Source organism: Phyllobates terribilis, unplaced genomic scaffold (assembly GCF_046119375.1).
Source record: "Phyllobates terribilis strain yellow unplaced genomic scaffold, ASM4611937v1 Scaffold_12__6_contigs__length_324123572, whole genome shotgun sequence".
Lineage (NCBI taxonomy): Eukaryota > Metazoa > Chordata > Amphibia > Anura > Dendrobatidae > Phyllobates > Phyllobates terribilis.
Window position 1 is genome coordinate 31,474,843 of NW_027362772.1, and position 144,179 is coordinate 31,619,021.

The 144,179-nt window shown below is 46.8% G+C and overlaps 1 protein-coding gene across 1 annotated transcript; it reads right to left on the bottom strand.

Annotated features, from left to right (window-relative positions):
* Positions 1–24,192: 24,192 nt before the first annotated feature.
* LOC141171647 (B-cell receptor CD22-like) lies at positions 24,193–84,987 on the bottom strand. The gene is made up of 5 exons (XM_073655311.1): positions 84,944–84,987; positions 76,297–76,655; positions 48,530–48,892; positions 47,222–47,515; positions 24,193–24,461 (listed from the first exon to the last, which is right to left on the bottom strand). Exons 1-5 carry the CDS (start codon positions 84,985–84,987, stop codon positions 24,193–24,195), a joined length of 1,329 nt encoding a protein of 442 aa, XP_073511412.1.
* Between the last annotated feature and the right edge of the window lie 59,192 nt (positions 84,988–144,179).

The window sequence follows — 144,179 nt, forward strand, 5'->3', positions numbered from 1 at the left end:
CAGGTAACGGCTGCCCACGTCGTACTGTGCTCACCAGGTGAGGGGCTCAGACAACTCCCAGATAACTTTGGAGCACTTCACAGGACCCCCTTTGTGTGTCCTTTGTCTGGCCTTTCTTACCAACACTTCTGTCCGGCTGCCTCGGGCCTCCTCTTGGTAAACTTGGCGCCAGTTTCCCTGACCCTATGTGGTGCCTTCCTAGCGGGTGTAGCGAGGGGCTGCGCCACATAAAATGTCAGAGCCTCCGGTTTCTAGCTGAGGGTCATTTCCTGCCTCCACTAGTTCGGGGACCGGTCTCCCCCTTTGGCCTGACCCCTCCACGCAGGTGGATTCGGGCGTGCGGTGGCGACTCGCCCGTCCGCACCCCTGGGATCCTTTCATTCCTCGTTCCTGGAGCCTTCTCCGCTCCTCTTCCTTCCTTCTCCCTCTTCCAGGCCTGGGCCTCTGTTACTAGGCCTGCCTCCGGAGCAGAGCTCATGCAGAGCCCCTGCTCCCTGCCACTTCTGCTCAGACTTCTCTGCACTGAACTAAGATGGTGCCCACCTTTTATACTCCCTTCTCAATGCACCCAGGAACTGCTTCCTCCCTGCTCCTGCACTACAGGGTTCCCCTTCCTCAGTGTTCCCTCCCCCCACTCCAGCCAGGGACAGGGACTGTCGTGCCCATCTCAGGGGCATATTGGTCGCCCTGCCCCACGGCAATGTGGTGTAATGCATGCAGGTGTCGGGTCCTGATCCACACTCCATCCTTACCTGAGAGTGAGATATCACACCTCTGGGTGAGGTGCAATACGTCTGTAGCAACCGAGCCCTCAGGGTGCTACAGTTCCATTTATCTTCAGCCTAGGTGACGTATTGCGATACAGGGCCGTGATTTTGGCTATAAAAGGGTCCCCTAGACCCCTACCCCAAGCTTTTTAAGAGAATCATATATGGCGTGCCAGGAGACTCTATGGAATGCTTTCTCAGCATCCAACGAGAGTATCTAATTACAAATTTTTAACTGCATCTAGCCCAGGAAATACTTTGTGCCTAGTAGCAGTGTCTGCTAGTCAGCGGATTATCCCGGCTGTTAAGCAAGCTACACCACCTGTAGTTTAGACACTTAATTTTTTCAAAGGAAATGCTTCGGGACCATGGGATACTCAGTGAAGAGCATCAGGAGGCACCCCAAGGCATAGGGGCTGGGACTGGCAGTAGGATGCCTTGCGGTGGACAGCCGAGCTCGATCCTTATAAAAGCTTTTTAACTGCAGCAGCTTTAGTGGACGCTACTGGAGCTGGAATTACGCGGCTGCTGGCATGAGACTTGCCCTCCAATAGATTCTTGTAAATGGATTTAAAGTGTATTCATTCAAATTAGAGAGACAATTTAAATTAAAAAGCTTAGAGCTGCCTCCACCACAGGGGGGCTCGCTCGACCCACCAGCGGACAGGCACCAGTATTGGGAGAGGGGGGCTGGCCATCAGGGTTCACCGCGGCTCTGGCACAAACCCAGCGACACGGAGGTGGCACGGGCAGGAGCGGACTGGCCGTGTCGGCTTCTCACTTTTTGGATTTTAGAAGGGCATGACATGCCTATATCTGTGTCTCCCCCTCCTTTTACTCCTCCACCTCTTTTATTTTCGCATGACTATATGTACTTGTCACTTTTCCATGTGTTAGTTGTGTCTTCTGAGCAGTTTGTCAGCTTTTGGACACCTTTGAAGGTGTTTTCTATGTGTTTCTATGTGTTTTTGTTTGCCTGCCATTGGTTTTAACGGTGTTCGAAGGTGTTCGACGAACAGTTTGACGAACAGTTCGGCGAACAAACGGGTGTTCGACGAACCGAACCGAACTCGAACACTACGGGGGTGGCTCAACACTAGTAATAATAGTCTTGAATTTCCTCATTTCTACACAAGTATTCTAATTTACTGAGATAATGACTTCTGTGTTTTCATTGGCTGTAAGCCATAATCATCAACAGGAACAGAAATAAACACTTGAAATAGATCACTCTGTGTGTAATGACTCTATATAATATAGGAGTTTCACTTTTTGTATTGAAGAACTGAAATAAATTAACTTTTTGATGATATTCTAATTTAGTGAGAAGCACTTGTAAGTTGTGATAAAGGGGTCCAGAGAACTATATAACGCCTAGGGCACCATGATGTGTCTCCAAATTATTGTATACAATCTGCTGAACACTTTGTCCCAATAGACGGACATTCTACACATTCCAGTGTCATAAGATGACTTCCCTTTCCTACATATCAATACATAATCATTCATCTGCCAGTTGACAAGATGAAGTTCAAGAGCTGAAGGCTCTGATGTTCCACCAAGAGAACTTGTCCTATAATTGTTGATGGGCCATCTACAGTCAGCAGAATCATGGACCAATAATATGACACATGGCCTGCAGGTATCCTTGATTAGTTAGCATATCTTGAGTGTCAATAAAAAATATAGCTTCCAATTATTTGGATACCTGCTCTATCAGGAAGAAACATATGAAAGGTGTAGCGCCGGCGTCCCTGCCCTCTGCTAGGCAGGGACGCTGTTCCCCTCACCTCTCTGCTCCGTGCCCGGCGTCCTCCTCCCGCTCTGCTGGCAGCGAGCGCTCCTTCCCGGCCACTGTGCTTAGGGCGCGCGCGCGCGCTCTCCCTCCCTCTTAAAGGGGCCGCGCGCGCCGTCCTAAGGAGTCCCCGGCCAATGGCCGGAGGACTTCACCATATATAAGGCACCTCCTCCAAAATGGAGGTGCCCGAGCAATTTTGTTGCACTGTTCACTACTCTGCTTCAGCCCTCAGGTCCCGTTGCCAGTTACCTGCCAGATACCTGCCAGATTCCTGCCAGCTTGCTGTCTTATTCCTGCCTGATTATCTGTTACCTGCCTGCTAGTCTGAGGTCCGACGGTCTGCCTTACTACTCCTGTCAGTCTGTCTAAGGACCAGCCTGTCCGCTCACCTGGGAGCGCACTTCAGCCACCTGCCTGCTTGCCTGAGGTCCGACGGTCTGCCTTCCAACTCCTGTCAGTCTGTCTATGGACCAGCTTGCCTGCTCACCTGGGAGCACACATCTGCTACCTGCCTGCTAGCCTACCTGGAGGCTCCGCCGTCACGTGCTGTGACCACCTGCCTGTCCAGTGACTCCTGCCCGCTCACCTGGGAGCGCTCATCTGCTGCCTGTCTGCTAGCCTACCTGGAGGCTCTGCCGTCACATGCTGTGACCACCCGCCTGTCCAGAGACTTCTGCCCGCTCACCTGGGAGCGCTCATCTGCCGCCTGTCTGTTGGTCTTCCTGGAGGCTCCGCCGTCACATGCTGTGACCACCCGTTCATCCAGAGACTCTCGCCTGCTCACCTGGGAGCTCACGTCTATCATCAGCCGCCACAGGTCGTACCAACCCTTTACCCAGAGACTGCCCCGGTCACTTGCCGTGACCATCTGCCCGTTCATTCAGAGACTGCCCCGGTCACTTGCCGTGACCATCTGCCAGTTCATTCAGAGACTGCCCCGGTCACTTGCCGTGACCATCTGCCCGTTCATCCAGAGACTGCCCCGGTCACTTGCCGTGACCTCCAGCCCGTTCACTCAGAGACTGTCCCAGTCACCTGCTGTGACTTCCTGCCCGTCTTCCCTGGTCGCCAACCGCTCCCTTACAAGGACCGCCCCCTTGTATAGTAGCTCAGAGGTTCCGCCTCCCAGACCCGTTACAGTTTGCTCGGGCCATGGAACCCGGTGGCACCCACACTCCCTCGCTCTCGGACCTGTGTCATGAACTGTCCCGTCAAAGGTCCCAACAGGAGTCCATCCTGGGTCACCTGCGGAATGTCAATACTCGCCTGGACACTCTGACTGCTCCACCAGCAACCTCCGCCAGTGCCACGTCTCGCAATCCGGCAGCTCCGCTGCCCACTAATACCATGGTATCCTACCCCGGACCCCGGCTTTCTGCACCTCCTCGCTTCGGAGGCGACTCCGCCCAGGCTCGGGGCTTCATAAATTAGTGCACCCTGCACTTTGAACTATTGTCCCACCAGTTTAACTCCGACCGAGCCAAAATTGCATTCATCATGTCCCATCTCACCGGGGAGGCCCTGGCCTGGCTAAATCCTCTATGGGAGAGAGGAGACCCCCTGGTGTCCAACTTGCCTGCTTTTCTCACGGCTTTCCGGAAAGTCTTCGACGAACCCGGACGGAAGACCTCATCCGCATCATCACTGCTACGCCTCCGTCAGGGAAGTCTCACCGTGGGCCAATATGCCATACGGTTCCGTACCCTTGCCTCGGAGCTGGCCTGGGATAACGATGCTCTGGTATCCGTCTTCTGGGAGGGTCTGTCCGGCCGTATTAAAGATGAACTTGCCGGTCGGGACATCCCTACCACTCTCGATGACCTAATAACTCTTGCCACCCGGATTGACCTACGGTTCCAGGAGCGTGCCAAAGAGGTCACCCGTGAGAGGAGGTTACCACGTCTAGCTCCTACTTTTCAGAAACCCGTCACTCCCTCCGTCTCTACCCAGGTACACTCTCCTGAGCCTATGCAGGTCGACCAGACCAAGATGGTCAAAACCCGTCAGGACTTACGCCGTGCCGAGGGGAGCTGCTTCTACTGTGGCAGTAAGGAGCACCGGATCCGTACCTGCCCGGAGAGGTCGGGAAACGCCTGTGTCTAGGTTCGCTCAGAGAGGTCGACCTAGACAAGAATAAATCCTCTCCATCTCTGCTGTTGTCAGTCTCAATCGTCAGCGGGGAGAACCGTTATTTCGAACTAGCCCAACTTGACTCTGGAGCAGCCGGGAATCTTATTTCACAGTCCCTGGTAGAGAAATACCGCATCCCCACCAAACCTCTGGCTGTACCCTTGTCTGTTGCTGCCGTGGATGGGGGCCTCTTACCACGCCCCATCCAACTCATCACCGAATCCATTACTCTGCAGGTGGGAATGCTGCATTCTGAGAGTATCTCCTTTCATGTTCTGCCTGGTCTCTCCCACACCCTCTTGCTTGGCCTACCTTGGCTCCAGAGACATGCACCCGTGCTTGACTGGCAGACCGGAGAGGTCCTTCGCTGGGGACAGGACTGCCATAAGACCTGTCTGGTTGCCGTCCATCCCGTCCGTCCTTCTCCTACCCCAGCTAATCTACCTGGACTTCCGATTCCTTATTGGTCTTATGCTGATGTCTTTAATAAAAAGGAAGCAGAGACACTACCCCCTCATAGACCATACGACTGCCCTATCGACCTGTTACCTGGTACTACTCCTCCCCGTAGGCGTATTTATCCATTATCCGCTGCTGAGACCCGGTCGATGTCTGAATATATTGAGGAGAATCTGGCCAGGGGATTCATCTGGAAATCTACCTCCCCGGCGGGAGCAGGCTTCTTTTTCGTCAAAAAGAAGGACGGCTCTCTCCGTCCCTGTATAGACTATAGAGGCCTTAACCAGATCACGGTGAAGAATAAGTACCCCCTTCCGCTCATTCCGGAGTTATTTGATCGTCTGAGGGGGGCTAGAATCTTCACCAAACTGGACCTCCGTGGGGCGTACAACCTGGTTCGTATCCGTCAGGGGGATGAATGGAAGACGGCATTCAACACCCGGGACGGCCACTATGAATATCTGGTAATGCCCTTTGGTCTCTGTAACGCTCCTGCCGTCTTTCAAGAGTTGGTCAATGACATCTTCCGGGACCTTCTCTACTCCTGCGTAGTGGTGTACTTGGACGACATCTTGGTCTTCTCTCCGGATCTCCAGACTCACCGGAGGGACGTTCGTCAGGTCCTGCTCAGGCTCAGGCAGAATCACCTCTTCGCTAAATATGAGAAGTGCCTCTTTGAGCAGACCTCGCTTCCGTTTTTGGGCTACATTATTTCTCAGACCGGCCTACGAATGGATCCAGAGAAACTGTCTGCCATCGAGAAATGGCCTCGACCGGAGGGGTTGAAGGCCATTCAGCGATTCCTGGGCTTCGCTAACTACTATCGCCTCTTCATACCACACTTCTCTTCCCGGACTGCCCCAATTTCCGCGCTCACCCGTAAGGGTACTAATCCCAAAGAGTGGCCGCCCGAAGCAGAGGAGGCCTTTCTTTCCCTAAAACAGGCCTTCTCTTCCGCCCCGGTGCTGCATCGCCCGGACGGCAACAAGCAGTTCTTCCTGGAAGTTGACGCCTCCTCCTCTGGAGCCGGAGCGGTACTTACTCAAAAATCATCTTCCGGGAGAATGGTAACTTGTGGCTTCTTCTCCAAACTCTTCTCCTCTTCTGAGCGCAACTATTCCATAGGAGACCGAGAGTTATTGGCCATCAAGCTGGCGTTGGAGGAGTGGCGTTACCTACTCGAGGGGGCTCTTCACCCGGTAATAATTTACACTGACCACAAGAACTTGGCTTACCTCCAGCATGCCCAGAGACTTAACCCGCGCCAAGCCCGGTGGTCCTTGTTGTTTGCTCGCTTTGATTTTGTTCTTCATTTTCGCCCGGCTGACAAAAACGTCAAAGCAGACGCCTTGTTCCGATCCTTTCTGGTGTCCGATCTCGAGGAAGAACCTAAACATATCATCGATCCCGCCAGAGTAATGCAGGTGGCTCCCGTGAGTCTAAATCGTCTCCCTCCCGGTAAGACGTTTGTTTCAGTACCTGATCGGAAGAAGATCCTACACTGGGGCCATTCGTCTAAACTAGCTGGCCACGCCGGTCAGAAAAAGACCCTCCAGCTTATTGCCCGGCACTACTTGTGGCCTACCCTGCACAAGGACGTAATAGACTTTGTTTCTGCCTGTGTGTCCTGCGCCCGCAACAAAGTCCCGAGACACCTGCCAGCCGGTCGCCTCCTTCCGCTTCCTGTGCCTGCTGCCCCCTGGCAACATATTGCTATGGACTTCATAACTGATCTCCCCGTCTCCGCCGGTTGTACGGTCATTTGGGTGGTCGCTGTTCGCTTTTCCAAGATGGCTCACTTTATTCCCCTGCCAGTCCTCCCGTCTGCACCCGAGCTGGCTAAAGACTTTATCCGCCACATCTTCCGTCTTCATGGCCTGCCCCTCCACATCGTGTCGGATCGTGGGGTACAGTTCACCTCACGTTTCTGGAGAGCCACTTGTAAACTGCTAGACGTCACCCTGGACTTCTCTTCCGCTTACCACCCACAGTCCAATGGTCAAGTGGAGCGGATCAATCAGAACCTGACCAGTTACCTCCGGCACTTCGTTAATGCCCATCATTCAGACTGGGTGGATCTCCTACCATGGGCCGAGTTCTCTTATAACAATCACGAGAGCGAATCCTCCTCCAAATCCCCGTTTTTTGTAGTCTTCGGTCAGCATCCTCGGATTCCTTTTCCTGTCTCCACCTCTGTGGACAACCCGGCTGCGGAATCTCTCGTTAGCAAATTTTCCTCCATTTGGGAGAGTACCCGATCCGCACTCCTTCAGTCGTCCGAACGGATGAAAAGACACGCTGACAAAAAACGCCTGGATCCTCCACAATTTCGTCCTGGAGATAAAGTCTGGCTCTCATCTAAATATGTCCGACTCAAGATACCTTCTTACAAGTTAGGGCCTCGGTTCATCGGTCCTCTGGAGGTGATCAGTCAGATCAACCCGGTGGCCTATAAATTGAAACTCCCGGCCAACTTACGGATCCCTAACTCCTTCCATGTATCTCTCCTCAAACCTGTGGTACTTAACTCTTTTTCCAAGTCTACAGGTACGCCTCCTGCTCCGGTTTCTGCTGAGGACGAGTTTGAGGTAGAGAACATTCTTGCCACCAAAAGGGTAAGAGGAAAGACCTTTTTTCTAGTAGATTGGAAGGGGTTTGGTCCTGAGGAGAGAACGTGGGAGCCCCGGGAGAACATCCATGCCCCTCTTATCCTAGCTAAATTTCTGTCTGGCCTAAAAAAGGGGGGGCCTAAAGGGGGGGGTACTGTAGCGCCGGCGTCCCTGCCCTCTGCTAGGCAGGGACGCTGTTCCCCTCACCTCTCTGCTCCGTGCCCGGCGTCCTCCTCCCGCTCTGCTGGCAGCGCGCGCTCCTTCCCGGCCACTGTGCTTAGGGCGCGCGCGCGCGCTCTCCCTCCCTCTTAAAGGGGCCGCGCGCGCCGTCCTAAGGAGTCCCCGGCCAATGGCCGGAGGACTTCACCATATATAAGGCACCTCCTCCAAAATGGAGGTGCCCGAGCAATGTTGTTGCACTGTTCACTACTCTGCTTCAGCCCTCAGGTCCCGTTGCCAGTTACCTGCCAGATACCTGCCAGATTCCTGCCAGCTTGCTGTCTTATTCCTGCCTGATTATCTGTTACCTGCCTGCTAGTCTGAGGTCCGACGGTCTGCCTTACTACTCCTGTCAGTCTGTCTAAGGACCAGCCTGTCGGCTCACCTGGGAGCGCACTTCAGCCACCTGCCTGCTTGCCTGAGGTCCGACGGTCTGCCTTCCAACTCCTGTCAGTCTGTCTATGGACCAGCTTGCCTGCTCACCTGGGAGCACACATCTGCTACCTGCCTGCTAGCCTACCTGGAGGCTCCGCCGTCACGTGCTGTGACCACCTGCCTGTCCAGTGACTTCTGCCCGCTCACCTGGGAGCGCTCATCTGCCGCCTGTCTGTTGGTCTTCCTGGAGGCTCCGCCGTCACATGCTGTGACCACCCGTTCATCCAGAGACTCTCGCCTGCTCACCTGGGAGCTCACGTCTATCATCAGCCGCCACAGTTCGTACCAACCCTTTACCCAGAGACTGCCCCGGTCACTTGCCGTGACCATCTGCCCGTTCATTCAGAGACTGCCCCGGTCACTTGCCGTGACCATCTGCCCGTTCATTCAGAGACTGCCCCGGTCACTTGCCGTGACCATCTGCCCGTTCATCCAGAGACTGTCCCAGTCACCTGCTGTGACTTCCTGCCTTTCTTCCCTGGTCGCCACCCGCTCCCTTACAAGGACCGCCCCCTTGTATAGTAGCTCAGAGGTTCCGCCTCCCAGACCCGTTACAAAAGGTAAAGTCTCAGAATTATTTATGTAATGTAGACTACTGGTATCTACTCTGATTTTCAGCACCACTTCTGTTCTCAAGTGACTGCTCTGAAAATTTGTCGGTTAACACAATGTCTACTCTCTGGAGTGGTAGCTGCTCTCCCAGTGAAAGTCCATAAGACTCAGAAGAAGAATTACATTGAAAAAGTGACTTCCGGTCCTCACATAAATGCCTATGCGAGCAAGTTAATTGTAGTTTGTTTTCAGGTCACGTGATCGAGAAGAGGACGAGAGGGATGCTGGAAACTAGGGAAGATGAAAATTGGTAAATATTTTAATATATTTTAATCTCATCACATGCACAATTAGGAGATATTAGAGAATCTTCATAATGCTTAATGTTGACAGAATAAGGTTATTTAATGTCAGAACTAGTGATGAGCGAGTATGTTCTATTAACCCTTTCGCCGAGTATGCTCGGGTGAGCACCGAGCATTTACAGCTGCTCGGTGTTATGTTTGAATCACTCCTGTGTGCATGATTTGCAACTGTTTGACAGCTTTAATACATGTGAGGAATTTATATTTCTTACACATTCCTCACTTGTATTAAAGCTGTCAAACAATCGCAAATCATGCTCACGGGAGTGATTCAAACATAACACTGAGCAGCTGTAAATACTCAGTGCTCGCCCGAGCATACTCGGCGAAAGGGTTAACAGAACATATTCGCTCATCATTAGTCAGAACCAAATATTCCCAATGTCAATTTTTTTTACATCCTATAAGAGTTGATTTACGCTTGTGTTTGCCAATTTTTTACAGAAAATTACACAAAAGCAGAGATAAATCAATTTAATAAAATGATGTGTAATGTACAGCGGTGACCCAAAATGTGCATTCTGAGCATGTATTGGTTTTCCAAATCCAGCAGTTCCCTGAGTAATTGCCTTCTACGACTCCTTTTTGGCCAAGTCTTGGTGGGTATTTTGTTTATCCATTCCTTAATTATTTAGGTCTATGTTTTTTTATCATCAATAATTATAATAGTTGGTTTAACAACCTAAAATAAAAAGATGAAGAAAAATAACATTTAGAAAAAAAATCTATACTATAAAGTTTTTTTTTTTTTTTATCCCTTTTATATTTTAGGAATTTGTCATAGAGAAAAAATAAAATTCATAAAGACATCTATGGAGGGGGGACACATCACCCTCACATTGTACATATGGGATTAATTATAACTGAAGAAGTGAGAGACCAATTGTGAAGACCCAGGGTCTTCTGCGGGCATAATACTACTCAGGCAACACAGGGTGAGAGTAAAAAAGTATGGCAATACTTTATTCAACCACAAAGCGGACATTAAACACATAGAACAGTCCCAGCAAATACCCAAGATGGTAAAACATTACACAGTCTCACCCGTCTGCTGGCCCGCCTGGTATAGAACAGCTGCAACTTTGGGACTTCCAGGGCCAACTACCTCAACAAGTGACCCCCGCTTTTGGCTGGCCCCCACAGAGAGAAGGTAGTGGCAAGCTTAGGAAGCTGACAGTCCATCGAGGTACAAGGTCAGGAGACCCGAGGGTCCCACCCTGGCCTTTCTGAGAGTTTTCTTGGGGCAAGATGACGGGCTGGTACCAATCTGGCTTCTCCGAATGTCTCCATGTGTTCCTGGCAAGCGGAGGTTCCCACCTGGCAACCTCAAGCAACATATCAATGGGGCCAGGTAACTTCATTGTCCCAACCTGGTCTCCCCAAATGTACCCCTCTGCTCTCTGATGGTCAATGGAGCAGATTCATATCTTTTCAGTCAGGGCCATATACCCTTAGGCTGAATCATGTAGAATCCAAATCTGAGTCTCTTTGGATAAAGCCATGCTACTAAGCTAATGGTCTGAAGAGAGTCTGATATTTGATTCTCCTTGTAAAGTATCTTTCAATTTTCTGTTTCAAATCTCTGCCTGATACAGAGGCATATGTTCCTTAAATAGTTCACATTTGTTCTTCCAAGTACACATCCACAGGGCAAGGGTTAGGGAGGGTATTATTCCACAGGGCTCAGGTCTCATTGTTTGAGCCTTTAATCAATTTCAATAGTTGGTATAGCAGGGGGCTCTTGTAAATAAACATCTATCTGGCTTTAGTACAATATGCAATTAGCATAGTACCAAACATCATTGTTTCAGAACCAAGAGAAGACAACATTCAGGATTCTACAAATATTAGTCTATCCTTCTTGACCCACCAAAGAAACACACTCAAGTTCTAAAGTAAACACAATCACAATAGTGCATTTCTCTTGGCTTAACAAATCTTGATGTCTGGCTGATTAAGTTCAGAAGCTGTTTTGTCACACGTATTATAACTGGGGAAGTAACAAACTAATTATAACATATCAACCTCCATTGAAGTAGGGCCTCACATTGAACATATGGGATTAATAATTACTGGGGAAGTGAGAAAGAGTTGACACTTCAACCTCCATTGAAATAGGGACCCCTGCAGTGACCAGGTATCTACAACAGGAGATCAGCTCTGAGAGCCAGACAATGTGGGATTCATGTATTCAGAGGTGGAGAAGTACACTTCCAAGGCAAGAGCTTTCTCAGTTTAAACCAATTGTCCCAGAATTTTTAGAGCCAGTGGACAGTCATGAATATTGGGGTTTGCATGAATCTCATATTTCTGGGAGACATATTCCGGCATCATAGTGAAGGGACGAACATAACAGATTTACTCACAACACCGTAAGGCCATTCTAACCTCTCAAACCTAATTTCGGACTGATGAATGATGCTATCCATGCCATGTTTCAAAGCTATAGAAAGGTAAAATTGCAATAAAAAACATAACAGCAATATCTACCGCCTGGGACCTCCAGAAGTGAAGATATCCAGAAAGTTGGGGATCTTATAAATATCTAAAAGACCTAGCACATCCCACAACCAGCCCCCATATGAGCTCATCAAGGGGAATCATGTAGGTGTAACCTTGATTTAATAAAAAACAGAGTTTGGGGTTCTGCCATTGTTCATTCTGGAAGACATGGCTCTCTGTGCGTGTTTCATTTTCTTAATCAGAGTGCTTCCCTCCATAAAGATAAGAGCCATTTCTGCAACATTGGGTTTAGTATTTCTGTTTTGTTATTCCATTTTATTACATGTAATTGTATATACCATATTGTTTTGTTCCCATTCTGTAATATCTTGTGTATATTTTTATAAACACTACCTACCTTTCTGGATTTAATGCATAAAATGTAATAGTTCTGTCTGTTCCTCTTGATCTGCAAACCGCACCCCTTAAGCCATGCGCTACCTTGTGACTGGAATAGCTGCAACTTTGGGACTTCCAGGGCCAACTACCTCACCCAGTGCCCCCCCCCCTCTTTTGGCAGGCCCCCACAAAGAGAAGGTAGCTACAAGCTTAGGAAGCTGCCAGTTCATCGAGGTACAAGATGCCAGGAGACCCAAAGATCACACCCTCAGGTGTCCTATTGGCCTGTATTAATGATTAGGGGTGGCAGCAAGTGGTTACTATTGTTATTGTGGAGTTGGTAGTGACCATACAGGGGGTATATACACTGCTCTAAAAAATAAAGGAACAATCAAATAACACATCATAGATCAGAATGAATGAAATATTCTCGTTGAATACTTTGTTCTGTGCAAAGTTGAATGTACTGACAACAAAATTACACAAAAATCATCAATGGAAATCAAATTTATTAACCAATGAAGGCCTGGATTTGGAGTCACCCCCAAAATTAAAGTGGAAAAACACACTACAGGCTGATCCAACTTTGATGTAATGTCCTTAAAACAAGTCAAAATGAGGCTCAGTATTGTATGTGGCCTCCACATGCCTGTATGACCTCCCTACAATGCCTGGGCATGCTCCTGATGAGGTTGCGGATGGTCTCCTGTGGGATCTCCTCCCAGACCTGGACTAAAGCCTCCACCAACTCCTGGACAGTCTGTGGTGCAACTTGATGTTGGTGGATGGAGCGAGACATGATGTCCCAGATGTGCTCAATTGGATTCAGGTCTGGGGAATGGGTGGGCCAGTCCATAGCTTCAATGCCTTCATCTTGCAGTAACTGTTGACACACTCCAGCCACATGAGGTCTGACATTGTAGTGCATTAGGAGGAATCCGAGGCCAATCACACCAGCATATGGTCTCACAAGGGGTCTGGGGATCTCATCTACCTAATGGCAGTCAGGCTACCTCTGGCAAGCACATGGAGGGCTGTGCGGCCCTCCAAAGAAATGCCACCCCACACCATTACTAACCCACTGCCAAACAGGTCATGCTGAAGGATGTTGCAGGTTGCAGATGGCTCTCCACGGCATCTCCAGACTCTGTTACGTCTGTCACATGTGCTCAGTGTGAACCTGCTTTCATCCGTGAAGAGCACAGGGCGCCAGTGGCGACTTTTCCAATCTTGGTGTTCAGTGGCAAATGCCAAGCGTCCTGCATGGTGTTGGGCTGTGAGCAGAACCTCCATCTGTGGATGCTGGGCCCTCATACCACCCTCATGGAGTCGGTTTCTAACCGTTTGTGTAGAGTCATGCACATTTGTGGCCTGCTGGAGGTCATTTTGCCGGGCTCTGGCAGTGCTCCTCCTGTTCCTCCTTGCACAAAGGAGGAGGTAACCATCTTGCTGCTGGGTTGTTGCCCTCCTATGGCTCCCTCCACATCTCCTGGTACCTGCTCCAAGCTCTGGACACTGTGCTGATAGACACATCTACCCTTTTTGCCACAGCTCGCACTGATTTGCCATCCTGGATGAACTGCACTACCTGAACAACTTCTGTGGCTTGTACTGTAGACGCCACCTCATGCTACTGTACTTCTAGGGGTGAGAGCAATAGAAAAATTAAAAAGTGACCAAAACAACAGCCAAAAAGTATGAGAACAGAGAAATGGTCTGTGGTCGCCACCTGCAGAACCACTCCTTTATAAGGGGTATCTTGCTAATTGCCTGTCATTTCTACCAGTTGTCTGTTCCATTTGCATAACAGCAGGAGAAATTGATTCACAATCAGTGTTGCTTCATAACTGGACAGGTAGATTTCACAGAAGTGTTATTGATTTGGAGTTACATTGTGTTGTTTAAGTGTTACCTTTATTTTTTTGAGCAGTGTATATATATATATATATGGTCCCAACCCAATTTATAAGGCAAGAAATCCCTCTTATTAAACCTGGCAGGGCACACCTGTGAGGTGAAAACCATTTCCGGTGACTACCTCTTGAAGCTCATCAAGAGAATGCCAAGAGTGTGCAAAGCAGTCAAGAAAGCAAAAGGTGGCTACTTTGAAGAGCCTAGAATATAAGACATATTTTCAGTTGTTTCACACTTTTTTGTTAAGTATATAATTCCACATGTGTTAATTCATAGTTTTGATGCCTTCAGTGTGAAAGTACAATTTTCATAGTCATGAAAATACAGAAAAATCTTTAAATGAGAAGGTGTGTCCAAACTTTTGGTCTGTACTGTATGTATATATATATATATATATATATATATAGTTATATGAAAAAGTTTGGGCACCCCTATTAATCTTAAGCTTAATGTTTTATAAAAATTGGTGTTTTTGCAACAGCTATTTCAGTTTGATATATGTAATAACTGTTGGAGACAGTAATGTTTCTGCCTTGAAATGAGGTTTATTGTACTAACAGAAAATGTGCAATCTGCATTCAAACAAAATTTGACAGGTGTATAAGTATGGGCACCCTTATCATTTTCTTGTTTTAAATACTCCTACCTACTTTTTACTGACTTACTAAAGCAGTTTTTTTGGTTTTGTAACCTCATTGAGCTTTGAACTTCATAGCCAGGTGTACGCAATCATGAGAAAAGCTACTTAAAGTGGCCACTTGCAAGTTGTTCTCCTGTTTGAATCTCCTCTGAAGAGTGGCATCATGGGCTCCTCAAAACAACTGTCAAATGATCTGAAAACAAAGATTATTCAACATAGTTGTTCAGGGGAAGGATACAAAAAGCTGTCTCAAAGATTTAACCCATCAGTTTCCACTGTGAGGAATATAGTAAGGAAATGGAAGACCACAGGGACAGTTCTTGTTAAGGCCAGAAGTGGCAGGCCAAGAAAAACATCAGAAAGGCTGAGAAGAAGAATGGTGAGATCAGTCAAGGACAATCCTGAGACCACCTCCAGAGAGCTGCAGCATCAACTTGCTGCAGATGGTGTCACTGTGCATGGGTCAACTATACAAGGCACTTTGCACAAGGAGAAGCTGTATGGGAGAGTGATGCGAAAGAAGCCGTTTCTGCAAGCACGCCACAAACAGAGTCTGCTGAGGTATGCAAAAGCACATTTGGAGAAGCCAATTTCTTTTTCGAAGAAGGCCCTGTGGACTGATGAAACCAAGATTGAGTTGTTTGGTCATACAAAAAGGCGTTATGCATGGCGGCAAAAAAACACAGCATTCCAAGAAAAACACTTGCTACCCACAGTAAAATTTGGTGGAGGTTCCATCATGCTTCCTCCTCCCTCTCCTCTTATTTCAGCCGAAGACTTTTCCTCATTCTTCAAGCAGAAGATTGACACCATCAGACAAAGTTTTTGCCTAAAGCCCCCACAGCCCCCCCCACACCTACTCAACCCTCCTCCTCCAAAACCACATTCTCCGCCATTTCTGAAGATCAACTTTCCTCCTTACTCTCCAAATCACACCTCACCACCTGTAAACTTGACCCAATCCCATCCCACCTCATCTCAAACCTTCCCACTATCTTCATCCCAGCCTTAGCCCACCTCTTCAACCTGTCACTAACAACTGGTGTCTTCCCCTCATGCTTCAAACATGCCTCAATCACACCCATCCTCAAAAAGCCCTCCCTTGACCCATCCTCCGTGTCTAGCTATCGCCCCATATCACTTCTCCCCTATGCCTCAAAACTACTGGAACAACACGTCCATTCTGAACTGTCCTCCCACCTCTCCTCCTGCTCCCTCTTTGACCGCCTACAATCTGGTTTCCGACCGCACCATTCTACAGAAACTGCACTGACTAAAGTCAAAAACGACCTACTAACCACCAAATCTAAGCGACACTACTCTGTCCTCCTCCTCCTAGACCTGACATCTGCCTTTGACACAGTGGACCATTCCCTCTTACTCCAGACTCTCTCATCTCTCGGCATCACAGACTTGGCCCTATCCTGGATCTCCTCATACCTGACAGACCAGACATTCAGTGTCTCCCACTCACAGACCACCTCCTCATCTCGCCCCCTATATGTCGGTGTCCCCCAAGGTTCAGTTCAAGGACCCCTGCTCTTCTCCATCTACACCTTAGGCCTGGGACAGCTCATAGAGTCTCATGGCTTTCATTATCACCTCTATGCTGATGACACACAGATCTACCTCTCTGGACCCGATATCACCTCCTTACTAACCAAAATCCCACAATGTCTGTCCGCTATTTCATCCTTCTTCTCTGCCAGATTTCTAAAACTTAACATGGACAAAACAGAATTCATCATCTTTCCGCCATCTCATTCAACCCTCCCAACTGACCTATCTATCAACGTCAATGGCTGCCCACTCTCCCCAGTCCCTCAAGCTCGCTGCCTTGGGGTAACCCTGGACTCGGAACTCTCCTTCAAACCACATATCCAAGCCCTTTCCACTTCCTGCCGACTCCAACTCAAAAATATCTCCCGGATCCGCACATTCCTAAACCATGAATCTGCAAAAACACTAGTGCACGCCCTCATCAACTCCCGCCTTGACTACTGCAACCTCCTGCTCTGTGGCCTCCCCTCTAACACTCTCGCACCCCTCCAATCTATCCTAAACTCTGCTGCTCGACTAATCAACCTGTCCCCCCGCTATTCCCCGGCCTCTCCTCTCTGTCAATCTCTTCACTGGCTCCCCATTGCTCAGAGACTCCAGTTCAAAACCCTAACCTTGACATACAAAGCCAATCACAACCTGTCTCCTCCATATATCTCCGACCTAGTCTCCCGTTACATACCTGCACGCAACCTCCGATCCTCACAAGATCTCCTGCTCTACTCCCCACTTATCTCCTCCCACAACCGTATACAAGATTTCTCCCGTGCTTCCTCCCTACTCTGGAACTCTCTACCCCAACATATCAGACTCTTGCCTACCGTGGAAACCTTCAAAAGGAACCTGAAGACCCACCTCTTCCGACAAGCCTACAACCTGCAGTAACCACCGCTCCACCTTACCGCTGCACGACCAGCTCTACCGTCACCTACTGTATCCTCACCCATCCCTCGTGGATTGTGAGCCCTCGCGGGCAGGGTCCTCGCTCCTCCTGTACCAGTCGCTGTCACATTGTGTTCAAGATTACTGTTATTGTAATTGTTCTTGTATTATACCCCTTTTTCACATGTAAAGCGCCATGGAATAAATGGCGCTATAATAATAAATAATAATAATAATAATAATAATAATGCTTTGGGGCTGTGTGGCCAATGCCGGCACGGGGAATCTTGTTAAAGTTGAGGGACGCATGCATTCCACTCAGTATCAGCAGATTCTTGACAATAACGTTCAAGAATCAGTGACAAAGTTGAAGTTACGCAGGGGATGGATCTTTCAGCAAGACAATGATCCAAAACACCGCTCCAAATCTACTCAGGCATTCATGCAGAGGAACAATTACAATGTTCTGGAATGGCCATCCCAGTCCCCAGACCTGAATATCATTGAACATCTGTGGGATCATTTGAAGAGCGCTGTCCATGCTCGGTGACCATCAAACTTAACTGAACTGGAATTGTTTTGTAAAGAGGAATGGTCAAAAATACCTTCATCAAGGATCCAGGAAATCATTAAAAGCTACAGGAAGCGACTAGAGGCTGTTATTTTTGCAAAAGGAGGATCTACAAAATATTAATGTCACTTTTCTGGTGAGGTGCCCATACTTATGCACCTGTCAAATTTTGTTTGAATGCAGATTGCACATTTTCTGTTAGTACAATAAACCTCATTTCAAGGCAGAAACATTACTGTGTCCAACAGTTATTACATATATCAAACTGAAATAGCTGTTGCAAAAACACCAATTTTTATAAAACATTAAGCTTAAGATTAATAGGGGTGCCCAAACTTTTTCATATAACTGTATATATTCCATTTGTTGGAATTGGAGGTGTATATACCATATGCTCACTGTGAGTTCCCAATAACCGACCCAGTAGTGGAAGCATCTCTTTGGCCCTTGTGTGACTGCACAGGTTGCTCCGATTACATGTTTACCCCTGATGAAAAGGAAGTGAATATGGAGCAGCCAAGTTAACCACTTCCATTTTCTGCCTTTCCGAGCTGTAGAGTTGTTCCTCCTTCATACTGAATGCGGTGACCTCTTCTTTTCTTTAGAATTAGTATCATTTACAGTAAATTATTATTTTAGTCAAATTTAACTTCCGTAAACGCATAGATCAGCAAAATTGTAAGCAGACATGTAAATTAATAAATATTCTTACTTTCAAAGTATCATAGTCTCCTGCAACCTCTTTTTTGTTAAGACTCGTATAAGTAAGAGCCGGGCTTTCATCACTCTAGAACAAAAAAAATATATATAATAGGTAAAAAAAAATATACCCAAATTTTGACATCATTGTCGAGGACCGTTAACCTGAGCGAAAATATTTTTCAAAGAACTTCTATTTGGTGGAATATAGGAGTAATAGTTTGCGTTGCAGTGCTAGATTAAAGAAATTCGGAGGATTTGATAAGAGATTAGTTCCTGCGGTTTATTCTCAATGTGTTTTGAAGTTGAACCAACTTTTTCATCAGGGGAACCACAATGTATGTACAAAATTATAAACACAGCACTTTTGTTTTTTTCCAATTTTTCATGAGCTAAACTCAAAGATTGAAGACTTTTTGCAAACTCCCTCAAAACTTGCGACATTTGTGGCATTGATCTGTGTAATAACATTTCACATTTTAGAGTGGTCTTTTATTGTGGCAGCCTGAGGCACCGGTGCAAATATCATACTGTCTAATCAGCATCTGGATATGTAATACCTGTCAGGAAGATGGACTATCTGAGCAAAGGATAAGATCTGACTAACACAGATCAAGACAAATTTGTGAACAATATTTGAGAGTAAAAGGCCTTTTGTGTACAAAGAAAAAGTCTTAGATTTGTGAGTTCAGCTCATTTTGAGAATAAGCCATAAATGTCTGACATTGGGATATCCCCTTAATTTCAAGATTTTTTTTGCACTAAATGGCAGAATAATTTGTATTTTTTGACAAACTCTTTGTTTAGCAACGTTTTACATATTTTCTTTCTGTAAAAAAATAAAATAAAATTATAAAGCAGATTATCTCTTCACATCGCAGAGGTTGCAGAGATGTAGTCACTTCGGTGCTTCTGGGGACTTAAAAGGATTGTGCAGCTCAGCAAAATAATATTTTTAATAGGAATACAAGATAATAAGTAATATTTCATTAAACTATTTTATACCAATAATGTTATTAGCACACATATCCATTTATGGTATGTGACATACCTTTTTAAGATGCAGACAACTACTACCGTAAGCAATATAAGTAAACTCATAAATCCAGCTGCCCCTCCGATATTGAAAATATTGTTGTTATTATCTTCAGCTGCATCTGACAAAAGAATCATGTTTATTTCATAGTGATTTATACCAATTATTTATTCAACATTCAATTAAAAAAAATATATAGACTTGTTTTTACATCTAAAACATCCCTGAGTACAAGCTCGGACTGGCCGTCAGGTTAAAAGGAGAATTCCCTGGTGGGCCCCCTGCGCAACAGTGATCACCCCTACAATAAGACCTAACAATACACTTGATTCATTATGTACAGATAAAAACAGCATCTCTTCATTCATTTAATAAACTACCCAGTTAATTATTATATGGAATCAGAGATGAATTTGTGAATGAGGGTATTGTAATATTTACACAAGTGGTCAAAATTGTTGGTACCCCTCGTTTAATGAAAAAAAAACTACAATGGTGACAAAAATAATTTGAATCTGACAAAAGTAATAATAAATTAAAAATCTATGAAAATGATCAAATGAAAGTCAGACATTGCTTTTCAACCCTGCCTCCACAGAAATAAGCTCATGAAATAGGCCTGGACAGAAAGGATGGTTCTTCTTAATTTAATATTTTGCTGAACAACCTTTTGAGGCAATCACTGCAATCAAACGATTCCTGTAACTGTCAATGAGACTTCTACACCTCTCGACAGGTATTTTGGCCCACTCCTCATGAGCAAACTGCTCCAGTTGTCTCGTGTTTGAAGGTTGCCTTTTCCATGTTTCAGCTCTTTCCAAAGATGCTTAATAGGATTTAGGTCAGAGCTCATAGAAGGCCACTTCAGAATAGTCCAATGTTTTCCTCTGAGCCATTCTTGGGTGTTTTTAGCTGTGTGTTTTGGGTCATTATCCTGTTGAAAGACCCATGACCTGCGACTGTGACCAAGCTTTCTGACACTGGGCAGCACATTTCACTCTAGAATCCCTTGATGGACTTGAGATTTCATTGTACCCTGCACAGATTCAAGACACCCTCTGCCAGATGCAGCAAAGCGGCCCTAAAACATAACAGAGCCTCCAGTAGGGACTGGGTTCTTTTCTTGATATGCTTCATTTTTCCATCTGTGAACATAGAACTGATGTGCCTTGCCAAAAACTTCCATTTTTGTCTCATCTGTCCATAGGACATTCTCTCAGAAGCTTTGTGGCTTGTCAACATGTAGTTTGGCAAATTCCAGTCTGGCTTTTTTATGATTTTTTTCAACAATGGTGTTCTCCTTGGTCGTCTCCCATGAAGTCCACTTTGGATCAAACACCGGCGGATGGTGCAATCTGACACTGATGTTCCTTGAGCTTGAAGTTCACTTTAATCTCTTTAGAAGTTTTCCTGGGCTCTTTCGTTACCATTCGTATTATCCGTCTCTATGATTTGTCATCAATTTACTTCCAGCGGCCACATCCAGGGAGATTGGCTACAGTCCTATGAATCTTAAATTTCTGAATAATATGTGCAACTGTAGTCACAGGAACATCAAGCTGCTTGGAGATGGTCTTATAACCTTTATCTTTAACATGCTTCTCTATAATTTTCTTTCTAATCTCCTGGGACAACTCTTTCCTTTGCTTCCTCTCGTCCATGTTAAGTGTCGTACACACCATGTCACCAAACAGCACAGTGAGTATCTGTAGCCCTATATACAGACCCACTGACTGATTACAAGATTGTAGACACCTGTGATGCTAATTAGTAGACACAACTTAATTTAACATGTCCCTTTTGTCACATTATTAGGGCTACTATCATTTCTGTCAAGGCCTATTTCATGAGTTTAATTTTTTTTTTAATTCTGTGGAAGCAGGGTTGAAAAACAATGTCTGACTTTAATTTGTTCATTTCCATAGATTTTGAATTTATTATTACTTTTGTCATATTCAAGTTATTTCTGTGACCATTGTGGGTTTTTCTTTCATTAAACGAGGGGTACCAACAATTTTGACCACTTGTGTACATGTAGTTGAACCGATGTGGTGAAAAACTAAATAAGAAACCTTAAAACCTATTATTATTAGATATATTTAAAATTAACATTCAAGGAGCAAAAATTGATTAAAAAAATAGATAAAATATAATACACTGACTTTTTAAGCATTTTTGCAGCGGCAATTCTTCCGTGGAAACGCTTAAAAAACGCTTGGTAGAAAGTCTGCAATGGTCCCCAATGATAATCCGCATGTGCTGTGCACATGCTGGGAAATTTCCGCTGAGGATTATCATTGCAGAAAAATCCGCAGCATGTCCATTAATTTTGCGGAAACGCGGCATAATTGCCGCCATTTACTTGTATTGAATCGCATAATATCCGCATGAGTACATGTACACATGTGGATATTAAACGATTCAACGCGCGGATGGTACCCGGGTCTGGAGAAGAGGAGACTCTCCTCCAGACCCGGGTACCATAGTACCTGTAGTTAAAAAAGAATTAAAATAAAAAAAACATAATACTCACCTTCTGATGGCCCCAGGTCTCCTTCTCCGTTGCGTCCAGTGTCTTGGGCGGCTCGCGGTGGTGTAAAAGGACAGGTCACGTCGGCGGTCGTGTGACCTGTCACGTGACTAAATGACGTCATTGAAGGTCCTTTCACACCACCGCTAGCCGCCCAAGACACTGGACGCAACGGAGAAGGAGACCGTGGGTCATCGGAAGGTGAATCTAATGTTTTTTTTTTTATTTTTTACCATTTTTATTCTTTTTTTTAGCTATTAACTTGGTCACACTATATAAATCCATATATATAGTGTGACCAAGTTGTCAAGCGATGCTAAAATCGCTTGGAAAAGTGCTTTACAACCCGCATGCTTAAATGCAAGTGAAGAACGCTTCACAAACGCTTCTACCTGGCAGAAAAAACACATATAAAAAAAGTTTTTCCTGCCAGAGAGAAGCGGAAAAAATATGCAGCATTTCTGCATCGTGGGCACTTAGCCTAAGTCAGTAAACAAGGCCAAACAAGGGAAGATATTCAACAGTTTTTAAAAGAGGTCTATCAACCCCTATATATACCATGAATATACTCTACCCCTATTCGTGGAGGTTAGTACCCTAACATGGGCGATATGGCGCCACCACTAAATGAAGAATATCCCTTGATTACTCAAATGAGCCATAGATCTGGTAAGGTCACCAGAATTGGCAAAACATCTGTAGCTAAAAGCAGAATGGTCTATACATATTAGCAATAAGATATGAAAAAATAGAAAAAAGAAAAAGAAAAAACTTCCAGTAACAGCTGAAAAAGTGGTGCTCTATTATATTGATACAAAGAGGAAAAGGTTGATATTGCTGAACTGGTGAGCACTTGATACTCCCAGTCTGACATTGCCAATAGGATGAGCAGTGATGCATAGCTCATGACTGCCACTGGGTGGAAAAACAAGTCACTTCTTGCTTTACTGGATTGTTGATTGGGACTCAACAGAGAATAATGACTGAAAAAGCATGACGGAGAACAAATCTTATTACATTCTTCTGTTAGCAGAAACTGTAAGGTCAAATATTGGGAAATTTTACGATATATCTACTTTATGGTATCTATATCTTCATCTTCAAAAAAGAGTATTCACATTTCATAAAGTGAAGTTCATAATTTCACTATCTGGTAATTCAAGATAAAGGCAGAAGTTCCCTCCAAAGTCAAATGCAGGGAATAATCAAAATTGATTTATGTCTAAGAAGTCAGACATTTGCCAATCATAAACTGAAGGCTTCAAATCAAAAGTGGAATAACAGTGTCTACCCTCGTAGTACTTTTCAAAACAACTCAATATCACAAGCTTTAAAGGCTTATTCTCATTTTGATAGATGAATATTGTCAGATAGTGTTTATAAAAAACACAATTTTTTGTTATTTGCTAGGTATTAAAATTATCCGCCATTCTTGAGACAGCAATACTTGTCTCTTATTTATAACTCAGTGCCATGGAGACCGACCACTGCTTTATGATAACTAAACACCTCCTTTCTATTGAGCTTCTCAGCATTGTTTGAAGATGACCAGTATCACAGGAGTACTGCTGTGACTTCCTAATCCTGGCCAGCTTTAGTGTACTGCTTAAAAGCTAGACACCTGCGGTGGTCGGTCTCCTAGGCAATGAGTTGTGAACAAATTGAAAGCGTAAATATCTCCAGAAAAGTTGCAATTTGTAATAAGCAGTAAATTGCAAAAGTGATTGTTTTTGCAAGCACTATCCATCAGAAATTAGAATAACCCTTTAAAAGTCTTTATAAGATGAGAAAATGTCTGTTATATTCCACCCCCAATGAACAAAGTGAAGCTTTCACCATCGTGACCTAGAGAAGCTTCATGACCCAAGTAGAGTAACATTCTGAAGAAGAATTGTTGGCATAGTGGACACGAATAGATAAAATGGACTTTTAGGGGGAGAAACTTCAACATTAACATTAGTACATAGAAAGTTTGGAGAGTGGGTTCTTGAGCAAATTTGAACATCGATAGAAAAGTAAAACAGTAAGCCTTATAATAAAAACCTGGTGGAACTAAAGGTTCATTTATGAATGTAAGCACTGCAGTAGAATGAGGCAAAGAGCTCAACATGTATCATCAAAACAAATGAATAACCCGACAGAGGACGCTGGAGCCGTTCTACAACATCCACCACTTGTATTTCTATTAACGCTCACATTGTTCAATAAAAGAAAAGATGGATGAATTTCTCGTTCCAATGTCATTACTTGCAGAACAGATAAACTTCTCCAAAGTCATGTTCCACACAGATATTCTTACACCAGTTCTAGTTAAAGTCTTGGCCTTTCCAACTTCATACCATTTGTATTTAGTCATTGGTGGGTTAGCGTTACTTGTACACTGTAATGTTATGCTGTCACCTTCTTTTGGCTGAGGGTTCTGGACAACTGAAATAGTCACATTTTTTGGCTTATCTGTAAGCAAAGACAAACCATTTATGGTCCTGATTAGTATTTTTGTTTTTAGAGTTTCTTGATTTCTTACAGCAGATCTGTCTGATCTATTTGCCAAAATAGCACTAAAAATATTGTGCCATTTGGCTTATAGGAGCTATCACGGAATACATCAGAAATAGTTTGACTCTGTTGAATTCATGAGATGAACACTTCTCCCATCTTTACCTGCTTTTCAGGACGGTGGTTGACAGCTGACTTCTTTATATAAACATATGTAGCCACTAGTGTTGAGCAAGCATGCTCGACACTGCTCGGTACTCGCCCGAGCATCATGCTACTCGGGATGTTCGGCGAGCACCGAGCATTTCCGGGTTACTCGGGCGGGAGCTCGGGTCTCCGCCCTGCATGTTTGGCGCTCTTTACAGAGCCAATGAACATGCAAGGATTGCCAGCCAGTCACTGTAATGCCGCAGCCATGTTGGTTGTGGGCATTACATTGCCGCACAGCTTCACCTCGAGTATTTAAAACCGTGTGCCGCCATCTTGGACACAGTTGCCGGGGATCAGACAGTGTAGGGAGAGTGCTGCTGAGTTAGGGAGAGATATATAGTGCAAAATAGTTAGTGTAGGGTCTCTAAAGTCTGTCAAATCAAACAAAGAGTCCTTCTCAGAGCTAATATCCATCCCAGATATCAGGCAGGCAGGCAGGCTATATAGGAGACGCAGTGGTTATACCAGCAAACGCAGCATTACAGTCCTGTGTACTCCTGCTGCTCAAATTGCTAGACTTAGCTCCAGGTCTTGGGGGCCAGGAAAAATCCTTTTTTCATCTAAATCCTCTTTTCTTTTTTTTTTTCCTCCTTCAGACTGTACAAATACCCATCTTAATAACCTTTTGGGGTCCCCCCCTCCCCCCAAAAAAAAGAGTGTGTCTGTGAGTGTTCAGACAGAAATATATCTATTTAAATCTCTGTATTATCCAGCTTTTGGGCCTTTTTTACATAAAAAAAATCAGTTTGAGTGTGTCGCTCACTGTTCAGCCACAAATATATCCATTTTAAAAAGTCTGGTATACGCCAGTAAATTATAACTGTGGTTTTGCAGATCCACAGTTCAAATCTCTGTATTATCCAGCTTTTGGTCTTTTTTCCGTAAAGAAAAACAGTAATAGTGTCTCCCTAATTGTTCAGACACAAATATATCTGTTTAAAAGATTCTGGTGTATGCCACATAACTAGAACTGTGTTTTTGCAGTTCCACGGTTCAAATCTCTGTATTATCCACTTTTGGGCTTTTTTTACATAAAAAAAACAGTTTGAGTATGTCGCTCACTGTTCAGCCACAAATATATCTATTTAAAAAAGTCTGGTATACGCCAGTAAATTATAACTGTGGTTTTTCAGCTCCACGGTTCAAATCTCTGTATTATCCAGCTTTTGGCCTTTTTTCCGATAAAAAAAACAATAATAGTGTCTCCCTGTCTGTTCAGACACAAATATATCTGTTTAAAAGATTCTGGTGTAGGCCAAATAACTATAACTGTGGTTTTGCAGTTCCACGGTTCAAATCTCTGTATTATCCAGCTTTTGGTCTTTTTTCCGTAAAGAAAAACAGTAATAGTGTCTCCTTGATTGTTCAGACACAAATATATCTGTTTAAAAGATTCTGGTGTATGCCACATAACTATAACTGTGGTTTTGCAGTTCTATGGTTCAAATCTCTGTATTACACAGCTTTTGGCCATTTTTCCGTAAAAAAAAACAGTTTGAGTGTGTCGCCCACTGTTCAGCCACAAATATAGCTGTTTAAACGATTCTGGTGTAGGCCAGAGAAATAGAACTGTGGTTTTCCTCTTCCACGGTTCTAATCTCCTTTCTATTACCCTTTTTCCAATGATAGTGCGAGTGTAAGCTATTTTACTTCATTTACAATGGGCAAGGCGCATAGCAAGGGACGTGGAACTGGACGTTCTGGTGATGGTACATGCAGAGGACGGGGCCATGGCCAAGGTGAAAATGTGCCAAAACCAACAGCCACATCTTCTCGCTCCCACTCCTTGACCGAATTACTAGGGAAGCACAGAACAGCACCAGTATTGCGAACTGATCAGTGTGAACAGGTTATTAATTGGATAGCAGATAATACTTCCAGTTACCTGGGCACCACCTCCTCCGGTCTGTCTTCCACATGGTCACGTTTTAGTAGCCATGAGTCTCGACTGCATACTCCTCCTCACCCTGATTCTCCTTCCTTCCACCATCCTTCCTCCCAGACAGCAACTGATCCCACAGTTGGACACTCTGAAGAGCTGTTCACTGGTCCATTTCCATATTTGTGTCCATCACCTGCTACGCTTGAAGTGGTGGAGGAGGAGATCCCATGTAGCTATGCCCAAGTATTTGAACAGCCACGGCCACAGGAAGGCGACGCTGGCAATTTGTCACAACATGTGGACGATGATGAGACACAATTGCCACGAAGTGAGGCGAATCGCGGTGCGCAAGTGGAAGAGGAGGAGGTGGTGGATGATCTAGTAACTGACCCAACATGGCAGGAGGACACGCAGAGCAAGGCCTGCAGCACACAGGGGGAAGGAGGCAGAGTACCCCAACAGGCAGGAAGAAGCAGTGTGGTGGCCGCTTACAGAAGGTGGGCAACCGTTTCCCGTAACACCAACATGAGGGACGTCGCCAGTACAACCGGTAGGTCTTCCAGAGTCTGGAATTTTTTTAAAGACTCTGCTGATAACCCCAAAAAGGCCTTTTGTACCACCTTCCATGCCAGCATCAGCAGGGGTGACAAAACTACCAGCATGCCCACCACCAGCATGATCAGACACATGTCAGCAAAGTACCCGACACCCGCAGCTTCCGGCACACCGACTGGTGTGTGATATCCCCACACGTTGGAACTCTACCCTCCACATGTTGCAAAGGATTTGTGAGCAGAAGCGAGCAGTTGTGGAGTACCAGCTGCAACAAGGCCGTCGACATTCAGGTCAGACTCCACACATAAGACCTCTTGAGTAGTGTTGAGCCACCCCCGTAGTGTTCGGGTTCGGTTCGGTTCGTCGAACACCGGGATGTTCGAGGAACTGTTCGTCGAACTGTTCGTCGAACACCTTAGAACACCGTCGAACACCGTTAAAACCAATGGCAGGCAAACAAAAACACATAGGAACACATAGAAAACACCTTCAAAGGTGTCCAAAAGCTGACAAACTGCTCAGAAGACGCTTTCTTTAAAAAAGCCGGCCGGCAATTCAGCAGCGGCATACACCGGTACCCGACAATTTAGACATGAAGGAATAGAGCATCACACATAGATTAGATAGATAGAAACATGTCAGTCACATATATATGAAGTACAGTGACAGTGTTGCTTACTGTACTTGTCATTTAGTGTAAAGGATTTATTAAAAAATATAATAGTGTTTTCGTGCACCGTCTCTTTAAAAAAGCCGGCCGGCAATTCAGCAGCGGTACCCGACAATTTATAACAGACAGAATAGAGCTTCACACATAGATTAGATAGATAGAAACATGTCAGTCACATATATATGAAGTACTGTGACAGTGTTGCTTACTGTACTTGTCATTTACTGCAAAGGATTTATTAAAAAAAATAATAGTGTTTTCATGCACCGTCTTTTAAAAAAGCCGGCCGGCAATTCAGCATCTGTACCCGACAATTTATAACAGACAGAATAGAGCTTCACATATAGATTAGATAGATAGAAACATGTCAGTCACATATATAATAAGTACAGTGACAGTGTTGGTTACTGTACTTGTCATTTAGTATTAAAATAAAGGATTTATTATTAAAAAAAATTGGCGTGGGGTTCCCCGTAATTTTAGTCTCTAGCGGAGGTTAAGCAGACAGCTGGGGCAGATGTTTGAAGCCTGGGAAGGGGGTAATACCCACGGAGCTTCCCAGGCTACTAATATCAGCCCCCAGCTGAATACCTAGCCTTTACTAGCTATTAAAATGGAGGACCCCCCCCAAAAAAATGACGTGGGGTCCCCCCTAATTTAATAGCTAGCAAAGGCTAGGCAGACAGCTGGGGGCTGATATTAATAGCCCAGGAAGGGAGCCATGAATATTGGCCCCATCCCAGGCTAGAAACACCAGCCGTCAGCCGCCCCAGAAATGGCGCATCCATAGGATGCGCCAATTCTGGCACTTAGCCTCGCTCTTCCACGCTGCCCTGGTGCGGTGGCAGGGGGTAATAGGGTTGGGGTTGATGTCAGCTTATAATGCCAGCTGACATCAAGCCCAGGTTAGTAATGGAGAGGCGTCTATAAGACACCCCCATTACTAACCCCATAGTCAAAGTTAAAAAAAAAACACAAACACCCAGAATAAAGTCCTTTAATTGAAATAAAGACACAATTCTTTATTGTTCTAAATTAAACCATACTTACCATCACGCCCATTCCAGCTGAAGCCAACGATCTCCTGCAATAAAAGAAAAATAATAAAGCAACCTCATCCTTACCTTTCCATGGTTCCCAGGACAGCTTCAGCTCTGCTACATCGAGATGACAGGCTGGACCGCAGCAGAACGCTGCCATCCAGCCTGTCATCCCGCAGACACTGAGAAGCGCAGGCATGCTTGCGCTCCTCAGTGTCTGACTGTGACGGCATCCAGATGAGCCGACAATGAACTCGGCTCACCTCATGTACGTCGCTGACAGCGTGGGAAAATTCTCCTGCACTCAACGCTTCAGCGTGAGAATTTTCCCACGCTGTCAGTGACGTGCATGAGGTGAGCCGAGTTCATTGGACATGACCTCGGCTCATCTGGATGCCGTCACAGCCAGACACTGAGTAGCGCAAGCAAGCCTGCGCTTCTCAGTGTCTGCGGGATGACAGGCTGGATGGCAGCGTTCTGCTGCGGTCCAGCCTGTCATCTCGATGTAGCAGAACTGAAGCTGTCGTGGGAGCCATGGAAAGGTAAGGATGATGTTGCTTTATGATTTTACTTTTATTGCAGGAGATCATTGGCTTCAGCTGGAATGGGCGTGGCGGTAAGTATGGTTTAATTTAGAACAATAAAGAATTGTGTGTTTATTTCAATTAAAGGACTTTTTTCTGGGTGTTTGTGTTTTTTTTAAATACTTTACTAGAAATTCATGGTGGTCATGTCTAATATTGGCGTGACCCCATGAATTTCGGGCTTAGGGCCAGCTGATAATGCCAAGCTGGCCTTAACCCCTTTATTACCCAGTGAGCCACCGCACCAGGGCCCTGGATGAGTTGAGTACAGCGCCAGAAGATGGCGCTTCTATGAACGCGCCATTTTCTGGGGCGGCTGCGGACTGCAATTTGCAGCGGGGGGGGCAGAAAGCTTGGGCCTCCCTGCGCTGCAGATTCCAGCCCCCAGCTGCCTAGTTGTACCTGGCTGGACACAAAAATAGTGCGAAGCTCCACGTATTTTTTTTTAAAATTCATGAAATTCATGGAATAATTAAGAAAAAAAGGGCTTCCCTATATTGTTGTGTCCGGCTAGGTACAAATAGGCAGCTGGTGGTTGGGAGCAGCCCGTTCCTGCCTGCTGTACCTGACTGGACACAAATATAGGGCGAAGCCCCACATCAATTTTTTTTTCATTATTTCATGAATTTCCTGAAATAATTTAAAAAAAATTGACGTGGGGCTTCGCCCTATATTTGTGTCCAGCCAGGTACAGCAGGCAGGAACGGGCTGCCCCCAACCACCAGCTGCCTATTTGTACCTGGCCAGACACAACAATATAGGGAAGCCCTTTTTTAAAAAAATTATTTCATGAGATAATTAAAAAAAAATTGACGTGGGGCTTCGCACTATATTTGTGTCCAGCCAGGTACAGCAGGCAGGGACGGGCTGCCCCCAACCACCAGCTGCCTATTTGTACCTGGTTGGACACAACAATATAGGGAAGCCCTTTTTTTCTTAATTATTCCATGAATTTCATGAAATAATTAAAAAAAAAAATGCGTGGGGCTTCGCCCTATTTTTGTGCCCAGCCAGGTACAACTAGGCAGCTGGGAGCTGGAATCCGCAGCGCAGGGAGGCCCAAGCTTTCTGGGCCCCACCCGCTGCAAATTGCAGTCCGCAGCCGCCCCAGAAAATGGCGCCTTCATAGAAGCGCCATCTTCTGGCGCTGTACCCAACTCATCCAGGGCCCTGGTGCGGTGGCTCACTGGGTAATAAAGGGGTTAAGGCCAGCTTGGCATTATCAGCTGGCCCTAAGCCCGAAATTCATGGGGTCACGCCAATATTAGACATGACCACCATGAATTTCTAGTAAAGTATTTAAAAAAACACAACACCCAGAATAAAGTCCTTTAATTGAAATAAACACACAATTCTTTATTGTTCTAAATTAAACCATACTTACCATCACGCCCATTCCAGCTGAAGCCAATGATCTCCTGCAATAAAAGTAAAATAATAAAGCAACATCATCCTTACCTTTCCATGGTTCCCACGACAGCTTCAGCTCTGCTACATCGAGATAACAGGCTGGACCGCTGCAGAACGCTGCCATCCAGCCTGTCATCCCGCGGACACTCAGAAGCGCAGGCATGCTTGCGCTCCTCAGTGTCTCGCTGTGACGGCATAAAGATGAGACAAGCTCATGTCCAATGAACTCGGCTCACCTCATGCACGTCACTGACAGCGTGGGAAAATTCTCACGCTGAAGCGCTGAGTGCAGGAGAATTTTCCCACGCTGTCAGTGACGTGCATGAGGTGAGCTCATTCATGTCCAATGATCTCAGGTCACCTCATGCACGTCACTGACAGCGTGGGAAAATTCTCCTGCACTCAGCGCTACAGCGTGAGAATTCTCCCACGCTGTCAGTGACGTGCATGAGGTGAGCTCATTCATGTCCAATGAACTCAGCTGACCTCATGCACGTCACTGACAGCGTGGGAGAATTCTCACGCTGAAGTGCTGAGTGCAGGAGAATTCTCCCACGCTGTCAGTGACGTGCATGAGGTGCGCCGAGTTCATTGGACATGAGCTTGTCTCATCTTTATGCCGTCACAGTGAGACACTGAGGAGCGCAAGCATGCCTGCGCTTCTCAGTGTCTGCGGGATGACAGGCTGGATGGCAGCGCTCTGCTGCGGTCCAGCCTGTTATCTCGATGTAGCAGAGCTGAAGCTGTCGTGGGAACCATGGAAAGGTAAGGATGAGGTTGCTTTATTATTTTTCTTTTATTGCAGGAGATCGTTGGCTTCAGCTGGAATGGGCGTGATGGTAAGTATGGTTTAATTTAGAACAATAAAGAATTGTGTCTTTATTTCAATTAAAGGACTTTATTCTGGGTGTTTGTGTTTTTTTTTTAACTTTGACTATGGGGTTAGTAATGGGGGTGTCTTATAGACGCCTCTCCATTACTAACCTGGGCTTGATGTCAGCTGGCATTATAAGCTGACATCAACCCCAACCCTATTACCCCCTGCCACCGCACCAGGGCAGCGTGGAAGAGCGAGGCTAAGAGCCAGAATTGGCGCATCCTATGGATGCGCCATTTCTGGGGCGGCTGACGGCTGGTGTTTCTAGCCTGGGAGGGGGCCAATATTCATGGCTCCCTTCCTGGGCTATTAATATCAGCCCCCAGCTGTCTGCCTAGCCTTTGCTAGCTATTAAATTAGGGGGGACCCCACGTCATTTTTTTGGGGGGGGTCCTCCATTTTAATAGCTAGTAAAGGCTAGGTATTCAGCTGGGGGCTGATATTAGTAGCCTGGGAAGCTCCGTGGGTATTACCCCCTTCACAGGCTTCAAACATCTGCCCCAGCCGTCTGCTTAACCTCCGCTAGAGATTAAAATTACGGGGAACCCCACGCCAATTTTTTTTAATAATAAATCCTTTATTTTAATACTAAATGACAAGTACAGTAACCAACACTGTGTAATGCACACGCCCGGACTGACTGGCGTGTGCGTGTTTATGTAGTGATTCCACTGTGCCATGAACCGGAGAGTGCCTGGAGGGGCGTAACTAAGTATCTGCCCGATCCAACCAAGGTCGCACGACAGCATACGACGCCAGTGCACCAGGGAGGAACCGAGCAGAGGAACCAGGGTCTACTCCAGGTCAGACTCCGGACACGGCTGTTGACCCACACCGGGGAATACAGGAACAGGCAGACTAGAGCACAAGCTGGGTAGGGTCCAGTACAGACTGGGAGACAAATTCGAAACCGCAGACGCGGTAGACAGAGCTGAGCAAAGCGAAAACCGCAGACGCGGTGGACAGAGCTGAGCAAAGCGAAAACCGCAGACGCGGTGGACAGAGCTGAGCAAAGCGAAAACCGCAGACGCGGTGGACAGAGCTGAGCAAAGCGAAAACCGCAGACGCGGTGGACAGAGCTGAGCAAAGCGAAAACCGCAGACGCGGTGGACAGAGCTGAGCAAAGCGAAAACCGCAGACGCGGTAGACAGAGCTGAGCAAAGCGAAAAACCGCAGACGCGGTGGACAGAGCTGAGCAAAGCGAAAAACCGCAGACGCGGTGGACAGAGCTGAGCAAAGCGAAAACCGCAGACGCGGTGGACAGAGCTGAGCAAAGCGAAAACCGCAGACGCGGTGGACAGAGCTGAGCAAAGCGAAAACCGCAGACGCGGTGGACAGAGCTGAGCAAAGCAAAAACCGCAGACGCGGTGGACAGAGCTGAGCAAAGCAAAAACCGCAGACGCGGTGGACAGAGCTGAGCAAAGCAAAAACCGCAGACGCGGTGGACAGAGCTGAGCAAAGCGAAAACCGCAGACACGGTGGACAGAGCTGAGCAAAGCGAAAACCGCAGACGCGGTGGACAGAGCTGAGCAAAGCGAAAACCGCAGACGCGGTGGACAGAGCTGAGCAAAGCGAAAACCGCAGACACGGTGGACAGAGCTGTGCAAAGCGAAAACCGCAGACGCGGTGGACAGAGCTGAGCAAAGCGAAAACCGCAGACACGGTGGACAGAGCTGAGCAAAGCGAAAACCGCAGACGCGGTGGACAGAGCTGAGCAAAGCGAAAACCGCAGACGCGGTGGACAGAGCTGAGCAAAGCGAAAACCGCAGATGCGGTGGACAGAGCTGAGCAAAGCGAAAACCGCAGACGCGGTGGACAGAGCTGAGCAAAGCGAAAACCGCAAACGCGGCGGACAGAGCTGAGCAAGGCGAAAAACCGCAAACGCGGCGGACAGAGCTGAGCAAGGCGAAAACCGCAAACGCGGCGGACAGAGCTGAGCAAAGCGAAAACCGCAGACGCGGCGGACAGAGCTGAGCAAAGCAAAAACCGCAGACGCGGAAGGAACAGGGCTCTGTTCACACGGAACAGACTAGAAGGGAAAGGCAGAACCAGATACCCACAGGGTACTTGCAGAGAAGTAGCGAGTGGACCACAAACTCACAAACGGAAGTACAGTGACAACGAGCAGGAGTAGGTACGAGTTCAGACTCTGCAGAAAAAGGAAAGGAACGGACATAGAGAAAAAACAGGTAAAAGATAGGAGAGAGTTCAGACTGGAACTGAGTGTACGGAGGAGACCGACACTGCAGCGGGATACAGGAGTGGGTCTGGGAATACGGCCCCCAGAGAGGCGGGACGAACAGGCAAGGAGCGTGTTCAGACTGGCCTGGAAATACAGCCTCCAGGAAGGCGGAACGAACAGGCAAGGAACGAGTACAGACTGCAGGTTAAAGTACACAGATAGGACACAGTACAGACATGGGAACAGATACTGCAAGACAGGTAACATAGACAGGACCTGGCATGTCAGAGACAAAAGCCAACTGACAGGGCAAGATGCTCAGGCATGGGTTAATGGGGCAGCTGGTTTAAATACCAGGTGACAGACAGCAATAGGCTGAGGATGCACAAAGGGTGTGCCTGCAGCAGGTACAAAAAGCAGGAAGTGATCGGGCGCCGCCCATAAGCAGCAGACACAGAAGCAAACAGACAGCATGGAGGGAAGCCAGAGAGACACCCTGGACTGGAGATCAAGTGCGCGCTCTTGCACAGTGGGAGATGGACCACTATGCAAGGACGTCGCCAGGTATGTTACAGTACCCCCCCCCTTACGCCCCCTCTTCTTCAGGCCTGCCAGAATGTTCCGCAGGGAATTCGAGGGCCAATCCTTTACTTCAAGTAGATCACTTCCACTGTCCACTGGAGAAACTGGTCTCATCTGGGTAGCTAGGATGCTACCTCCTATCCAGCCATCCTCAGCAACAGACGAAACAGGTGGAGTACCAGGAACAGCACACAGGGAAGTCTCTCTCCACTTATTATCAGGTAGCACCCCAGAGGGTTCAGGAGACAACTGGAAGTCCTCCGCCGGGTTGAAGGAGTGCAAAGACTCGGGGGTAACCTCTGCTTCGGGGTACATCTTGTCAAACTCACAGGATGAAATGGGCGAGGTATCAGGTACAAGGTGTAGAAAAGTCCCTGTTACCTTGTTATCTGGTGGTACCCAGGAGGATTCAGAAAACAACTGGGAGTCCTCCGCCGGGTCGGAATAGTGCAGAGACTCGGGGGTAACCTCTACTTCGGAGTACACTAGGTCGGACTCGCTGGATGAAGCGGGCGAGGTATCAGGTACCGAATATAGAAGAGTACCTGTCCATTCGTTATCAGGTAGCACCCCGAAGGGTTCAGGAGACAACTGGAGGTCCTCCGCCTGGTCGGAGGGGTGTAGAGACTCGGGGATAACCTCTGCTTCGAGGTACATCTTGTCAAATTCACAGGAAGAAATAGACAGGTTATCAGGTACAGGGTGAAAAAAAGTCACTGTCTCTTTGTCATCTGGTGGTACCCCGGAGGAGTCAGGAAACAACTGGAGGTCCTCTGCCGGGTCAGAAGAGTGCAGAGGCTCGGGGAAAACATCTGCTTCAGAGTACACTAGGTCGGACTCACTGGACGAAGCAGGTGAGGTATCGGGTACCGAGTATTGGAAAGTCTCTGTCCATTCACCACCAGGTGGCACCCCAAAGGGTTCTGGAGACAACTGGAGGTCCTCCGCCTGGTCAGAGGGGTGTAGAGACTCATGGGTAACCTCTGCTTCAGAGTACACTAGGTCGGACTCACTGGACGAAGCAAACGAGGTATCAGATCCAGGATATAAGAAAGTCTCTATCCATTCACCACCAGGTGGCACCCCGAAGGGTTCTGGAGACAACTGGAGGTCCTCCGCCTGGTTGGAGGGGTGTAGAGACTCGGGAGTAACCTCTGCTTCGGAGTACACTAGGTTGGACTCACTGGACGAAGCGAGCGAGGTATCAGGTACAGAGTATAGGAGAGTCTCTGTCCTTTCGCTACCAGGTAGCACCCCGAAGGGTTCTGGAGACAACTGGAGGTCCTCCGCCTGGTCGGAGGGGTGTAGAGACTCAGAGGTAACTACCACTTTGGGGTACCCATTGTCAGGCTCACAGGACGAAGCGGACAAAGTATCGAGTACTGGGTGTAGAGAAGTCTCTCTCCATTTGTCATCGAGTGGTATCCCGGAGGATTCAGGAGGCAACAGGGGGTCCTCCGCCAGGTAGTAGAGGTGCACAGACTCTGAGGTAACCACAGCTTTGGAGCATCCTTGGACATGCACACCGGTTAAAGTGGGTGAAGCATCTGATGCCGGGTGCAGGAAGTTCTCCTGTGTGGAGTCTGGATGGGCAGAAGTCTCTTCGGGCAGGAGAACTGGTGCACTACCCACGCACATTACCCGTTGGGGCTTCTCCGGGATACAGGGAGATGAAGCTTCAGTAGGGACTTCAAGGTTGGGGTCAGGAGGTCTCAGGGAGGACAGACCCTGGCGTGACGGCTTGCTTCTACGCCTAGCACGTCTGGACTGCCTCTTGAGGTTGGAAGAAGTATTCCGGAAAGCGTAGTCACCCTGTGAGGATTCTGGGTGGGCAGTAGTCTCATTGGGCTGGAGGACTATTGCGCTACCCACACACATTACTCATTGGGGCTGCTCCGGGATATTGGGAAGTGAAGCTTCAGCAGGAGCCTCCGGGTTAGGATCATCAAAGACCATTAGAAAGGCCACCAGGAAGGCCATTAGGTCCAGGAGGATCGGATCCTGTGTTTCATATAGGGGGTTGATCCATTCCAAGGCATCACCCGCCAGGTAAGACATAATGAATGCCACCTTAACCCGATCGGTGGGAAAACATAGAGGGTAGAACTTGAAGTGTAGCATGCATTGCTCCACAAATGCACGACTTTGTCTTGGATCCCCATAATAACGTAGCGGATCCGCAGGAACGAGAGCAGATAGATCCATCGGGACGGGTGCGTAATTCGCCTGGAACTCAGCTAAAGGAAAAAAAAAATGTTATTTATTTATTTTAATGCATGTATTCGCTGGAAAACTTCTCAGAGAGCGAAGGCCGTGGGGCTCAACGGGAACCATGGCCTGAGCATGATGTAATGCACACGCCCGGACTGACTGGCGTGTGCGTGTTTATGTAGTGATTCCACTGTGCCATGAACCGGAGAGTGCCTGGAGGGGCGTAACTAAGTATCTGCCCGATCCGACCAAGGTCGCACGACGGCATACGACGCCAGTGCACCAGGGAGGAACCGAGCAGAGGAACCAGGGTCTACTCCAGGTCAGACTCCGGACACGGCTGTTGACCCACACCGGGGAATACAGGAACAGGCAGACTAGAGCACAAGCTGGGTAGGGTCCAGTACAGACTGGGAGACAAATTCGAAACCGCAGACGCGGTAGACAGAGCTGAGCAAAGGGAAAACCGCAGACGCGGTGGACAGAGCTGAGCAAAGCGAAAACCGCAGACGCGGTGGACAGAGCTGAGCAAAGCGAAAACCGCAGACGCGGTGGACAGAGCTGAGCAAAGCGAAAACCGCAGAAGCGGTGGACAGAGCTGAGCAAAGCGAAAACCGCAGACGCGGTAGACAGAGCTGAGCAAAGCGAAAAACCGCAGACGCGGTGGACAGAGCTGAGCAAAGCGAAAAACCGCAGACGCGGTGGACAGAGCTGAGCAAAGCGAAAACCGCAGACGCGGTGGACAGAGCTGAGCAAAGCGAAAACCGCAGACGCGGTGGACAGAGCTGAGCAAAGCGAAAACCGCAGACGCGGTGGACAGAGCTGAGCAAAGCGAAAACCGCAGACGCGGTGGACAGAGCTGAGCAAAGCGAAAACCGCAGACGCGGTGGACAGAGCTGAGCAAAGCAAAAACCGCAGACGCGGTGGACAGAGCTGAGCAAAGCAAAAACCGCAGACGCGGTGGACAGAGCTGAGCAAAGTGAAAACCGCAGACGCGGTGGACAGAGCTGAGCAAAGCGAAAACCGCAGACGCGGTGGACAGAGCTTAGCAAAGCGAAAACCGCAGACGCGGTGGACAGAGCTGAGCAAAGCGAAAACCGCAGACGCGGTGGACAGAGCTGAGCAAAGCGAAAACCGCAGACGCGGTGGACAGAGCTGAGCAAAGCGAAAACCGCAGACGCGGTGGACAGAGCTGCGCAAAGCGAAAACCGCAGACACGGTGGACAGAGCTGAGCAAAGCGAAAACCGCAGACGCGGTGGACAGAGCTGAGCAAAGCGAAAACCGCAGATGCGGTGGACAGAGCTGAGCAAAGCGAAAACCGCAGACGCGGTGGACAGAGCTGAGCAAAGCGAAAACCGCAGACGCGGTGGACAGAGCTGAGCAAAGCGAAAACCGCAGACGCGGTGGACAGAGCTGAGCAAAGCGAAAACCGCAAACGCGGTGGACAGAGCTGAGCAAAGCGAAAACCGCAAACGCGGCGGACAGAGCTGAGCAAGGCGAAAACCGCAAACGCGGCGGACAGAGCTGAGCAAGGCGTAAACTGCAAACGCGGCGGACAGAGCTGAGCAAAGCGAAAACCGCAGACGCGGCGGACAGAGCTGAGCAAAGCAAAAACCGCAGACGCGGAAGGAACAGGGCTCTGTTCACACGGAACAGACTAGAAGGGAAAGGCAGAACCAGATACCCACAGGGTACTTGCAGAGAAGTAGCGAGTGGACCACAAACTCACAAACGGAAGTACAGTGACAACGAGCAGGAGTAGGTACGAGTTCAGACTCTGCAGAAAAAGGAAAGGAACGGACATAGAGAAAAAACAGGTAAAAGATAGGAGAGAGTTCAGACTGGAACTGAGTGTACGGAGGAGACCGACACTGCAGCGGGATACAGGAGCGGGTCTGGGAATACGGCCCCCAGAGAGGCGGGACGAACAGGCAAGGAGCGTGTTCAGACTGGCCTGGAAATACAGCCTCCAGGAAGGCGGAACGAACAGGCAAGGAACGAGTACAGAGTGCAGGTTAAAGTACACAGATAGGACACAGTACAGACATGGGAACAGATACTGCAAGACAGGTAACATAGACAGGACCTGGCATGTCAGAGACAAAAGCCAACTGACAGGGCAAGATGCTCAGGCATGGGTTAATGGGGCAGCTGGTTTAAATACCAGGTGACAGACAGCAATAGGCTGAGGACACACAAAGGGTGTGCCTGCAGCAGGTACAAAAAGCAGGAAGTGATCGGGCGCCGCCCATAAGCAGCAGACACAGAAGCAAACAGACAGCATGGAGGGAAGCCAGAGAGACACCCTGGACTGGAGATCAAGTGCGCGCTCTTGCACAGTGGGAGATGGACCACTATGCAAGGACGCCGCCAGGTATGTTACACACTGTCACTGTACTTCATATATATGTGACTGACATGTTTCTATCTATCTAATCTATGTGTGAAGCTCTATTCTGTCTGTTATAAATTGTCGGGTACAGATGCTGAATTGCCGGCCGGCTTTTTTAAAGAAACGGTGCATGAAAACACTATTATTTTTTTTAATAAATCCTTTGCAGTAAATGACAAGTACAGTAAGCAACACTGTCACAGTACTTCATATATATGTGACTGACATGTTTCTATCTATCTAATCTATGTGTGAAGCTCTATTCTTTCGGTTCTAAATTGTCGGGTACCGGTGTATGCCGCTGATGAATTGCCGGCTTTTCATGTTTCACTGTGAGCACTGTTCCCATCGATTTGGGCAATCACTGTAATGCCACAACCACCATGGCTGTGGCATTACAGTGAGTGGCAGACAATCCCTGCATGATTGGTGCTCTAAATAGCGCCAGTCATGCAGGACACGCTTTTGGTGCACGAACAGTTATCGAACATAACCTCGAACAGCCGAATTTTTTGCAAATCGTTCGGGTTCGTCGAACAACTCGAACACCACCCAAAACAGCTCGAATTTGAGATTGGCGAACAGTTCTAGTCGAACACCGCTCATCTCTACTCTTGAGTGGACCTGGATGTCTGACATATGTATCATCCTGACAAACTTTGAGGAGTCCACAAAGATGGTGAGTGGTGATGATGCCATCATTAGCATTAGCATCCCACTTGTCTGTCTTTTGCAATGCTCTCTGCAAAGAATTAAAGAGGAACCATTGCTGCCAGAGCATGATGAGATGGAACAAGAAGCCGTAGCAGGCGATTACACACAGCCCAGCCTCATTTCATCCCAATATGCTTTGGGGAACAATGAGGGAGAGGAGGAGGAGTAGGACGAACAGGAGCTTGTATCATGCGTTGTAGACGGTAGTACCTGTGCAAGTGTCATAACATCGGTTCAGCGTGGGTGGCCTGAGGACAGAAGGGAGGAGGAGGAGGAGAGCATGGTCAGTCGTCATCTTGATGAGGACACGGAAGTCTTGCCCGTTACCAGTCTGGCACGCATGGCTGACTTTAAGTTACGCTGCCTTAACCGTGACCCTTGCGTTGTCAAAATGTTGGGTGACAGTCATTACTGGTTGGTGACACTTTTAGACCCCGCTACAAGGAGAACTTTCACTCTCTTATTCCTAAGGTGGAGAAGTCTATAAAAATGGGGCAGTACCAGAAGGCGCTTGCTGCAGAACTGTTAAAAAAAATCCCATCTGAACACGCTAACAGAAAAGGTCACAGTTCGATGCCCTACCAAGGAATACAGGCGAGAGAGACGCAACTCCAATCCAGCAGAGGCAGGGGAACACTGTCAACATTCTGGGACAGTTTTCTGAGACCCGTCCAGCTTACAGGCCCTGAGGCGCTGGGTACTCTCACAAGGAGTGGAAAGTTTCAAAAGATGTTGAGGTAGTACCTTTCCGACTGTACCAGCGTCCTCCATGATTCCTCTGTGCCTTTTAATTATTAGGTATCCAAGCTGGACACTTGGAATGAACTCAATCTATACGCCTTGGAGGTCCTGGCCTGCCCTGCCGCTAGCGGGTTATCGGAGCGTGATTTTAGTGCCGCTGGGGGAATTATAACTGATAAGTGCACTCGCCTGTCAACTTATAATGATGACAAGCTGACCCTTATCAAAATGAACAAGGGCTAGATTGGGCCAGACTTCTCATCACCACCAAATAACAGCAGAGTAACATAAAGTCAAATCCACTGTGTTATTTCGGGAGGTGTATTCCCATGCACCATTCACACCCACACATGGGTATACGCTTCCTCATTTCGGCTGTATTTTGCTCTTCTCCTTATCCTCAGCCTCCACCACCACTATACCACCAGGGTGACCATGGTCTGTGTTGCCAGCATTGCTAGTTCCTCTGTCCTAATTTTTGGCAGCTTTTGCTTGGAAGGCATAGACAAAGACTATGGGAGACCCACTCCCCAATAATGGGAGTAATGTTTTTAATATGCTGTACTGCATGGCTCTTTTAAGGGGGTATTGCAATTTCCTCCATCCTAATTTTTGGCAGCTTTTCCTTGGAAGGCATTGGCAAAGACTATGGGAGACCCACTCCCCAATAATGGTAATAAGGTTTCTAATGTGCTGTACTGCATGACTCTTGTTTGCCAGCATTGCAAGTTCCTCCGTCCTAATTTTTGGCAGCTTTTGCTTGGAAGGCATAGGCAAAGACTATAGGAGACCCACTCCCCAATAATGGTAATAAGGTTTCTAATATGCTGTACTGCATGGCTCTTGTAAGGGGCATTAAAACCATCTTGTTAAACCACCCTGAACTCCACAGCTCTTCCAAGGGGCATTGATATTGTCTTTTTATTCCACTGCGACCACCACCACTCTTCCAAGGGGCATTTAAACTGTCTTGTTAAACCACTCTGAACTCCACAGCTCTTCCAAGGGGCATTGATATTGTCTTCATATTCCTCCCCGACCTCCACCACTCTGCCAAGGGGCATTAAAAGCGTCTTGTAAAACCACTCTGAACTCCCCAGCTCTTCCAAGGGGCATTGATATTTTTTCCTCTGCAACCATCACCACTCTTCCAAGTGGCATTAAAACCATCTTAATAAACCACCCTGAACGCCACAGCTCTTCCAAGGGGCATTGATATTGTCTTTTTATTCCACTGCGACCTCCACGACTCTTCCAAGGGGCATTAAAACTGTCTTGATAAACCACTCTGAACTCCACAGCTCTTCCAAGGGGCATTGATATTGTCTTTTTATTCCACTGCGACCTCCACCACTCTTCCAAGGGGCATTAAAACAGTCATGTTAAACCACTCTGAACTCCACAGCTCTTCCAAGGGGCATTGATATTGTCTTTTTATTCCACTGCGACCTCCACCACTCTTCCAAGGGGCATTAAAACCGTCTTGTTTAACCACCCTGAACACCACAGCTCTTCCAAGGGGCATTGATATTGTCTTTTTATTCCACTGCGACCTCCACCACTCTTCCAAGGGGCATTAAAACCATCTTGTTAAACTACCCTGAACTCTACAGCTTTTCCAAGGGGCATTGATATTGTCTTTTTATTCCACTGCGACCTCCACCACTCTTCCAAGGGGCATTAAAACCATCTTGTTAAACCACTCTCAACTCCACAGCTCTTCCAAGGGGCATTGATATTGTCTTTTTATTCCACTGCGACCTCCACCACTCTTCCAAGGGGCATTAAAACAGTCATGTTAAACCACTCTGAACTCCACAGCTCTTCCAAGGGGCATTGATATTGTCTTTTTATTCCACTGCGACCTCCACCACTCTTCCAAAGGGCATTAAAACTGTCTTGTTAAACCACCCTGAACTCCACAGCTCTTCCAAGGGGCATTGATATTGTCTTTTTATTCCACTGCGACCTCCACCTCTCTTCCAAGGGGCATTTAAACCGTGCTGATGAACCACTCTGAACTCCACAGCTCTTCCAAGGGGTATTGATATTGTCTTTTTATTCCACTGCGACCTCCACCACCCTCCCAAGGGGCATTAAAACCGTCTTATTAAACAACCCTGAACTCCACAGCTCTTCCAAGGGGCATTGATATTGTCTTTTTATTCCACTGCGACCTCCACCTCTCTTCCAAGGGGCATTTAAACCGTGCTGATAAACCACTCTGAACTCCACAGCTCTTCCAAGGGGCATTGATATTGTCTTTTTATTCCACTGCAACCTCCACCAGTCTTCCAAGGGGCATTAAAACCGTCTTGATAAGCCACTCTGAATTCCACAGCTCTTCCAAGGGGCATTTATATTGTCCTTTTATTCCACTGCAACCTCCACCACTCTTGCAAGGTGCATTAAAAGCGTCTTGTTAAACCACTCTGAACGCCACAGCTCTTCCAAGGGGCATTATTTTGTCTTTTTATTCCACTGCCACCTCCACCCCTCTTCCAATGGGCATTTAAATCGTCTTGATAAACCACTCTGAACTCCACAGCTCTTCCAAGGGACATTGATATTGTCTTTTTATTCCACTGCGACCTCCACCACTCTTCCAAGGGGCATTAAAACTGTCTTGTTAAGCTACTGTGACCTCCACATCTCTTCCAAGGGGCATTAAAACCGTTTTGTTAAACCATTCTGAACTCCACAGCTCTTCCAAGGGGCATTGAAATGTTGTTTTTAATTACCTCTAATCTCCACGACACTTCCAACGGGCATTGCATTTCCTCCTAATTTTAGTCAACTTTTGCTTTTCAATGCATAGGTGAACACTAAGGGAGACCCACTCCCCAATAATGGGTGGAAGGTTTTTAGTATGCTGTAAAACACGTCTGTTTCAAGGGGCATTGCAGTTCCTCATAATTTTTGGAAAGCCTTCCATTCACTGATTAGGCCAACAGTGTACAGGAGACCCAGTTGCTATAAATAGAAAAAACGGTTTAGTTAAGGCCCTCTGACCTACATGTCACTTCCAAGGGGCATTGGAGTGCCTCAAAATTTTTGGGAGGCATTGCACTCACTGTATGCTCTATAACTGTGTAGCCGAACCGCTCATTTTGGTACAGAAACAGATCCTTCAAGACATGTGTGGTTGACTGGCCTGATATTGATGTGAATGGTCCCTGTTCCTGGTGCTCTTTCTCCTTTGCCACCACCTCATCCATCATTCATCACCTGAAGCTTTGTTTTAACAGGAGTCATAGAACTGGGATAGTAGCAGGAAAACATCCAGCAATCCTCGGAGGAGGTAGGATATGCGCCAAATCGCTGACCACCACAGGCCTTGCCGCTACTACATACATGCGCTTGCATTCCAAGGAACAGAAAGCTAAGGAGATGGATGGACTCATGAATGATCATGAATAATTTACTCTTTGTGTAGGAGGCTGACCACTGCTGCTGTCTACCTTCTGAACCTTGTGGTGAAGCCTGATTGACCCCGGACCCGCAATCCTCTATGGCTGTAGGGTGTGTTGCATCCCAGTGTCCAACTGTGTCCCGGCTTCCACAATATTAACCCAGTGTGAAGGCGTCAGTGAGATGGACCATCCCTGGCCACATTCACTTGTCCAGGTGTTTGTGGTTAGGCTGTCCTTCCCACTAAATGCTCTAGGGAGGACAAAGGTAATGTTTTGGTATGCGTGCTTGTGTACAAGGCGCACCGAGACAAATAGGGGCAGCTGGGGACCGAGTATGGACACCCGGCTGCCTCCTGGTGGCTGGGGACCAAGCGTGGACACCCGGCCACCGGGCAGCTATGGACTGAGTATGTATACCAGGCTGCCGATGCAGCCATGACATGGTGGCCGGCGTCTGCCTCCACATGCCTAAAAGGCCCAATTTCAAGTGCAAGCAATCTAGCAGTATGGTTTTGCAGTCTGGGGGTGGGTGGGTGGCAGGTTGCACACTTACGCTTGCATTCCAAGAAAACAAAGCAGATGCTAACTTCTATCATCATCATCATGCTCCTCACCTTGGGCACTCTCAACTCCCCTCATGGAGAAGCCAGGGCCCACCGTAGGAGTCTGGTTCTCTGGTGGGCTTGTCCAATGTGGCCCTAAAGCAGGCCAGGCTAAGTAAAGTGTGGGGAAAGTTACCAGGAGAAATAGGGGCAGCTGGGGACCGTTTATGGACACCCGGCTGCCCCCAGGCGGCTGGGGACCGTGTGTGGGCACCCGGCCGCGGGGAGGCTGGGGACCGAGTATGGACACCCGGCCACCCCATGGTGGCTGGGAACCAAGCGTGTACACCCGGCCGACGGGCGACTGGGGACTGAGTATGGATACCAGGCCGCCGATGCAGCCATAACTTTGTGACCGGCGTCTGCCACCACATGCCTAAAAGGACAATTTCAAGGCCAAGCAGTATGGTATTGCAGCCTGCGGGTGGGTGGGTGGGTGGCAGGCTGCAAACTTGCGCTTGCATTGCAAGGAATGAGGGAGGTACAATTGAACAGTGCCCTGGGACAAGGACTTGCACGGGGATAGTTGCAAGTCTGCATCTTCTGATGCGGCAAGGATCACTTCTGATGGGCACACTTTTAGGCAGTGACCTGGGTGTCAGAGATTCTTCCAGGGGTCTTCCCCATGCTGTTCCCATGTCTTTTCAGCACTGTATGCATGTGTCACACAGCACATGGCCAGATAAGGTTGTAAAATGTTAAAATGACATTTCCCGGTGAATGCATTTGTCATGGTTAAAAGCTATACAAAAGTGCAAAAACGCATAAAAAATGCTACTTAGCCCAAGGTGTGGAGGAGCATTTTTGTTTTTGGTTATTTATTTTACTTTATACACAAGTCTTTACCCTGGAAAGGAAGTTCCTTAACATATTTCACAGGAAAACCGTTTCAGTTTAGTTTTTGAACGTTTTATTGTGAGCCCGTAAAAGTGGCTTAATACCTTTGACCATGTTGTTGACAGCAGTGACCTGGAGATCAGAAATGCTTCGTGGGGCGATCCCCATGCTGTGCCCATGTCATTTGAGCACTGTCACTATCGTTTTGGGTACTTTTTAGGCTTTTTACAGACTGCAGAGGGTGCCGCCGCAAAAATGGTCGGGTCTCCCATAGACTAACATTGGGCTCGTTGCTCGGGTCGAGCACCCGAGTATCATGTTGAGCTTGGCCCGAGGTTCGAGCCCCCGAGCATTTTAGTGCTCACTCAACACTAGTAGCCACCCGTCAATTAATTTGATCCTATTGAAACTAAAGTGTTTGGTGCACTCTTTGGACCACTGTATCAGCCAAACTGCAAAATGAGAAATCTCTTTGAAAAATCTGTTATCAAATACCCTTTAAAAGGGGTCATTATGGTGTCAGCGTCTTCTGATGGCCAGAAACCCAAGTTCGAAGAGTTCATAGAGTGTCAGTTTGTTGTCTTGGCGGCTCGTGGCCCTTTGATGGCCTCCATTCTTGCCATGTGAGATCTCCCATGAAGCCAAGGCTGTGGCTGGGCATCACAGTAGATCAATAGATTTAAAGTGCACTGCAGTACTATAGTATGGAAGTGTACTGCATAGGAAATCAAGTGATTGCAGGTTTAAAGAGACTCTATCAGCAGAAAATGACTGTCAAAACCATGTAGACGAGCTCGGTGAATCAAGGCGTGGCCAAGCATTTAAGTGCCCCTTCCGGCCTATTTGTTTTCCCTCTATCTCTGCACTTCTCTGGCACTATGAAGCCAGAGCTCACAATCAAAGAAGAGGATGATGGAGGAAGAGGAGGGGGTGGAGATAGGGAGAAACAAGCAGATGAGAAGGTGCACTTAAATGTTTAGCCCCGCCCTGATGCATCGAGTGACTAGACTTCGTTTGAACAGTCATTCTGTGCTGACAGAGCCCCTTTGAGTCCTAAGGGACTACTTAAAATGTAAAAAACAAACAAAATAATGCAAAAACAATTTAAGTCAATTTTAAAAAAACTTGACATACCATGATGTATAAAAAACATATTTGGTATAGCTGGTTACACAATCTCCTGAACTAATAAAATATAAATTAAAATATATGGTGAAGGCAGAAATGGAAAAAAATGAAATGTCAGATTTTTTTTTATCTCTACGATTCCATCTTAAAATGCAAAAAAATCGATCAATATATTGTATCAATAAAAATGTCAGCTAGACATACAAAACACAAGCTCTCACTTAGCTCCACCAACGGGAAAAATAACAAATTACTGGTCTCAGAAAAAGGAGACGCAAAACTATTTTTTTTTATAAAGTTCAGAATTTTTTTAACCAATAAAATATAAAAACTTCCTAAGTTTGGCATCATCATAATCATACTGATCAGGAGAATCCGGTTGCCCGGTCGTTTTTAGTCATTTTTACCAATATAGTGAATTCCAAAAAATGTCTGACAAAATTGCATTTTTTTCTCACCATTTCACCACAATTGATTTTTTTTCCATTTTCCGATACATTATATGGTTAAGTGAGTGGTGTCAAAATCAAGCTAATTCCGTAAAAATAAAAACACTTATACAGCTACTTCCATAAAAAAGTAATGCAAAAAATTCACCAAACTCAGGTGACATCCCAAGTTGAGCATTTGCATTTTTTTTTTAATGAAAACCAAATGAAATTCGAAAACATAATGTAAATTACTTACACTTAATATCCAGAGTTACAGATTGCTCAGAGATTTTCGTGTTTGGAAAAGTGACTGTACATGTAAGTTGTGTTTTATCATCTCTGTATAAAGGAATGTATTTAATTATAGACTTGATCATCCAAACTCCTCGGTCCAGATCCTCGTGGCTCATGGTCAAGTCTAAGCCAGGTTTATTCCAGGTAATATTTGGGCTGCTGGAAGCACAGGTGTGAGTCACTGAACACATGATACTCACTGGTTCCTTCTCTTTTATGTCATCAGCTCCATTAATTATTGGTTGAGGTGGAGCTTCTGAAAGAAAAGGGATGAGATAAAGTAAATATGGGTCCAATAAAGAATGACAAAGAGATGTTGGTTAAGAATATGATTTATAATTTTATTTTTTACTGGATCTACTAGGCAGGGAGCGCAGCGCTTACAAGCTCTTTGACATAGAGTTTGTAAGTGCTACACTGAAGCTTTCCACATTGCAGGATCTTATCAGTGTTATTGCTTTCCTTCGATGCTGCAAAGGCAAAGTTGTTTGTGTTTTGTGAGACAGGAGAGTCACTGTGTCTGTGAAGCAGGAGAGTCACTGTGTCTGTGAGGCAGGAGAGTCACTGTCTCTGTGAGGGAGGAGAGTCACTGTCTCTGTGAGGCAGGAGAGTCACTGTGTCTGTGAGGCAGGAGAGTCACTGTCTCTGTGAGGCTCAAGAGTCACTGTGTCTGTGAGGGAGGAGAGTCACTGTGTCTGTGAGGCAGGAGAGTCACTGTCTCTGTGAGGCTCAAGAGTCACTGTGTCTGTGAGGCAGGAGAGTCACTGTGTCTGTGAGGCAGGAGAGTCACTGTCTCTGTGAGGCTCAAGAGTCACTGTGTCTGTGAGGGAGGAGAGTCACTGTGTCTGTGAGGGAGGAGAGTCACTGTGTCTATGAGGGAGGAGAGTCACTGTGCCTGTGAGAAAGCACCAGGAAGGGACACATAGCTGGCAGCGGCTGATTATTATGTGATCATTGTGATGATAGGGCCAATGCAATTCACACATAAATGTCTTTTCAGGGCAATTGGAAGCTTAATTGTCTGCTAACCAAATTCTCTGACCAAATTCTGTGAAGTTGACAAATTGTAATTGCCAAAGATTTGCTCTTAAAAGAGGTTTTCAAATTTGTTTCTGGTATGACACAGTGGTGTAGAGCCATGAAAAATCATTGACTTTGATATAGGATAATGAAACCTCAGCAAAGATAGCTGAGCAACTACTGTGTGCATGACAGCTCCGAACTTAGCGCAGGTTTCTAGAAATCGCCCCCCCCCCCCCACTTCATTTACCTATAATAGAGAGTCTACAGAATCTTTCATTATTGATGTAATAGGCTTTTATATCTTCATTGATCCCGGGGTAAATCTCTACCGGTTCTTGCACATAGTTAATTCTCAGGGAGCAGTTGTCCATTGAATTTCCCACTAGATTTGTTCTTCCTCTGTACTTATTTTCCACATCGGTCAGGTTTCTACTATTAAATATCTGTGGAAATCCTATCAATATGTTCTGATACCAGAACAAGCTAAAAGTATGAGCATCATTAGGATAAGTGATTCTGCAGGGAATGTCCACACAAGAACCTTTTAAAACATCTAATGACCGAGGAAAAAAAAAAACCCAATTCTTGCATGGGGTTTCTTCAGTGCAACCTAAAAAAATGCATAAATAAATATTATTGCTTTATAGGTACAATGCAAATTTGATTTCTATAATTCACCAAGAAAAAAATTACTTTTTTACAGATATTACAGTATAATGTCACCATATTCCTAAACAAGGAGCACAAGTTTGCAAACTCTTTGTTTGGAATTGCCCCTTTCTGGATGGCTTCAGTGCCCTTGTGCTCCTTCAATGCTGCAGAATCAAAGCAGGATCTGCTACAGGAGAGTTCACAGTATAGGACACCAGCACAACTATGCTGCCACCACAAACAGTCAATCATCAGGAGTGCACTGCCCCCTAGGAAGCAGGAAGCTGTGTTGTCAAAAGCTACACTAGTTGACACTAGTTGTCAAAAGTGTGTCCAGTCTTTACCCCACCGGCTTAACTGACACTGCTTAGTGGAGAAAGACCAACCAGGAGCTGCCAATCTGATGAGGTAGGCGGAGATTTAGTTTGCAACTTTGACAACATTTTTGAAAATATGTAAACCAGGCTCATCAGGTCTAAAAGATCTATTTCTAAATTAAATTTACACTGCAAAATCTTTTGACAAATCCAGTTTAAGCCATTATATATCATTTAACATTATAATATACTGTATTAAATACTAGTGGAGATTTGTGAACATAGACGGGCAAATATTTTCAAGTGGGATTTGAATATTACAAAAATCTGCATTCAACAAAATTATGATTTTTTTATGTAATTTATTCGCATGCTGATTCAGCAAAATGACCACCATTTTATTGAACAGTAAATGGCTATCAAAAAAGTTACAAAATAAATAGAAATACTTGTTCTCACCTTTCCAACTGCTCCGCTCATCACCATCACTATACCGGGACTTCCAGCTCTGACACACATCAGCACTCAAGGTCATGGTGGGTGTAGTGACATCCTGACGCTACGACATTACATGTGCTTGATCTTAACCCTCAACACTTGGCAGGAGTGATAAGTATATGTTACTGGACCAAATGGCTTACAGTGAGGAGCGGAGGGTCTGGAGAGGTGAGCAGTGAGGTCGGTATAAGGATTTCTAATATTTTTTTACATATTATGTTGATTATGCTCTAGGGACTGGAGAGACCGCAGACCATAATAATGGACATTCAATTTGCACAGAATAACTTCTCTAGGAATGAAGTTTCCATGGAAAATCCACGCAAATTGGCGAATTTGAATTCTGCCAGATCTGCTCATCACTAGTTGTCAAAACGGTCAGGTAGGTGTAGGCAGTGGTGTATAATGTGCATTCTAATTGAATTAACATTACACAAATGTACAAATGTATCTGTTATGCTAGTTACTACTCACAGAAAAGCAATGATGTAGGGTAGTCAAACGTTACGGGGTCAAATACCAAGAGAGCACATAGTAAACTAAAGGGGAAAGACAAAGGCGAAGTCAGGTCACGGTCAGAGGTCAAAATACCAGGAAGTTAGCAAATCAGTACAAAGGGGCTAGGCAAATGGATGGTCAGAACTGTAGCACCGGCGTCCCTGCCCTCTGCTAGGCAGGGACGCTGTTCCCCTCACCTCTCTGCTCCGCGCCCGGCGTCCTCCTCCCGCTCTGCTGGCAGCGCGCGCTCCTTCCCGGCCACTGTGCTTAGGGCGCGCGCGCTCTCCCTCCCTCTTAAAGGGGCGGCGCGCGCCGTCCTAAGGAGTCCCCGGCCAATGGCCGGAGGACTTCACCATATATAAGGCACCTCCTCCAAAATGGAGGTGCCCGAGCAATGTTGTTGCACTGTTCACTACTCTGCTTCAGCCCTCAGGTCCCGTTGCCAGTTACCTGCCAGATACCTGCCAGATTCCTGCCAGCTTGCTGTCTTATTCCAGCCTCATTATCTGCTACCTGCCTGCTAGTCTGAGGTCCGACGGTCTGCCTTACTACTCCTGTCAGTCTGTCTAAGGACCAGCCTGTCCACTCACCTGGGAGCGCACTTCAGCCACCTGCCTGCTTGCCTGAGGTCCGACGGTCTGCCTTCCAACTCCTGTCAGTCTGTCTATGGACCAGCTTGCCTGCTCACCTGGGAGCACACATCTGTTACCTGCCTGCTAGCCTACCTGGAGGCTCCGCCGTCACGTGCTGTGACCACCTGCCTGTCCAGTGACTCCTGCCCGCTCACCTGGGAGCGCTCATCTGCTGCCTGTCTGCTAGCCTACCTGGAGGCTCTGCCGTCACGTGCTGTGACCACCCGCCTGTCCAGAGACTTCTGCCCGCTCACCTGGGAGCGCTCATCTGCCGCCTGTCTGTTGGTCTTCCTGGAGGCTCCCCGGTCACTTGCCGTGACCATCTGCCCGTTCATCCAGAGACTGCCCCGGTCACTTGCCGTGACCATCTGCCCGTTCATTCAGAGACTGCCCCGGTCACTTGCCGTGACCATCTGCCCGTTCATTCAGAGACTGCCCCGGTCACTTGCCGTGACCATCTGCCCGTTCATCCAGAGACTGCCCCGGTCACTTGCCGTGACCTCCAGCCCGTTCACTCAGAGACTGTCCCGGTCACCTGCTATGACTTCCTGCCCGTCTTCCCTGGTCGCCACCCGCTCCCTTACAAGGACCGCCCCCTTGTATAGTAGCTCAGAGGTTCCGCCTCCCAGACCCGTTACAGTTTGCTCGGGCCATGGAACCCGGTGGCACCCAAGCTCCCTCGCTCTCAGACCTGTGTCATGAACTGTCCCGTCAAAGGTCCCAACAGGAGTCCATCCTGGGTCACCTGCGGAATGTCAATACTCGCCTGGACACTCTGACTGCTCCACCAGCAACCTCCGCCAGTGCCATGTCTCACAATCCGGCAGCTCCGCTGCCCATTAATACCATGGTATCCTACCCCGGACCCCGGCTTTCTGCACCTCCTCGCTTCGGAGGCGACTCCGCCTTGGCTCGGGGCTTCATAAATCAGTGCACCCTGCACTTTGAACTATTGTCCCACCAGTTTAACTCCGACCGAGCCAAAATTGCATTCATCATGTCCCATCTCACCGGGGAGGCCCTGGCCTGGCTAAATCCTCTATGGGAGAGAGGAGACCCCCTGGTGTCCAACTTGCCTGCTTTTCTCACGGCTTTCCGGAAAGTCTTCGACGAACCCGGACGGAAGACCTCATCCGCATCATCACTGCTACGCCTCCGTCAGGGAAGTCTCACCGTGGGCCAATATGCCATACGGTTCCGTACCCTTGCCTCGGAGCTGGCCTGGGATAACGACGCTCTGGTATCTGTCTTCTGGGAGGGTCTGTCCGGCCGTATTAAAGATGAACTTGCCGGTCGGGACATCCCTACCACTCTCGATGACTCTTGCCACCCGGATTGACCTACGGTTCCAGGAGCGTGCCAAAGAGGTCACCCGTGAGAGGAGGTTACCACGTCTAGCTCCTACTTTTCAGAAACCAGTCACTCCCTCCGTCTCTACCCAGGTACACTCTCCTGAGCCTATGCAGGTCGACCAGACCAAGATGGTCAAAACCCGTCAGGACTTACGCCGTGCCGAGGGGAGCTGCTTCTACTGTGGCAGTAAGGAGCACCGGATCCGTACCTGCCCGGAGAGGTCGGGAAATGCCTGTGTCTAGGTTCGCTCAGAGAGGTCGACCTAGACAAGAATAAATCCTCTCCATCTCTGCTGTTGTCAGTCTCAATCGTCTGCGGGGAGAACCGTTATTTCGAACTAGCCCAACTTGACTCTGGAGCAGCCGGGAATCTTATTTCACAGTCCCTGGTAGAGAAATACCGCATCCCCACCAAACCTCTGGCTGTACCCTTGTCTGTTGCTGCCGTGGATGGGGGTCTCTTACCACGCCCCATCCAACTCATCACCGAATCCATTACTCTGCAGGTGGGAATGCTGCATTCTGAGAGTATCTCCTTTCATGTTCTGCCTGGACTCTCCCACGCCCTCTTGCTAGGCCTACCTTGGCTCCAGAGACATGCACCTGTGCTTGACTGGCAGACCGGAGAAGTCCTTCGCTGGGGACAGGACTGCCATAAGACCTGTCTGGTTCCCGTCCATCCCGTCCGTCCTTCTCCTACCCCAGCTAATCTACCTGGACTTCCGATTCCTTATTGGTCTTATGCTGATGTCTTTAATAAAAAGGAAGCAGAGACACTACCCCCTCATAGACCATACGACTGCCCTATCGACCTGTTACCTGGTACTACTCCTCCCCGTGGGCGTATTTATCCATTATCCGCTGCTGAGACCCGGTCGATGTCCGAATATATTGAGGAGAATCTGGCCAGGGGATTCATCCGGAAATCTACCTCCCCGGCGGGAGCAGGCTTCTTTTTCGTCAAAAAGAAGGACGGCTCTCTCCGTCCCTGTATAGACTATAGAGGCCTTAACCAGATCACGGTGAAGAATAAGTACCCCCTTCCGCTCATTCCAGAGTTATTTGATCGTCTGAGGGGGGCTAGAATCTTCACCAAACTGGACCTCCGTGGGGCGTACAACCTGGTTCGTATCCGTCAGGGGGATGAATGGAAGACGGCATTCAACACCCGGGACGGCCACTATGAATATCTGGTAATGCCCTTTGGTCTCTGTAACGCTCCTGCCGTCTTTCAAGAGTTGGTCAATGACATCTTCCGGGACCTTCTCTACTCCTGCGTAGTGGTGTACCTGGATGACATCTTGGTCTTCTCTCCGGATCTCCAGACTCACCGGAGGGACGTTCGTCAGGTCCTGCTCAGGCTCAGGCAGAATCACCTCTTCGCTAAATTTGAGAAGTGCCTCTTTGAGCAGACCTCGCTTCCGTTTTTGGGCTACATTATTTCTCAGACCGGCCTACGAATGGATCCAGAGAAACTGTCTGCCATCGAGAAACGGCCTCAACCGGAGGGGTTGAAGGCCATTCAGCGATTCCTGGGCTTCGCTAACTACTACCGCCTCTTCATACCACACTTCTCTTCCCGGACTGCCCCAATTTCCGCGCTCACCCGTAAGGGTACTAATCCCAAAGAGTGGCCGCCCGAAGCAGAGGAGGCCTTTCTTTCCCTAAAACAGGCCTTCTCTTCCGCCCCGGTGCTGCATCGCCCGGACGGCAACAAGCAGTTCTTCCTGGAAGTTGACGCCTCCTCCTCTGGAGCCGAAGCGGTACTTACTCAAAAATCATCTTCCGGGAGAATGGGAACTTGTGGCTTCTTCTCCAAACTCTTCTCCTCTTCTGAGCGCAACTATTCCATAGGAGACCGAGAGTTATTGGCCATCAAGCTGGCGTTGTAGGAGAGGCGTTACCTACTCGAGGGGGCTCTTCACCCGGTAATAATTTACACTGACCACAAGAACTTGGCTTACCTCCAGCATGCCCAGAGACTTAACCCGCGCCAAGCTCGGTGGTCCTTGTTTTTTGCTCGCTTTGATTTTGTTTTTCATTTTCGCCCGGCTGACAAAAACGTCAAAGCAGACGCCTTGTCCCGATCCTTTCTGGTGTCCGATCTCGAGGAAGAACCTAAACATATCATCGATCCCGCCAGAGTAATGCAGGTGGCTCCCGTGAGTCTAAATCGTCTCCCTCCCGGTAAGACGTTTGTTTCAGTACCTGATCGGAAGAAGATCCTACACTGGGGCCATTCGTCTAAACTAGCTGGCCACGCCGGTCAGAAAAAGACCCTCCAGCTTATTGCCCGGCACTACTGGTGGCCTACCCTGCACAAGGACGTAATAGACTTTGTTTCTGCATGTGTGTCCTGCGCCCGCAACAAAGTCCCGAGACACCTGCCAGCCGGTCGCCTCCTTCCGCTTCCTGTGCCTGCTGCCCCCTGGCAGCATATTGCTATGGACTTCATAACTGATCTCCCCGTCTCCGCCGGTTGTACGGTCATTTGGGTGGTCGCTGATCGCTTTTCCAAGATGGCTCACTTTATTCCCCTGCCAGCCCTCCCGTCTGCACCCGAGCTGGCTAAAGACTTTATCCGCCACATCTTCCGTCTTCATGGCCTGCCCCTCCACATCGTGTCGGATCGTGGGGTACAGTTCACCTCACGTTTCTGGAGAGCCACTTGTAAACTGCTAGACGTCACCCTGGACTTCTCTTCCGCTTACCACCCACAGTCCAATGGTCAAGTGGAGCGGATCAATCAGAACCTGACCAGTTACCTCCGGCACTTCGTTAATGCCCATCATTCAGACTGGGTGGATCTCCTACCATGGGCCGAGTTCTCTTATAACAATCACGAGAGCGAATCCTCCTCCAAATCCCCGTTTTTTGTAGTCTTCGGTCAGCATCCTCGGATTCCTTTTCCTGTCTCCACCTCTGTGGACAACCCGGCTGCGGAATCTCTCGTTAGCAAATTTTCCTCCATTTGGGAGAGTACCCGATCCGCACTCCTTCAGTCGTCCGAACGGGTGAAAAGACACGCTGACAAAAAACGCCTGGATCCTCCACAATTTCGTCCTGGAGATAAAGTCTGGCTCTCATCTAAATATGTCCGACTCAAGATACCTTCTTACAAGTTAGGGCCTCGGTTCATCGGTCCTCTGGAGGTCATCAGTCAGATCAACCCGGTGGCCTATAAATTGAAACTCCCGGCCAACTTACGGATCCCTAACGCCTTCCATGTATCTCTCCTCAAACCTGTGGTACTTAACTCTTTTTCCAAGTCTACAGGTACGCCTCCTGCTCCGGTTTCTGCTGAGGACGAGTTTGAGGTAGAGAACATTCTTGCCACCAAAAGGGTAAGAGGAAAGACCTTTTTTCTAGTAGATTGGAAGGGGTTTGGTCCTGAGGAGAGAACGTGGGAGCCCTAGGAGAACATCCATGCCCCTCTTATCTTAGCTAAATTTCTGTCTGGCCTAAAAAAGGGGGGGCCTAAAGGGGGGGGTACTGTAGCGCCGGCGTCCCTGCCCTCTGCTAGGCAGGGACGCTGTTCCCCTCACCTCTCTGCTCCGCGCCCGGCGTCCTCCTCCCGCTCTGCTGGCAGCGCGCGCTCCTTCCCGGCCACTGTGCTTAGGGCGCGCGCGCTCTCCCTCCCTCTTAAAGGGGCCGCGCGCGCCGTCCTAAGGAGTCCCCGGCCAATGGCCGGAGGACTTCACCATATATAAGGCACCTCCTCCAAAATGGAGGTGCCCAAGCAATGTTGTTGCACTGTTCACAACTCTGCTTCAGCCCTCAGGTCCCGTTGCCAGTTACCTGCCAGATACCTGCCAGATTCCTGCCAGCTTGCTGTCTTATTCCTGCCTGATTATCTGCTACTTGCCTGCTAGTCTGAGGTCCGACGGTCTGCCTTACTACTCCTGTCAGTCTGTCTAAGGACCAGCCTGTCCGCTCACCTGGGAGCGCACTTCAGCCACCTGCCTGCTTACCTGAGGTCCGACGGTCTGCCTTCCAACTCCTGTCAGTCTGTCTATGGACCAGCTTGTCTGCTCACCTGAGAGCACACATCTGTTACCTGCCTGCTAGCCTACCTGGAGGCTCCGCCGTCACGTGCTGTGACCACCTGCCTGTCCAGTGACTCCTGCCCGCTCACCTGGGAGCGCTCATCTGCTGCCTGTCTGCTAGCCTACCTGGAGGCTCTGCCGTCACGTGCTGTGACCACCCGCCTGTCCAGAGACTTCTGCCCGCTCACCTGGGAGCGCTCATCTGCCGCCTGTCTGTTGGTCTTCCTGGAGGCTCCCCGGTCACTTGCCGTGACCATCTGCCCGTTCATCCAGAGACTGCCCCGGTCACTTGCCGTGACCATCTGCCCGTTCATTCAGAGACTGCCCCGGTCACTTGCCGTGACCATCTGCCCGTTCATTCAGAGACTGCCCCGGTCACTTGCCGTGACCATCTGCCCGTTCATCCAGAGACTGCCCCGGTCACTTGCCGTGACCTCCAGCCCGTTCACTCAGAGACTGTCCCGGTCACCTGCTGTGACTTCCTGCCCGTCTTCCCTGGTCGCCACCCGCTCCCTTACAAGGACCGCCCCCTTGTATAGTAGCTCAGAGGTTCCGCCTCCCAGACCCGTTACAAGAACGTCGTCCAAGGTCAGGAAGCAATAGATCAATAAACAGAGCACAGAAATACCAGGTAAATCGCCGAGCAGATGCTAAGCCTCGCACAGATCTGAGACCAACAGTTCAGCTAAGTAGCTTGGTAGTCACATGGAACACTTGTAAAAAGCTCAGCACCTCCCAGACTCAGATTCGATGGCTGATCAGTCCATAAAAACACAGACATCTTAACACACCCCTGCACCAGATTGGACGAATGAGCTTTCAGTCACCGCGATCAAAACACACTGAGCAGAGGAATCGTGACAGTATCTGAGCTTGTGTTGGACACACAAAGCCTGTATTGTTATTATTATTATTATTATTATTATTATTATTATTAATTTATATAGCACCATTGATTACATGGTGCTGTACATGAGAAGGGGTAACATACCAAATACAGATATCACTTACAGTAAACAAACTAACAATGATAGACTGGTACAGAGGGAAGAGGACCCTGCTCTTGCGGGCTTACATTCTACAGGATGATGGGGAAGGAGACAGTAGGTTGAGGGGTTGCAGTAGTTCCGGTGTTGAGGTGGCAGCAAGCAAGGTCATGGCAGGCTGTAAGCTTGTTTGAAGAGATGGGTTTTCAGGTTCCGTCTGAAGGATCCAAGTGTGGTGAATAATTGTATGTGTTGAGGCACAGAATTCCATAGGATGGGGGATATTCGGGAGAAATCTTGGAGGTGATTGCGTGAGGAACGAATAAGTATGGAGGAGAGCAGGAGGTCTTGGGAGGAACGGAGGTTAAGTTAGGGAATATATTGGGAGATTAGTTCAGAGATGTATGGAGGAGAGAGGTTATGGATGGCATTGTAGGTCAGTGTTAGTAGTTTGAACTGGATACGCTGGGCAATTGGGAGCCAGTGAAGGGATTTGCAAAGGGGGGTAGCAGAGGAATAGTGAGTCGAGAGATGAACCAGTCATGCAGCAGAGTTAAGGATGGACTGGAGGGGTGCGAGAGTGCTAGCAGGTAGGCCACAGAGGAGGATGTTGCAGTAGTTGAGGCGGGAGATGATGAGGGCATGCACAAGCAGTTTAGTAGATTGAGGGTTGAGGAAAGGACGGATTCTGGAAATATTTTTGAGCTGGAGGCGAAAGGAGATGGCGAGAGCTTGGATGTTGGGTTTGAAGGACAGGGCAGAGTCAAGGGTTACTCCGAGGCAGAGGATTGTTGGTACAGCTTAAAGAGTAATGTCATTTATTGTGATAGAAAGATCAGGTGGGGAAGATATGCGAGATGGGGGAAAGATAATGAGTTCAGTTTTGTCTACATTGAGCTTGAGGTAGCGGGAGGAGAAGGTAAGTACAGGGCATTGTGAAAGTGTTTGGCCCTCTTGAACTTTTCTACCTTTTGCCACATTTCTGGCTTCAAACATAAAGATATAAAATTCAATTTTTTTTGAGAAGAATCAACAACAAGTGGGACACAATCGTGAAGTGGAACGAAATTTATTGGATATTTTAAACTTTTTTAACAAATTAAAAACTGAAAAGTGGGGCGTGCAATATTATTCGGCCCCCTTGAGTTAATACTTTGTAGCACCATCTGTTGCTGCGATTACATCTGCAAGTCGCTTGGCGTATGTCTCTATCCATTTTGCACATCGAGAGGCTGAAATTATTGCCCATTCTTCCTTGCAAAACAGCTCGAGCTCATTGAGGTTGGATGGAGGGCGTTTGTGAACAGCAGTTTTCAGCTCTTTCCACAGATTCTCGATTGGATTCAGGTCTGGACTTTGACTTGGCCATTCTAACACCTGGATACATTTATTTTTGAACCATTTCATTGTAGATTTTGCTTTATGTTTGAGATCGTTGTCTTGTTGGAAGATAAATCTCTGTCCCAGTCTCAGGTCTTTTGCAGACTCCAACAGGTTTTCTTCCAGAATGGTCCTGTATTTGGCTCCGTCCATCTTCCCATCAATTTTAACCATCTTCCCTGTCCCTGCTGAAGAAAAGCAGGCCCAAATCATGATGCTGCCACCAGCATGTTTGACAGTGGGGATGGTGTTTTGAGGGTGATGAGCTGTGTTGCTTTTACGCCAAATATATAGTTTTGCATTGTGGCCAAAAAGTTCTATTTTGGTTTCATCTGGCCAGAGCACCTTATTCCACATGTTTGGTGTGTCTCCCAGGTGGCTTGTGGCAAACTTCAAATGGGACTTTTTATGGATATCTTTGAGAAATGGCTTTCTTCTTGCCACTCTTCCATAAAGGCCAGATTTGTGCAGTGTACGACTGAGTGTTGTCCTATGGACAGATTCTCCCACCTCAGCTGTAGGTCTCTGCAGTTCATCCAGAGTGATCATGGGCCTTTTGGCTGCATCTCTGATCAGTCTTCTCCTTGTTTGAGATGAAAGTTTAGAGGGACGGCCGGGTCTTGGTAGATTTGCAGTGGTCTGATACTCCTTCCATTTCAATATGATCGCTTGCACAGTGCTCCTTGAGATGTTTAAAACTTGGGAAATCTTTTTGTATCCAAATCCGGCTTTAAACTTCACCACAACAGTATCTCGGACATGCCTGGTGTGTTCCTTGGTCTTCATGATGCTCTCTGCACTTGACACAGAACCTGTTAGAACCCTCCTGTTTGTTTTTTCCATCTTGTGTTTTGCGGTCACGTGACCATCTGCCTTTATATTCCAGCTCCACCCTTTCTGCTGTGCTGGACTTCAGTGTTTGACTGTTTCTCTAGCCAGGTGCTTCTGTGGCTTTCTCTGTCAGTTTGTGTGGTCCTTCTGGGACCTCTAGTACTTTTTTGTCTGTTTGTCTTTTTGTGTTTGTGTTCTGCAACAACTTCTCTGTTTAGGAGGTGTCCCTTTTTTGTCCCAGTCCTTAGTTCTTTTAGGGACCCCTCCCCTTATGCTATAGGTCTTCATTCAGACTAGCCGAGGACTAAGGCGGGTCTGTTCGCTAGGAACAGGCAGCCCGCTACATCGTAGGGATTCAGCTTAGTTTTACTGTAGGCACAGTTTTCCCTTATCTTTCCTTAGTATGTGTTGCAGATCATAACAGTAAGTCCAGCCCAAAAAAAACTAAAAGGAAAGAAATTCGGGGATCAGTATGGTTTCTGTCCAGGACTTGGCTCAACGCCTGCAGGGATTGTCTTTGGAGGTGGCCGAGCTCCAGCAGCATGTGAGTAGCTGTTCTGAAGCGCATTTTGTGGAACCCAAGGTAGGAGTGCCTGATGTTTTTATGGTAAACAGCAAGATTTTTTTTCCTTTAAAAATGCTTGTTTGTTATATTTTCGTTTGAGACCAAGGTCCTCTGGGAATGAATCACAGCGCATTGGTTTTATTATGTCACTTTTGCACAAAGAACCACAGGGGTGGGCCTTTTCTCTCCAACCTAATGATCCATGTTTAAGGTCTGTAGAAGAATTTTTTTCTGCTATGGGGCTATTATATGACGATCCTGATCGAATCTCATCTGCTGAGGCAGAACTCAGGCGTTTGAATCAGGGGCCAGGTGATGTTGAAAATTATTGCACACACTTCAGAAGATGGGCCTCAGAAGTTAAATGGAATGATCCAGCTCTGAAATGTCTATTTCTTGCTGGTCTGAGTGAAAGGATTAAGGATTTGCTAATTGCATTCCCGGCACCTGAGACTCTGCAGGATGCCATGCAATTAGCTGTTCGTGTGGATAGGAGACTGAGATTTAGACAGAATGAGGTAAAGACTCCAGTAATGCCAGGTCCTAGTCCCCAGGAAATCTGCTCTGAAGGCGGAGAACCGATGGAGGTTGGGGCGAAGTCGCTCCCCTCTCAGGAAAGAGACCGGAGGTTCGCCGAGGGATTGTGTCTTTATTGTGGTAAAGCTGACCATTTTATTAAGTATTGTGAGCTTCATTTAAGTAAAGAAAAAAGAAAGGTCAGTTACGCCCATATAGCTTGTTTAAGCTCTTCAGGAGTATTTCTTTCTGGGAGTACTACTTTGCAGGAAAATTTGATTGAATTTCAGGTATTTGTGGATTGTGGTTCAACACAAAAAAAGTAAGCATTTAGAAAACTAAAGCAAGTAGGTAGTGATGAGGCATTAAATAAATATAGAAAATTAAATAAATTCTGTATAAACCATATCAAGGCAGCAAAGATTGTGGCAGAGAGAATCATTGCCAGAGAAAGTAAAAATAACCCCAAAATATTCTTTAACTACATAAATAGTAAAAAACTAAAAATTGATAGTGTTGGCCCCCTTAAAAATAGTTTGGATGAAATGGTGGATGAGGATGAGGAAAAAGCCAATATGCCAAATGATTTTTTTTCAACCGTATTTGCACAAGAAAATCGCATGACAGAAAACATGATTAGTGATAACAAAAATTCTCCATTAAATGTCACTTGCTTAACCCAGCAGGAAGTACAGCGGCGTCTAAAAATCACTAAAGTTGACAAATCCCCGGGTCCGGATGGGATACACCCGCGAGTACTACAGGAATTAAGTAACGTCATAGATAGACCATTATTTTAATCTTTAAAGATTCCATAATAACAGGGTCTGTACCACAGGACTGGCGTATAGCAAATGTGGTGCCAATATTCAAAAAGGGGACAAAAACTGAACTTGGAAATTATAGGCCTGTTAGCTTAACCTCTGCTGTGGGTAAAATCCAGGAGGGTTTCCTAAGAGATGCTATACTAGAGTATCTGAAGAAGAATAAACTCATGACTAGTGTTGAGCGGGCATGCTCGACACTGCTCGGTACTCACCCGAGCATCTCACTAATCAGGATGTTCAGCGAGCACCGAGCATTTTCGCGTTACTCGGGCGGGAGCTCGGGTCTCCGCCCTGCATGTCTAGCGATCTTTACACAGCCAATGAACATGCAGGGATTGCCAGCCAGTCACTGTAATGCCGCAGCCATGTTGGTTGTGGGCATTACAGTGATTGGCTCGCCGCACAGCGTTACCTCGAGTATTTAAAACCGGGCGCCGCCATCTTGGACACAGTCTCTCCGGATCAGACAGTGAAGGGAGAGTGATGCTGAGCTAGGGAGAGATTTATACTGCTAAATAGGTAGTGTATGGTCTCTAAAGCCTGCAAAATCAAACAAACTGTCCTTCTGAGGACTAATATCCATCCCAGATATCAGGCAGGCTGTATAGGAGACGCAGTGGTTATACCAACAAACACTGCATTACAGTCCTTTGTGCTGCTGCTGCTCAAATTGCTAGACTTAGCCCCTGGTCTCAGAGGCCAGGCAAAATCCTTTTTTTTTTCATCTAAATCCTCTTTTTTTTTTTTTCCTCAGTCAGACTGTACAAATACCTGTCTTATTAACCATTTGGTATTCCCCCCCCCCCCAAAAAAAAAATTTAGTGTGTCTGTCAGTGTTCAGACATAAATATATTTGTTTAAAAGAGTCTGGTTTCGACCAGATAAATAGAACTGTGGTTTTGCAGTTCCACAGGTCAAATCTCTGTATTATCCACTTTTTTGCCTTTTTTCCATTAAAAAAAACAGTTTGAGTGTCTCTCTGACTGTTCAGACACAAATATATCTGTTTAAAAGATACTGGTGTAGGCCAGAGAACTACAGCTTTGGTTTAACTCTTCCACGGTTCTAATCTCCTTTTTATTACCCTTTGGCCATTGATAGTGCGAGTCTAAGCTATTTTACTTAATTTACAATGGGCAAGGTGCGTGGCAAGGGACGTGGAACTGGATGTATTGGTGATGGTGTGTGCAGAGGACGTGGCCAAGGCCAAGGTGAAAATGTGCCACAACCAACAGCCACATCTTCTCGCTCCCAGTTCAAAACCGAATTACTAGGGAAGCACACAACAACACCACTATTGCAAACTGATCAGTGTGAACAGCTTATTAATTGGATAGCAGAAAATACTTCCAGTCACCTGGGCACCACCATCTCCGGTCTGTCTTACACACGGTCAAGTGTTAGTAGCCGTGAGTCTCGACCGCATACTCCTCCTCACCCTGATGCTCCTTCCTCCCATCATGCCGAGTGTCGTCAGACAGCAACTGATCCCACAGTTGGACACTCTGAAGAGCTGTTCACTGGTCCATTTCCATATTTGTGCCCCTCGCCTGCTCCGCTTGAAGTGGTGGAAGAGGAGATCCCATGTAGCGATGGCCAAATATTTGAACAGCCACGGCCACAGGAAGGCAACGCTGGAAATTTTTCACAAGAGGTGGATGATGACGAGACATAATTGCCACGAAGTGAGGAGGAGGACTGTGGTGCGGAAGTGGAAGAGGAGGAGGTGGTGGATGATCTAATACCTGATCCAACATGGCAGGAGGACACACAGAGCGAGGCCAGCAGCACACAGGGAGAGGGAGGCAGAGTACCCCAAAAGGCAAGAAGAAGCAGTGAGGTGGCCGCAGACAGAAGGCGGGCAACCGTTCCCCGTAACACCAACACAAGGGACATAGCCAGTACAACCGGTAGGTCTTCCAGAGTCTGGAATTTTTTTAAAGACTCTGCTGATAACCCAAAAAGGCCATTTGTACCACCTGCCATGCCAGCATCAGCAGGGGTGACAAAACTACCAGCCTGACCACCACCAGCATGATCAGGCACATGTCAGCAAAGCACCCGACTTTGTGGGGCAAACCCCAGTGTCCGCGACCAGTGCCAGCGGGTTTCACCACTGCTTCTTCCGCTGTTGTGAGTGTAAGAGTACCACATGTTGTGCGTGCAAGGCAATCCCCTGTCCATACTGCATGCAAAGATGTCCCCTCCTCTCAGTCTTCTCTTGTTATGGCAGTTTCTCAAGAAACAGCATCAACGTCCACGTCCACGTCCCACCACAGCGTTCAATTGTCCATATCCCAGACCTTTGAACTAAAGCGCAAATTCGCAGCCAACGCCCCACAGGCCACAGTCCTAAATTCACACATTTCACGACTGCTTGCGTTGGAAATGCTGCCTTTTAAGCTGGTGGAGACGTAATCCTTCCGCAACCTTATGGCGGTGGCTGTCCCTCGATACTCGGTCCGCAGCCGACACTATTTTGCCCTGTGTGCCATCCCCGCACTACACAAGCACGTGTCCCAAAACATCTGCCGTGCCCTCAACAACGCAGTTACTGGGAGATTCTACCTGACAACGGACACGTGGAGAAGTGCTTGTGGCCAGTGTAGGTTCATCTCCCTTACGGCACACTGGGACGGAACACATCCTCCCCACATCGAGGATTGCGGGCCCTTTGTCAGTCAGAGTTGCCCCCACAATGTATAGCTCCTGCGCATCATCCTCCTCCTCATGTTCAGCCTCCATCTCAGATATCACCACATCAGTTACAAGCTGGAAGCACTGCAGTACTGCCTCAGTCAAGCAGCAACAGGCTGTGATGAAACTCATAAGCTTAGGTGATAAACCTCACACTGCTAGTGAAATGTGGACAGCTGTGAAAGAGCAGGCAGGTCTGTGGCTGAGACCGCTGAACCTACATCCAGGAATGGTCGTGTGTGACAATGACCGTAACCTGGTGGCGGCTCTGAGGCGAGGCGAGATCACACATGTTCCATGCTTAGCTCATGTGCTTAACCTCGTGGTTCAGCGGTTTCTTAAATCGTTCCCCGAGTTGCCAGATCTGCTCATCAAAGTAAGACACCTGTCAGCTCATTTTCGGTAGTCGGCTACAGCTTCCGCTGCCCTTGCTGTGTTGCAGCAGCGTTTGCAGCTTCCGGCACACCGACTGGTGTGTGATATCCCCACACGTTGGAACTCTATCCTCCACATGTTGCAAAGGATTTGTGAGCAGAAGAGAGCAGCTGTGGAGTACCAGCTGTAATAAGGCTGTCGATATTTAGGTCAGACTCCACACATAAGACCTCAGGAGTGCACCTAGATGACTGACATATGTACCATCTTGACAAACTTTGAGGAGTCCATCAAGATGGTGAGTGGCGATGACGCCATCATTAGCATCAGCATCCCACTTGTCTCTCTTTTGCAACACTCTCTGCAGAGAATTAAAGAGGAAGCATTGCAGCCAGAGTATGATGAGATGGATCAAGAAGCCGTAGCCGGCTATTACACACAGCCCAGGATCATCTCATCCCAACGTGCACTGGGGGACAATGTGGGAGAGGAGGAGGAGGAAGAACAGGAGCTGGTATCATGCGCTGTAGACGGTAGTACCTGTACAACTGTCATATCGTCGGTTCAGCGTGTGTGGCCTGAGGACAGGGGCGAGGAGGAGAGCATGGTCAGTCATCATCTTGGTGAGGACACGGAAGTCTTGCCCGTTACCAGTCTGGCACGCATGGCTGACTTTATGTTACGCTGCCTTAACCGTGACCCTCGCGTTGTCAAAATGTTCAGTGACAGTCATTACTGGTTGTTGACACTTCTAGACCCCCGCTACAAGGAGAACTTTCACTCTCTTATTCCTGAGGTGGAGAGGTCTACAAAAATGGGGCAGTACCAGAAGGCCCTTGCTGCAGAACTGTTAAAAAAATTCCCATCTGAACACACTAGCGGCAGAGGTCACAGTTCATTTACCAACCAAGGCGTACAGGCAAGAAAGACGCAACTCCAATCCAGCAGAGGCAGGGGAACACTGTCAATGTTCTGCGACAGTTTTCTGAGACCCGCCCAGCTTACAGGCCCTGAGGCGCGGGGTACTCTCACAAGGAGTGGAAAGTTTCAAAAGATGGTGAGGGAGTACCTTGCCGACCGTACCAGCGTCCTCCGTGATTCCTCTGTGCCTTTTAATTATTGGGTATCCAAGCTGGACACTTGGAATAAACTCGCTCTGTATGCCTTGGAGGTCCTGGCCTGCCCTGCCACTAGCGTGTTATCGGAGCGTGTTTTTAGTGCCACTGGGGGAATTATAACTGATAAGCGCACTCGCCTGTCAACTGAAAATGCTGACAAGCTGACCCTTATCAAAATGAATAAGGGCTGGATTGGGCCAGACTTCTCATCAATTCATCACCAAATGACAGCAGAGTAACATAAAGTCAAATTCACTGTGTTATTTCGGGAGGTGTATTCCCATGCACCGCTTCACACCCACACATGGGTATATGCTTCCTCATTTCAGCTGTTTTTTGCTCTTCTCCTTATCCTCAGTGTCCACCACCACTATTCCACCAGGGTGACCGTGGTCCATGATGTCAGCAATGCAAGTTCCTCCGTCCTAATTTTTGGCAGCTTTTGCTTGGTATGCATAGGCAAAGAATATGGGAGACCCACTCCCCAATAATGGGAATAATGTTCTTAAGATGCTGTACTGCATGGCTCTTCCAAGGGGCATTTAATCCATCTTGTTAAGGTACTGCAACCTCCACGTCTCTTCCAAGGGGCATTAAAACCATCTTGTTAAGCTACTGAGACCTCCACCACTTTTCCCAGGGACATTGATATTGTCTTTTTATTCCACTGCGACCTCCACCATTGTTCCAAAGGGCATTAAAACAATCTTGTTAAGCTACTGCCACCTCCACCACTTTTCCCAGGGGCATTGATATTGTCTTTTTATTCCACTGCGACCTCCAAGTCTCTTCTAAGGGGCATGAAAACTGTATTGTTAAGCTACTGCAAACTCCATGTCTCTTCCAAGGGGCATTAAAACCATCTTGTTAAGCTACTGCAACCTCCACGTCTCTTCAAAGGGCATTAAAACCGTCTTGTTAAGCTACTGCAACCTCCATGTCTCTTCCAAGGGGCATTAAAACTGTCTTGTTAAGCTACTGCAACCTCCACGTCTCTTCCAAGGGGCATTAAAACCATCTTGTTAAGCTACCGCGACCTCCACCACTTTTCCCAGGGGCATTGATATTGTCTTTTTATTCCACTGCGACCTCCACGTCTCTTCTAAGGGGCATTAAAATCATCTTGTTAAGCTACTGCAACCTCCACGTCTCTTCCAAGGGGCATTAAAACCACGTTGTTAAGCTACTTCAACCTCCACGTCTTTTCCAATGGGCATTAAAACCGTCTTGTTAAGCTACTGCGACCTCCAAAACTTTTCCCAGGGGCATTGGTATTGTCTTTTTAGTGCACTGTGACCTCCACCATTCTTCCAAGGGGCATTAAAACCGTCATGCTAAGCTACTACGACCTCCACCACTTTCCCCAGGAGCATTAAAACTGTGTTGTTAAGCTACTGCGACCTCCACCATTCTTCCAAGGGGCATTAAAACCGTCTTGTTAAGCTACTGCAACCTCCACGTCTCTTCCAAGCTGCATTAAAACCATCTTGTTAAGCTACCTCAACCTCCATGCTTCTTTCAAGGGGCATTAAAACCATCTTGTTAAGCTACTGCGACCTCCACCACTTTTCCAAGGGGCATTGATATTGTCTTTTTATTCCACTGCAACCTCCACCATTCTTCCAACGGGCATTGCATTTCCTCCTAATTTTAGTCAGCTTTTGCTTTTCAATGCATTGGCGAACACTAAAGGAGACCCACTCCACAATAATGGGTAGAAGATTTTTAGTATGCTGTAATCCACATCTGTTTCAAAGGGCATTGCAGTTCCTCATAATTTTTGGAAAGTCTTCCCTTCACTGCTTAGGCCAACAGTGCACAGGAGAACCAGTTGCTATAAATGGAAAAAACGGTTTAGTTAAGGCCCTCTGACCTCCATGTGACTTCCAATGGGCATTGGAGTGCCTCGAAATTTTTGTTAGGCATTGCACTCACTGCATGCCCTATAACTGTGTAGCCGAACTGCTCCTTTTGGTACAGAAACATATCCTACAAGACATGTGTGGTTGACTGGCCTGATATTGATGTGAATGGTCCCTGTTCCTCCTGCTCTTTCTCCTTTGCCACCACCTCATCCATCATTCATCACCTGAAGCTTTGTTTTAACGGGAGTCATAGAACTGGGATAGTAGCAGGAAAACATCCAGCAATCCTCGGAGGAGGTAGGATATGCGCCAAAACATTGACCACCTCAGGCCTAGCCGCTACTACATACATGCGCTTGCATTCCAAGAAAACAAAGCAGACGCTAACTTCTCTCATCATCATCATGCTCCTCACCTTGGCACTCTCAACTCCCCTGATGGAGAAGCCAGGGCCCACCAGAGGAGTCTGCTTCTCTTGTGGGCTCGTCCAATGCAGCCCTAAAGCAGGCCAGACTAAGAAAAGTGTGGGGGAAGTTTCAAGGAGAAATAGGGCCGGCAGGGGACCGTTTATTGACACCCGGCCGCCCCCAGGCGGTTGGGGACCATGTGCAGACACCCGGCCGCGGGGCGGCTGGGGATCGAGTGTGGACACCCGGCCGCCCCCTGGCGGATGGGGACTGAGCGTGGATTTCCGGCTGGGGACTGAGTATGGGTACCTCGCTGCCGAAGCAGCCATGAGGTAGTGGCCAGCTTCGGCCTCCTCCAAACCAAAAGGCCCCATTTCAAGTGAAAGCTAGCAGTATGGTATTGCAGCCTGGGGGTGGGTGGGTGACAGGTTGCACACTTACTCTTGCATTCCAAGAAAACAAAGCTGGTGCTAACTTCTATCATCATCATTATGCTCCTTATCTTGGCACTCTCAACTCCCCTGATGGAGAAGCCAGGGCCCACCGGAGGAGTCTGGTTCTCTGGTGGGCTCATCCAATGCTGCAATAAAGCAGGCCAGGCTAAGAAAGTTTGGGGGAAGTTTCAAGGAGAAACAGGGGCGGCTGGGGACCATTTATGGACACCCGGCCGCCCCCAGGTGGCTGGGAAGCATGTATGGGCACCCGGCCGCGGGGCGACTGGGGACCGAGTATGGACACCCGGCCGCCCCCTGGCGGCTGGGGACCGAGCGTGTACACCCGGCCGCCGGGCGGCTAGGGGCTGAGTATGGATACCTTGCTGCCAAAGCAGCCATGAGGTAGTGGCCATCTTCAGCCTCCTCCAAACTAAATGGCCCCATTTCAAGTGCAAGCTAGCAGTATGGTATTGCAGCCTGGGGTTGGGTGGGGGGCAGGTTGCACACTTACGCTTGCATTCCAAGAAAACAAAGCAAATGCTAACTACTTTCATCATCATCATGCTCCTCACCTTGGCACTCTCAACTCCCCTGATGGAGAAGCCAGGGCCCACCGGAGGAGTCTGTTTCTCTGGTGGGCTCGTCCAATGCAGCCCTAAAGCAGGCCAGGCTAAGAAAAGTGGGGGGGGGAGTTTCAAGGAGAAATAGGGGCGGCTGGGGACCGTTTATGGACATCCAACCGCCCCCAGGTGGCTGGGGACCGTGTGTGGACACCCGGCCGCGGGGCCGCTGGGGGCCGAGTATGGACAGCATGCCGCCGGGCAGCTTGGGACTGAGAATGGATGCCTCGCTGCCGAAGCAGCCATGAGGTAGTGGCTAGCTTCGGCCTCCTCCAAACTAAAAGGCCCCATTTCAAGTGCAAGCAAGCTAGCAGTATATTATTGCAGCCTGAGGGTGGGTGGGTGGCAGGCTGCATACTTGCACTTGCATTGAAAGGAATGGGGGAGGTACAATTGAACACTGCCCTGGGACAAGTACTTGCACGGGGATAGTTGCAAGTCTGCATCTTCTGATGCGGAAAGGATCACTTCTGATGGGCACACTTTTAGGCAGTAACCTGGGTGTCAGACATGCTTCCAGGGGTCTTCCCCCTGCTGTTCCCATGTCTTTTCAGCACTGTATGCATGTGTCACACACCACATGGCCAGATAAGATTGTAAAATGTTAAAATGACATTTCCCGGTGAATGCATTTGTCACGGTTGAAAGCAATACAAAAGTGCAAAAACGCATAAAAAATGCTACTTGTGAACATAGCCCAAGGTGTGGAGGAGTATTTTTGTTTTTGGTTATTTATTTTACCTTATACACAAGTCTTTACCCTGGAAAGGAAGTTCCTTAACATATTTCACAGGAAAACTGATTCAGTTTAGTTTTTGAACGTTTTATAGTGAGCCCGTTAAAGTGGCTTAATACCTCTGACCACATTGTTGACAGCAGTGACCTGGCAGTCAGAAATGCTTCCTGGGGCGATGCCCATGCTGTCTTCATGTCTTTTGAGCACTGTCACTATCGTTTTGGGCACTTTTTAGGCTTTCTACAGACTGCTGGGGGTGCCGCCGCAAAAATGCTCGGGTCTCCCATAGACTAACATTGGGCTCGTTGCTCGGGTCGAGCACCCGAGTATCAGAGAGAGCTTGACCCGAGCTTCGAGCACCTGAGCATTTTAGTGCTTGCTCAACACTAGTGCAGAGAAGAGCGACCAAGGTTATTAAAGGAATGGGGGGTCTACAATACCAAGACAGGTTATTACACTTGCGGTTATTTCAGGTGGAAAAACGAAGGCTTAGGGGTGGTCTTATTACTGTGTACAAGTATATGAGGGGACAGTACAAAGACCTGTCTACTGATCTTTTTACTCTGAGGCCAGAGACGGGGACAAGGGGGCATCTTCTACGTCTGGAGGAAAGAAGGTTTAATCATAATCACAGACGGGGATTCTTTACTGTAAGAGCAGTGAGACTATAGAACTCTCTGCTGCATGATGTTGTAATGAGTGATTCACTATTAAAATTTAAGAAGGGCCTGGATGCCTTTCTTGAAAAGTATAATATTACAGGTTATATATACTAGATTCCTTGATAGGGCGTTGATCCAGGGAACTAGTCTGATTGCCGTTTGGAGTTGGGAAGGATTTTTTTTCCCCAATGTGGAGCTTAGTGTTTGCCACATGGGTTTTTTTGCCTTCCTCTGGATCAACATGTTAGGTTATAGGCTGAACTAGATGGACTTAGTCTTCCTTCAACCTTAAAAACTATGTTACTATGTAACTTAATGTGATTGATAAAGGGTTTTTGGAAAACCTTAAATTGAAATCCAAACCTTTGTTATCATCTATTTCTGTGATTGCAATTGATAACACTCCTTTGTTGAGCTGACTGGTATATATGTAGCTTACCACGGGCCTGGGTGGTCTGGAGTTGGGACCCGGTCCTATTTGTCTACCCTTTTATATGCATTACTTCAACTTTGATATACAGTAAGGTTTTTAATATAGGCAGTATAGGTACCGTCCCAATTTAGGGTCACCTTGCCGCTGGTGGGACGGCTTGTATACTTTTTTTGATCAAAAATAGTTCACTAAGTACCCTATATTTATTATGCAACTTTGCTTTACATTTATATATAATGATGGTAGGGTATGAGATATATTTTTGTCTTTTGTCTTTTGTAGGTTTTGTTTCTTTTTTGCTAGTGTGAACATGCTCCTATTTCTTGCATGTCTACCATCTTAGACCTCAGTTCACATTGCCTGGTTTTTTGTCTTGTTTGCATTCTGTGCAATTTAAGGGTGTGGCATCCCCTTTGTTGAGCTGACTGGTATATATGTAGCTTACCACGGGCCTGGGTGGTCTGGAGTTGGGACCCGGTCCTATTTGTCTACCCTTTTATATGCATTACTTCAACTTTGATATACAGTAAGGTTTTTAATATAGGCAGTATAGGTACCGTCCCAATTTACGGTCACCTTGCCGCTGGTGGGACGGCTTGTATACTTTTTTTGATCAAAAATAGTTCACTAAGTACCCTATATTTATTATGCAACTTTGCTTTACATTTATTTATAATGATGGTAGGGTATGAGATATATTTTTGTCTTTTGTCTTTTGTAGGTTTTGTTTCTTTTTTGCTAGTGTGAACATGCTCCTATTTCTTGCATGTCTACCATCTTAGACCTCAGTTCACATTGCCTGGTTTTTTGTCTTGTTTGCATTCTGTGCAATTTAAGGGTGTGGCATCCCCTTTGTTGAGCTGACTGGTATATATGTAGCTTACCACGGGCCTGGGTGGTCTGGAGTTGGGACCCGGTCCTATTTGTCTGCCCTTTTATATGCATTACTTCAACTTTGATATACAGTAAGGTTTTTAATATAGGCAGTATAGGTACCGTCCCAATTTAGGGTCACCTTGCCGCTGGTGGGACGGCTTGTATACTTTTTTTGATCAAAAATAGTTCACTAAGTACCCTATATTTATTATGCAACTTTGCTTTACATTTATATATAATGATGGTAGGGTATGAGATATATTTTTGTCTTTTGTCTTTTGTAGGTTTTGTTTCTTTTTTGCTAGTGTGAACATGCTCCTATTTCTTGCATGTCTACCATCTTAGACCTCAGTTCACATTGCCTGGTTTTTTGTCTTGTTTGCATTCTGTGCAATTTAAGGGTGTGGCATCCCCTTTGTTGAGCTGACTGGTATATATGTAGCTTACCACGGGCCTGGGTGGTCTGGAGTTGGGACCCGGTCCTATTTGTCTACCCTTTTATATGCATTACTTCAACTTTGATATACAGTAAGGTTTTTAATATAGGCAGTATAGGTACCGTCCCAATTTAGGGTCACCTTGCCGCTGGTGGGACGGCTTGTATACTTTTTTTGATCAAAAATAGTTCACTAAGTACCCTATATTTATTATGCAACTTTGCTTTACATTTATATATAATGATGGTAGGGTATGAGATATATTTTTGTCTTTTGTCTTTTGTAGGTTTTGTTTCTTTTTTGCTAGTGTGAACATGCTCCTATATCTTGCATGTCTACCATCTTAGACCTCAGTTCACATTGCCTGGTTTTTTGTCTTGTTTGCATTCTGTGCAATTTAAGGGTGTGGCATCCCCTTTGTTGAGCTGACTGGTATATATGTAGCTTACCACGGGCCTGGGTGGTCTGGAGTTGGGACCCGGTCCTATTTGTCTACCCTTTTATATGCATTACTTCAACTTTGATATACAGTAAGGTTTTTAATATAGGCAGTATAGGTACTGTCCCAATTTAGGGTCACCTTGCCGCTGGTGGGACGGCTTGTATACTTTTTTTGATCAAAAATAGTTCACTAAGTACCCTATATTTATTATGCAACTTTGCTTTACATTTATATATAATGATGGTAGGGTATGAGATATATTTTTGTCTTTTGTCTTGTAGGTTTTGTTTCTTTTTTGCTAGTGTGAGCATGCTCCTATTTCTTGCATGTCTACCATCTTAGACCTCAGTTCACATTGCCTGGTTTTTTGTCTTGTTTGCATTCTGTGCAATTTAAGGGTGTGGCATCCCCTTTGTTGAGCTGACTGGTATATATGTAGCTTACCACGGGCCTGGGTGGTCTGGAGTTGGGACCCGGTCCTATTTGTCTACCCTTTTATATGCATTACTTCAACTTTGATATACAGTAAGGTTTTTAATATAGGCAGTATAGGTACTGTCCCAATTTAGGGTCACCTTGCCGCTGGTGGGACGGCTTGTATACTTTTTTTGATCAAAAATAGTTCACTAAGTACCCTATATTTATTATGCAACTTTGCTTTACATTTATATATAATGATGGTAGGGTATGAGATATATTTTTGTCTTTTGTCTTGTAGGTTTTGTTTCTTTTTTGCTAGTGTGAGCATGCTCCTATTTCTTGCATGTCTACCATCTTAGACCTCAGTTCACATTGCCTGGTTTTTTGTCTTGTTTGCATTCTGTGCAATTTAAGGGTGTGGCATCCCCTTTGTTGAGCTGACTGGTATATATGTAGCTTACCACGGGCCTGGGTGGTCTGGAGTTGGGACCCGGTCCTATTTGTCTACCCTTTTATATGCATTACTTCAACTTTGATATACAGTAAGGTTTTTAATATAGGCAGTATAGGTACCGTCCCAATTTAGGGTCACCTTGCCGCTGGTGGGACGGCTTGTATACTTTTTTTGATCAAAAATAGTTCACTAAGTACCCTATATTTATTATGCAACTTTGCTTTACATTTATATATAATGATGGTAGGGTATGAGATATATTTTTGTCTTTTGTCTTTTGAAGGAGAAATAGGGGCGGCTGGGGACCATTTATGGACACCCAACCGCCCCCAGGTGGCTGGGGACTGTGTGTGGACACCCGGCCGCGGGGCCGCTGGGGGCCGAGTATGGACAGCATGCCGCCGGGCAGCTTGGGACTGAGAATGGATGCCTCGCTGCCGAAGCAGCCATGAGGTAGTGGCTAGCTTCGGCCTCCTCCAAACTAAAAGGCCCCATTTCAAGTGCAAGCAAGCTAGCAGTATGGTATTGCAGCCTGAGGGTGGGTGGGTGGCAGGCTGCAATACTCGGTTTCATTTTTCTGTTACCTATATCCCTGGTACTAAGAATGTTAAAGCCGATGATTTGGCTCGCAGCTTCTCTCCTACGGTCGATGCCGAGGAGGAGGAGAGCATTTTACAGAAAGGAGTTGTGGTGGTGGCATTGGACTCCATTTTGGAGAATGGGATTCTGAAAGTTTAAGATGATGCTCCATCTAACACTCCCCATGGAAGGTTGTTCATGCCTAGAGCCTTTAGGAGAGATTTGTTTGTGGAGTGTCCTTAGTCTCGGTTGGCAGGTCATCCAGGAATTTCAGAGACTAAGAGACTTATCAGTCGCAGTTTTTGGTGGCCTGAATGGCAGAAGGAAGTCATCAAGTGGGTGCGTCAATGTACTGTGTGTGCTAGGTCAAAGGCTTCACATACTCCTGCTGCAGGGTTGCTTTGCCTTCTGGAGGTTCCTAGAGCACCTTGGACGCATCTCACAATGGATTTTATTACTGGTCTTCCTGTATCCGAGGGTTTTACTGTCATCTGGGTGGTCATGGACCATTTTAGTAAGATGTATCATTTGGTTCCATTCATTAAGTTGCCCTGCGCCAAGACACTCGCTATGGCATTTGTTAAGGAGATTGTCAAGCTCCATGGCGTTCCCACGGATATTGTTTCTGACAGAGGACCTCAGTTTGTGGCTCGCTTTTGGTGTACTTTTTGTGACAGGTTGGGAGTCCATTTGTCATTTTCGTCTGGGTATCATCCTGAGTCTAATGGACAGACTGAAAGAAAGAACCTTGATGCTGAACAGTTTTTGCGTTGTTTTGTGGCGGACAATCAAGAGGTGTGGTCTGAGTTTCTGCTTCTCGCAGAATTTGCTCTTAACAATCATACATCCTCCTCTGCTGGGTGTTCTCCTTTTTTTTGTTGTACTGGGAGACATCCGTCTTTTGGTTCATTCTCCAAATTGGGGTCGGAGGTGCCAGAGGAGGAGAATTTTTCCGGTGATTTGGAGAGAGTTTGGACTAATGTACATTGCAACCTTCAAGAATCTTACAAGAAGTCCAAGAAGTATTTTAACAGGAAACGTAAGGAGGTTTTGTTTACTGTGGGTGACATGGTTTGGTTGTCCTCAAAGAACCTGCGGTTGAAGATTCCCTCTAAAAAACTGGGTCCTAAGTTTGTGGGTTCATTTAAAGTGCTTCAGGTTGTTAACCCGTCTGCTGTTACAGTAGGTTGGATGTCCCTACTTCCTGGAAAATTAATCCTGTGTTTCATGATTCCTTGTTGAAAAAGGCTGACATATCTGATAGGGACGCCACTGTCTCAGTTCCTCCTGTGGTGGAAGACGGCGAATATGAAATTTCTCGTATTTTGAATTCTAGATGGCATAGAGGGAGATTACAGTAAAAGAGGGGGTACTGTTAGAACCCTCCTGTTTGTTTTTTCCATCTTGTGTTTTGCAGTCACGTGACCATCTGCCTTTATATTCCAGCTCCGCCCTTTTTGCTGTGCTGGACTTCAGTGTTTGACTGTTTCTCTAGCCAGGTGCTTCTGTGCCTTTCTCTGTCAGTTCGTTTGGTCCTTCTGGGACCTCTAATCCTTTTTTGTCTGTTTGTCTTTTTGTGTTCTACAACAACTTCTCTGTTTAGGAGGTGTCCCTTTATTGTCCCAGTCCTTAGTTCTTTTAGGGACCCCTCCCCTTATGCTATAGGTCTTCATTCAGACTAGCCGAGGACTAAGGCGGGTCTGTTCGCTAGGAACAGGCAGCCCGCTACATTGTAGGGATTCAGCTTAGTTTTACTGTAGGGACAGTTTTCCCTTATCTTTCCTTAGTACATGTTGCAGATCATAACAGAACCCTGAGACTATCACAGAGCAGGTGCATTTATACAGAGACTTGATTACACACAGGTGGATTCTAGTTATCGTTACCAGTCATTTAGGACAACATTGGATCAGTGGATTCTATTTATCATTACCAGTCATTTAGGACAACATTGGATCATTCAGAGATCCTCACTGAACTTCTGGAGGGAGTTTGCTGAACTGAAAGTAAAGGGGCCGAATAATATTGCACGCCCCACTTTTCAGTTTTTAATTTGTTAAAAAAGTTTAAAATATCCTATAAATTTCGTTCCACTTCACGATTGTGTCCCACTTGTTGATTCTTCCCGAAAAATTAGAATTTTATATCTTTATGTTTGAAGCCAGAAATGTGGCAAAAGTTAGAAAAGTTCAAGGGGGCTAAATACTTTCACAATGCACTGTATGTATGTTGAGCAAAGGCTCAATATGGCACCTACTATTGGAAACTTTTATTTTGACAGACAAGAGCAGATTTATGAGGCAGAAAGAAAAGTAAAAATAGACAGGTGGTCAGAAAATGATCTCAATTTTAGATAATACCTGAGACTCTGACATGGACTGTTTCCCTCTCTCTTTTTAAATTATAGGAATTGATGTCCTCACTTATCCCTGGGTAGTACCATGCTGTATATCTCACGTCTTTGATTCTTAGAGAGCAGCTGTTTGTTCCATTTCTTGTCAGTGAGGTGCGATTATTGTATTCCGGGAGAACTTCAGATAAGTCGTCACTGTACACTTTTGGATATTGAAATTTATTGAACCTAAACCACACAATATGGACGTCTATATAGTTATTGGGAGCAGTGAATGTGCAGGGAATCTCCACATCAGAATGTTTCCTTGTATTTATGATTTGTGGGAAAGTAAATGTCCATTCATCTTCATGTTCTACTGCAAAACTCCCTGGATAATACAAGTAATAAAAATAAAAATATTTGAGAATATTTTTTTCAAATTTTATGTCATCTGTTAAAAACAAAACAACATTTTCCAGATCTGTTTCATTCTTTCAATTTTCACCAGAGTGCGGCTGTCACATTTATGAAGATACATTGTAGCAGGGAGCAAAGCTACAATAATAAAACCATAAAGCCTCACTTACCTAGAGCAAGAAGCAAAAGTTTCCAAAAGAAGCAGCACCGGACCATTATTCCAACATGGATTCAGTTTTGTATCTTTGCGTTATACGAGTAGATAATTTTGGTTTTTTTTCTTTTAGAAAAAAAAAGAAAAATATAAAGCTAATTATACAATAAAATAAGAGCAAAGTATACAAATATGTTCTACATACAAACTAGAAACTAGCCATATGTCTGTCTTTAGTCAGATCAGTAATACGATTTCACAATAACAGCTACATACATTATTCTTATATTTCTTAATACTGATGAGGCTGGTATACTTACTTTGAAAATCTATATCGGAATGGCTGTGTAAACCTCAAACTTAAATGAGCGCTCTATGAGCCCAACTAAAATACAATTCTTTTTGATTGGATAGGAAATTTCAGAAAGGATCATACAGTTATTCTTCCATAGATTATCACAATAAGTACATCAGTCTCATCATGTCTGCGAAATCTATTTAGCAACAAACTATATTTTTGAAATCTTGTGACAGACCTGATTTAAAAAATTAGGACAAGGATTGTTAGGATTAGCGATAAGAATCGACAATGTTGTTTATTGTTGAACTTATCGCAGAAATTAAAAAAACTTTACTTTTTAATAGAAGAGGCTGCAAACGGATAAAGAAATAGAGGTGTCAGAAATAAAGGGAAAAAAAACAAAGACTGCAAGAAACTAAAAAAATAAAGAAGAGAAGGAAAAACAAGAGAAAGAAAACGAAAAAGTTTTATCAGCATAGGTTGCCTCTCTCACTTATTGTTAAGGCGGCATTAGGTGTCCATTTCATTGGTAGCAATTCTCCTTATACATATCTAAATATCCTAGCCGCAGCTGCGGTCTGCGTTTTTGATTATAGGATATCTTCACTATTGCTACCTAGCTTAACCTATGTTGTGTTAGATCATGATGTGGCCATCCCAACAAGTTTCACCCTCGCGGCTTCCTCAGGGGCTGTGGCTACAATAAATTTCAGGGGGGTAGACCAGACTTCTTAAGGCCTCTGTTTCGCAATCATTGGCCTCAGTTAGAAGACAAATGGAGCAAGACAACAGAACCAACGTATCGTTATGCACCGATCTCAACCAATGGGGCAGAGCTATTTAATCCCTTAGAGCCTTTCATTGGGTAAACACCTAAATCGTGTCCGTCACCTGAAACATAAACAACCACATCTTACACGGGAACCAATCAGTTACCTGACGCCGGTCTAGGGTGCTTAGTATCAGTCAGCCAGTCACAGATCATCGGTCCTCTCGCAACGCGCATGCGCGAAATCACAATGTACCAGGTTACCTTATTCGCCATCCACATGAATATAAAAGTAATCCACGCCATGATTGGCTCAAGATGGATCAGCGTCATGAATATACGCACCAATCATAGTGCCTCCATTACATGATTGTGCATTCGTAGTCCCTGATCCTACAACATGCAGTAACTATGGTCGTATTTATAATCAACTAGACAGTATGCAAATCCAATTCATATCATATAAACATTCAAAATAAATCATATTAATATAAGTCTCCGTCCATGATATATTACAGATATAAATGCCATGGCCCCTCTAAACCCATAATCAATAGATCCATATGAACGTTTCTTTTATAACCATCATACAAGCGTGCAAAAAAAACGAGTTCAAAGCATACCAGTGGATTCAAATTTCCATCCATGACATGATAAAGGCATCATTGCCATAATGACTGTTATAATCATTTAGAAAATGAGCATATTTGGTTGACATCCGCCATGTAGGCAATCATCACAGTGATTAGTTCCAGCACAGAGAGCATCATCACATATACCGGTATCTACCAGTTCTGTATATATATGTAACTTATACCACTGGAGATAAATCTCATAGATAGATCCATCCGCCATAAACATAAATGACCAATATCAAACTATATTACATAAACTATATACTACAGGTTTCCATGTTAATTAAATACAAATATTTACTGTAAGGACATCTAGAGAAATGCACTGTAGCTAAAACCTTCATTAAAACCCAAGGGGCTTCTGGAGCTACGCCTGAAGATCCACCTGGATTCTTCTTGTAATAGGAGTTTATCCAGTTTTCATTTCCTTGGGCCCAAAAGGACTCTCCTAATGCCCCAATATTCCAGATCCAACGGATTCAGGGTATGACACATCCTCATATGCTGAGAAAGTGACATTCCAGTTCTGATACATAAGTTTACATAAAACCTTTAGTAAATAGCATTATATATCAACTAGCTATTGAGCCCGTTCTACGCCCGGGTGGCGAGCATTTTTACTAGTATATGGTCTCCCATCCTGGTATTTGTGCTGCCCCCATCCTGTTATGTGCTGCCCTCATCCCTATCCTGGTATGCATGGCACCCCTCACCCCCAATCCTGGTATGCATGGCACCCCTCACCCTCAATCCTGGTATGCATGGCACCCTTCACCCTCAATTCTGGTACGCATGGCACCCCTCACCCCCAATCCTGATACACATGGCACCCCTCTTCCCTTTCCTGGTATGCATGGCATGCCTCATCCCTATCCTGGTAGGCATGGCACCCCTCACCTCCAATCCTGGTATGCATGGCACCCCTCACCCCCAATCCTGGTATGCATGGCACATCTCACCACTAATCCTGGTATGCATGGCACCCCTCATCCCTATCCTGGTATGCATGGCACCCCTCACCCCCAATCCTGTATGCATGGCACCCCTCACCCCCAATCCTGGTATGCATGGCAACCCTCATCCCTCATCCTGGTATGCATGGCTCCCTCATCCCTCATCCTGGTATGCATGGTACTCCTCATCCCTATCCTGGTATTCATGGTACCCCTCATCCCTATCCTGGTTTGCATGGCCCCTAATCCGAATCCTGGTATGCATGTCCCCCAAAATCCCTATCCTAGTATGCATGGTACCCCTCATCCCCAATCCTGGTATGCATGGCACTCCTCATCCCCCCAATCCTGGTATGCATGGTCCCCTCATCCCCCCAATCCTGGTATGTGTGGCCCCCTCATACCTCAAATCTGGTATTTATGGTACCCCTCATCCCCCAAACCTGGTTTGTGTGGCTCCCTCATCCACCAATCCTGATATGCATGGTACCCCTCAGCCCCCAATCCTGGTATGTGTGGTACCCCTCATCCCCCAATCCTGGTTTGCGTGGTACCCCTTATCTCCAATCCTGGTATGCGTGGTACCCTCACCCTCAATTCTGGTATGCATGCTCCCCTCACCCCCAATCCTGGTATGCATGGTCCCCTCATCCCCAATCCAGCTATGCATGGCACCCCTCATCCCCCAATCCTGGTATGTGTGGTCCCCTCACCCCCGATCCTGGTATGCATGGCCCCCCTCTTCCCCCAATCCTGGTATATATGGTACACCCCATCCCTCAATCCTGGTATGCATGGTCCCCTCATCCCACATTACTGGTATGCATGGCCCCCTCATCCCCCAATCAAGTTATGCATGGTACCCCTCATCCCTCAATCCTGGTATGCATGGTCCCCTTATCCCCCATTCCTGGTATGCATGGTCCCCTCACCCTCCAATCCTGGTATGCATGGTCCCCTCATCCCCCAATTCCTGGTATGCATGGTCCCCTCATCCCCCCAATCCTGGTATGTGTGGCCCCCTCATTCCTCAATCCTGCTGTGTATGGTACCCCTCATCCCCCAAACCTGGTATGTGTGGCCCCCTCATCCACCAATCCTGATATGTGTGGCCCCCTCATCCCCCAAACCTGGTATGCATGGTACCCCTCATCCCCCAATCCTGGTATGCATGGTACCCCTCATCCCCCAATCCTGGTATACATGGTACCCCTCATCCCCAATCCTGGAATGCATTGTATCCTCACCCTCAATCCTGGTATGCATGGTCACCTCACCCCCAATCCTGGTATGCATAGTCCCCTCATCCCCAATCCCGCTATGCATGGCACCCCTCATTCCCCAATCCTGGTATGTGTGGTCCCCTCACCCACAATCCTGGCATGCATGGCCCCCCTCATCCCCCAATCCTGGTATATATGGTACCCCTCATCCCCCAAACCTGGTATGTATGGTACCCCTCATCCCCAAATCCTGGTATGTATGGTACACCTCATCCCCCAATCCTGGTATATGTAGCCCCCTCATCCCTTCATCCTTGTATGCATGGTCCCCTCACCTCCAATCCTGGTATGCATGGTCCCCTCACCTCCAATCCTGGTATGCATGGTACCCCTCATCCCCCAATCTTGGTATGCATGGCACCCCTCATCCCCAATCCTGGTATGCATGGTACCCCTCATCCCCCAAGTGTGGTATGCATGGTCCTCTCACCCACCAATCCTGGTATGCATGGTACCCCTCATCCCCCAATCCTGGTATGCATGGTTCCCCTCATCCCTCTAATCGTGGTATACATGGTATCCTCTGCACACATACAAAAAAATATACACTTAAACTCACCTTTCTTCCCTGTGCTCCAGCGCTGCTGTGTCCTCTTCTGCCGGAGGTCGGGAGAGGAGTGCGGCGCCAGAGCACCACGCCGTCTGGCGCCATTTTGCTGAAGACACACTGTAAATGTGTCTTCAGTAAAATGGCGCCGGATAGCGCTATGCACATGCGCCGATTCCGACGCCTTCACTCCACCCCCGGTCTCCGGCCAGAAGAGAGGTGCCGCAGCAACGCTCCTCCCGGTCAGGTAAGTATGTAAGTGTGGCGCCGGAGATCGCGGTATGCGTTCAATGTCTACGCATACCTCGATCTCCAATGCCATACACTCCTCTTACCTGTAACGGTACCAAGCGTTCTTCTGTCTGGAGCCAGACTACACGTCAGACAGAGGGACGCTTGGCCGATTATATTATAGATAACCTGCACAGACTTCTCCTCCCTGTATAACACACCAGATGACAACTACCAGGGATTGAAGCTTGAAGAGGACAATTTGCATATTCCAGGTGCCTTCTGGGAAAAGCGAAGAGTCTCCTTCAGCTAGAAGATCGTTGGGTACAGCCGGGACCAGCTGCTTGGAAAGCATCGCCAAACCAGGGATTGAAGCTTGAAGAGAACAATTTGCATATTCCAGGTGCCTTCTGGGAAAAGCGAAGAGTCTCCTTCAGCTAGAAGATCGTTGGGTACAGCCGGGACCAGATGCTTGGAAAGCATCGCCAAACCATGGATTGAAGCTAGAAGAGGACAATTTGCATATTCCAGGTGCCTTCTGGGAAAAGCAAAGAGTCTCCTTCAGCTAGAAGATCATTGGGTACAGCCGGGACCAGCTGCTTGGAAAGCATCGCCAAGCCAGGGATTGAAGCTTGAAGAGGACAATTTGCATATTCCAGGTGCCTTCTGGGAAAAGCGAAGAGTCTCCTTCAGCTAGAAGATCGTTGGGTTCAGCCGGGACCAGCTGCTTGGAAAGCATCGCCAAGCCAGGGATTCAAGCTTGAAGAGGGCAATTTGCATATTCCAGGTGCCTTCTGGGAAAAGCGAAGAGTCTCCTTCAGCTAGAAGATCGTTGAGTACAGCCGGGACCAGCTGCTTGGAAAGCATCGCCAAACCGCGCGCCTGACGGCTATGACTGGGCAGTTAACTTACAGGGTTACAGTCTGTTTAGAAGGGATCGAAGAAGTCGGAAAGGGGGTGGAGTCTGTCTATATGTAAAGACGTGTCTAAAGCCTACAATACGGGAGGATGTATGGGAGGGAAATGAGGAGGTCGAGTCCTTATGGGTGGAGATACATGGGGCAAAAAACAATAATAAAATTATCATAGGAGTCTGTTATAAACCACCAAATATAGCAGAAGCCACGGAAAGTCTATTAATGAGACAAATAGACGAAGTAGCAAAAAATAACGAGGTGATTATTATGGGGGACTTCAACTACCCCGATAAAGACTGGGAAACCGAAAGCTGTAGATCTCAGAAAGGAAACAGGTTTCTGTCAATTATCAAAGACAATTATTTGTCTCAACTTGTACAGGAACCAACTAGAGGGACGGCCCTTTTAGACTTAATATTAACTAACAGGCCAGACAGAATAACTGAGGTGCAGGTCGGGGGGCACCTGGGAAATAGTGACCACAACATTATACAATTCCACATGTGCTTCAGTAGGGTGCCCAGCAAGGGAGTCACAAAAACACTGAACTTCAGGAGGGCAAAGTTTGATCAGCTAAGAGATGCCCTTCACCTTATAGACTGGGATAGTATCTTCAGTAATAGGAGCACGGATAGAAAATGGGAAATTTTCAAAACAGTCCTACATAGTCACTGTAGAAGGTACATACCTTATGGCAGGGTTCCCCAACTCCAGTCCTCAAGTCCCACCAACAGGTCATGTTTTCAGGATTTCCTTAGTATTGCATAGGTGATAATTACATCACCTGCACAGGCAATAGTTACATCACCTGTGCAATACTAAGGAAATCCTGAAAACATGACCTGTTGGTGGGCCTTGAGGACTGGAGTTGGGGAACCCTGCCTTATGGGAATAAAAGGGCTAGGAATAGGAGGAAGCCAATGTGGCTAAATAAAGAAGTCAAGAGGGCAATGAAAAACAAAAAAAGGGCTTTCGGTAAACTTAAACAAGAAGGCAGCGAGGAAGCGCTAATATCTTATAGGGAAAAAAACAAAATCTGTAAGAAACAAATAAGAATAGCAAAAGAGGAGACAGAGAGACTAATTGCCAAGAAAAGTAAAACGAATCCCAAACTGTTCTTTAACTATATAAACAGTAAAAGGATTAAAACTGATGGAGTTGGCCCATTGAAAAATAACCTGGGTAAAATCATAGAGGGCGATGAGGGTAAAGCAAACCTACTCAATAGCTTCATCTCCACTGTTTTCACAAAAGAAAACAATTTATCGGAGGAAATGCAGAGTGATAAAGTAAACCCTCCGCTAAATATCACCCACCTAACCCAGGAGGAAGTTCAGAAACGCCTAAATAATATAAATAGACAAGTCACCAGGCCCAGATGACATACACCCCGGGTACTAAAAGAATTAAGTAATGTGATAGACAGGCCGCTGTATCTTATATTCAAGCACTCTTTATGGACAGGGATTGTCCCACTAGACTGGCGCCAAGCAAATGTGGTACCAATATTCAAAAAGTGGTCTAAAAGTGACCCTGGGAACTATAGACCAGTCAGCTTAACGTCTGTTGTGGGTAAATTGTTTGAAGGATTTCTTAGAGATGCTATTGTAGAATATCTTAATGATAATAACTGTCTAACTCCATATCAACATGGATTCATGAGGGATCGCTCCTGCCAAACAAACCTGATCGCCTTCTACGAGGAGGTGAGCTCACAGCTGGACCGGGGAGAGTCAGTGGATGTTGTATACCTTGACTTCTCCAAAGCGTTTGATACTGTGCCACACAAAAGGTTGGTATATAAAATGAGAATGCTTGGTCTGGGGGATAATGTGTGCAAGTGGGTAAATAGCTGGCTGAGTGATAGAAAGCAGAGGGTGGTTATCAATGGAGTAAGCTCAGGGTGTGTCAGGGTTACTAGCGGGGTGCCTCAAGGGTCTGTCTTGGGCCCTATATTATTTAATATATTTATTAATGATCTAGTGGAAGGGTTGCATAGTAAAATAGCAATATTTGCAGATGATACTAAACTCTGTAAAGTAGTTAATACAGATGAGGATAGGGCACAGCTACAGGAGGATTTAGATAAATTGGGGAGTTGGGCCAAAAAATGGCAAATGGGCTTCAATGCCGATAAATGTAAGGTCATGTACAGAAGAGGAATAGGGGCATATGATGAGAACATTGTTCTTCCTCTGTATAAAGCGCTGGTAAGGCCGCACTTAGAATATTGTGCACAGTTCTGGGCTCCGGTGCTCAGGAAAGACATATTGGAGCTAGAAAGTAGTGTTGAGCCACCCCCGTAGTGTTCGAGTTCTGTTCGTCGAACACCCGTGTGTTCGCCGAACTGTTCGTCGAACTGTTCGTCGAACACCTTCGAACACCGTTAAAACCAATGGCAGGCAAACAAAAACACATAGAAACACATAGAAAACACCTTCAAAGGTGTCCAAAAGCTGACAAACTGCTCAGAAGACACAACTAACACATGGAAAAGTGACAAGTACATATAGTCATGCGAAAAGAAAAGAGGTGGAGGAGTAAAAGGAGGGGGAGACACAGATATAGGCATGTCATGCCCTTCTAAAATCCAAAAAGTGAGAAGCCGACACGTTCAGTCCGCTCCTGCCCGTGCCACCTCCGTGTCGCCGGGTTTGTGCCAGAGCCGCGGTGAACCCTGACGGCCAGCCCCCCTCTCCCAATACTGGTGCCTGTCCGCTGGTGGGTGGAGCGAGCCCCCCTGTGGTGGAGGCAGCTCTAAGCTTTTTAATTTAAATTGTCTCTCTAATTTGAATGAATACACTTTAAATCCATTTACAAGGATCTATTGGAGGGCAAGTCTCATGCCAGCAGCCGCGTAATTCCAGCTCCAGTAGCGTCCACTAAAGCTGCTGCAGTTAAAAAGCTTTTATAAGGATCGAGCTCGGCTGTCCACCGCAAGGCATCCTACTGCCAGTCCCAGCCCCTATGCCTTGGGGTGCCTCCTGATGCTCTTCACTGAGTATCCCGTGGTCCCGAAGCATTTCCTTTGAAAAAATTAAGTGTCCAAACTACAGGTGGTGTAGCTTGCTTAACAGCCGGGATAATCCGCTGACTAGCAGACACTGCTACTAGGCACAAAGTATTTCCTGGGCTAGATGCAGTTAAAAATTTGTAATTAGATACTCTCGTTGGATGCTGAGAAAGCATTCCATAGAGTCTCCTGGCACGCCATATATGATTCTCTTAAAAAGCTTGGGGTAGGGGTCTAGGGGACCCTTTTATAGCCAAAATCACGGCCCTGTATCACAATATGTCACCTAGGCTGAAGATAAATGGAACTGTAGCACCCTGAGGGCTCGGTTGCTACAGAGGTATTGCACCTCACCCAGAGGTGTGATATCTCACTCTCAGGTAAGGATGGAGTGTGGATCAGGACCCGACACCTGCATGCATTACACCACATTGCCGTGGGGCAGGGCGACCAATATGCCTCTGAGATGGGCACGACAGTCCCTGTCCCTGGCTATAGTGGGGGGAGGGAACACTGAGGAAGGGGAACCCTGTAGTGCAGGAGCAGGGAGGAAGCAGTTCCTGGGTGCATTGAGAAGGGAGTATAAAAGGTGGGCACCATCTTAGTTCAGTGCAGAGAAGTCTGAGCAGAAGTGGCAGGGAGCAGGGGCTCTGCATGAGCTCTGCTCCGGAGGCGGGCCTAGTAAGAGAGGCCCAGGCCTGGAAGAGGGAGAAGGAAGGAAGAGGAGCGGAGAAGGCTCCAGGAATGAGGAATGAAGGGATCCCAGGGGTGCGGACGGGCGAGTCGCCACCGCACGCCCGAATCCACCTGCGTGGAGGGGTCAGGCCAAATGGGGAGACCGGTCCCCCAAACTAGTGGAGGCAGGAAACGACCCTCAGCTAGAAACCGGAGGCTGTGACATTTTATGTGGCGCAGCCCCTCGCTACACCCGCTAGGAAGGCACCACATAGGGTCAGGGAAACTGGCGCCAAGTTTACCAAGAGGAGGCCCGAGGCAGCCGGACAGAAGGGTTGGTAAGAAAGGCCAGACAAAGGACACACAAAGGGGGTCCTGTGAAGCGCTCGAAAGTTATCTGGGAGTTGTCTGAGCCCCTCACCTGGTGAGCACAGTACGACGTGGGCAGCCGTTACCTGCAGACGTGGTCTGGATAATAAGAACTGTGAGTAAAGGCCCTGGACTGCATCACTGACTCCGTGTCGTTACTGCTGCTGCCCTGCACCATCACCTCCATCCTCCGCATACACTGCCCTGAGGCTATACTCCTCCCGAGGGGAGTTATGCTGCGCTCTGCTGCACCCACAACACCAGCCTCAGCGGTCTGCCCTGCAGCGGTGGTTCACTCTGACCGCAATCCACGGGTGGCGTAGTCGGACATTTAAACATCAAAACCACATAAATAGTTCCGCCACTGGTTTGACCACCCTGAGCCACGGAACCGGGTCGCCGCCACGAAGACTACAACCACCAGCATCCACCAAAAAGGGTCCGGCTCCGGGTGTCCCAAGGCCCAGGGGGTGCGTCAGAACATTTTCATCACCTTTCACAATCACCAATGGGACAAGGCAGGGATGTCCTCTGTCCCCTCTCTTATACATCCTAGTGACGGAGCACCTGCTCTCATCAATTCGCCATAACCCCAATATTAGGTGGATTGAGGTGGGAGGCACCGAGTACAAGTGCTCTCTATTTGCTGATGATGTCCTAGTATATATCACTCAATCACATATATCCATCCATGCTGTTATGGCTGAAATAGATCACTTTGTTACATGGTCAAATTTTAAAATCAATGCAGCGAAGTCTGAGGCCCTCGATGTCTCCCTCCCCAAATCCATATAGGATTCCATCCAGTCCAACTTTCCCTTTGCCTGGCCCTCACAGGGTATCAAATACTTAGGAATTCCTATTCATAGAGACCTCTCCCATCTATGTTATCTTAATTTTAGGCCCTTTATTGAACAACTCCATACAGACCACGGTTGGCAAGTTAGAACTGTAAGATTCACTACGTGAACCACTGGTGTTTTGTGGAAAAGCACATGTACACTGTGTTCCAAATTATTATGCAAAAAGTGTTTAGGAGTGATAAGGGAAGAATTTGTTTTTGTCAGTTAAACTCATTGATGGTGATGTGTGTCAGGGCTCTTTATATCACTGTAAGCAATTGCAGACACCTGTGCTAATTAGTTTGGCAGGTGTGTCCAATGAAAGGCAAGACTACTTAAGAAGGCTGTCTCACATTATTAAGCAGCCTACATTTTCTGCCAAAAAGGGAAAGAAAAAGGATGTGTCGGCTGCTGAGAAGCAACAAATTGTGGAGTGTTTAGGTCAAGGCATGACTACAATCAACATTGTGCGATGATCAGGATGAAGTGTCTTGGCAATCAAGAAGTATGTAGCTGATTCACAGTACACATGTGTGCGTGCTGATAAGGGCAAATTGAGGACTCTTTCCTACAGGCAATTACGTCAGGTTAAAAGAGCAGTGGCAAAAAAGCCTTGTCATAGCAGCAGACAAGTTTTTGAAGCTGCTGGTGCCTCCAACGTCCCCCAAACAACAAGATGCAGGGTCCTTCAGAGGTTTGCAGCTGTGCATACGCCATCCTGTCGACCTCCTCTATCCACTTCACACAAGCAGAAACGGCTCCAGTGGGCCAAACATTACATGAAGACTGATTTCAAAACTGTTTTGTTCACGGATGAGTGCCGTGCAGCGCTCGATGGTCCAGATGGATGGAGTGGAGGATGGCTGGTTGATGGACACCCCACGCAAACACGGCTACAGCGCCAATAAGGAGGAGGTGGAGTAATGTTTTGGGCTGGAATCATGGGGAGAGAGATTGTCGGCCCCTTTAGGATCCCTGAAGGCGCTAAAGATGAACTCCATAATGTATGTGGATTTTCTCAAACAGCACTTCCTGCCATGGTTCAAGAAGAAGAACCGTGTATTTCACAGCAAGATCATTTTTTTGCATGATAATGCACCATCTCATGCTGCACATAAAACATCTGCATCTCTGGCTGATATGGGCATAAAAGGGGACAAACTTATGGTGTGACCCCCATGCTCCCCTGACCTCTACCCCATTCAGAACCTCTGGAGCATCATCAAAAGGAGTGTCTATGATGGCGGGAGGCAGTTCACATCTAAGCACCAGCTCTGGGAGGGTATTCTGTTCTCATGCAAAACAATTGAAGCAGAAACCATCCAAAACCTGACAAATTCAATGGACGAGAGAGTTCAGAAGCTCCTTTCGAACAAGGGGTCCTATGTGAAAATGTAACATCACCTAGAATAAAGTTTTGAGTTGAAAACTGTTTGATTTCAGTTTCTAATAACCTGCTAATGCTTATAATTTCAAAAATGACCATTTTTTTGGTCTTTATTAAAATGAAAAGGTTGATCGAAAAGTTTGGGGGATCTAAGAGTGTGGCAACCCAGTAGTCATGATTACTTTGAATTCTGACAATATGAGGGTCATGTTGCAGGTAGTGCAGCAAGAAGGCACTTATGTGTCTTGCGCATCTCGGAGCCCCAAAATTATTTTCCGGGCTAGATGCAGCTAAAAATTATTATTAATTTTAAATCTGGTGGAGCTTAGTATAGATGGCCTAATAGGATCAGTGCTGCACACTGCTACAAAGCCCAAATTATTTTCCAGTCAAGATACAGATAAACATGATTAGTAATATTAAATCTGGTGGAGCTTATTATAGATGGCCTAATAGAATCAGTGCTGCACACTGCTACAAAGCCCAAATTATTTTCCAGCCAAGATACAGATAAACATGATTAGTAATTTGAAAGCTTAAAACGGTTGATGGGTGATTTTAACCAATCATCAAGCTTTTACTCTCCCCAGGATGACACAGGGGTAGAAAAGTCGTTTCGGATCCATGATTTGTTCATCTTTATGAACGTGAGTCTGTCTACATTATCAGTGGAGAGCCCCGTGCGCTTATCTGTCAGCACACCACCAGCAGCGCTGAACACACTTTCAGACAGAACGCTGGCTGCGGGGCATGACAAGATCTCCAAGGCATAAGTGGCTAGCTCCGGCCATTTATCCAGATTGGAAGCCCAAAAAGAGCAAGGGTCCAGAGACACAGTCATGGCTTCAATGTTTACTTGGAGATACTCCTGTACCATCGTCTCTAGCCGTTGACTATGTGTCAGACTTCTTGTCTCCTGTGGCGTTGCAAAGGATGGACTAAAAAAGTGGTGAAATGATTCCGCAAAATTGATGTTACCAGCACATACTGTGGTTCTGTTACGGTTTGAGTGCTGAACACTTGACGGTCCCACGGTTGGCAATTTGGAACTGTGAGATTCACTACGTGCACCACTGGTGTTTTGTGGAAAAGCACATGTAAGATTCTGCAAAAGTCTCTGCTGATACTCCTGCATGCGTGCATCCCTTTCTAAGGCAGGAATAATTTCTGCAAATTTACTTTTGTACCGGGGATCTAACAGTGTGGCAACCCAGTAGTCAGGATTATTTCTAATTCTCACAATTCGAGGGTCATGTTGCAGGTAGTGCAGCAAGAAGGCACTCATGTGTGTTGCGCATCCAGGAGCACCAAGTCCCTGTTGTGTTGGTGGCGAGGTAACAATCATGCTTCCTTCCTCTGTCCTCTCCCCCCAACCTCGCACAACAGAAATGTGATCAAGGTCTCCCTCATCTGATGAGTCTTCCATCAGTTCGTCCTCCACTTCTTCCTGGGCTCCTGCACCTTCCTCACTAGTTTGGCTGCTACCATGCGCCCTGGTAAAATCATCTCCCCCACCCTCACATGCCTGCCACCTTGGTGCTGCCGACCGTCTGGACCTTGCAGATGTTAGCCCTTCCGCATACAACTCCTCCTCCTCTACTTCCTCCACTCTCCTCTTGTGCCACCACCTGACTCCGAATTCTGTTTAACATGTGCTCCAGCATGTAAATCACCATAATAGACATGCTGATAATGGCATCGTCAGCACTAAACATCTTCATCGCCATTTCAAAACTGTGCAGAAGGGTGCATAGGTCCCTGATCTGAGACCACTCCTGCAGCGTGATTTGCCCCACCTCTGGATCTCGTTGGCCCACGCTATACGTCAGAACGTATTGCACCAGGGCTTGTCGGTGCTGCCACAGTCGCTGCAACATGTGCAGAGTTGAATTCCACCGGGTAGGCACATCGCATTTTAGCCGGTGAAGTGGCAGGCCCAACGACTTCTGTAGAGATGTAAGTCGCTGAGCTGCGGGATGCTAACGGCGGAAGTGAGCACACAGCGACCGTGCCCTCTGCAGAAGGCCATCTAGTCTGGGATAGTGGGCTAAAAATTGCTGGACAACCAGGTTCAACACGTGAGCCATACAAGGCACGTGTGTGACATTGCCCCGGCGAAGGGCCGCACCCAGGTTTGCAGCATTGTCGCACACGGCCTTCCCTGGTTTCAGGTCCAGTGGAGACAACCATTCATGAAATTGGTTCTCCAGAGCTGACCACAACTCCTCAGCTGTGTGACTCACATTTCCCAGACATTTCAAAGTAAAAACTGCCTGATGACGTTGAGCCCTACTGCCAGCATAGTAAGGAGGTGTGCCGGATCCCTTTTGCGCAGTTAGAAAGCTTGTGGCATGACCAGACAGGCTTTGGGTGCAGGTGGAAGACCGAGAGGAGGTTGAGGAGGCAGAAGCAGTGGAGGAACTTTGACATAAAGAGGATTGACGCACAACTCGTGGGGACGGCAAGACTTGGACAGCAGCCCCTTGTCCTGCTGTCACCATAGTTACCCAGTGCCCAGTCAGCGACATGTAACGCCCCTGTCCATGCCTACTCGTCCAAGTGTCTGTGGTGAAATGCACCCTGTCACACACAGAGTTTCTCAAAGAAGCGGTGATGTTGTGTGCGACATGCTGGTGGAGCGCAGGCACACCTTTCTTTGAGAAGTAGTGCCGACTGGGCATCTGGTACTGGGGCACTGCGACGGACATAAGGTCTCGAAAATCCTCTGTGTCCACCAGGCGGAAAGGCAGCATTTCTGTAGCCAAGAGCTTGCAGATGGTGAAATTCAACCTCTTAGCTTTCTCATGGCTAGGAGGAAATGGTCTTTTACTTGTCCACATCTGAGGGACCGAGGGCTGGCTATTGTGCTTAGACGGGGTTGATAAGGGTGTCCCCGGCAAACTGCCGGTCTGTGAGGAAGATGCAGGCGGACATGTTAGGTTGCCTTGATCCAAAGGTGGTGCTATCGATGTCGGACAGCGCTCAACACCAGCTGGTGTTACCACCTCCAAAGAAAATGATGACCTGCCAATCACGCTGGCTGTTGCGGGTAAAGAGGTGGCAGGTCTGCGCCCCAAAACAGGTGTGACTGCTGTCCCCCCAGTCACAGAGGATGAAGAGGCCGCGGATGCACAAGATATGGCAGACGGTGGTTGGCCCGGCCGGCTAGGCCGCATTGTAGCACACTGAGCTTCCCACTGCAACTTATGCTTCATGTCCATGTGCCGGTTGATGCATGAAGTACTCAAACTATGTATTTTTTGGCCTCTACTTAGCTTTTGCTGACAAATGTTACAGATAACACGAGTTGGGTCATCTTTATCGATCTGAAAAAATGCCCAGGCTATGCAAGGCTTAGCACCCATGCGACCTGAAGAGCCACCACGACTTGTGGTGAGAGGCAGAGTTGTGTTTGAGGATGCAGTTGTTGACGTGCTTCCAGTACTACGTCTCTGTCCAGGAAGGCGCAACCTGACCTCGTCGTCACTAGCATCTTCCTCCACCTCCTCTGCTGACCTCATCTCTTGGCTGACTGTGGGTTGACAGTAAGTGGGATCTCCAACCTCATCATCATCACCCTGTGCGTTATCACACCCGTCGTCCTCAGAGCCAACCTGTTCCTGCCCTGACAAAAAACTAAAGTTGTCGCTCCAATCAGGTATTTGAGTCTCATCATCGTCTTCCTCATTGTCTCCACCAACAGGAGTTACAGTTTGGGAATGAGGGTCTACATTATGGTCAGAACCTTCTGCGTCTGGTCCTGGATCCGACTCCTAAAGATTCTGGGCATCAGTGCAGATCATTTCCTCGTCTGGATTCACAGAAGCGCTGGAGTCGACCTATGATTCCCAGGCTATAGTATGAGTAAACAGCTCTGCAGACTCAACCATCTGTTCTACCTCATACTCAGTCGGGCAGCTGGAGATTTGGGAGCTGTGAGGAAGCAAGTGCGATTAGGGTGACACCTTTGAGGACTGGAGTATTTGTGATGTTGAAGTTGATGTGGAGGAGAGCCCACTTAAAGGAGCACTTGATATCCGTTGAAGCACCTGCTGTTTTTGTGCCTCATCTGGAATTTGTAGTGATTGGCGTGGCCGTAAGAAAGGGATCTTATCACATTGTCCGCTAAAAGAAGTAGACATTTTAGTTTGGCTGGAAGATGGTCTTTCTTCTGCAGATGTTACTGTTGCTTTAACAGCTACCCCACGGACACAACCTTTTTTCCCCTTCCCAACACGCCTATTCCCCTTTCCACCAGCAGCAGGCCTTTTTCCACTCATTTTGGTGGTTAACTAATTCACAACTCTGGAGTTGTTTGCACAAAAAAGCAATGGATGGGAACCGAGCAGAGCTGAGTGGCCAAACTGTGGTATTAGGCCAAAACTATTGGCTGGGTTAGATGCAGAAAAAAATTATATTCAATTTGCAACCTGATGGAGGTCAGTATAGATGGACTAATAGAACAAGTCCCACACACAGCTAGAAGCCCAAATATTTTTTCAGAGGTAGATGCAGAAAAAAATTGTATTCACTTTGCAACCTGATGGAGGTCAGTATAGATGGACTAATAGAACAAGTCCTACACACAGCTAGAAGCCCAAATATTTTTTCAGAGGTAGATGGAGAAAAAAATTATATTCAGTTTGCAACCTGATGGAGGTCAGTATAGATGGACTAATAGAACAAGTCCCACACACAGCTAGAAGCCCAAATATTTTTTCAGAGGTAGATGCAGAAAAAAATATATTCAGTTTGCAACCTGATGGAGGTCAGTATAGATGGACTAATAGAGAAAGTCCCACACACTGCTAGAAGGCCAAATATTTTTTCAGAGCTAGATGCAGACAAAAAATTATTTTGAATTTGCAACCTGATGGAGGTCATTATAGGTGGACTAATAGAACAAGTCCCACACACTGCTAGAAGGCCAAATATTTTTTCAGAGCTAGATGCAGAAAAAAAATATATTCAGTTTGCAACCTGATGGAGGTCAGTATAGATGGACTAATAGAACAAGTCCCACACACAGCTAGAAGCCCAAAAATTTTTTCAGAGGTAGATGCAGAAAAAAATTATATTCAGTTTGCAACCTGATGGAGGTCTGTATAGATGGATTAATAGAACAAGTCCCACACACAGCTAGAAGCCCAATATTTTTTCAGAGGTAGATGCAGAAAAAAAATATATTCAGTTTGCAACCTGATGGAGGTCAGTATAGATGGACTAATAGAGAAACTCCCACACACTGCTAGAAGGCCAAATATTTTTTCAGAGCTAGATGCAGACAAAAAATTATTTTTAATTTGCAACCTGATGGAGGTCAGTATAGATGGACTAATAGAGAAAGTCCCACACACTGCTAGAAGGCCAAATATTTTTTCAGAGCTAGATGCAGATAAAAATTATTTTTAATTTGCAACCTGATGGAGGTCAGTATAGATGGACTAATAGAGAAAGTCCCACACACTGCTAGAAGGCCAAATATTTTTTCAGAGCTAGCTGCAGAAAAAAATTATATTCAGTTTGCAACCTGATGGAGGTCAATATAGATGGACTAATAGAACAAGTCCCACACACAGCTAGAAGGCCAAATATTTTTTCAGAGGTAGATGCAGATAAAAATTATTTTTAATTTGCAGCCTGATGGAGGTCAGTATAGATGGACTAATAGAGAAAGTCCCACACACTGCTAGAAGGCCAAATATTTTTTCAGAGCTAGATGCAGACAAAAAATTATTTTTAATTTGCAACCTGATGGAGGTCAGTATAGATGGACTAATAGAGAAAGTCCCACACACTGCTAGAAGGCCAAATATTTTTTCAGAGCTAGATGCAGATATAAATTATTTTTAATTTGCAACCTGATGGAGGTCAGTATACATGGACTAATAGAGAAAGTCCCACACACTGCTAGAAGGCCAAATATTTTTTCAGAGCTAGATGCAGAAAAAAATTATATTCAGTTTGCAACCTGATGGAGGTCAGTATAGATGGACTAATAGAACAAGTCCCACACACAGCTAGAAGCCCAAATATTTTTTCAGAGGTAGATGCAGATAAAAATTATTTTTAATTTGCAACCTGATGGAGGTCAGTATAGATGGACTAATAGAGAAAGTCCCACACACTGCTAGAAGGCCAAATATTTTTTCAGAGCTAGATGCAGACAAAAAATTATTTTGAATTTGCAGCGTGATGGAGGTCAGTATAGATGGACTAATAGAACAAGTCCCACACACTGCTAGAAGGCCAAATATTTTTTCAGAGCTAGATGCAGAAAAAAATTATATTCAGTTTGCAACCTGATGGAGGTCAGTATAGATGGACTAATAGAACAAGTCCCACACACTGCTAGAAGCCCAAATATTTTTTCAGAGCTAGATGCAGAAAAAATTATATTCAATTTGCAACCTGATGGAGGTCAGTATAGATGAACTAATAGAATGATGCTATGCCCAAAAGATTTTACTTCACTAGGTGCAGTAAAAAAATTGGTATTCTATACACAGGTGGTATATCTTGCAACACAGATAGGCTACTCCACTGACTAACACACTCTGCAATAGGCCAAAAAGGATTAGCTTTGCTAGATTCAGCCAAATGCTGTGAAAAAAATTTGCACAGCACTGGCACAGACCTGCCTGGCAAAAACTGATAGGAACTGATGTAACCTAGTCCTGAAAAGGACTGCAATTACAATTAGTCTTTACTCCCACAATCTATCTATTTAAGAGCACAGACCTGCCTGATAAAAGTCGTAGGAAAAGCTGTAACCTAGTCCTTAAAAGGACTGCAATCACAACTATTCCCTACTCCCAAGCTATCTGTAGATTTGTGCGAAAATTGGCTTGAAATTAACAAGGTATAGCGCACACAGCAACAGCGGTGCCGTCTAACATGCAGCTGCAGCAGTGAGAAAATGGTGGTGACGGGGAAAATGGCTTGGTCTTATAGGGCAAGGACATGTGACATACACTGCCAATGACACATGCCCTTGCTTGTGTGAAAAAAAGCACTTCGCTCCGTGTGTGCGCTGCTGATAGGCTGACAGATTGCACCTCCCCACTGTAAATGGGGGAAAGAGAAAAAAAAATGGAGATCTTCATTATTCCTGCAGAGATCCATCCCCTGCCCCTCCCCCCACCCCGCTGTACACTCAAACTGCGTATTAACATTAATTTTCATCATTACTGAGAAAAAATCCAGTTATGATTTTGGTGCACGAACAGTTATCGAACATAACCTCGAACAGCCGAATTTTTCTCAAATCGTTCGTGTTCGCCGAACGGCTCGAACACCGCCCAAAACAGCTCGAATTTGAGATTGGCGAACAGTTCGAGTCGAACAACGCTCATCTCTACTAGAAAGGGTACAAAGGAGGGCGACTAAGGTAATAAAGGGAATGGAGGGACTAGAATACCCAGAGAGGTTGTCAAAATTAGGCCTATTTACATTGGAAAAGAGAAGGCTTAGAGGAGACCTCATAAACATGTATAAATACATCAGGGGGCAGTACAGAGATCTCTCCCATGACCTATTTATACCAAGGATGGTAACAAAGACGAGGGGGCACACTATGCGTCTGGAGGAAAGGAGGTTTCTGCACCAGCATAGAAGGGGATTCTTTACGGTCAGAGCCGTGAGACTCTGGAACTCTCTGGGAGAGGAAGTGGTGATGTCCAACTCACTTAATGAGTTCAAGAGAGGCCTGGACGCCTTTCTTGAGAACAATAAAATTACATCTTATGCTTAGTTAATTAATCCAGGGATTTAATCTGACTGCCAGATTGGTGTCGGGAAGTGAATTTTTCCTCAATGATGTAAATTGGCCTATACCGCATGGTATAGGAATAGCGGAATAGCTGCAGTGCACAAGAAATAGGCTGAACTGGATGGACGCTTGTCTTTTTTCGGCCTTATAAACTATGTAACTATGTAACACTTCAGTCGTACCTGAAATCCTAAAACTCAGCTCATACCCACATGTCTTCTTGTTGTCCTGCTCTTTCTAGTACTAAATGAAATCTGCAATATTCATATGAACCTCTCACTTTAGAGAAGTGGTTATATGAAATTTCTGTGTATTTCTAATTTCCTTTTTTTGCAGAAACTCTTCAGAAGAGCAAACATTTATCTATTGTGGTTGGACTCCTAATATTGCTTTGACATGAAAGGAGTTCCTTGGTCTGTCAGGATCTCCTTTGGCAGGTCCGTCCTGGAGAAGATATGTACCAGCTCTTGGGCTATACTCCTGGCAGAGGAGATTCTCAATGATACTGCCTCGGGGTACCGTGTTGCATAGTCCAGCACCACTAGGATGTATTGGTGACCCCTGGCGGACTTAACTAATGGCCCTACCAGGTCCATAGCAATGCGGTCAAATGGAACCTCTATAATGGCAATGGGACCAGGGGACTACGGAAGTGGGACACGGGAGCAGTTAGCTGGAACATAGGACAGGACCAACAATAATTGATCACCTCCTGGTGACACCCAGACCAGTAAAACCTTTGAAGGACCTGCTCTTGGGTTTTGTCTATGCCCAGATGTCCCCCCAAGACATGAGAATGAGCTAGGTCTAGCACCCTACGCCTATAGGGTCCTGGTACCAACAGCTGCTCTAACACTTCCCCTCTCTGTCTAGTGACCCGATAAAGCAAATCTTCATTGACTGAAAAATAAGGAAACCTGGTGTCAGCCCCTGGCTCCTGGGCAACCCCATTTATCACTGTCACATTGTCCCATGCCACTTTCAAAGTAAGATCCTGCATTTATGCAGTACCAAAATTCCCCCAGAAACCCCCAGGTCACGAATTTCATCCTCATGGGTCCCTGTCTCATCCTCGTTGCCAGCAAGGACACACAGGGGGAACTCCTCCGCCTCTGGCAGTAAGGGGAATTCTTCGTGGATGAACCGGCTCTGGTCTGAGCAAGTGGGTACCCCCGCCTTTCCCCACAAGTCCCAGAACAGCCGGAAGTCCCACCAGATTATAACTGAGTGTAACAAGTCTCTGACTACCCCGACCTCATGGGACTCAGTACCATGGCTCATTTTTATAGTCACTTGGGCAACATGGTAGTCCTTTGTCCCTCCTGGACACAGTGGACGCCCACGTGTTTCCCAGGGATCAACTGGTGGGGAAGTGTGGCCCTTAGCAGAGTCACCAAACTCCCCGAGTCCAAAAGTCCCGACACCAGTACCCCATTTATTGTCACTGGACATGACTGTGGCCCTTCACTGGGCTGCTAGTCCACACTGCAGGCAGGGTATGCATGATATGAACAGCGCCTCCCAATGCTGCAACTATCTGCTCAGAGGTCATAGGACAATGGGCCGATACGTGTCCAAGCCTGCGGCACCTCCAGCAGATCAAGTCTTCCCCAGCGGCTTTCTGCAGGCTCTCAGGGACTCCTTGGGACCTCGGACTCTCCCCAGTGACTCTAACTCTCCTCTTTTGGGACTCAGGTTCCCTCTGAGTTCCCCAGTATGGGGATGCAGCACCACCCGGCTTCCTTAGAGACCTGGTATCTTTCTACGAGGACAACCACGTCATCCGCATTTTGGGAGTCTCCCTGGGCAACCCAGGTCTGCACGGGCCTAGGGAGGGAGTGAATAATCTGTCCATCATGACTTGCTCTACCGTTTGGGCTGGGGTTGAGGACTCTGGCTGCAAACATTTCTGCACAAGATGGAGATCGAACATATGCGAACGAGGGAGTTTATCACCGCAATACGCCCAGTGGTGGACCCTTTGGGCTCTGACTGGCATAGTCACTCCAGCACTTGCCAGTATCTCAGTTTTAAGTTTAGTATACTCCTGGACATCCTGCAAGGCCAGGTCGTAATAAGCCTTTTGGGGCTCACCAGTCAGATAGGGGGCCAGCACCACTCCGGTGGTAGCTTCTCCTGCTGTGCCACCTGCTCAAACTCAGTCAAAAATGCCTCCACATCATTGCCCGGGGTCATTTTTTACATGGCTCGCCTTACCATTTCCCGGACGCTCGAGTCATCACCTGTAGTGTTGAGCGAGTATGTTCTATTAACCCAGGGGTCCTCAAACTTTTTAAACAGGGGGCCAGTTCACGGTCCCTCAGACCATTGGAGGGCCGGAATATAGTTTTTTAAAAAAACTATGAACAAATTCCTATGCACACTGCACATATCTTATTTTGTAGTAAAAAAACAATACAGGAACAAATACAATATTTAAAATGAAGAACAAGTAAAGTTAAATCAACCGGTATTTCAATAGTTACGTAACTGTACCCAATAGGCAGCATAGGTCCTCAATAGGCAGGTAAATGTCCCCAATAGGCAGCATAGGTCCTCAATAGGCAGGTAAATATCCCCAATAGGCAGGTAAATGTCCCCAATAGGCAGGTAAATATCCCCAATAGGCTGCATAGGTCCCCAATAGGCAGGTAAATGTACCCAATAGGCAGCATAGGTCCCCAATAGGCAGGTAAATGTACCCAATAGGCAGGTAAATATCCCCAATAGGCAGGTAAATATCCCCAATAGGCAGCATAGGTCCTCAATGGGCAGGTAAATGTTCCCAATAGGCAGGCTGTTTCCCCCTTATAATGCCATATGCAGGTTGCCCCCCCCCCTTATAATGCCCCATGCAGGCTGTTCCCCCCCTTATAATGCCCCATGCTGGATGCCACCCCCCATATAATGCCCCATGCAGCATGTCACCCCCCCCATATAATGCCCCATGCAGCATGTCACCCCTCATATAATGCCCCATGCAGCATGTCACCCCCCCATATAATGCCACATGCAACATGTCACCCCCCATATAATGCCACATGCAGCATGTCACCCCCCATATAATGCCACATGCAGGATGTCACCCCCCCATATAATGCCCTATGCAGGATATCACTCCGCTGTCTTTATAATGCCCCATGCAGCATGTCACCCCCCCATATAATGCCCCATGCAGGATGTCACTTCTCCCCCCGTATAATGCCCCATGCAGCTTGTCAACCCCATATAAGGCCCCATGCAGCATGTCACCCCCCATATAATGCCCCATGCAGCATGTCACCCCCCATATAATGCCCCATGCAGCATGTCACCCCCCATATAATGCCACATGCAGCATGTCACCCCCCATATGCCACATGCAGCATGTCACCCCCCATATAATGCCACATGCAGCATGTCACCCCCCCATATAGTGCCCCATGCAGAATGTCACCCCCCCATATAATGCCACATGCAGCATGTCACCCCCCCAAATAATGCCACATGCAGCATGTCACCCCCCCATATTGTACCCCTTGCAGCATGTCACCCCCCATATAATGCCCCATGCAGCATGAAACCCCCCATATAATGCCCCATGCAGCATGTCACCCCCCATATAATGCCCCATGCACCATGTCACCCCCCATATAATGCTCCATGCAGCATGTCACCCCCACATATAATGCCACATGATGCATGTCACCCCCACATATAATGCCCCATGCAGCATGTCACCCCCCATATAATGCCACATGCAGCATGTCACCCCCACATATAATGCCACATGATGCATGTCATCCCCACATATAATGCCCCATGGAGGATGTCACCCCCACATATAATGCCACATGCAGCATGTCACCCCCCCATATTATACCCCTTGCAGCATGTCACCCCCCATATAATGCCTCATGCAGCATGTCACCCCCACATATAATGCCACATGATGCATGTCACCCCCACATATAATGCCCCATGCAGCATGTCACCCCCATATAATGCCCCATGCAGTATGTCACCCCCACATATAATGCCACATGATGCATGTCACCCCCACATATAATGCCCCATGCAGCATGTCACCCCCCATATAATGCCCCATGCAGCATGTCACCCCCCATATAATGCCCCATGCAGCATGTCACCCCCACATATAATGCCACATGCAGCATGTCACCCCCCCCATATAATGCCACATGCAGCATGTCACCCCCCACATATAATGCCACATGATGCATGTCACCCCACCCTCTGACCTGAGACGTCACAGGAAGCGCAGAGCAGGAAGACAGCGGATCTGCGGAGGCACAGGGAGAGGTAAGTATCCGCCTGCCAGGGCCCTGAGCAAGCGGGGGAGAAGGGCGGGCGCTGACACCGCTCCCCTCTCCTCCGCCCATAGCCCGGTGGGCAGGATAAAAGTCCTCCGCGGGCCGCATGTGGCCCGCGGGCCGTAGTTTGAGGGCCCCTGTATTAACCCTTTAGCCGAGTATATTAGGGCCGAGCTCCGAGTATTTATAGCTGCTTGGTGATATGGTTGAATCGCTCCCGTGTGCATGATTTGCAACTGTTTGACAGTTTTATTACATGTGAGGAATGTCTATTTCTTACACATTCCTCACATGTAATAAAACTGTCAAACAGTTGCAAATCATGCACACGGGAGCGATTCAACCATATCACCGAGCAGCTATAAATACTCGGAGCACGGCCCGAGCATACTCGGACAGAACATACTCACTCAACACTAATCACCTGGAGTTGGGGGAGGGGCTGTCGGCCTTCCCCGAACAGCCTCAGCAAGCAATTCCATCTGCTGCTGCTGTTGTCTGAGCTGGTCCTTTTGATGATGCTGCTGTTGGTGGATCTGCTGCAATTGTAGCTTGCTTGTTTCCAGCTGGGCTAGCACAAGATGCTTGACTAGGTCCTCCATACTGTCGGTCTTCGTTTCCTGGTTTTTGGCCGCCTTTACCCAGGACATGCGGTTTGTCCTTAGCCGGTACACGTGCCTCCTGGGGATCTTGCCTGCACTCTCCACCACCTGTGGTAGATCCCTCACTCAGTTGCACACGAAGGTAAACACAGGTACTCTGTCTCTTTAAAACCTTTAAAACTTCTGGTTTGTTTTTTAAAAAGTGCAGCATAAACCAAGACTGAGTCCACAAAAGAAAAAACACAGCCCGCTGGGCAAACAGGAAAAACAAAGCAAAATAGCAACACAAAGGCACAGTCTTTATGGAGGCAGGTATCCGCCTGCTCAGAGTGCAGATACTCTGTGTGGTTCAAGTTAGCTCCACATAAACAGATCTGAAGTTCCTCACTCCAGACCTACTGAACGCTGAATGCCTCAGCTGGCCTAGTATTTAAATCTCCCCCCAGACCACACCCTGGGGAGGAGATATGGAGAACAACCTCCCACCCGGTCTATGGTTGTTCTCATAAAAACACGCCCTTTAGAAATGGAGACTTAACCCCTCCTTGCAAATAACATGCTGGAGGAAACTTAACGGTTTCAATTCACTGACGCCCATAGCCTCAGGGAAACATATCTCCCCTCCACCACTTTACCAGTGACTTTGTCACAATATAAATATATATATATATATATACAGTCATATGAAAAAGTTTGGGCACCCCTATTAATCTTAAGCTTAATGTTTTATAAAAATTGGTGTTTTTGCAACAGCTATTTCAGTTTGATATATGTAATAACTGTTGGATACAGTAATGTTTCTGCCTTGAAATGATGTTTATTGTACTAACAGAAAATGTGCAATCTGCATTCAAACAAAATTTGACAGGTGCATAAGTATGGGCACCTCACCAGAAAAGTGACATTAATATTTAGTAGATCCTCCTTTTGCAAAAATAACAGCCTCTAGTCGCTTCCTGTAGCTTTTAATGAGTTCCTGGATCCTGGATGAAGGTATTTTTGACCATTCCTCTTTACAAAACAATTCCAGTTCAGTTAAGTTTGATGGTCGCCGAGCATGGACAACCCTCTTCAAATGATCCCACAGATGTTCAATGATATGCAGGTCTGGGGACTGGGATGGCCATTCCAGAACATTGTAATTGTTCCTCTGCATGAATGCCTGAGTAGATTTGGAGCGGTGTTTTGGATCATTGTCTTGCTGAAAGATCCATCCACTGCGTAACTTCAACTTTATCACTGATTCTTGAACACTATTGCCAAGAATCTGCTGATACTGAGAGGAATCCATGCGTCCCTCAACTTTAACAAGATTCCCAGTGCCGGCATTGACCACACAGCCACAAAGCATGATGGAACCTCCACCAAATTTTACTGTGGGTAGCAAGTGTTTTTCTTGGAATGCTGTGTTTTTTTGCCACCATGCATAACGCCTTTTTGTATGACCAAACAACTCAATCTTGGTTTCATCAGTCCACAGGACCTTCTTCCAAAAAGAAATAGGCTTCTTCAAATGTGCTTTTGCATACCTCAGCCGACTCTGTTTGTGGGGTCCTTGCAGAAACGGCTTCTTTCGCATCACTCTCCCATACAGCTTCTCCTTGTGCAAAGTGCGTTGTATAGTTGACCGATGCACAGTGACACCATCTGCAGCAAGTTGATGCTGCAGCTCTCTGGGGGTGGTCTGAGGATTGTCCTTGACTGATCTCACCATTCTTCTTCTCTGCCTTTCTGATGTTTTTCTTGTCCTGACACTTCTGGCCTTAACAAGAACTGTCCCTATGTTCTTCCATTTCCTTACTATGTTCCTCACAGTGGAAACTGACAGGTTAAATCTCTGAGACAGCTTTTTGTATCCTTCCCCTGAACAACTATGTTGAATAATCTTTGTTTTCAGATCATTTGACAGTTGTTTTGAGGAGCCCATGATGCCACTCTTCAGAGGAGATTCAAACAGGAGAACAACTTGCAAGTGGCCACTTTAAGTAGCTTTTCTCATGATTGCATACACCTGGCTATAAAGTTCAAAGCTCAATGAGGTTACAAAACCAAAAAAAGTGCTTTAGTAAGTCAGTAAAAAGTAGGCAGGAGTATTTAAAACAAGAAAATGATAAGGGTGCCCATACTTATGCACAGGTCAAATTTTGTTTGAATGCAGATTGCACATTTTCTGTTAGCACAATAAACCTCATTTCAAGGCAGAAACATTACTGTGTCCAACAGTTATTACATATATCAAACTGAAATAGCTGTTGCAAAAACACCAATTTTTATAAAACATTAAGCTTAAGATTAATAGGGGTGCCCAAACTTTTTCATATGACTGTATATATATATATATATAGTCATGTCCGAAAGTGTTGACACCCTTGATATTGTTCAATAAAGTGTAGTATGTATCCCAGAAAATTATTACATTATTGCATTTTCACCTGTTTTGTTTGTTATACACATGTTTTTTTCCTTTATGTGCATTGGAACAACACAAACAAAAAACAGAGAAAAAAAAGGCAAATTGGACATAATTTCACACAAACCCCCAAAAATGTGGGTAAACAACTTTGTTTCAAGTTTGTGATGCTTGTTCAAGCTCACTTGTGGCAAGTAACAGGTGTGGGCAATATGAAAATCATACCTGAGATCAGATAAAAAAAAGGGGAGTAGTTGACTCAGTCTTTGCATTGTGTTTCTGCATGTGCCACACTTAGCATTGACAACACAAAGAGGAGAAGAGGACTGTGTGAGGACTTGAGAACCAAGATTGCTAAAAAATATCACCAATCTCAAAGTTAAAAGTCCATCTCCAGAGATCTTGATGTTCCTTTTTCCACAGTGCACAACATAATCAAGATGTTTGCACTGTAGCTAATCTCACTGGAAGTGGACGTCAGAGAAAAATTGATGAAAGACTGAAAGACAAAAGGATGAAAGGCTACACAGGATAGTCCAGATGGTGGATAAGCAACCTCAAAATTCCAAAGAAATTCAAGCTGTCCTGCAGGCTAAGGGGGCATCTATGTAGATGCAAACTGTCCGTTGACATTTGAATGAAAGGAAACTTTATGGCAGGAGACCCAGAAGGACCACACTGCTACACAGAGACATAAAAAAGCTACACTTCAGTTTGCCAAAACGTACATAAATAAGCCAAAATCCTTCTGGGAAAGCTTCTTGTGTTGAGATGGGCGAACCTGAGCTTTCCAGTTTGGCGTTCGTACCGGACAGTTAATGTCCAGTGCTAAATGGTGAACACGGACTTTCCCTGGAAGTCCATACAAAAGAGAGACAGAGAGAAAGAGAGCGATAAATAATATACATAATATATTTCACTGGGCACTTATAATTGTGATCCTTTATATATAACAATATACTTGTTTTTACAATATATGGGATTTTACCCTAGCATGCAACTATGTGGTTATTGCTCATATATGTATTAAATAGATTACCTCCATATATACATATATACAGTATATACTGTGTTCACCTCTCTGCTTCCCCAGAATCAGACCAATTCCCTGAGCTGCCTTGTGCTCACTGTCAGCTCTGCTCCTAGAGAATCTCCACCTGTCTAAAGGGAGGTGTGGCCTTATTTTGCAGGAATTTAACCCTGCTGTGTCCCGCAGGGTTTGCCTTCCCCAACCTATTGCAAGGAAACAGTGGGTTAATTAGGCAACTCCGCCCACCACTCCTTGTCCAATCGTTGGTTCCCAGTTGCATGACTCTGTATCCTGCAGATGCTTGTTTGTTTTGTCTCTCCCGCTATCGACCCAGCTCGTATACCCACCTTGTCTGATAGAAACATCAAGACCAGCTAATGCAGGCAATCAGTGTGATGGCAACTCATCTGCAGGATTTGTCCTCCTCGGTTTTCACCCTATCCTACGCCTATGGTTCCAGTTTCACTTAGAAAAGCCAAGCTCCAGCTGCCACTTCCGCCTCGCTTAAGTGGAGATCCCAAGTAGAGCCTTGGCTTTACTAACCAATGCCAAATCCACTCCACATTCTATATCCATCTCTTTTCTTCAGATCAAACCAAGATAGCGTTCATGGTCTCTCTACTGACTGGACAAGCCCTGGCTTGGGCAAACCCCATTTGGGAACATGGTGGACCCGAGACCTGCAATGTAGGGAGGTTCTTGGAGATTTTCTGAGTAGTTTTTGTAACCACCTTTCCACAGCTCACTAGTATTAAGCCCTCCTGGAAAAAGCCTGCCAAAAATTTCTGCACCCCTACCATTCCTGGGAGGTTTTCTGTGCGGTCTAGCCCAAAAAGGGTAGTCGAAAGGGGGTATGCTGTAACGCCGGAGTCATGCACACTTTCTCAGTGCCACCCTACACACTTCATTTACCATTCTGCTTCCCAGCGTCAGGCCATTTCCTTGAGCTGCTAGTGCTAACTGCCAGCTCTGCTCCTAGAGAATCTCAACCTGGCTATAGGAAAGCGTGGCTAGATCCTATAAGAATTTAGCCTGGCTGTGTTCTGCATTATTTGCCTTCACCAGCCTATCCCTAGGCAGCAGCATGTTTATTAGACAGCTCCTCCCACCACTCCTTGCCTGATCATTTGTTCCCAGTTGATTGTCTCTTTATCATGTGGGAGCATGTTTGTTTTATCTCACCCATTATCAACCTGGTTCGTAGACCCATCCTGTCTGATCTCTACTTTGTGCTCAGATCCTGTGCTGCCTGCCCTGACCCAAATTGTCTGGCCATGTCTTTGCCTTCATCCACCTTTACCCCATGCCCATGTCTCTGACTCTCAGGTTAGCTGCTCTTTACCAGGCACTGCCCTGGAATGATACCTGGCAACTGGCTGCAAGCAAGACTATCCTCACCACCAGAGGTTTTAGCAAAAACCAGGTAGTTGCTTAGTTACACCTCTCCAGGGTAAGCCCAGACCATTGGACAGTGCGTCCACGCCTTTCAGCCTTACAATTTGACCCTACAAAGGAATTCTTCCTTTTGAATTTCCTTTCTAAAGGAACAATTCAAAACCTTGTACCTGTGATAGATGGTATGTCCTTGAGGTTGAAAACTCAGTGACCTGCAAATTATCATTAATCCTGTGGGTAAGCGATAACTTGTTAAAATGGAGTAACCCTGTTAACTGTGTAAGGGCTGGAGAAGCTGGACTTGTAGGACTCCTGTTGGATATATTAAAACATTTTTCTACATAGAAACACTTATTTTTTAAATCAAAGCCAATGTCTCTCAAGCTCAGTGGGTCCAATTCATTATTGCATTTCTGACAGTTTTATTGGTGAGAATAGTTCTCAAATAGTACCTTTTTTTTGCACAAATTCATCCAATGATTTGCACAAATTCATCCAATGATTTGCACCTTTTTAAATAGTATTTGTAGCTTAATTCATTTTTTTCATTATTTTTCATTGGTTGTTTTATAAAATATGTTAACACAAAGTTATATTTAGTTAGATTTCATGTTATAGTAATGGAAATCTAAAGCACGTTTGTTATTTGCTTGTAGAATGCTATAAAGCGAACATAATTGCAATCAGCCCCTGTAACCTTTTTCTGAAAAAAAAAAATAAAATTTAAGTTTTAACTTCATTTTTCATTTGTTTATGATCAACAATGTTCACATACAGTTTAATAATGAAATAGGTATTCAAATAAAAAACTTACAGTAGCTAAAATCAACATTTTTATAAGTCGGGTCATATTGACCCGAAACAGTACAAGTGTATAGTAAATGCTATCAGAACAGCAGGGTTAATGTGATTTTTCCAGATGTTTTAGACAGTTTCTTAAATTTGACTTTTTTTTTTTAAAAAAAGTCACAAATTTTGGCGCAACTCTATTCTTGTCCCCAACCTAGAGTACATCAGTTATTTTGACACATCTTTTGTGACATTTTGTGAAAATTGCAAAATTTATGACAAAAAAATTTCTAAACCTACATAAAGACAGAAAAAAGACAATTTGTGGTTTTACTCAAAATTCCTGATTGTGCAATTTTGATGAATTAGGTGCAAAAAAACTTCAATGAAAGCCATAAGTCAAAAAAAAAGTGGCTTTAAAAAATGAAAATTATGAATCGAGCCCTTTGTCACTTTACCCTCTGGAATCCAGATAAATCAATAATAACCTTGACATCATAATTATATTCCTAATAGTGTTAAGCGAGCATGCTTGACACTGCTCTGTACTCGCCCGAGCATCTCGCTACTCAGGATGTTCGGCGAGCACCGAGCATTTCTGGGTTACTCGGGCAAGAGCTCGGGTCTCTGCCCTGCACGTTTGGCGCTCTTTACAGAGCCAATGAACATGCAGGGTTTGCCAGCCAGCCACTATCGTTTTGGGCACTTTTTAGGCTTTTTACAGACTGCCGGGGGAGCCGCCGCAAAAATGCTCGGGTCTCCCATAGACTAACATTGGGCTCGTTGCTCGGGTCGAGCACCCGAGTATAATGGTGAGCTCGGCCCGAGCTGCGAGCACCCGAGCATTTTAGTGCTCGCTCAACACTAATTCCTAATATTACATATAAATTATTAAAATTATTCTTAACATTGTTTTATTTTTTATTTACCGGCTGGTATCCAGATTGCGTCAGCAGTAGTGTTGAGCCACCCCCGTAGTGTTCGAGTTCGGTTCGGTTCGTCGAACACCCGTGTGTTCGCCGAACTGTTCGTCGAACTGTTCGTCGAACACCTTCGAACACCGTTAAAACCAATGGCAGGCAAACAAAAACACATAGAAACACATAGAAAACACCTTCAAAGGTGTCCAAAAGCTGACAAACTGCTCAGAAGACACAACTAACACATGGAAAAGTGACAAGTACATATAGTCATGCGAAAAGAAAAGAGGTGGAGGAGTAAAAAGAGGGGGAGACACAGATATAGGCATGTCATGCCCTTCTAAAATCCAAAAAGTGAGAAGCCAAGACGGCCAGTCCGCTCCTGCCCGTGCCACCTCCGTGTCGCCGGGTTTGTGCCAGAGCCGCGGTGAACACTGACGGCCAGCCCCCCTCTCCCAATACTGGTGCCTGTCCGCTGGTGGGTCGAGAGAGCCCCCCTGTGGTGGAGGCAGCTCTAAGCTTTTTAATTTAAATTGTCCCTCTAATTTGAATGAATACACTTTAAATCCATTTACAAGGATCTATTGGAGGGCAAGTCTCATGCCAGCAGCCGCGTAATTCCAGCTCCAGTAGCGTCCACTAAAGCTGCTGCAGTTAAAAAGCTTTTATAAGGATCGAGCTCGGCTGTCCACCGCAAGGCATCCTAGTGCCAGTCCCAGCCCCTATGCCTTGGGGTGCCTCCTGATGCTCTTCACTAAGTATCCCGTGGTCCCGAAGCATTTCCTTTGAAAAAATTAAGTGTCCAAACTACAGGTGGTGTAGCTTGCTTAACAGCCGGGATAATCCGCTGACTAGCAGACACTGCTACTAGGCACAAAGTATTTCCTGGGCTAGATGCAGTTAAAAATTTGTAAGTAGATACTCTCGTTGGATGCTGAGAAAGCATTCCATAGAGTCTCCTGGCACGCCATATATGATTCTCTTAAAAAGCTTGGGGTAGGGGTCTAGGGGACCCTTTTATAGCCAAAATCACGGCCCTGTATCACAATACGTCACCTAGGCTGAAGATAAATGGAACTGTAGCACCGAGGGCTCGGTTGCTACAGACGTATTGCACCTCACCCAGAGGTGTGATATCTCACTCTCAGATAAGGATGGAGTGTGGATCAGGACCCGACACCTGCATGCATTACACCACATTGCCGTGGGGCAACGCGACCAATATGCCCCTGAGATGGGCACGACAGTCCCTGTCCCTGGCTGGAGTGGGGGGAGGGAACACTGAGGAAGGGGAACCCTGCAGTGCAGGAGCAGGGAGGAAGCAGTTCCTGGGTGCATTGAGAAGGGAGTATAAAAGGTGGGCACCATCTTAGTTCAGTGCAGAGAAGTCTGAGCAGAAGTGGCAGGGAGCAGGGGCTCTGCATGAGCTCTGCTCCGGAGGCGGGCCTAGTAACAGAGGCCCAGGCCTGCAAGAGGGAGAAGGAAGGAAGAGGAGCGGAGAAGGCTCCAGGAACGAGGAATGAAGGGATCCCAGGGGTGCTGACGGGCGAGTCGCCACCGCACGCCCGAATCCACCTGCGTGGAGGGGTCAGGCCAAAGGGGGAGACCGGTCCCCGAACTAGTGGAGGCAGGAAACGACCCTCAGCTAGAAACCGGAGGCTCTGACATTTTATGTGGCGCAGCCCCTTGCTCCACCCGCTAGGAAGGCACCACATAGGGTCAGGGAAACTGGCGCCAAGTTTACCAAGAGGAGGCCCGAGGCAGCCGGACAGAAGTGTTGGTAAGAAAGGCCAGACAAAGGACACACAAAGGGGGTCCTGTGAAGCGCTCCAAAGTTATCTGGGAGTTGTCTGAGCCCCTCACCTGGTGAGCACAGTACGACGTGGGCAGCCGTTACCTGCAGACGTGGTCTGGATAATAAGAACTGTGAGTAAAGGCCCTGAACTGCATCACTGACTCCGTGTCGTTACTGCTACTGCCCTGCACCATCACCCCCATCCTCCGCATACACTGCCCTGAGGCTATACTCCTCCCGTGGGGAGATATGCTACGCTCTGCTGCACCCACAACACCAGCCTTAGCGGTCTGCCCTGTAGCGGCGGTTCACTCTGACCGCAATCCACGGGTGGCGTAGTCGGACATTTAAACATCAAAACCACATAAATGGTTCCGCCACTGGTTTGACCGCCCTGAGCCACGGAACCGGATCGCCGCCACGAAGACTACAACCACCAGCATCCACCAAAAAGGGTCCGGCTCCGGGTGTCCCAAGGCCCAGGGGGTGCATCAGAACATTTTCATCACCTTTCACAATCACCAATAGGACAAGGCAGGGATGTCCTCTGTCCCCTCTCTTATACATCCTAGTGACGGAGCACCTGCTCTCATCAATTCGCCATAACCCCAATATTAGGTGGATTGAGGTGGGAGGCACCGAGTACAAGTGCTCTCTATTTGCTGATGATGTCCTAGTATATATCACTCAATCACATATATCCATCCCTGCTGTTATGGCTGAAATAGATCACTTTGTTACATGGTAAAATTTTAAAATCAATGCAGCGAAGTCTGAGGCCCTCGATGTCTCCCTCCCTAAATCCATATAGGATTCCATCCAGTCCAACTTTCCCTTTGCCTGGCCCTCACAGGGTATCAAATACTTAGGAATTCCTATTCATAGAGACCTCTCCCATCTATGTTATCTTAATTTTGGGCCCTTTATTGAACAATTCCATACAGACCACGGTTGGCAAGTTAGAACTGTAAGATTCACTACGTGAACCACTGGTGTTTTGTGGAAAAGCACATGTACACCTCGTTCCAAATTATTATGCAAAAAGTGTTTAGGAGTGATAAGGGAAGAATTTGTTTGTTTGTCAGTTAAACTCATTGATGGTGATGTGTGTCAGGGCTCTTTATATCACTGTAAGCAATTGCAGACACCTGTGCTAATTAGTTTGGCAGGTGTGTCCAATGAAAGGCAAGACTACTTAAGAAGGCTCTCTCACATTATTAAGCAGCCTACATTTTCTGCCAAAATGGGAAAGAAAAAGGATGTGTCGGCTGCTGAGAAGCAACAAATTGTGGAGTGTTTAGGTCAAGGCATGACTACAATCAACATTGTGCGATGATCAGGATGAAGTGTCTTGGCAATCAAGAAGTATGTAGCTGATTCACAGTACACACGTGTGCGTGCTGATAAGGGCAAATTGAGGACTCTTTCCTACAGGCAATTACGTCAGGTTGAAAGAGCAGCGGCAAAAAAGCCTTGTCATAGCAGCAGACAAGTTTTTGAAGCTGCTTGTGCCTCCAACGTCCCCCGAACAACAAGATGCAGGGTCCTTCAGAGGTTTGCAGCTGTGCATACGCCATCCTGTCGACCTCCTCTATCCACTTCACACAAGCAGAAACGGCTCCAGTGGGCCAAACATTACATGAAGACTGATTTCAAAACTGTTTTGTTCACGGATGAGTGCCGTGCAGCGCTCGATGGTCCAGATGAATGGAGTGGAGGATGGCTGGTTGATGGACACCCCACGCAAACACGGCTACAGCGCCAACAAGGAGGAGGTGGAGTAATGTTTTGGGCTGGAATCATGGGGAGAGAGATTGTCGGCCCCTTTAGGATCCCTGAAGGCGCTAAAGATGAACTCCATAATGTATGTGGATTTTCTCAAACAGCACTTCCTGCCATGGTTCAAGAAGAAGAACCGTGTATTTCACAGCAAGATCATTTTTCTGCATGATAATGCACCATCTCATGCTGCACATAAAACATCTGCATCTCTGGCTGATATGGGCATAAAAGGGGACAAACTTATGGTGTGACCCCCATGCTCCCCTGACCTCTACCCCATTCAGAACCTTTGGAGCATCATTAAAAGGAGTGTCTATGATGGCGGGAGGCAGTTCACATCTAAGCACCAGCTCTGGGAGGGTATTCTGTCCTCATGCAAAACAATTGAAGCAGAAACCATCCAAAACCTGACAAATTCAATGGACGAGAGAGTTCAGAAGCTCCTTTCGAACAAGGGGTCCTATGTGAAAATGTAACATCACCTAGAATAAAGTTTTGAGTTGAAAACTGTTTGATTTCAGTTTCTAACAACCTGCTAATGCTTATAATTTCAAAAATGACCATTTTTTTGGTCTTTATTAAAATGAAAAGGTTGATCGAAAAGTTTGGGGGATCTAAGAGTGTGGCAACCCAGTAGTCATGATTACTTTGAATTCTGACAATATGAGGGTCATGCTGCAGGTAGTGCAGCAAAAAGGCACTTATGTGTCTTGCGCATCTCGGAGCCCCAAAATTATTTTCCGGGCTAGATGCAGCTAAAAATTATTTTTAATTTTAAATCTGGTGAAGCTTATTATAGATGGCCTAATAGGATCAGTGCTGCACACTGCTACAAAGCCCAAATTATTTTCCAGTCAAGATACAGATAAACATGATTAGTAATTTGAAAGCTTAAAACGGTTGGTAGGGTGATTTTAACCAATCATCAAGCTTTTACTCTCCCCAGGATGACACAGGGGTAGAAAAGTCGTTTCGGATCCATGATTTGTTCATCTTTATGAACGTGAGTCTGTCTACATTATCAGTGGAGAGCCGCGTGCGCTTATCTGTCAGCACACCACCAGCAGCGCTGAACACACGTTCAGACAGAACGCTGGCTGCGGGGCATGACAAGATCTCCAAGGCGTAAGTGGCTAGCTCCGGCCATTTATCCAGATTGGAAGCCCAAAAAGAGCAAGGGTCCAGTGACACAGTCGTGGCTTCAATGTTTACTTGGAGATACTCCTGTACCATCGTCTCTAGGCGTTGACTATGTGTCAGACTTCTTGTCTCCTGTGGCCTTGCAAAGGATGGGCTAAAAAAGTGGTGAAATGATTCCGCAAAATTGATGTTACCAGCAGATACTGTGGTTCTGTTACGGTTTGAGTGCTGAACACTTGACGGTCCCACGGTTGGCAAGTTGGAACTGTGAGATTCACTACGTGCACCACTGGTATTTTGTGGAAAAGCACATGTAAGATTCTGCAACAGTCTCTGCTGATACTCCTGCATGCGTGCATCCCTTTCTATGGCAGGAATAATTTCTGCAAATTTACTTTTGTACCGGGGATCTAACAGTGTGGCAACCCAGTAGTCAGGATTATTTCTAATTCTCACAATTCGAGGGTCATGTTGCAGGTAGTGCAGCAAGAAGGCACTCATGTGTGTTGCGCATCCAGGAGCACCAAGTCCCTGTTGTGTTGGTGGCGAGGTAACAATCATGCTTCCTTCCTCTGTCCTCTCCCCCCAACCTCGCACAACAGAAATGTGATCAAGGTCTCCCTCATCTGATGAGTCTTCCATCAGTTCGTCCTCCACTTCTTCCTGGGCTCCTGCACCTTCCTCACTAGTTTGGCTGCTACCATGCGCCCTGGTAAAATCATCTCCCCCACCCTCACATGCCTGCCGCCCTGGTGCTGCCGACCGTCTGGACCTTGCAGATGTTAGCCCTTCCGCATACAACTCCTCCTCCTCTACTTCCTCCACCTCCTCTTGTGCCACCACCTGACTCCGAATTCTGTTTAACATGTGCTCCAGCATGTAAATCACCGGAATAGTCATGCTGATAATGGCATCGTCAGCACTAAACATCTTCGTCGCCATTTCAAAACTGTGCAGAAGGGTGCATAGGTCCCTGATCTGAGACCACTCCTCCAGCGTGATTTGCCCCACCTCTGAATCTCGTTGGCCCAGGCTATACGTCAGAACGTATTGCACCAGGGCTTGTCGGTGCTGCCACAGTCGCTGCAACATGTGCAGAGTTGAATTTCACTGGGTAGGCACATCGCATTTTAGCCGGTGAAGTGGCAGGCCCAACGACTTCTGTAGAGATGTAAGTCGCTGAGCTGCGGGATGCGAACGGCGGAAGTGAGCACACAGCGACCGTGCCCTCTGCAGAAGGCCATCTAGTCTGGGATAGTGGGCTAAAAATTGCTGGACAACCAGGTTCAACACGTGAGCCATACAAGGCACGTGTGTGACATTGCCCCGGCGAAGGGCCGCACCCAGGTTTGCAGCATTGTCGCACACGGCCTTCCCTGGTTTCAGGTCCAGTGGAGACAACCATTCATGAAATTGGTTCTCCAGAGCTGACCACAACTCCTCAGCTGTGTGACTCACATTTCCCAGACATTTCAATGTAAAAACCGTATGATGACGTTGAGCCCTACTGCCAGCATAGTAAGGAGGTGTGCAGGATCCCTTCTGCGCAGTTAGAAAGCTTGTGGCATGACCAGACAGGCTTTGGGTGCAGGTGGAAGACCGAGAGGAGGTTGAGGAGGCAGAAGCAGTGGAGGAAAAATGACATAAAGAGGATTGACGCACAACTCGTGGGGACGGCAAGACTTGGACAGCAGCCCCTTGTCCTGCTGTCACCATAGTTACCCAGTGCCCAGTCAGCGACATGTAACGCCCCTGTCCATGCCTACTCGTCCAAGTGTCTGTGGTGAAATCCACCCTGTCACACACAGAGTTTCTCAAAGAAGCGGTGATGTTGTGTGCGACATGCTGGTGGAGCGCAGGCACACCTTTCTTTGAGAAGTAGTGCCGACTGGGCATCTGGTACTGGGGCACTGCGACGGACATAAGGTCTCGAAAATCCTCTGTGTCCACCAGGCGGAAAGGCAGCATTTCTGTAGCCAAGAGCTTGCAGATGGTGAAATTCAACCTCTTAGCTTTCTCATGGCTAGGAGGAAATGGTCTTTTACTTGTCCACATCTGAGGGACCGAGGGCTGGCTATTGTGCTTAGACGGGGTTGATAAGGGTGTCCCCGGCAAACTGCCGGTCTGTGATGAAGATGCAGGCGGACATGTTAGGTTGCCTTGATCCAAAGGTGGTGCTATCGATGTCGGACAGCGCTCAAGACCAGCTGGTGTTACCACCTCCAAAGAAAATGATGACCTGCCAATCACGCTGGCTGTTGCGGGTAAAGAGGTGGCAGGTCTGCGCCCCAAAACAGGTGTGACTGCTGTCCCCCCAGTCACAGAGGATGAAGAGGCCGCGGATGCACAAGATATGGCAGACGGTGGTTGGCCCGGCCGGCTAGACCGCATTGTAGCACACTGAGCTTCCCACTGCAACTTATGCTTCATGTCCATGTGCCGGTTCATGCATGAAGTACTCAAACTATGTATTTTTTGGCCTCTACTTAGCTTTTGCTGACAAATGTTACAGATAACACGAGTTGGGTCATCTTTATCGATCTGAAAAAATGCCCAGGCTATGCAAGGCTTAGCACCCATGCGACCTGAAGAGCCACCACGACTTGTGGTGAGAGGCAGAGTTGTGTTTGAGGATGCAGTTGTTGACGTGCTTCCAGTACTACGTCTCTGTCCAGGAAGGCGCAACCTGACCTCGTCGTCACTAGCATCTTCCTCCACCTCCTCTGCTGACCTCATCTCTTGGCTGACTGTGGGTTGACAGTAAGTGGGATCTCCGACCTCATCATCATCACCCTGTGCGTTATCACACCCGTCGTCCTCAGAGCCAACCTGTTCCTGCCCTGACAAAAAACTAAAGTTGTCGCTCCAATCAGGTATTTGAGTCTTATCATCGTCTTCCTCATTGTCTCCACCAACAGGAGTTACAGTTTGGGAATGAGGGTCTACATTATGGTCAGAACCTTCTGCGTCTGGTCCTGGATCCGACTCATAAAGATTCTGGGCATCAGTGCAGATCATTTCCTCGTCTGGATTCACAGAAGCGCTGGAGTCGACCTCTGATTCCCAGGCTATAGTATGAGTAAACAGCTCTAAAGACTCAACCATCTGTTCTACCTCATACTCAGACGGGCAGCTGGAGATTTGGGAGCTGTGAGGAAGCAAGTGCGATTTGGGTGACACCTTTGAGGACTGGAGTATTTGTGATGTTGAAGTTGATGTGGAGGAGAGCCCACTTAAAGGAGCACTTGATATCCGTTGAAGCACCTGCTGTTTTTGTGCCTCATCTGGAATTTGTAGTGATTGGCGTGGCCGTAAGAAAGGGATCTTATCACATTGTCCGCTAAAAGAAGTAGACATTTTAGTTTGGCTGGAAGATGGTCTTTCTTCTGCACCTACCCCACGGACACAACCTTTTTTCCCCTTCCCAACACGCCTATTCCCCTTTCCACCAGCAGCAGGCCTTTTTCCACTCATTTTGGTGGTTAACTAATTCACAACTCTGGAGTTGTTTGCACAAAAAAACAATGGATGGGAACCGAGCAGAGCTGAGTGGCCAAACTGTGGTATTAGGCCAAAACTATTGGCTGGGTTAGATGCAGAAAAAAATTATTTTTAATTTGCAACCTGATGGAGGTCAGTATAGATGGACTAATAGACCAAGTCCCACACACCGCTAGAAGCCCAAATATTTTTTCAGAGCTAGATGCAGAAAATTTTTTTATTCAATTTGCAACCTGATGGAGGTCAGTATAGATGGACTAATAGACCAAGTCCCACACACTGCTAGAAGCCCAAATATTTTTTCAGAGCTAGATGCAGAAAAAAAATATTTTTAATTTGCAACCTGATGGAGGTCAGTATAGATGGACTAATAGACCAAGTCCCACACACCGCTAGAAGCCCAAATATTTTTTCAGAGCTAGATGCAGAAAAAAATTATTTTTAATTTGCAACCTGATGGAGGTCAGTATAGATGGACTAATAGACCAAGTCCCACACACTGCTAGAAGCCCAAATATTTTTTCAGAGCTAGATGCAGAAAAAAATTATATTCAATTTGCAACCTGCTGGAGTTCAGTATAGAAGGACTAATAGAACAAGTCCCACACACTGCTAGAAGCCCAAATATTTTTTCAGAGCTAAATGAAGAAAAAAATTATTTTTAATTTGCAACCTGATGGAGGTCAGTATAGATGGACTAATAGACCAAGTCCCACACACTGCTAGAAGCCCAAATATTTTTTCAGAGCTAGATGCAGAAAAAAATTATTTTTAATTTGCAACCTGATGGAGGTCAGTATAGATGGACTAATAGACCAAGTCCCACACACTGCTAGAAGCCCAAATATTTTTTCAGAGCTAGATGCAGAAAAAAATTATTTTTAATTTGCAACCTGCTGGAGGTCAGTATAGAAGGACTAATAGAACAAGTCCCACACACTGCTAGAAGCCCAAATATTTTTTCAGAGCTAAATGAAGAAAAAAATTATTTTTAATTTGCAACCTGATGGAGGTCAGTATAGATGGACTAATAGACCAAGTCCCACACACTGCTAGAAGCCCAAATATTTTTTCAGAGCTAGATGCAGAAAAAAATTATTTTTAATTTGCAACCTGATGGAGGTCAGTATAGATGGACTAATAGACCAAGTCCCACACACTGCTAGAAGCCCAAATATTTTTTCAGAGCTAGATGCAGAAAAAAATTATTTTTAATTTGCAACCTGATGGAGGTCAGTATAGATGGACTAATAGACCAAGTCCCACACACCGCTAGAAGCCCAAATATTTTTTCAGAGCTAGATGCAGAAAAAAATTATATTCAATTTGCAACCTGCTGCACGTCAGTATAGAAGGACTAATAGAACAAGTCCCACACACTGCTAGAAGCCCAAATATTTTTTCAGAGCTAAATGAAGAAAAAAATTATTTTTAATTTGCAACCTGATGGAGGTCAGTATAGATGGACTAATAGACCAAGTCCCACACACTGCTAGAAGCCCAAATATTTTTTCAGAGCTAGATGCAGAAAAAAATTATTTTTAATTTGCAACCTGATGGAGTTCAGTATAGATGGACTAATAGACCAAGTCCCACACACCGCTAGAAGCCCAAATATTTTTTCAGAGCTAGATGCAGAAAATTTTTTTATTCAATTTGCAACCTGATGGAGGTCAGTATAGATGGACTAATAGACCAAGTCCCACACACTGCTAGAAGCCCAAATATTTTTTCAGAGCTAGATGCAGAAAAAAATTATTTTTAATTTGCAACCTGCTGGAGGTCAGTATAGATGGACTAATAGACCAAGTCCCACACACTGCTAGAAGCCCAAATATTTTTTCAGAGCTAGATGCAGAAAAAAATTATTTTTAATTTGCAACCTGATGGAGGTCAGTATAGATGGACTAATAGAACAAGTCCCACATGCTGCTAGAAGCCCAAATATTTTTTCAGAGATAAATGAAGAAAAAAATTATTTTTAATTTGCAACCTGATGGAGGTCAGTATAGATGGACTAATAGACCAAGTCCCACACACTGCTAGAAGCCCAAATATTTTATCAGAGCTAGATGCAGAAAAAAATTATTTTTAATTTGCAACCTGATGGAGGTCAGTATAGATGGACTAATAGACCAAGTCCCACACACTGCTAGAAGCCCAAATATTTTTTCAGAGCTAGATGCAGAAAAAAATTATTTTTAATTTGCAACCTGATGGAGGTCAGTATAGATGGACTAATAGACCAAGTCCCACACACTGCTAGAAGCCCAAATATTTTTTCAGAGCTAGATGCAGAAAAAAATTATATTCAATTTGCAACCTGCTGGAGGTCATTATAGAAGGACTAATAGAACAAGTCCCACACACTGCTAGAAGCCCAAATATTTTTTCAGAGCTAAATGAAGAAAAAAATTATTTTTAATTTGCAACCTGATGGAGGTCAGTATAGATGGACTAATAGACCAAGTCCCACACACTGCTAGAAGCCCAAATATTTTTTCAGAGCTAGATGCAGAAAAAAATTATATTCAGTTTGCAACCTGATGGAGGTCAGTATAGATGGACTAATAGAATGATGCTATGCCCAAAAGATTTTACTTCACTAGGTGCAGTAAAAAAATTAGTATTCTATACACAGGTGGTATATCTTGCAACACAGATAGGCTACTCCACTGACTAACACACTCTGCAATAGGCCAAAAAGGATTAGCTTTGCTAGATTCAGCCAAATGCTGTGAAAAAAACTTGCACAGCACTGGCACAGACCTGCCTGGCAAAAACTGATAGGAACTGATGTAACCTAGTCCTGAAAAGGACTCCAATTACAATTAGTCTTTACTCCCACAATCTATCTATTTAAGAGTACAGACCTGCCTGATAAAAGTCGTAGGAAATGCTGTAACCTAGTCCTTAAAAGGACTGCAATCACAACTATTCCCTACTCCCAAGCTATCTGTATATTTGTGCGAAAATTGGCTTGAAATTAACAAGGTATAGCGCACACAGCAACAGCGGTGCCGTCTAACACGCAGCTGCAGCAGTGAGAAAATGGTGGCGACGGGGAAAATGGCTTGGTCTTATAGGGCAAGGACATGTGACATACACTGCCAATCACACATGCCCTTGCTTGTGTGAAAAAAAGCACTTCGCTCCGTGTGTGCGCTGCTGATAGGCTGACAGATTGCACCTCCCCACTGCAAATGCGGGAAAGAGAAAAAAAAATGGAGATCTTCATTGTTCCTGCAGAGATCCATCCCCTGCCCCTCCCCCCGCCCCGCTGTACACTCAAACTGCGTATTAACATTAATTTTCATCATTACTGAGAAAAAATCCAGTTATGATTTTGGTGCACGAACAGTTATCGAACATAACCTCGAACAGCCGAATTTTTCTCAAATTGTTCGTGTTCGCCGACCGGCTCGAACACCGCCCAAAACAGCTCGAATTTGAGATTGGCGAACAGTTCGAGTAGAACAACGCTCATCTCTAGTCAGCAGCACCTCCATTAACCACCACTTTATCTGTAAAGTGATCTTAACCACTGTTTCCGGTCAGCATATTGGACATTCTGTAAATACTTTGCAGGGCTGATTTCTAATTCCTTTTGTGCATTTTTTTCTAGTTTTACGTGTTTTGTGTGTTTTTGCTTGTATCATATTCATTTGGGTCTTTTTAATCACTTTTTTATATTTTTTGTGCATTTTTTTAGCTCTTCATTATGGGTGGGATATAGGCTTCCCAGATGTGTTCGCTTGATTATTTATTTGTAAATTTTCAAACAATCCCAAGATTTTTACAAAAAAAATCCTTCAATTCTCCCCAGGAATGATTTTATGTACAGAACATTTCTGAGATATTTTATAAAAATGTTCAACTTTTTAGCACAAAAAGTCACAAAATAGTGTAAAGATAAAAATAAAGGTGATGAATTTTGAATTTATACATAATTAAAAAAAACAGGTGCAACATTTTGAAGAATTTGGTGTAAAAAAAAATTCAACGACTAACACAAAATAAGAAAAGTGACCCCCAATTTTTTAAAGTCACTTTTCTTTTTTGTCTTGAGATATTCACTGACATTCAAAATGGTACAAGATTAGTTTTCCTCTGATTGAACATTTTTGGCTCAGGCCACCTTCTCACATCCGACACATTTATGGCCCAAGTACCGACTGCTGCATACAGCCCCGAGCTACAGATCTCCTGACCTGAAATCAAAAGTTTTGAGGCTGTTTAGTTTGGATTGGACAAATTTGTGCATTTTGATTAACATTTTCATATCCATTTTAAAGAAAATTATTTGAACCGATTTATTTTTGTTGTTTATGTAACAATATTTATTTTTTTATTCCACCATGAATACACTTGATTGAGCAAATACTTTATTTTTAATTATATGTTTATGCTTAAATATATATGGATATATAAAGCTTTTGAGAAATCTTTATCTGTTTAATTCTATACTTCCTGAAAAGCTTGGTTTTCTGTATATTCCAACCTGAACAATTGAAGCTGAAGTATAAAATTTGTTCACAATTAAAACAAAAGTCTAATCCTGTGGTGACTTCAGTATATGGGAAAGTAAGGAATCTTCATGCTTGAACTAGCACCTCTTATCCATTTTATAACCCATTCTTTAAAGGGTGTCTGTGACCCCACAAATCAAATTAAGTACAAAGTCATATAGGTAACTTGGCCCCCATAGAAGGCCACCATTTAATGTATTAATTCTTGCCTCTACTGTCCAGTAATGCTGTTTAATCAACATGCATATTAGGGTGCTCATTACACCCATTACAGGACCCAAAGCTCAGGGCACCCTTCAGTTCCCTGACTTAAAGCGTTAGTCCTAAAAAAGCAAGTTATCCCCTACCCATAGGATAGGGGATAACTTTTTGATCACTGAAGGTTCAACAGACTTTGTGGCCTTTTCTTGAATGAAGCAAAAATGAGCATGCTTGTAACATCCCTGGCGGTGTGCATGCATAGTGCACCACCTCCCACTATGCAAGACCGCAATCTTACCTGTCAGTTCATGCTGCACTCTTTGCTCCAGTACCTGCTCTGTCCATGTCTCTTGTCTGATTGCTTAGGGCATCAGCGCGGCTTTCTGCTTGTTTCTTATAGCTACTGTGTGCACAGTCCTAATGTATCCCCAGCCTATTGCTGTGAGTCACTGGATACTTAAACCCCCTCCGCCCAGTGGGAGGGGCCTGAGCAACACTTTCTTACAGTCTGTGTTCTGTGCAACTGTTAGTTGCCAGGTCCTGTCCTAACTCTGTTTCCACCACCCTGGGGGCCGAGTACCCAGGGCCACTAGCTGTATCTCTGACTTCTAGTCTGTTTCCGCCACCCTGGGGGCTGAGTTCCCAGGCTCATTCCTGTATATTATTCCCAGTTCAGTTCCTGTCTTTACAGTGTCCTAGCCCGTTACTTGTTTGTCTCTATGTCCGAATCTTCCCTTTTCCTGCAGTGTCTGAGCCTGCACCTAACTCCAACTCATTGTTGTTACACTCGCGCCTGGACTGACTGGCGTGAGCGTGATTAGTGATCCCACTGTACCATGAACCGAGGAGTGCATGAAGGGGCGTAACTAAGTATCAACCCGATCCAACCAAGGTCGCACGGCAGCTCAGTCGACTCCGTGAACCAAGGATAAACCGAGCAGAGGGACCAGGTGCTACTCCAGGTCAGACCCCGGTCACAGCTGTTGACCCACACCTGGGAATGCAGGAACAGGCAGGTAGACTGGCATACAGACAGGTGGGTATTGGCAGGCACGGCTGGTATGCAGACAGGTGGGTACTGGTAAGCACGGCTGGTATGCAGACAGGTGGGTACTGGCAAGCACGGCTGCATGCAGACAGGTGGGTACTTGCAAGCACGGCTGGTATGCAGACATGTGGGTACTGGCAAGCATGGCTGGAGTACAGACAGGGAGGTACTAGCAGGTTGGAGCACAGGCTGGATAGGGTCCAGTGCAGACTGGAAGACAGGAACAGAGCCTCAGATGCGGTAGACAAGCAGAGTAAACTGAACCCGCCGGAGCGGAGGACAAGGCAGAGCAGAGCAGAATTGCCGGAGCGGTGGACAAGGCAGAGCAGAGCAAAACCGCCGAGGCGGTGAGCAAGCAGAGCAGAGCGAAACCGCAGGTGCGGTGGACAAGGCAGAGCAGAGCGAAACCACCAGAGCGGTGGACAAGGCAGAGCAGAGAGGAACCGCCGAAGCGGTGGACAAGAAAGAGCAGAGCTAAACCGCAGGTGCGGTAAACAAGGCAGAGCAGAGCGAAACCACAGGTGTGGTGGGCAAGGCAGAGCAGAGCGAAACCACAGGTGCGGTGAACAAGGCAGAGCAGAGTTAAACCGCAGGTGCGGTGAACAAGGCAGAGCAGAGCGAAACCGACGGTGCGGTAAGCAAGCAGAGCAGAGCGAAACCACAGGTGCGGTGTGCAAGGCAGAGCAGAGCAAAACTGCAGGTGCGGTGAACAAGGCAGAGCAGAGCAAAACCGCTGGGGCGGTGGACAAGGCAGAGCAGAGAGGAACCACCTGAGCGGTGGACAAGGCCAAGCAGAGCGAAACCGCAGGTGCGGTGAACAAGGCAGAGCAGAACAGGGCTCAAGGTGCAGGCAGAGAGGACAGGGCTCTGTTCACATGGAGCAGACTGGAAGATACAGGAAGATGGCTAGAACACAGGAGGTAGACACGGAGGAAGGGAAAAGGGACAAGCAGAACCAGATACACACAAGGTACTTACAATGAAGTAGCGAGTGGACACAAAACTCACAAACAGAAGTACAGAGACAATGAATTGGAGTTAGGTGCAGGTTCAGACACTGCAGGAAAATGGAGGGTACGGACATAGAGACAGACAGGTAACAGGCAAGGAGACAGTTCAGACAGGAACTGATACTGAAACAAGATACAGGAACGAGCCTTGGTATACGGACCCCAGAGGCGGAAACAGACTAGAAGTCACAGGTAACAGGCCTGGGTATACAGCCCCCAGGGTGGCAGAAACAAACTAGAAGTCAGAGATAACAGGCCAGTGTATGCAGCCCCAGGGTGGCAGAAGCAGACAATATTCAGGACAAGACCAGGCAACTCAGAGGCAAGGAGCACACTGATAGAGAGTGTTGCTCACACACCTCCTTCTGGGTGGAGGGGGTTTAAATATCCAGTGACTCACAGTGATAGGCTGGAGACGCATTAGGAGTGCGCCCACAGCAGCTATAAGAATCAGGAAGTAACCGGGCCTCCGCCCTAAGCAGTCAGACAAGAGATATGCACACAGCATGAACTAGAGCAAGGTTTGCAGGCTGGACTGGTGGGTAAGATTGTGGTCTTGCATAGTGGGAGGTGGTGCACTATGCAAGCATGCCACCAGGGATGTTACAATTGCCTCTATTCTTCTGTTTGTGAGTTTTGTGTTCACTCGCTACTTCATTGTAAGTACCTTGTGTGTATCGGGTTCTGCTTGTCCCCTTTCCCTTCCTCCGTATCTACCTCCTGTGTTTTAACAATCTTCCTGTATTTTCCAGTCTGTTCCATGTGAACAGAGCCCTGTCCTGTCTGCCTTCACTTTCTGCTCCGTTCTGCTTGTTCACCGCTCCGGCTGTTTCGCTCTGCTCCGCTTATTTACCACACCTGCTGTTTTGCTCTGTTATGCTTGTTCACCGCGCCTGCGGTTTTACTCTGCTCTGCTTGTTCACTGCGCTTGCGGTTTTGCTCCGCTCTGCTTGTTCTCTGCACCTGCGGTTTTGCTCTGCTCTGCTTGCCTACTGCGTCTGCGGGTTTTGCTCTGCTCAGCTTGTCTACCGCATCTGTGGGTTTTGCTCTGCTCAGCTTGTCTACCGCATCTGCGGGTTTTTCTCTGCTCAACATGTCTACCGCATCTGCGGGTTTTGCTCTGCTCAGCTTGTCTACCGCATCTGCGGGTTTTGCTCTGCTCAGCTTGTCAACCGCATCTGCGGGTTTTGCTCTGCTCAGCTTGTCTACTGCATCTGCGGGTTTTGCTCTGCTCAGCTTGTCTACCGCATCTGCGGGTTTTGCTCTGCTCAACTTGTCTACCGCATCTGCGGGTTTTGCTCTGCTCAGCTTGTCTACCGCATCTGTGGGTTTTGCTCTGCTCAGCTTGTCAACCGCATCTGCGGGTTTTGCTCTGCTCAGCTTGTCTACTGCATCTGGGCGTTTTGCTCTGCTCAGCTTGTCTACCGCATCTGCGGGTTTTGCTCTGCTCAGCTTGTCTACTGCACCTGTGGCTCCGTTCCTGTGTCCCAGTCTGTAGAGGTCCCTATCCTGCCTGTGTTTCTATCTGCCATTACCCGCCTCTCTGCATGTCAGTCGTACCTGCCTGTGCCCACCTGTCTGCATGCCAGCCGTGCCTGCCAGTGCCCACCTGTCTGCATACCAGCTGTGCCTGTCAATATCCATCTGTCTGCATACCAGCCATGTTTGTCAGTACCCACCTGTCTACATGCCAGTCTAACCTGTCTGTTCCTGCATTCTCCGGTGTGCGTCAACAGCTGTGACCGGGGTCTGACCTGGAGTAGCACCTGGTCCCTCTGCTCGGTTCCTCCTTGGTTCACGGAGTCGACTGAGCCGCCGTGCAACCTTGGTCGGATCGGGCTGATACTTAGTTGCACCCCTCCAGGCACTCCTCGGTTCATGGTACAGTGGGATCACTAATCATGCTCACGTCAGTCAGTCCGGGCGTGAGCGCAACAGTTTGCTCAGGCCATGGTTCCCGGTGAGCTCCACGGCCCTTCGCTCTCAGAGACATTTTGAATCCTTGTCTGGCGAATACGTGCACCAAGAAAAACTTTTCTTTTTTTTTTTTCTCAAGCTGTGGCCCAGGCGATTTATGCACCAGCCCAAATAGATTTATCAGCACTCGTTCCTGCAGATCCACCACGATACTATGGGGATCCAAAACGAAGCTGTGCATTTTTGGAGCAATGCATGCTGCATTTCAAATTCTATGCTCACTATTTTCCTACTGATCGGGTTAAAGTAGCATTCATGATGTCCTTCCTAGCGGGTGATGCCTTGATATGGATCACCCCCCTATGGGAAGCATTGGATCCTATCGTATCTGACCTGCAGGCCTTTCTGGTGGCCTTTCTAATGGTCTTCGATGACCGTAACACTGAGGCTTCTGCTAAAGCTTCCCTTCCCAGTATCCTGGAGCAGCTCCGATGGGTAATGTATGTAGGTAGCCTACCAGTTCTCCAGCCCGAAGAGACTGCTGCCCACACAGAACCCACACAGGATGACAATGCTCCACAGAATACTTTCCTTCCCAACCCCAAGAGGTAGTTCAGACGTGCAAGGCGTAGAGGTAAACCGTCACGCCAGGTTCTGTCCTCTCAAAGACCTCCTGTTCCCCAGCCAGTAGAGGCAGCTATCCGCACAGTATCCATGAAAGATGACTATGTTCGTCAGGCAAAGCAGAAGCCAGAACTCAGTCACAAAATCGGATTGCCGTCCCGCTGCGGTTGTTTTAAACCCCCTGATGGTCTTTGTCCAGCGAAGGTTGGAGAATCCCAAGACATTAGGCCCGTAGGAGAGGCTGCCTTTGGCGTTAGTGTTTCCTCTCCACAGATGACCATGACTGTCTCCGTGGCAAGTGATGGCCTCGGATTAACCGGAAGTTTTGGGCTTAAAGCCTTGAAGAGTCAGTGTCTGATTCCCGTCCGACAACTCCAGAAGCCGGTTTGGGCATTGTCAGCAGAAGGACGAGCCCTACTCAGAAACAGTCAAAATATGTCTGTACAAATTAAGCTCCAGATTGGAGCATTACACATGAAGAAGTTCACATTCCAGGTGCTGTCTGGTTTACCCACAGGTCGTCCAGAGCCGAGAGATCTAGTGCCCACTCAGGTCTGGAGATGCTGTATGGTGTTTCCTGGGGGACTCCTGAGGTGCAAGAGGTGTCCAGTTCCCATATCTTCAGGACAGTCAGCAGTTTCTTCTTCTTCTTCACCACATCTGCTAGTCGCTGACTCGCTGTGCGTTGAAGTCTCCGAAGGAAGGGATGCGGAGGCATTGTTCCCACACAGTCTCGACGATTGTACCAATGATCTGGCTTTAGGCACCGCCCCGCCTCGCAGACATGTCATCTCAGAAACCAGCCTGAAGTTGGTCCCTAATCAAGGATCCTCCATCTCTAACAATTCTGGCAATAAGTCCATAAAGGCGGTGGCTACCTCCAAGTCTCTGCACCGCTCCAACCAGGCGGAGGACCTCCAGTTGCCTCCTGAATCCTCCGGGGTGCTATCTGATAACAAATGGAGAGAGACTTTTTTGCACCCTGTACCTAGTACTTCGCCCACTTCATTCAGTAAGCTTGGCAAAGTGTATGGCTAGGTGGTGGTTACCCCCGAGTCTCTGCACCCCTCCAACCAGGCAGAGGACTTCCAGTTGTCTCCTAAATCCCCCGGGGCCCTACCTGATAACAAATGGAGAGAGACTTTTCTGCCCCCTGTACCTGGTACTTCGCCCACTTCATCCAGTAAGCTTGGCAAAGTGTACGCCAGAGCGGTGGTTAACCCCGAGTCACTGCACCCCTCCCACCTGGTGGAGGACCTCCAGTTGTTCTGTGAATCCTTTGGGGTGCTACCCAATATTGATAAGTGGAGAGAGACTTTCCTGTGTCCTGTTCCTGGTACCTCGCCAACTTCATCTGTTGTTGAGGATGGCCCTATGGAAGGAAGCATCCTAGTTACCAAGATGATGAGACCAGCTTTGTTCCCTCTAGTGGACAGAAGAGGAAATCTTCTTGAGGAGAAGGATTGGCCTCCATATTTTCTGCAGAAAATCCTTGCTGGCTGGAGGAAGAGGGGGCATAAAGGGGGGGTACTGTAACATCCCTGGCGGTGTGCTTGCATAGTGCACCACCTCCCACTATGCAAGACCACAATCTTACCTGTCAGTCCATGCTGCACTCTTTGCTCCAGTACCTGCTCTGTCCATGTCTCTTGTCTGATTGCTTAGAGCATTGGCGCGGCTTTCTGCTTGTTTCTTATAGCTACTGTGTGCACAGTCCTAAAGTGACAACAGCCTATTGCTGTGAGTCACTGGATACTTAAACCCCCTCCACCCAGTGGGAGGGGCCTGAGCAACACTTTCTTAAAGTCTGTGTTCTGTGCAACTGTTAGTTGCCAGGTCCTGTCCTGACTCCGTTTCTGCCACCCTGGGGGCCGAGTACCCAGGGCCACTACCTGTATCTCTGACTTCTAGTCTGTTTCCGCCACCCTGGGGGCTGAGTACCCAGGCTTGTTCCTGTATATTATTCCCGGTTCAGTTCCTGTCTTTACAGTGTCCTAGCCCGTTACTTGTTTGTCTCTATGTCCGAATCTTCCCTTTTCCTGCAGTGTCTGAACCTGCACCTAACTTTAACTCGTCTCTGTACTTCTGTTTGTGAGTTTTGTGTCCACTCGCTACTTCATTGTAAGTACCTTGTGTGTATCTGGTTCTGCTTGTCTCCTTTCCCTTCCTCCGTATCTACCTGCTGTGTTCTAACCATCTTCCTGTATTTTCCAGTCTGTTCCATGTGAACAGAGCACCGTCCTGTCTGCCTTCACTTTCTGCTCCGTTCTGCTTGTTCACTGCTCCGGCGGTTTCGCTTTGCTCCGCTTATTTACCTCACTTGCGGTTTTGCTCTGCTCTGCTTGTTCACCGCGCCTGCGGTTTTGCTCCGCTCTGCTTGTTCTCCGCACCTGCAGCTTTGCTCTGCTGTGCTTGTTCACTGCACCTGCGATTTTGCTCTGCTCTGCTTGTTCTCCGCACCTGCGGTTTTTCTCCGCTCTGCTTGTTCTCTGCACCTGCGTTTTTGCTCTGCTCAGCTTGTCTACCGCGTCTGCGGGTTTTGCTCTGCTCAGCTTGTCTACCGCATCTGCGGGTTTTGCTCTGCTCTGCTTGTCTACCGCATCTCTGGGTATTGCTCTGCTCAGCTTGTCTACCGCATCTGCGAGTTTTGCTCTGCTCAGCTTGTCTACCACATCTGCAGGTTTTGCTCTGCTCAGCTTGTCTACCACATCTGCGGGTTTTGCTCTGCTCTGCTTGTCTACCGCATCTGCGGGTTTTGCTCTGCTCAGCTTGTCTACCGCATCTGCAGGTTTTGCTATGCTCAGCTTGTCTACCGCATCTGCGGGTTTTGCTCTGCTCAGCTTGTCTACCGCATCTGCGGGTTTTGCTCTGCTCAGCTTGTCTACCGCATCTGCCGGTTTTGCTCTGCTCTGCTCGTCTACCACACCTGCGACTCCGTTCCTGTGTCCCAGTTTGTACTGGTCCCTATCCTGCCTGTGTTTCTACCTGCCAGTACCCGCCTCTCTGCATGTCAGTCGTATCTGCTTGTGTCCACCTGTCTGCATGACAGCCGTACCTGCCAGTGCCCACCTGTCTGCATACCAGCTGTGCCTGTTAATATCCATCTGGCTGCATACCAGTCGTGTTTGTCAGTACCCACTGTCTACATGCCAGTCTAACCTGCCTGTTCCTGCATTCCCCGGAGTGGGTCAACAGCTGTGACCGGGGTCTGACCTGGAGTAGCACCTGGTACCTCTGCTCGGTTCCTCCTTGGTTCACGGAGTCGACTGAGCCGCCGTGCGACCTTGGTCAGATCGGTTTAAAACTTAGTTACGCCCCTCCAGGCACTCCTCGGTTCATGGTACAGTGGGATCACTAATCACGCTCACGCCAGTCAGTCCTGGCGTGAGTGCAACAATTCTCGGCTATCCCATAGACAATAAATAGAGCGTAGGCCAAACATGCACAAAAATTGTAATCCATAGTCCTTTTTCTCCAACTCTTTTGATTAAAAAAACTAAATCTTTCGAACATTTTCATAGACAGAAACTTCATTTCCATTTACAGTAGGTGATTTTATTCTAATATCCTGTGAATAAGACAAGAAATAAAGACAGAATTTACCGTAGGATAAAATAAGAAATGGATAAAAGAAAGGCTAAATTTAAATATAAAATCCAGTGTGTACAAAGAAATATGGAATTGGTTAATTGGAATTATCTTTGCAAGCTGTGATGGAGTTTTTTATTAGTAGGATCAATAATTATTCAGGAAATCAACTCTTGCCTTCCAATAACCACCAGTAATACTAACGGCCAATTTTACAGAGAAAACTGTAGTAGACAAGTCTCAATTTTTTTGGTTTCTAAAGTCTCATGTACAGACAGCTGAAACATGTGTCAACTTCATAAGGAGGCACTTACCTCTCAATAAATTTGGTGCATCCTACTCCAGTGCACACTGGATGTCCTGTGCTCATATCTCACTAGGGACAACATGAAGTTTGTATGTTGTCCCCATTTTTGCATGTGTTCCTCCCCTAACAGTGACTGTGGAATATATCAGTGCTCTATAAGTAGATTTGACCCAAAAAGTAAATTGGACCCTGGCCCACTAGATATGTTAGTAGTCCATGTCTACTGCTCCAGAACAATGTTGTGTTGATTCCCAGCACCTTTAATTAATTGGTCCCTGTGATATTACCCAGCAAATTAATGAAGACATGGGGCCTTCTATACGAATAAGACTTTTATGGCTGCTTTTTCTTGTTTCCAGTGGCAACACAGTGCCAATATAAGTTTAAGTTTTTCTCTAGTTGCCAGAAAGATCATTCCTTGCAACTGGTCTGTCTACTTAAGGCTAGAATATCAGTTGGCATGAAAACATTTAGAAGGACAACAGAGCTAATATGAATTGTTTGCACCCATGTATCAGATGTGTCCCTAGTTTGAAATTACTGTAATTATTGAGTTATTGATATGTTTAGCATAATGAATTGGAGGCGTAGAATTCTAGATTATGAATATCAATGCAACCTTTAATTAGAAATAAATGAAAATTTGCCAAAATTTGAATTCGGCAGATTCGCTCAAAATCGACATTTAATTTATTCTGCGTAAATGAATTGAGCTCCAATTGCTATTAAAAAGGCAATTCATTATGAACTGAGGTCTCCTGACTCCAAAACATCAAAAACAGATGGATTGGGAAGGGGTTAAAAAAATAGAAAAATAATTTATATTCATTTAGCCCCTCAACTGTTGTTGCTCATTGGGCTCCCCACTGGTACTCCATTGGCTTCTCTTGCTCCAACTCAAATCTGGCACCGATTTTACAATATATGGGATTTTAACTCTAGCATGCGACTATGTGGTCATTGCTTATATATGTATTAAACAGATTCTTTCCATAAATATATGTATATATATGTGTATATATATATATATATATATATATATGTATATATATATATATACTGTATATTCAATGTTCATTTTTTTATATATATATTATGATGTAATTTTTTTTAGTGTGTGTGATAGCAACTAACCTGGCTTGGAGTAGTGGTATTGCAACCACTAGGGGCAGCACCGTTAAGTAGCGTAGTGAGCCCTACTCACTGTGGTCACCTCTCTGCTTCCCCAGAATCAGACCAATTCCCTGAGCGGCCTTGTGCTCACTGTCAGCTCTGCTCCTAGAGAATCTCCACCTGGCTATAGGGAGGTGTGGCCTGATTCTACAGGAATTTAACCCTGCTGTGTTCTGCAGGGTTTGCCTTCCCTAACCTATTGCTAGGAAACAGTGGATTTATTATTCAACTCCGCCCACCACTCCTTGCCAAATCATTGGTTTCCAGTTGCATGACTCTTTATCCTGCGGATGCATGTTTGTTCTGTTTCTCCCGCTATCGACCCGGCTCGTATAGCTGCCTTGACTGATAGAAACCGCAAGACCAGCTAATGCAGGCAATCAGTGTGATGGCAACTCAGCTGCAGAATTTGTCCCCCTCGGTTTTCACCCTGTCCTGAGCCTCTGGTTCCAGTTTCACTTAGAACAGCCAAGCTCGAGCTGCCACTTCCATCACGCTTCAATGGAGATGCCAAGGAGAGCCTTGGCTTTACTAACCAATGCCAAATCCACTTCAATTTCCATATCCATCTCTTTTCTTCAGATCAAACCAAGATAGCGTTCATGGTCTCTCAACTGTCTGGACAAGCCTTGACTTGAGCAAACCCCATTTGATAACATGGTGTACCCGAGACCTGCGACGTAGGGAGGTTCTTGGAGATGTTCTGAGTAGTTATAAGTCCTCCAGGAACAAGCCTGCAAAAAATGTCTGCACCCCTACCATTCCTGGGAGGTTTTCTGTGCGGTCTAGCCCAAAAAGGGTAGTTGAAAGGGGGTATGCTGTAATGCCGGAGTCTTGCAGACCTTCTCAGTGCCGCCCTACACACTTCATTTACCTCTCTGCTTCCCAGCGTCAGGTCATCTCCCTGAGCTGCCTAGTGCTCTGTGCCAGCTCTGCTCCTAAAGAATCTCAACCTGGCTATAGGGAAACGTGGCCAGATCCTACAAGAATTTAGCCTGGCTGTGTTCTGCATCATTTGCTTTCACCAACTTATCCCTAGGCAGCAGCATGCTTATTAGACAGCTCCTCCCACCACTCCTTGCCCGATCATTTGTTCCCAGTTGATTGCTTGTTTATCATGTGGGAGCATGTTTGTTTTATCTCACCCATTATCAACCTGGTTCGTAGACCCATCCTGTCTGATCTCTACTTTGTGCTCAGATCCTGTGCTGCCTGCCCTGACCCAGATTGTCTGACCATGTCTTTGCCTTCATCCTCCTTTACCCCGTGCCCATATCTCTGACCCTTAGGTTAGCGGCTGTTGACCCAGGCACTGCCCTGGAATGACACCTGGCAATTGGCTTCAGCCAAGACTATCCTCACCACCAGAAGGTTTTCGCAAAAACCAGGAAGTTGCTTAGTTACACCCCTCCAGGGTAAGCCCAGCACATTGCACAGTGGGTCCACACCCTTCAATGTTACATTTTAACCCTACATAGGACTTCTTCCTTTTGGTTTTCCTTTCTAAAGGAACATTTCAAAACCTTGTACTTGTGATCGATGGTATGTCCTTGCAGTTGAAATCTCAGTGATCTTCAAATTATCATTAATCCTGTGGGTAAGCGATAACTTGTTAAAATGGAATTACTCTGTTAACTGTGTAAGGGCTGGAGAAGCTGGACTTGTAGGACTCCTGTTGGATATATTAAAACATTTTTCTACATAGAAACACTGTATCAAATCCTAAAAAATAACTTTGCACTTAATTCATTAAGTCTGGCATTTTGTTTAACAATCTTAATGACTGGAGTTTTGTGGTATGATGTGCAAAATGAATACAAAGGTGTGCACCACTTAAGAAATTTGTGGCATCTTACAACTGCCTTGCGTCTCCTCCAAAAATGTTACTCCAGCCAGAGCCTGGCGTAGATTTCTAGCATCATCATTCTAGCATAATTTTTATCTGTTTTTTTGTATAAATTATGGTGAATTTATCGGGCAAGATATGCCCCATCCTACTCCAGCATCTCCCACTTTGGTGTAGCTGTTCGGAGCTTTGAGTAGTGTTGAGCCACCCCCGTAGTGTTCGAGTTCGGTTCGGTTCGTCGAACACCCGTGTGTTCGCCGAACTGTTCGTCGAACTGTTCGTCGAACACCTTCGAACACCGTTAAAACCAATGGCAGGCAAACAAAAACACATAGAAACACATAGAAAACACCTTCAAAGGTGTCCAAAAGCTGACAAACTGCTCAGAAGACACAACTAACACATGGAAAAGTGACAAGTACATATAGTCATGCGAAAAGAAAAGAGGTGGAGGAGTAAAAGGAGGGGGAGACACAGATATAGGCATGTCATGCCCTTCTAAAATCCAAAAAGTGAGAAGCCGAGACGGCCAGTCCGCTCCTGCCCGTGCCACCTCCGTGTCGCCGGGTTTGTGCCAGAGCCGCGGTGAACCCTGACGGCCAGCCCCCCTCTCCCAATACTGGTGCCTGTCCGCTGGTGGGTCGAGAGAGCCCCCCTGTGGTGGAGGCAGCTCTAAGCTTTTTAATTTAAATTGTCCCTCTAATTTGAATGAATACACTTTAAATCCATTTACAAGGATCTATTGGAGGGCAAGTCTCATGCCAGCAGCCGCGTAATTCCAGCTCCAGTAGCGTCCACTAAAGCTGCTGCAGTTAAAAAGCTTTTATAAGGATCGAGCTCGGCTGTCCACCGCAAGGCATCCTAGTGCCAGTCCCAGCCCCTATGCCTTGGGGTGCCTCCTGATGCTCTTCACTGAGTTTCCCGTGGTCCCGAAGCATTTCCTTTGAAAAAATTAAGTGTCCAAACTACAGGTGGTGTAGCTTGCTTAACAGCCGGGATAATCCGCTGACTAGCAGACACTGCTACTAGGCACAAAGTATTTCCTGGGCTAGATGCAGTTAAAAATTTGTAAGTAGATACTCTCGTTGGATGCTGAGAAAGCATTCCATAGAGGCTCCTGGCACGCCATATATGATTCTCTTAAAAAGCTTGGGGTAGGGGTCTAGGGGACCCTTTTATAGCCAAAATCACGGCCCTGTATCACAATACGTCACCTAGGCTGAAGATAAATGGAACTGTAGCACCGAGGGCTTGGTTGCTACAGACGTATTGCACCTCACCCAGAGATGTGATATCTCACTCTCAGATAAGGATGGAGTGTGGATCAGGACCCGACAACTGCATGCATTACACCACATTGCCGTGGGGCAGGGCGACCAATATGCCCCTGAGATGGGCACGACAGTCCCTGTCCCTGGCTGGAGTGGGGGGAGGGAACACTGAGGAAGGGGAACCCTGCAGTGCAGGAGCAGGGAGGAAGCAGTTCCTGGGTGCATTGAGAAGGGAGTATAAAAGGTGGGCACCATCTTAGTTCAGTGCAGAGAAGTCTGAGCAGAAGTGGCAGGGAGCAGGGGCTCTGCATGTGCTCTGCTCCGGAGGCGGGCCTAGTAACAGAGGCCCAGGCCTGCAAGAGGGAGAAGGAAGGAAGAGGAGCGGAGAAGGCTCCAGGAACGAGGAATGAAGGGATCCCAGGGGTGCGGACGGGCGAGTCACCACCACACGCCCGAATCCACCTGCGTGGAGGGGTCAGGCCAAAGGGGGAGACCGGTCCCCGAACTAGTGGAGGCAGGAAACGACCCTCAGCTAGAAACCGGAGGCTCTGACATTTTATGTGGCGCAGCCCCTTGCTCCACCCGCTAGGAAGGCACCACATAGGGTCAGGGAAACTGGCGCCAAGTTTACCAAGAGGAGGCCCGAGGCAGCCGGACAGAAGTGTTGGTAAGAAAGGCCAGACAAAGGACACACAAAGGGGATCCTGTGAAGCGCTCCAAAGTTATCTGGGAGTTGTCTGAGCCCCTCACCTGGTGAGCACAGTACGACGTGGGCAGCCGTTACCTGCAGACGTGGTCTGGATAATAAGAACTGTGAGTAAAGGCCCTGAACTGCATCACTGACTCCGTGTCGTTACTGCTGCTGCCCTGCACCATCACCCCCATCCTTCGCATACACTGCCCTGAGGCTATACTCCTCCCGTGGGGAGTTATGCTACGCTCTGCTGCACCCACAACACCAGCCTTAGCGGTCTGCCCTGTAGCGGCGGTTCACTCTGACCACAATCCACGGGTGGCGTAGTCGGACATTTAAACATCAAAACCACATAAATAGTTCCGCCACTGGTTTGACCGCCCTGAGCCACGGAACCGGATCGCCGCCACGAAGACTACAACCACCAGCATCCACCAAAAAGGGTCCGGCTCCGGGTGTCCCAAGGCCCAGGGGGTGCGTCAGAACATTTTCATCACCTTTCACAATCACCAATGGGACAAGGCAGGGATGTCCTCTGTCCCCTCTCTTATACATCCTAGTGACGGAGCACCTGCTCTCATCAATTCGCCATAACCCCAATATTAGGTGGATTGAGGTGGGAGGCACCGAGTACAAGTGCTCTCTATTTGCTGATGATGTCCTAGTATATATCACTCAATCACATATATCCATCCCTGCTGTTATGGCTGAAATAGATCACTTTGTTACATGGTAAAATTTTAAAATCAATGCAGCGAAGTCTGAGGCCCTCGATGTCTCCCTCCCTAAATCCATATAGGATTCCATCCAGTCCAACTTTCCCTTTGCCTGGCCCTCACAGGGTATCAAATACTTAGGAATTCCTATTCATAGAGACCTCTCCCATCTATATTATCTTAATTTTGGGCCCTTTATTGAACAATTCCATACAGACCACGGTTGGCAAGTTAGAACTGTAAGATTCACTACGTGAACCACTGGTGTTTTGTGGAAAAGCACATTTACACCGCGTTCCAAATTATTATGCAAAAAGTGTTTAGGAGTGATAAGGGAAGAATTTGTTTGTTTGTCAGTTAAACTCATTGATGGTGATGTGTGTCAGGGCTCTTTATATCACTGTAAGCAATTGCAGACACCTGTGCTAATTAGTTTGGCAGGTGTGTCCAATGAAAGGCAAGACTACTTAAGAAGGCTCTCTCACATTATTAAGCAGCCTACATTTTCTGCCAAAATGGGAAAGAAAAAGGATGTGTCGGCTGCTGAGAAGCAACAAATTGTGGAGTGTTTAGGTCAAGGCATGACTACAATCAACATTGTGCGATGATCAGGATGAAGTGTCTTGGCAATCAAGAAGTATGTAGCTGATTCACAGTACACACGTGTGCGTGCTGATAAGGGCAAATTGAGGACTCTTTCCTACAGGCAATTACGTCAGGTTGAAAGAGCAGCGGCAAAAAAGCTTTGTCATAGCAGCAGACAAGTTTTTGAAGCTGCTTGTGCCTCCAACGTCGCCCGAACAACAAGATGCAGGGTCCTTCAGAGGTTTGCAGCTGTGCATACGCCATCCTGTCGACCTCCTCTATCCACTTCACACAAGCAGAAACGGCTCCAGTGGGCCAAACATTACATGAAGACTGATTTCAAAACTGTTTTGTTCACGGATGAGTGCCGTGCAGCGCTCGATGGTCCAGATGAATGGAGTGGAGGATGGCTGGTTGATGGACACCCCACGCAAACACGGCTACAGCGCCAACAAGGAGGAGGTGGAGTAATGTTTTGGGCTGGAATCATGGGGAGAGAGATTGTCGGCCCCTTTAGGATCCCTGAAGGCGCTAAAGATGAACTCCATAATGTGTGTGGATTTTCTCAAACAGCACTTCCTGCCATGGTTCAAGAAGAAGAACCGTGTATTTCACAGCAAGATCATTTTTCTGCATGATAATGCACCATCTCATGCTGCACATAAAACATCTGCATCTCTGGCTGATATGGGCATAAAAGGGGACAAACTTATGGTGTGACCCCCATGCTCCCCTGACCTCTACCCCATTCAGAACCTTTGGAGCATCATTAAAAGGAGTGTCTATGATGGCGGGAGGCAGTTCACATCTAAGCAACAGCTCTGGGAGGGTATTCTGTCCTCATGCAAAACAATTGAAGCAGAAACCATCCAAAACCTGACAAATTCAATGGACGAGAGAGTTCAGAAGCTCCTTTCGAACAAGGGGTCCTATGTGAAAATGTAACATCACCTAGAATAAAGTTTTGAGTTGAAAACTGTTTGATTTCAGTTTCTAACAACCTGCTAATGCTTATAATTTCAAAAATGACCATTTTTTAGGTCTTTATTAAAATGAAAAGGTTGATCGAAAAGTTTGGGGGATCTAAGAGTGTGGAAACCCAGTAGTCATGATTACTTCGAATTCTGACAATATGAGGGTCATGCTGCAGGTAGTGCAGCAAGAAGGCACTTATGTGTCTTGCGCATCTCGGAGCCCCAAAATTATTTTCCGGGCTAGATGCAGCTAAAAATTATTTTTAATTTTAAATCTGGTGAAGCTTATTATAGATGGCCTAATAGGATCAGTGCTGCACACTGCTACAAAGCCCAAATTATTTTCCAGTCAAGATACAGATAAACATGATTAGTAATTTGAAAGCTTAAAACGGTTGGTAGGGTGATTTTAACCAATCATCAAGCTTTTACTCTCCCCAGGATGACACAGGGGTAGAAAAGTCGTTTCGGATCCATGATTTGTTCATCTTTATGAACGTGAGTCTGTCTACATTATCAGTGGAGAGCCGCGTGCGCTTATCTGTCAGCACACCACCAGGAGCGCTGAACACACGTTCAGACAGAACGCTGGCTGCGGGGCATGACAAGATCTCCAAGGCGTAAGTGGCTAGCTCCGGCCATTTATCCAGATTGGAAGCCCAAAAAGTGCAAGGGTCCAGTGACACAGTCGTGGCTTCAATGTTTACTTGGAGATACTCCTGTACCATCGTCTCTAGGCGTTGACTATGTGTCAGACTTCTTGTCTCCTGTGGCCTTGCAAAGGATGGGCTAAAAAAGTGGTGAAATGATTCCGCAAAATTGATGTTACCAGCAGATACTGTGGTTCTGTTACGGTTTGAGTGCTGAACACTTGACGGTCCCACGGTTGGCAAGTTGGAACTGTGAGATTCACTACGTGCACCACTGGTATTTTGTGGAAAAGTACATGTAAGATTCTGCAACAGTCTCTGCTGATACTCCTGCATGCGTGCATCCCTTTCTATGGCAGGAATAATTTCTGCAAATTTACTTTTGTACCGGGGATCTAACAGTGTGGCAACCCAGTAGTCAGGATTATTTCTAATTCTCACAATTCGAGGGTCATGTTGCAGGTAGTGCAGCAAGAAGGCACTCATGTGTGTTGCGCATCCAGGAGCACCAAGTCCCTGTTGTGTTGGTGGCGAGGTAACAATCATGCTTCCTTCCTCTGTCCTCTCCCCCCAACCTCGCACAACAGAAATGTGATCAAGGTCTCCCTCATCTGATGAGTCTTCCATCAGTTCGTCCTCCACTTCTTCCTGGGCTCCTGCACCTTCCTCACTAGTTTGGCTGCTACCATGCGCCCTGGTAAAATCATCTCCCCCACCCTCACATGCCTGCCGCCTTGGTGCTGCCGACCGTCTGGACCTTGCAGATGTTAGCCCTTCCGCATACAACTCCTCCTCCTCTACTTCCTCCACCTCCTCTTGTGCCACCACCTGACTCCGAATTCTGTTTAACATGTGCTCCAGCATGTAAATCACCGGAATAGTCATGCTGATAATGGCATCGTCAGCACTAAACATCTTCGTCGCCATTTCAAAACTGTGCAGAAGGGTGCATAGGTCCCTGATCTGAGACCACTCCTCCAGCGTGATTTGCCCCACCTCTGAATCTCGTTGGCCCAGGCTATACGTCAGAACGTATTGCACCAGGGCTTGTCGGTGCTGCCACAGTCGCTGCAACATGTGCAGAGTTGAATTCCACCGGGTAGGCACATCGCATTTTAGCCGGTGAAGTGGCAGGCCCAACGACTTCTGTAGAGATGTAAGTCGCTGAGCTGCGGGATGCGAACGGCGGAAGTGAGCACACAGCGACCGTGCCCTCTGCAGAAGGCCATCTAGTCTGGGATAGTGGGCTAAAAATTGCTGGACAACCAGGTTCAACACGTGAGCCATACAAGGCACGTGTGTGACATTGCCCCGGCGAAGGGCCGCACCCAGGTTTGCAGCATTGTCGCACACGGCCTTCCCTGGTTTCAGGTCCAGTGGAGACAACCATTCATGAAATTGGTTCTCCAGAGCTGACCACAACTCCTCAGCTGTGTGACTCACATTTCCCAGACATTTCAATGTAAAAACCGCCTGATGACGTTGAGCCCTACTGCCAGCATAGTAAGGAGGTGTGCAGGATCCCTTCTGCGCAGTTAGAAAGCTTGTGGCATGACCAGACAGGCTTTGGGTGCAGGTGGAAGACCGAGAGGAGGTTGAGGAGGCAGAAGCAGTGGAGGAACTTTGACATAAAGAGGATTGACGCACAACTCGTGGGGACGGCAAGACTTGGACAGCAGCCCCTTGTCCTGCTGTCACCATAGTTACCCAGTGCCCAGTCAGCGACATGTAACGCCCCTGTCCATGCCTACTCGTCCAAGTGTCTGTGGTGAAATGCACCCTGTCACACACAGAGTTTCTCAAAGAAGCGGTGATGTTGTGTGCGACATGCTGGTGGAGCGCAGGCACACCTTTCTTTGAGAAGTAGTGCCGACTGGGCATCTGGTACTGGGGCACTGCGACGGACATAAGGTCTCGAAAATCCTCTGTGTCCACCAGGCGGAAAGGCAGCATTTCTGTAGCCAAGAGCTTGCAGATGGTGAAATTCAACCTCTTAGCTTTCTCATGGCTAGGAGGAAATGGTCTTTTACTTGTCCACATCTGAGGGACCGAGGGCTGGCTATTGTGCTTAGACGGGGTTGATAAGGGTGTCCCCGGCAAACTGCCGGTCTGTGAGGAAGATGCAGGCGGACATGTTAGGTTGCCTTGATCCAAAGGTGGTGCTATCGATGTCGGACAGCGCTCAAGACCAGCTGGTGTTACCACCTCCAAAGAAAATGATGACCTGCCAATCACGCTGGCTGTTGCGGGTAAAGAGGTGGCAGGTCTGCGCCCCAAAACAGGTGTGACTGCTGTCCCCCCAGTCACAGAGGATGAAGAGGCCGCGGATGCACAAGATATGGCAGACGGTGGTTGGCCCGGCCGGCTAGGCCGCATTGTAGCACACTGAGCTTCCCACTGCAACTTATGCTTCATGTCCATGTGCCGGTTCATGCATGAAGTACTCAAACTATGTATTTTTTGGCCTCTACTTAGCTTTTGCTGACAAATGTTACAGATAACACGAGTTGGGTCATCTTTATCGATCTGAAAAAATGCCCAGGCTATGCAAGGCTTAGCACCCATGCGACCTGAAGAGCCACCACGACTTGTGGTGAGAGGCAGAGTTGTGTTTGAGGATGCAGTTGTTGACGTGCTTCCAGTACTACGTCTCTGTCCAGGAAGGCGCAACCTGACCTCGTCGTCACTAGCATCTTCCTCCACCTCCTCTGCTGACCTCATCTCTTGGCTGACTGTGGGTTGACAGTAAGTGGGATCTCCGACCTCATCATCATCACCCTGTGCGTTATCACACCCGTCGTCCTCAGAGCCAACCTGTTCCTGCCCTGACAAAAAACTAAAGTTGTCGCTCCAATCAGGTATTTGAGTCTTATCATCGTCTTCCTCATTGTCTCCACCAACAGGAGTTACAGTTTGGGAATGAGGGTCTACTGTTATGTTCTGCTACCAAAGCTAAGGAAAGAGAGGAGATCTGTCCCTACTATGAGACTCAGCTGAATCCCTACGATGTAACAGGGAACCTGATCCTGCGATCAGACCTGCTAAAGTCCTAATCTAGTCTGTACGAAGACCTATAGATGTGGGGAGGGAATCCCTACAAGTACTAAGGACTGGGAGGAATATGGGACACCTCCTAACAGAAATAGTAGCAGACAGACGAACAAACAAAATAGATAGAACATAGAGGTCCGTAGACCAAGCAAACTAACAGAGTTAGATACAGAGCACAGGCTAGCTAGAAAGTAGATATACAATGAAGTCCAGCAAAGCCAGAAGGGCGGAGCAGGACTAAATAGGCCAACAAGGTCATGTAACCAGCAAAGGAAAAAAAACCTAACAGCAAGGTTCTAACAGTACCCCCCCTTCTAAGAGGATCCTCCGGATCCCCTAGGACCAGGCTTATCAGGAAATCTCCTGTGAAACGCTCTGATAAGTCTGGACGCGGAAACATCATCTGACCTCACCCAAGAGTTATCCTCGGGTCCGAAACCTTTCCAGGCTACAAGATACTGCAAACTACCTCTATACCGTCTAGAGTCAAGGATGCGAGAAATTTCATATTCCCCGTCCTCCACCACCGGAGGAACAGAGGCAGAGGCGTCACCATCCAACACAACAGCTTTTTTTAACAGAGAGACATGAAAGACCGGATTAATTCTCCAGGAGGTAGGAACCTCCAACCTAACAGCAGATTGGTTGACAACCTGAAGCACCTTAAAGGGCCCTACAAACTTGGGACCCAATTTCTTAGAAGGAATCCTCAACCGCAGATTCCTAGAGGACAACCAAACCATGTCACCAACAGCGAACAAAACCTCCTGTCGTTTCCTATCAAAGTAGTCTTTAGATTTTCTGTTGGCCTCCTGAAGATTACCACGCACATCCGTCCAAACTCTTTCCAAATCACCGGAAAAATTCTCCTCCTCAGGCACGGCAGATCCCAACTTGGAGAACGACCCAAACGACGGATGTCTCCCAGAACAACAAAAAAAAGGCGAACAACCAGCAGAAGAAGATGTATGATTGTTCAGAGCAAATTCGGCAAGTGGCAGAAACTCAGACCACCCCTCCTGATTGTCTGCCACAAAACAACGCAAGAACTGCTCAACATCCTGGTTTTTCCTTTCAGTCTGGCCATTAGATTCAGGATGATATCCGGACGAAAACGACAAATGAATTCCCAACCTGTCACAAAAGGCACGCCAAAAACGAGCCACAATTTGAGGACCCCTATCAGAAACAATGTCAGTAGGAACGCCATGAAGTCTGACAATTTCCTTGACAAAGGCCTTAGCGAGAGTTTTAGCGCAGGGCAGTTTGACGAAGGGAACCAAGTGACACATCTTGCTAAAGCGGTCCACGACCACCCAGATGACAGTAAAACCCTCAGAGGGGGGAAGGTCAGTTATAAAGTCCATAGCCAAATGTGTCCAAGGAGCACTGGGGACCTCCAAAGGACAAAGCAACCCCGCAGCAGGAGTATGTGAGGACTTAGATCTAGCACATATAGTACATTGGCGCACCCACTTAATGACTTCCTTCTGCCATCCAGGCCACCAAAAACTGCGACCCACCAGTCTCTTGGTCTCAGAGATTCCGGGATGACCTGCCAACCGAGATTCGTGACACTCAACAAACAAATCTCTCCTAAAGGTCTCAGGCACAAACAACCTCCCATGAGGAGTGTTAGATGGGGCATTCTCCTGAGCTTTAAGAATCTCATCTTCCAAAACGGAGTCTAAAGCAGCTATCACAACACCTTCTTGTAAAATGTTTTCCTCTTTCTCAGCACCGACTATGGGAGAAAAACTGCGAGACAAGGCATCCGCCTTTACATTCTTAGTACCAGGGATGTAAGTAACGGAGAAATTAAACCGCGAGAAAAACAGTGCCCACCTAGCCTGACGGGCATTCAGGCGCTTGGCAGCATCAAGATATATCAGATTTTTATGATCCGTAAGAACCTGAACGGGAAATTCCGCACCTTCCAAGAAGTGGCGCCAGTGTTCAAATGCGAGTTTAATAGCCAATAATTCCCGATTACCAATATCGTAATTCAATTCAGTCTCCGAAAATTTTTTTGAAAAAAAGGCACAGGGATGTAATCCATCCCCGTTATCCTGAGACAATACTGCGCCAACCCCCACAGAGGAAGCATCAACCTCAACCAAAAACGGCCTAGTAACATCAGGCTGCATAAGGATGGGAGCAGAGGTGAACCTCTCCTTGAGATACACAAAAGCTTCAATGGCCTCAGAAGACCACTGAACCGCATCAGCACCTTTCCTGGTGAGATCAGTCAGAGGTTTGACAATACTAGAAAAATTTTTTATGAACTTTCTATAGTAATTGGCGAAACCCAAAAACCTCTATATCGATTTCAAACCAATAGGCCTAGGCCATTCCTGCACAGCCTGAACCTTAACCGGATCCATCTCAAAACCTTTGCTGGAGATAATGTAGCCCAAAAAACTAATTCTCTGTACAGCGAACTCACATTTCTCCAGCTTAGCAAAAAGCGAATTGTCCATTAATAACTGTAATACCTCACGCACGCTCCGCCAATGAGACTCCAGATCTGGCGAATAAATCAAAATGTCATCCAAATACACAACCACATTTTTACCGATCAAAGGTCTAAGGATGTCATTAATCAGATTCTGAAAAAATGCAGGAGCATTAGTGAGACCAAAAGGCATAACCAGATTCTCAAAATGACCCACAGGAGTGTTAAAAGCAGTCTTCCATTCATCACCCTCCTTCATGCGCAACAGATTGTATGCCCCCTTAAGGTCAATTTTAGAGAACCACTTGGCCCCCAATAACTGGTTAAACAGATCAGGAATCAATGGCAGTGGGTAAGGATTGCGTACCGTAATTTTGTTAATCTCACGAAAATCCAGACAAGGACGTAAACCGCCGTCCTTTTTTTTTACAAAAAAAAATCCAACCGCCACAGGAGACTTAGAGGGCCTAATGTGACCGGCGGCCAAGCTTGTCTGTATGTATTCCTCCAAAGCCTTCCTCTCAGGAATAGTAAGGTTAAATAAACGACTCTTAGGAAGAGTCGCTCCAGGGACAAATTCAATAGAACAATCATAGTCTCTATGGGGAGGCAAAACCTGCGATTCCTTCTCAGAAAAAACTCTCCAAAAATCCTGAATAGGAACAGGCAATTCTCCCCTATCCAAAGCTGCAATACGCCCGTTACAACACTTGTCATAACATTTATGGCTCCAGGATTTAATTTCACTGGTAGACCAATCCAGTACAGGATTGTGAAATTTTAACCAGGGCAAACCCAATATTACTGGAGAAGGCAAGTTATTCAACACTACCAAATCCAATTTCTCATGGTGAACACCATTAATAGTGAGAGGAAATTCACTGACCTTGAGAGTAATATTCTTCAAAGGGGAGCCATCCACAGAAACCACAGCAATGGGGGATGACAAAGGTTCAGGTTTTAAATTGAGTTTTTCCACGAATCCCCCATCAATTACATTCAGTGTAGACCCGCAATCAACAAACACCCGAAATTCCATTAATTTTTCCTGAGCAATCGTGGAAGCAGCTAAAAATACACCCTTGGAATTTAAACAGGCAATACGGGCGTGACTGACCATTTTTTTTTCTTTCTTCATACGAAGCTCACAGCCTTTAATCAAATGACCAGATTTTCCGCAGTAGAAACACAAGCCTTGCGAAAAACGACGGTCTTTTTCTTGAGAGCGAGGTGCCACCGATCCAATCTCCATCGGTTCACCACTGTTAGTACACACATTCTCATAACCAGAAACTGACATAGCAGAGGATTTGCTCTCATTAACCCTA

Bases quoted from the DNA above. Each gene is read 5' to 3' on its own strand.
- LOC141171647 (XM_073655311.1), bottom strand. From the start codon at position 84,987: ATGTACTTGTCACTTTTCCATGTGTTAGTTGTGTCTTCTGAGCA. The intron at 76,656-84,943 runs GTTTGTCAGCTT...TTATCCAGGGAG, and splicing joins TTAGTTGTGTCTTCTGAGCA to TTTTGCAGTAGAACATGAAG. The intron at 24,462-47,221 runs GTAAGTAATTTA...CTTTGCTTACAG, and splicing joins TGTAACTCTGGATATTAAGT to ATAAGCCAAAAAATGTGACT.